Source organism: Schistocerca serialis, chromosome 7, assembly GCF_023864345.2.
Source record: "Schistocerca serialis cubense isolate TAMUIC-IGC-003099 chromosome 7, iqSchSeri2.2, whole genome shotgun sequence".
NCBI classification, from domain to species: Eukaryota; Metazoa; Arthropoda; class Insecta; order Orthoptera; family Acrididae; genus Schistocerca; species Schistocerca serialis.
The window spans coordinates 215,448,419-215,592,597 of NC_064644.1; the positions used below are offsets into that span (position 1 = coordinate 215,448,419).

At 38.6% G+C, this 144,179-nt stretch overlaps 1 protein-coding gene across 1 annotated transcript; it reads left to right on the forward strand.

Moving 5' to 3' along the window:
- The first annotated feature begins 38,471 nt into the window (after positions 1-38,471).
- Positions 38,472-107,581, forward strand: LOC126412534 (ubiquitin-like protein 7). The gene is made up of 8 exons (XM_050082177.1): positions 38,472-38,778; positions 50,644-50,745; positions 66,259-66,362; positions 71,333-71,466; positions 77,405-77,573; positions 81,922-82,021; positions 95,420-95,520; positions 107,129-107,581. The coding sequence occupies exons 1-8, from the start codon at positions 38,637-38,639 to the stop codon at positions 107,333-107,335; spliced, it is 1,059 nt and encodes a 352-aa protein (XP_049938134.1). The 5' UTR covers positions 38,472-38,636; the 3' UTR covers positions 107,336-107,581.
- The last annotated feature ends 36,598 nt before the right edge of the window (positions 107,582-144,179 follow it).

A 144,179-nucleotide genomic window follows, 5' to 3' on the forward strand; every position in this document is an offset into this window, starting at 1 on the left:
ACTTACAATCGTGGAACATCGTAGCTCTTCATGCAACTTAAACATTGTTCGTTTTTTTTTTATTGAAACGATTGCTTTCTTGTGTTATAATATCCTTGTGAGAGGATTTTTTGTCCAGTAGACTTCACCTAGCACTTGTACTGACTAAAGTGGCTTTTGTTAGTAAGTATTTATTAAACAAAATCACTTGTTTCACACCAGAATGAGTGTGGTTCCCTTATGTGTCGTGCACTAATGTAGCTGTCCTTCTAACAGTCACAGCGCCTCGCTCCACTGTCTACGGGCAAAGCCAGATGGCCAACAGCCAGTTCATTCAGCATTGGAACTGATTCTTACACCCTGCTATGCGTTCTGTAGTACTGCCTGAGCGCACTGAATGCTACTGTTATCTGCAGACTCCGCACGTGCGCCGAAGTCTTTGGTTCTTCATCCTGTAGGTGGCGTTGCTGTCCTTCCAGCTATCGGTTGATATCGTCGATATTGGCCATCGAATTTGGCGCCTCCACGCATGCGCACTTCCTGCCTAGGACTGGCATAAATAGGGGGCTCTGGTCCTGCCTTAGCAGTGTGTTCGTCGCACCTGAAGATATCGACCAGTTGCGCTGACGAAATATTGTGGAGTTTTCACTATGACATCCGACGTCTCGCCCGAGAACCATATATACACGATATAAAATGTAAATCTAGAAAATAAGGAAATAAAATGTAGTTTGAAGTAAAGGATACCTTACATGCTCACTATTTATCTTCACATTTCCCTCTTTTAACGATCATAGTCAATGAAAATGTTTCAATACAGTGTTAATATTTGCCACAGGCTCTAGATTCTATTATATTTGAAACCATTTAAACGCTTTTATTTTATTAGGCCACCTCTGTGGTCTAACACTGCTGATGACTGACATGAAAACCTCATGTTCGACAACAAGTGCCCACCTGAAACAGGATCCACTCGGCCTCGTGACACCAAATGAGAAGTTTCTTGAATGAATAAGCAGTGAAATCAGCACATAATTCTCTAAAGAGGTGTCAGATTGAAAGCCTTGGACAACATTCCACAACACACTATGTATATTCATTTATTATGTATATTTGTTTTCCCATTATAATGACTTATCTCCTGGAACCTAATCAGTTAATTACATCCATGGTGGCGGACTCAAAGCTAATATTGAAGTAATAATTTTCCCTCACTTACTTGGTAAGGACAAGATTAAATGCTCTGTAAATTATAGTCATGATGCAAGTTATTATGTGGGAAAGAGTTAAATGAACAAGAGATTCACACATTTCGTTGCATATTAGGTGTAACTCCTAGGAGTAACCAGGCATATTTTTATTTAATGTGTATCTGCAAGTCCACTTTTCCATGTGCAGATCGAAACACCACAAACAAAATAATATTTTTCGTCGCATATTACATGTGATACACTTAATTTGCTGTTATAAACAGAATGTTTTAATGTAAAATTTTCATACAGTGGACTCAGTTTTGTCTAGTGTGATATTCATTTTAATGATATGTTTTAGCAGGGGTATCAAAACATGATGAACAACAAGTGAAAAGTGGCTACACTGAGTCACAGCGCCAGAGATTGCGCCAAAGATTATGATTCCGCCGCCTCCACTTGTTCAGTAGTTATTCAGAGGTTGCCGTGGGCAGTACTTGTTGAGAGGATGTCGAGAGCAGTACTAGTTCAGAGGATGTCGTATGCAGTTGGTGTTCTGTTGGGCGAGACAGTAGATGCTGTTCGGTTGGTGTAATTTATAGATGGAAGATGTTGCAATGGTCACAGTGTATTTTTCGTCAATATATATGGAGGTAACAAAAAAAAAAATTATTTCACATTTCCTTAATGACAATGCCTCTTGGTCACAGGTTCAGTCAACAAAGCGTCTGGCTCGTGTTCATGTATTAGACTTGTAATTTTGGTTTCTATATGCAATTATAGTATTTCTGGTATTTCAATTAGTTCATTGTAAATGGTGTTTAAAATTTCTGGTCGTATTGAAGAAGAACCATGCCAGATACATGTACGTTGAATCACGCTACCACACACAGAACATTTACACTTGTGCTTTGTTGTTTCGTAGCTTTTATAGTTGCAGGGGACTTAATTAATCAATTGTGTTAACGGAAATTTCCCTTCATTCTTTATTGTTATTTTATGCAGTCAGATTGCGTACTAATACTACTCAGCGCCAACTGGTTATGAGACTTCGTGACCCAATACACAGCTACTAAAATTATTGCATTTTAATTAAGCCCCCATGCACAAGTACTCAAAAACTATTGGAGTATTGTTGTTGCATGGTGGTACTTAGACACATAGTGTTGTATGCTCTGACATATGAGATGGTAGAATTTGGTCGATGAAGATGTAAAGAAAAAAATTTTTGGTGTAATGGGCTACACCATCCATACACTCAATACTAAGTACAGATGAACAGATTTAACATTTACATTAAATTGGATTATGTAAATATTACAACTAGCTACAATGTTATGCACATGACACATTACATACATATTAATTTGTGGAGCAGTTACTCATGGAGGAGCAGATTCTCTATGATGTCCATCTTCATATATTGTATCGTATTGTATTGTATGGAACTGGGGACCTAGAAACGCAAGAGACACTTCGTCCCAGCCATAGCCCTCAGTGGTTCACAACCCAAAAACAGGCTACAGCAGTCCATTTATCCCACCGCTGTCCCCACCGAACCCAGGATTATTGCGCAGTTCGGCCCCCAGTGGACCCCCAGGAACGTCTCACACCAGTTGAGTATAGCTCCAATGTCTGCATGTTAGAGTAATTACGATGTATGCATACGTGGAGGAAGTGTTTGTGCAGCAACCGCTGACGTAGTGTAAGTGAGGTGGAATAAGGGGAACCAGACCACATTCGCCGAGGAAGATGCAAAACCGCCTTAAAAACCACCCACAGACTGGCTGGCACACCGAACTTGGTCTCTAATCCATCGGGCGGATTCGTGTCGGGGACCAGCTTGCCCTCCAGCCCAGAAAGCAGTGCGTTAGACCGCATGGGTTCCTGGGCGGGTTATTGTCGTTGTTGTTGTTGTTGTTGTGGTCTTCAGTCCTGAGACTGGTTTGCTGCAGCTCTCCATGCTACTCAATTCTGTGCAAGCTTCTTCATCTCTCAGTACCTACTGCAGCCTACATCCTTCTGAATCTGCTAAGTGTATTCATCTCTTGGTCTCCCTCTACGATTTTTACCCTTCACGCTGCCCTCCAGTACTAAATTGGTGTTCCCTTGATGCCTCAGAACATCTCCTACCAACCGATCCCTTCTTCTAGTCAAGTTGTGCCACAAACTCCTCTTCTCCCCAATTCTGTTCATTACCTCCTCATTAGTTATGTGATCTACCAATCTAATCTTCAGCGTTCTTCTGTAGCACCACATTTCGAAAGCTTCTCTTCTCTTCTTGTCTAAACTATTTATCGTCCGTGTTTCACTTCCATACATGGCTACACTCCATACAAATACTTTCAGAAACGACTTCCTGACACTGAAATCAATACTCGATGTTAACAAATTTGTCTTCTTCAGAAACGCTTTCCTAGCCATTGCCAGTCTACGTTTTATATCCTCTCTAATTCGACCATCATCAGTTATTTTCTTCCCCAAATAGCAAAACTCCTTTACTACTTTAAGTGTCTCCTTTCCTAATCTAATTCCCTCAGCATCACCCGACTTAATTCGACTAAATTCCATTATCCTCATTTTGCTTTTGTTGATGTTCATCTTATACCCTCCTTTCAAGACACTATCCATTCAGTTCAACTGCTCTTCCAAGTCCTTTGCTGTCTCTGACAGAATTACAATGTCATCAGCGAACTTCAAATTTTTCATTTCTTCTCCATGGATTTTAATACCTACTCCGAATCTTTCTTTTGTTTTCTTTACTGCTTGCTCAATATACAGATTGAATAGCATCAGGGAGAGGCTACAACCCTGCCTCACTCCCTTCCGAACCTCTGCTTCCCTTTCATGTCCCTCGACTCTTATAACTGCCGTCTGGTATCTGTACAAATTGTAAATAGCCTTTCGTTCCCTGTATTTTACCCCTGCCACCTTCAGAATTTGAAAGAGAGTATTCCAGTCAACATTGTCAAAAGCTTTCTCTAAGTCTACAAATGCTAGAAACGTAGGTTTGTCTTTCCTTAATCTTTCTTCTAAGATAAGTCGTAGGGTCAGTATTGCCTCACGTGTTCCAACATTTCTACGGAATCCAAACTGATCTTCCCCGAGGTCGGCTTCTACCAGTTTTTCCATTCGTCTGTAAAGAATTCGCATTAGTAATTTGCACCTGTGACTTATTAAACTGATAGTTCGGTAATTTTCACATCTGTCAACATCTGCTTTCTTTGGGATTGGAATTATTATATTCTTCTTGAAGTCCGAGGGAATTTCGCCTGTCTCATACATCTTGCTCACCAGATGCTAGAGTTTTGTCAGGAGTGGCTCTCCCAAGGCTGTCAGTAGTTCTAATGGAATGTTGGCTATGAAGTCTGTAAGTAGGCTGTTTAGGTTTTCTTATTGGTAACGCCACGTAGCGCTCTGTATGAAAAATCACTGGCTGTGCTGTGTGCAGTCTGTGGCTAGTTTGCATTGTTGTCTTCCATTGTAGTGTTGGGCAGATGGACGTTAACAGCGCGCAGCGTTGCGCAGTTGGAGGTGAGCCGCCAGCAGTGGTGGATGTGGGGAGAGAGATGGCGGGGTTTGGACATTTGTAAGACTGGATGTCATGAACTTATATATATAATATGACTTTTGAACTATATTAAGGTAAATACATTGTTTGTTCTCTACTAAAATCTTTCATTTGCTAACTATGCCTATCAGTAGTTAGTGTCTTCAGTACTTTGAATCTTTTATTTAGCTGGCAGTAGTGGCGCTCGCTGTATTGCAGTAGCTTGAGTAGCGAAGATTCTTGTGAGGTAAGTGATTTGTGAAAGGTATAGTTTAATGTTAGTCAAGGCCCATTCTTTTGTAGGGATTATTGAAAGTCAGATTGCGTTGCGCTAAAGAAATATTGTGTTTCAGCTTAAGGACAGTCGTGTATAATTGTTCTAAGGGGACGTTTCAAGTCTTTCGCGACGTATTTCTTGAGTAAAAATTTCTCGGTATACATGCCGCGTCAAATCAGGATAAATCTCCAAGCTTTCGACCACTACCTCCATGGTCGTCGTCAGGGCTAAAACTGACTGTCGTGAACTAGCGAGGTTCCCACTTTTATATGCAAAGGACGGCTTCTGATTGGCTGGAATACGTCAGCGATATGGCGCGTAGCGAAGTGGTGCCCTCTACGTCCATAGATGTAGTTGCTATCCCGCGTTGCTTGCAGCGCCATCCCTTGAATCAGGAGGTAAAGTCCGAGAAGTTTTTCTCTGCAATTTTTCTTTATCCAGTGCACTCTTCCAAGTGTTGCTAAGTGCATAGCCGTTGTCTCTATTAAAGTTATTATCGCTAAGTCTAATTTCGACTGCTTCCCGGATCACAGAGTCCCAGTATTTCGATGTGTGGGCTATTACTCTGGTTTCTTCAAATAAAATCTTATGCTTGTTAAGCAGGCTATGTTCAGCCACCGCTGATTTTTCCAAATACCTGTATTTCAGGTGGCATTGGTGCTCGATGCAGCGGTCGGCAACGGTTCTTACAGACTGGCCCATGTTATTCTTGCCGCATTCGCAAGGAATAGTATAAATTCCCGGCACTCCTAAGCCGAGACTATCTTTGACTGGTCTCAACATTTCCTTAATTTTTCTAGGTGGTCGGAAAACTGGTTTTATTCCTTGCCTCTTCAATGCATCTTGTAACTGTTACTCTGTCTTTAACCAACCCTCCTTTCAACATTGTCTGCCGCCGGTGTGGCCGTGCGGTTCTAAGCGCGTCAGTTTGGAACCGCGTGACCGCTACGGTCGCAGGTTCGAATCCTGCCTCGGGCATGGATGTGTGTGATGTCCTTAGGTTAGTTAGGTTTAAGTAGTTCTAAGTTCTAGGGGACTGATGACCTCAGTAGTTAAGTCCCATAGTGCTCAGAGCCATTTGAACCATTTCAACATTGTCTCTGAATTAATTTGGAACTGACCAGAAGTAGGAGAACGCTATTCCCACTACATTCGATGACTTGTTAAAGAACAGGATGAGCAGAGTTCCAAGTAACCAATATACTTCGATATTTTGCTATCGGAATGAGCATAAATTGATGGAAAATGCAACTTTCTGTGAGAGCCAATGGACCGAAACGTGTTAATGTCGGTTTAACGCTTGACAGAGACCTCAAAGTCATGGTGGAAAAACGAAATGTATGGCGATGTACAAAGCTGTAATCATACACTGTTTAGCTGTATTACAGCAGAAAAGCAATACATCAGACTGCTTATTAAGGAACAACAAAGGAAAACTTTCTTGTGATTGACAGTTTTTAGGATATTCTCCTCCTACACTATGGGCGGCAATACTTTACACAGGTCTGTGCAAGCGACTTCAATCACTGGCCACCTGGTCCAATGGACCAATACATGTATATTTAATAGGATCAGGATCCATGTTGACACACAGACAGTGTTTGTTTCTGATATGTCAGAAGAGAGGGACACAGCAATATCTTATTAACTTCTCTACCAGGTGACAGAAGCAAAATTTCTATAGTTCATAGTTTCACTCTATTGGACATTTTAAAAAATAATGAGGAGAGAGAGAAGGGGGAGGTAGAGAGACAGAGAGAGAGACTGTGCTGTCAACAATGTCTCTGACACTACATTACTCTGCCGAATTTCTAACATAGTGATAATAGAAATACGATAAAGCATATCAGCACATGTAGAGAATGATATTTATAGACCATCAGTCGATATTGATAAATTGTAAGTGCTATGTGTCTCAATTTCAGTGTGCAGTCCACTTATATTCTGCATAATTGTAAATTTCCTTCTAAATGTTAGTGTCCTATTTTTCTTGTTGTGACAGTTCTCTGCCTAACCAGTAATGGTAGGAGAACTAGACAGACTTCTAACTAATGGAACAGTGCTGCTGAAATGTGATGGGATATCAAGAGAGTTAGCAGGGGTCTCTGACGCTGGGGACATTTTTTACCAGTGGAAATGATATGGATTCAAATTCTATATATCAAAGACTGTAAGATTCATGGAAACACGGTAGATAGGCGATATTCTGATGAAAGTATAGATGAGAGGTAAGCCGTATATCGCTTCTTGTAAGTGTTGTGGGCAAAAACGTTACAACCTCTCACATATGTCTCGTGAAGTGGCAGCAGTGACAAAATTAGGGGCTAATACAGAGACTTTTAAAGAGAAACAATTAGCAAATGGACGTTCCATCTAACGTTTTCTCCATAAGTAAGAGATAGTCTTCCATGAGATTTGCGTGCCTATAAACATTTTGCAAGCTATTGTACAGTGTGTGGTGGGGACAAGTTCCAGTGACAGTAGTGATTTCCTTTCCTATTCCACTCGGAAACAGAGTGAGGAGAAAACTGCCTATATGTATCCTTACAAGCGCTCATTCGGTAGAGGAAATATACCCTATGCCATACTGTTAGACAAATTTCACAACAAGAAACGATAATTTAGCGATGTGGAAACGAGTGTATGAATCGATTTCTTCTGTCATCGAAAATAACACGTATAAAAGGGAGAAATCTTAATTTCATATGAGGAATTCGAGGTGTGCAGACAACTACATCCCTGTCTCGAATTGGGTAAACTGAGGAGAGTCTATGTCAGCGTGGATTTGCAATTAGAACTAAATGTCCGAGCCATTCCTGCTTGTCTCGCAGCGCGTCGTCGCCAGTGGTATGAGCGGGCACCAAGCTTCGGTCAACAGGGAGCTGCAGATTAGTTACAAAGAATCCCCCGACACGTCGGGTCTTGCCTGTGGCGGTGGGGACAAGTTCCAGTGACAGCACTCTCTGGATCACTGTCGAAAGAAATAAGTAACCAGTATGCTGGGTGAGCAGCGACAGAAGCAGATGTTTGTGTTGTGTGAAAAGATTCAATATGATGGGTGTTTACGCTGCACGATTATTGCCCCTCATGTAAATTGATCAGTTGACTGCTTGGTGATAGTCTCACTGACATCTGAGCATTTGACAGGGCCAGTGTGTGGATGCTATGGGATGTTCATGCAGCTGACAGCGTGGCCAACGCATGGTGGTGGCCTATGGAAGTTTCTCCAGCATCTAATTATGGCAACTACTACGGAATCGACTGTGGTTTAAGCCTAAGTTTTTACAAAATGGCCTGTACATGTGCTGACTTCTGCTGTGTGTGGAGATGAGTGCTTCTCAGTACATCCAAGTGGACAGGTGTAATTGTATTTGTTTAAATAAATGTAGATTTGGTGTTGTTACTATTCTATCACATGGTACGCCTTTTCCTCTCCCTCTCCTTCCTGGTGTAGTAGAGAGCACCAAGATGAGAATTCTATAGACTTTCAAAAATACACTTAATAGACCTGTAGGTGGCCAGGAATTATACAACAATGATAGTGTGAAGTCATGCTGAAATTTTAAATGACAACTATAATTTTATACAGCACTGATTCCAATCACAGTCTCAAATTTCTGATTGATCAATTTATTGTTTACAGTAGAGGTATTGGGAGCACACTGCAGTCTAACCTCCACCTAGTCTCCCGTAAATCGTTTAAGGACATAACCCAATTGAACTGAAATTTGAAACTCTCAATACTGTTTCAGCTATCTCCAATATAATGGCTTTCTTGCCAAACGACCTTTTTGTGCCAGCATAAACCAATAGAATGAAAGAAAAATATTTGGAAAGGGGAAGACTAGGGTTTGGAAATCAGACAGTTGCATAATCGAATCCTGAAACTTTCTACCAAATATTCCTATCCACCAATGGGAAGCAAGGGAGAACTGTTCCATATAGAAGGTATGGATTTAATTTATTAGTCAATCAATTTGATTGTGCATGGGTGGTGCAAGTAGACTATTTCCAAAAGATCCATAGCCCAGCGTTTTGAGGAGCATTGGGGATTTACCAACTATCCACTAACTTGTTTAGGACAAAAGAGGGATTAGTGTAGTTTCTGGTGACACATCCTAGACACATCCCTAGACAGGAAGTAGCCGCTTGAGAGAGAGAGAGAGAGCCTGAGGGAGGGAGGGAGAGAGAGAGAGTGAGAACGTGTGTTTCGACAGAACTTTCTCAGGTATCAATACAAAAGATTTGCCACTCCATGAAGCTTTGCCCGACAGTAATTAACTGGAGGGGAAAGGGGGAGGAAAAGTGGGAGTTGGAGGGAGGAGGGATGGGGAGGGTGCTTCTCCCATCATACTCTGCTGGTGGTATTGTGAGCTAACTCAGTCAGTATCTGCACAGTAGGACGAGCATATAGAACAGCTGCCTCCACTGACCTGGTATGGAAGGTGTGTGTATGGGAGCAAAACAGGGAGGGAGTCTGGTATCAAGAGGGGGCCAGCACCTGAGCTTTGTTCAGGGATTAAGTAGCAGGCGACTAGGTGCTGCTACTGATGTGGGCCCCATCACTGCTGCATCACTACTCGGTGTTCAATGTGCATGTGGTCATGACCCGATCACTGCCCATTACTCTGCAGATGGTGTGTGCAACGAAGTAAGTGTGTGCAATTGGAAAGATGTTTTTTCATTTCATATGTTTAACGCGATCTGTAACAGTGTAATTAAATGTGGCTGAGTGCTTTATGTTAACGATATTTCTTTCATGACTGGGATAAAAAGGTGCCATAATTCCACACACACTGCCTTGTACCCAATTGTTTAAATAAACAATATTCCACACACTGCAATCCATTTCTGGTCAATAAATCAATATTTCCAGAAGGGGGCAGTATCCACCAAGGAAAACTTTCACATAAAGAAGATACCGATTTAATTAATTAGTAAATTAATTTGATAGATTGGGAAGTGAGCTACACCAATAACTCAGGCCTGACCTGAAACAGGTCATGTTCAACTGCAGAATACTGAAAGTGGCACAATAGTTTAAAAGGAGGTACCTCTATTGAGCTATTTTACGCCATTTTTTCGATTAATTTAAATAGTTAGTCAATTTGTTATCAAAATTGGTGAAATGGAACAGAACAATACGTTAAGGGGCGATGTGAAATAGCACCAGAAACCGTTTTCAAAAGCATACGAAATTCTAAAAGTTTGCTTATATCAGTGGGGTGTGAGCGTGAGGGGGAGGAGGTGGAGACCTACGGTACACCGCTGCAAGAAGGGGGGGGGGGGCAAGTTCCTTCACGTACTCTGTGTAAAATCGAACTGGTATCCCATCAGGGCCACAGGCCTTTCCTCTTTTGAGTGATTTTAATTCTTTCTCTATCCCTCTGTCGTCTATTTCGATATCTACCATTTTGTCATCTGTGCGACAATCTAGAGAAGGAACTACAGTGCAGTCTTCCTCTGTGAAGCAGCTTTGGAAAAAGACATTTAGTATTTCGGCCTTTAGTCTGTCATCCTCTGTTTCAGTACCATTTTGGCCACAGAGTGTCTGGACATTTTGTTTTGATCCACCTACCGCTTTGACATAAGACCAAAATTTCTTAGGAATTTCTGCCAAGTCAGTACACAGAACTTTATTTTCGAATTCATTGAACGTGTCTCGCATAGCCCTCCTCACACTACATTTCGCTTCGCGTAATTTTTCCCTTTGCATCTGCTTTACTGTTCACATTTTGGTTGTAAGACCTCATGTCATTGATTTGCTCATGAATTTCGTCTATTTGTCTGGTAGAATCACTTTCCACACACTCCACAGTTTTGTCAGCGGTTTTGTAACTTCGTATTTTAAACCGATTTGGAGACTAATAAATCTACTTTACTAAATGCCGAACCCAGTTCTTTGTTCGTGGATCACTGTCTCAGTTGCAGGATGCCTATTTAACGACTTTAACGACAAAAAAATATGTTGGGTAGTTATTGATTGATTTTAAGAATTTAAAGTGCTCTCATAATCTATTCATTTTAATGTATAATCTTACATTAAACGTTTAATACAAATAAAATGGATGGAAACTGTGTATATGACTTGTGGCATGTAACTCACCATGTGCAACAAAGCAGATTATGTGCTTCAAGTATGTGAGAACAGGGCACTTAGTGATTTCAACAAACTTGACACATAATTTCCAATCATTACGAAACTTTTTCTCGCTGACACCCACATAAAATGATGAAATGAAAAATGATAATCTTGTGCTACATTTTCACTGTTCATGCAGTAAAAACTCCTCACCAAACCTGGCGGTTGATTACTTCTTTATTACTAACTCGATTTAGAAGATACTTTGCAGACAGTATCTAAATGTGCCACTGACTGTAACTGCAAAATTAGGACTAAATCATTTTACGACACACAGTTTACAAAATATGAGTTCAAACATATTGGGGTGTGTAGAAAACCAACTTTTTCTGAAAACAGAGCGCAAATTACATTCATCCAGTGCTTAATATTAAGAGCACTTAGCGACCTTAAATGTAATTTCAATGTGTTTATAAATTCTTTCTATCTTACATGATTAACGTCATACAATTAAGCGTGGAGGGTAAAAATCGTAGAGGGAGACCAAGAGATGAATACACTAAGCAGGTTCAGAAGGATATAGGCTGCAGTATGTACTGGGAGATGAAGCATCTTGCACAGGATTGAGTAGCATGGAGAGCTGCATCAAATCAGTCTCAGGACTGACGACCACAACAACAACAACATTTAACTTGTTAACTCATTAGTAAAGTAATCAGATGTCTGAATCTGCTTCATATGTTTGAATTCGATTCTTTAAAGAATCTGCGATTTACTGCCGTTCCTGTAATCTTTCATTTGAACTGAGTACTGAGATCTAAGGGTACTGGCATCTGCTTGTAACATTAATTGTATCAAAGAAACTTACTATGCATATGATCACTCAGTCACTAGATGCAGTTTAGTTTGCAGGGGTCTGCAGACAGAAGATAAGAAGAAATTCAAATTTCAAAAGAGGACTCTAAGAATAATATGAATAAGAATGAATTGGCTCACTGCCTGGAATTATTTAAAGAGCTAGGAATCTTGACTGTTCCCTGTGAATATCTTTTCCAAACATTATGGTATGTTAGGAAAAATGCACGTCAAAAATGCCATATGCAGCTGTACAAACAAACACAACACAAAAACTAGTGAATTCCTGCATCTGAAAGGAAAACAAAAAGCAAGAACTCGAAACTGTACACCAGGGGTTAAAATTATATAATAAACTACCTCAAGACATTACAGAAAAATCTTAATTAAACAGCTTCAAAGAAATCTATTAAAGTAGCCCCTCAAAAAAATTTACACTCTTAAAGATTATTTGAATGAAATGTAATTCAGCTAGTAATTAATAAAATGTGCAAAATTAATATCTGACAACTTTTTTAGCTAACTAACTTTTTTAATTAACTAAATGTAATGTAGGTAATACAATGTTTCACATATATTTATTCCCTTGATTCCTCTACCTTGTTATTAATATTGTTGATTGTGTTATATATTTATACACATGTTGCTATATTAACTGATTAAAACCACATCATACACATGATCAGTGTTTGATAATAAATATGAACAATATGAAAACATGAAAATGTGAAACCTTGTACACAAAATATGATATGTATTAACATTGTACATAAGATGATGTTTGTAACTGTCTAAACAAATAACTGTAAAAAGGGCTTATGTAGTGACTCTTTACAAAACCACGTAGCTTTGACTCACTTGGTCCCAAGGAATCTGATTAACTACAGTCAAAACACTGCACTGGAGACAACTAGCTCTAATCTTATACTTCCCTTCTTAATACACTAGTCTACAACACTGATAATAGTTGCAAATATTTGCTGGTGGCCAAATATAGATTAAAGCAGCTTCAAAGCATTTGGAATTTATATGTTCAATATCTATCTTTTAGCATTAAGAATTCAGTCTATCTCTACATCTATATAACTACTCTGCAATTCACCAATTCACATTTAAGTGCCTGACAGAGGTTCATCAAACCATTTTCACACTATCTTTCTACTGTTGCCTCTCAAACAGTGTGATTGGAAAACAAACACTTTGATCTTTCTGTGCAAGCTCTGATTTCTCTTATTTTGGTTCAATGATGGTTTCTCCCTGTGTAGGTGGCGTCAACAAAATATTTTTACAAATATAATAGAAAGAGACTAAATTTTGTGAAAGGATTTCACTGCAACGAGGAATGCCATTGTTTCAATGATCACTAACCCATGTCACATATCATATGACACTTCCTCCCCTATTTCGCGATAATACAAAATGAGCTGCCCTTCTTTGAACTTTTTTGATATCTTCTCTCCATCTTATCTCGCAAGGATCCTGTAGCCCAAAGCAGTATTCTAGCAGAGAACAGACAGGTGTAGCGTAGGCAGTCTCTTTAATAGACTATGTGTTCTGATAATAAAACACAGTCTTTGGTTCATTTTCCCCCACTACATCATCTATGTGATCATCCCAATTTATGTTGTTCATAATTGTTATCCCTAGGTATGTTTTTGGCTTTACAGCTTTTAGAATGTATGATTTATCAAGTGATAGAAATGTTTAGATGAGTCTTACTTTTCATTCCTTAGAGTCAATTACCACTTTTTGCACATACAAATTACTTGTCTAAATCATTTTGCAGTTGGTTTTGATCCTCTGATGATTTTACTAGATAGTAAATGACAGCAACAAGTGCAAATAATCTGTGATAACTGCTCAGATTATCTCTTAAATCTTTTAAACAGATTAGGAACAGATGAGGGCCTACAACACTTCCCCGGTGAACGCCAGATATCACATCTGTTTTGTCTGATAACTTCTCATCGATCACTATGAACTGTGCCCAAGTGACAGGACATTATGAATCCAGTCACACAACTGAGAGAGTACTTAACAAGCAGGCAATTTGATTAGAAGCTGCTTATAAGGATCGGTCCAAAAGTATGGAATCAATTTGAGATCCCCAGTCGATAGCACTCATAACTTCAGGTGAATAGAGAGCTAACTGAGTTGCACAAGAGTGATATATTTTGAATCTGTGCTGACTATAGCACTCATTACTTCATGAGACTAAACAGCTAATTGTGTTGCTCAAGAGTGATGTACACAACTGGCCATTAAAATTGCTACACCACGAAGATGACATGCTACAGACGCGAAATTTAACCAGCAGGAAGAAGATGCTGTGATATGCAAATCATTAGCTTTTCAGAGCATTCACACAAGGTTGGCGCCTGTGGCGACACCTACAAATAGCAGTTGACCGGCGTTGCCTGGTGAAACGTTGTTGTGATACCTCGTGTAAGGAGGAGAAATGCGTACCATCACGTTTCCGACTTTGATAAAGGTCGGATTGTGGCCTATCGCGATTGCAGTTTATCGTATCGCGACTTTGCCGCTCGCGTTGGTCGAGATTCAATGACTGTTAGCAGAATTTGGAATCGGTGGATTCACTAGGGTAATACGGAACGCCGTGCTGGATCCCAATGGCCTCGTATCACTAGCAGTCGAGATTACAGGCATCTTATCCGCATGGCTGTAGTGGATCGTGCAGCCACGTCTCGATCCCTGAGTCAACAGATGGGGGCGTTTGCCAGACAACAACCATCTGCACGAAAAGTTCGACTACGTTTGTAGCAGCATGGACTATCAGCTTGGAGACCATGGCTGCAGTTACCCTTGATGCTGCATCACAGACAGGAGCACCTGCGATGGTGTACTCAACGACGAACTTGGGTGCACGAATATCAAAACGTCATTTTTTCGGATGAATCCAGGTTCTGTTTATAGCATAATGATAGTGACATCCCTGTTTGGCGACATAGCGGTGAACGCACATTGGAAGCGTGTATTCGTCATCACCATACTGGTGTATCACCTGGCGTGATGGTATTGGGTGCCATTGGTTACACGTCTCGGTCACCTCTTGATCGCATTGACCCATGGCTCTACCCTTCATTCGATCCCCACGAAACCCTAAATTTCAGCAGGATAGTGCCCAACCGCATGTTGCAGGCCTTTCTAGATACAGAAAATGTTCAACTGCTGCCCTGGCCAGCACATTCTCCAGACCTCTCAGCAATTGAAAACGTCTGGTCAATGGTGGCCGAGCAACTGGCTCGTCACAATACGCCAGTCACTACTCTTGATGAACTGTGGTATTGTGTTGAAGCTGCACGGGCAGCTGTACCTGTACACGCCATCCAAACTTTGTTTGACTCAATTCCCAGGCATATCAAGGCCATTATTACGGCCAGAGGTGGTCGTTCTGGGTACTGATTTCTCAGGATCTGTGCACCCAAATTGGGTGAAAATGTAATCACATGTCAGTTCTAGTATAATATATTTGTCCAATGGATACCCGTCTATCATCTGCGTTTCATCTTGGTGTAGCAATTTTAATGGCCAGTTGTGTATGTTGAATCCATGGTGACTATGTCTCAAAAGATCGTTTTCTTCAAGGTAATTCATAATGTTTGAACACAGTACAAGTTCCAAAATCCTGCTGCAGATCCACATCCATGATATGGATCTATAGTTCAACATATTACTCCTATTTCCGTTCTTGAGCATTGATGTGACCTGTGCAACTTCCCAGTCTTTAGGTACAGATCTTTTATCAAGTGACCAGTTGCATATGACTGCTAAGTATAGAGGTATTTTATGAGCATACTCTGATGGGATTCTACTTGATACACAATTTGAACTGGAAAGCTTTCCTTTATTAAGTGATTTGAGTTGCATCACTACGCTGGGGATATCTGCTTCTAAGTTACTCATGCTGGCAGCATTTCTTGATTCGAATTTTGGAATATGTGCTTTGTCTTCTTTGGTGAAGGAATTTCAGAAACTAAATTTAGTAATTCCAATTCAGTGATACGATTATCAATAACATTATCATTGCTACTGTGCAGTGAATGTATTGATTGTGCCTTGCTGTTGGTATACTTTACATACAACCAGAATCTCTTTGGGTTTTCTGGCAGATTTTGGGACAGAATTTCGTTGTGGAAATTATTAAGAGCATCTCGAATTGAAGTCCACACTAAATGTTAAGTCCGCTGCCTCCCTACATATTTTTCTGTTTGAAAGAACCCACGATCACACAAGCGCCCACAATGGCGTGAAATGTTGTATGATGTGATTGGTGTCTTTGATGGTACTTGTTTTTGTATAGCTGTGCTGCCTCTCGGCTGTTTTCATCTTGGCCATACGTAAACACCATATCGGCTTGTTCCTGACATGCATCCTGGACGAGTCTACTACTTACAGCAGGTTGCTTCAATCATACAACCTGCACACTCAGGGAACACACGGCATATGGTCAGAGGAACTCTCATTCGTCAGTGCCAATCATCATGGTAATGATACATTTCTGGACACATGTTCATAGGACCTCTTTTCCTCCATTTCCAGTCAGGAATCCATCCCTGCAGTTCGTCTGTTTCATTAATGTTCACTTTGTATATGTTCTACGTTTTGTTGGCTCATATATGACCAAAGTGTATCTTTGATCGATTGGTGTATTCTGTTTTTCTCCTGTGAAGATGATCCTATTAATCGAAACCGATAGAGAATAAACATACAGTTGTAGAGCTGATTACACAAATACGCTTTTTTCAAAATATTTTTGGTTGGTTTGGATGTCATTCTATTTAGTCTCGCTGCAACGATATTGTTGTCATTAATTCCTGTATCTGCCATGATGCTCTCCTTTTTGCTTGGACTTATTTGTTACAAAGAGGTCAAGTATGTTTTTGCAACCATTTACACTTCATGAGGCCCTTGAACTAATTGTTCAAAGTAGCTTTAGGGGAAGGAATAATTTCAAGCAACATGTTATGCCTACCACAGGCTTTGAATACGTATTTTCGCCAACATCTTGAGTGTAGATTGAAGTCACGACCAACTTTAACTCTGTGGATAGGGTACTTATTTGAAATATTACTAATGTTTACTTTGGACCTTTCAGTATCTCTACCATCTGTGTCAGAGTGTCAGTAAAAGGAACCAATTATTAAGTATAACCTGTATCCATCATAATTCACAGGAACTATCTACTTCAATTTCGCTACAAGATAAACTACTTCTAATAGTAACAAAAATGCCACTAAAAAATGTATTTAATTTATCCTTTCTGAACACTGATAGGTCGTTTATAAAAATTTCAGATGAACTTATCTCCACCTTTAGCCAGCTTTTGGTGTCTGTAATGATTTTAGCATCAGTGCTTCCTAATAGCGCTTCGAGCTATGGTTCTTTTCCAATGTACTATGGTTCCTAGTTCTACCCTCATCCTGAGTTTGAACAGCACCCTTTGAGACTGAATCCCTTTTTGTTTTTTCGCAAGACCGCCAACTTAAAAAACCGCCCAGTCCACTCCACACAGCCCCCACTACCCATGCAGCTACATCCTGACCTACTAAGCAGAACCCAATACCCCATCAAACAATGTTGCAAGTCTAGGAATCTGCAGAATACCCAGTCACAAGACCGTCTGAGCCTCTAATTCAGACCCTCCACTCAGCTCTGTACCGAAGGTCAGCAGTCGTTCCTGTCAATAATGCTACAGATGGCGAGTCTTCATCTCTCAAGCAAGACTGTTAGTCTTTACACTTCAGCTAGTCACCTGAAACCAGACAGAGTCTCTTCTGATCCAAAACGACACACATCGCATGTGCACAGACATGATCCGCCACCTGCAGTCGGACGCACCTCGTCCTCTTCTCGAAGGACCTGTCCCACATCTACATCTACATCTACATCTACATTTATACTCCGCAAGCCACCCAACGGTGTGTGGCGGAGGGCACTTTAGGGCCACTGTTATTGCCTCCCTTTCCTGTTCCAGTCGCGTATGGTTCGCAGGAAGAACAACTGGCGGAAAGCCTCCGTGTGCATTCGAATCTCTCTAATTTTACATTCGTGATCCCCTCGGGAGGTATAAGTAGGGGGAAGCAATATATTCGATACCTCATCCAGAAACGCACCCTCTCAAAACCTGGACAGCAAGCTACACTGCGATGCAGAGAGCCTCTCTTGCAGAGTCTGCCACTTGAGTTTGCTAAACATATCCATAACGCTATCATGCTTACCAAATAACCCTGTGACGAAACGCATCGCTCTTCTTTGAATCTTCTCTATTTCCTCTGTCAACCCGAGCTGGTACAGATCCCACACTGATGAGCAATACTCAAGTATAGGTCGAATGAGTGTTTTGTGAGCCACCTCCTTTGTTGATGGACTACATTTTCTAAGGACTCTCCCAATGAATCTCAATCTGGCACCCACCTTACCAATAATTAGTTTTATATGATCATTCCACTTCAAATTGTTCCATACGCATACTCCCAGATATTTTACAGAAGTAACTGCTACCAGTGTTAGTTCCGCTATCGTATAATCATACAATAAATGATCCTTCTTTCTATGTATTCTCAGTACATTACATTTATCTATGTTAAGGGTCAGTTGCCACTCCCTGCACCATGTGCCTATCTGCTGCAGATCTTCCTGCATTTTGCTGCAATTTTCTAATGCTGCAACTTCTCTGTATACTACAGCATCATCCACGAAAAGCCGCATGGAACTTCCGACACTATCTACTAGGTCATTTATATATATTGTGAAAAGCAATGGTCCCATAACACTCCCCTGTGGCACGCCAGAGGTTACTTTAACGTCTGTAGACGTCTCTCCATTGAGAACAACATCTCAGGTGACTCCTTCAGTATCACACAGAGTGCACACTGAGCTTCTTCTCCTTTTTTGGGACCATATCGCAAAAGCACCTAATATTGGAGCTCCCAATTACTAGTAATCCTACCCTCTGTGAATGCCCGGGTCTTGTATGCTGAAAGGCTTCCCCAGAAACATGAAAAGCAAGTGCATCTGGCTCAGAATATATATTAGCCACAGATAGCATCTGAAGCCTGTTTGTCAGACAAACCGGGTAGGCCTTTTGATCGACCCCCTAGAAAGCCTTTTGTTGCCTGCCATACCTTGAAACGAGCTGCCAATCGACCAAGTGTGAAGGGTGAACCTTATTGTAGGCAGCAACTGGAGCAGCCACAGTAGTAGCCCTATCCATATTGAAGACGGCAGAACTCCACACAGCTACTAAGATGTGAGACTGTGTCTAGTAGGTACATAAACATGCAATAAATTGAAGAATTAATCTACTAACCATATAGGTAAATGAAAATAAGTTTCTTCTGGTTAGAAGTTTGAAAAACAGTTCACAAATAGTGGCCAACTCTCTTGTTGTGATGGTGGAGCAGGAACTGCCGTCTTATTGAGCTGTCTGACCAACACTGACAGTTCAAGCAAGGCACATTGCTCTCAAACACAAACATCATGTGAACAGGCGACAGATGGCCAAATAATACTGGCAGGCCATATACTGGATGTGTATGTGGAGAGGCATGTTATCAGCAAACAACTCTCCCAGACATTGTCAGTTTTCATTATTTGAACCACTACTTCTCCATCAATTAATTCCTCGGGTGGCCTCACATGGGCTGAGTGCATCCTACTTGTCAACAGGGGACAGACCCGGACAGTCACCCATCCAAATACCAGTCAAGTCTGAATGTGCTTAACTTCAGTGATAGATAGGAAGCGGTGTTACTATTGCAACAAAGCCATTGGCAAATATGCACTACACACCCACTAAAACGTGAGCATGTGCCTAGTAAGTACATAAACATGTAAGAAATTTAAACATTAAAACTACTAAGCACAAAAGTAATTCAAAATTAATCGCTTCTAGTTAGAACCTCGTAAAAATAATTCACAAAATAACGCTGCACTCTCTTAAGACTCGTCCATACTGCCACTGGAAACATGTTTCAATTGGAAACATTGTTCCCTGCAGTGTTCCGGCTATGTTTCCGACTTTGTCTTAGTTTTTGTACACATTGGCAGCAAACGTTTCTCAACATTCACATCGCCTGCAACACTATTTGTTGTAATTTTTGGGAACATGCCTCTTGGAAACCAGCGGTTTTTTTATTACTTAAGAATGAACATGAACAGTCACAACCGCAAGAAACTCCTTTTTTTATGAGGTTACCGGTTTTGGTCTGTTTTAGATCCTCTTCAGACCTACCACCATGATGCACAGTGGCGGTGAAACGAGCAGGCGCTATGCCTCCACTAACTGCTTTAGCGTTTGTGGAGACATAGCGCCTGATCCTTTCACCGCCACCATCTACCATTATGGTGGTAGGTCTGAAGATGGTCTAAAACAGACCGAAACAGGTAACCTCATAAAATAAGAAGTTTCTCGCGGTTGTGACTGTTCATGTTCATTCTTAAGCTATTTGTTGTATTGTTTTCTTATTGTATGCTACCTGTAATATGCACTGCAGCATTATTAATACTCGAAGGTTCATGCAAACAAAATGAAAGGCTCATTGTCGACGTTTTTTCTTTTCTTATTTATCGTGACTTTTGGCCTGAAGGCCATACAGCTATCACTCAGTGCTTCAGAGTTTTACAGAAGAAGGTTGCGCTTATAAAAGGCTTTCATGACTTGTTTTGAAACTTCTGTATTATTTTGATGAAGTAGAGTTTGTATAGCAGTTGGTAATGGTTGATAAAATTGATTAGTTGTTTTGTGACTGATATGCTGGTTTCCATACAGTCATCGTCGATGGCGAACGAAAACACTATAGAAGAACTGGTGGGAGTAACTTGCTATGAGAACTGAATGTCGAAGACAGCTCTAGTTTCTGTAATTTCACTCGGATATCATCTAATGATATTGAGCTTATAGCGAATACGGAACACCGTTTACTAAAAAAACACAGAAATTTCTGTAAATCAATTACAGTCAGCCATGTTATTAGACTTAGCTTTTTGGTAAAGGGAGATTCGTTCCAAAACCTTGAGCATTTATTTCACGTTTCGAAGCAACCTACGACAAACGACCTTAGTTTCTTTTCTATGCAGTCTTTGTCAGTACCCTACCAAATTTAGCACCAGTTCACCACAGAGCGTTTTGTTTTATTGCTATTCTTTTACTGCTTGCTTCAGATATTCCTCAAGCAGCCATCTGGCTTGTGCAACGATAGGAACTCGACACTCTGCTTCCTCGACCACTGCATTTTTTTCGGAAAAAAATGATACAGCAAGGGAAAACAAAATCCCTTACTCTTCACAACAGACGACACAATGCGGCATCTAAAAATACACCAGCGCCATGCCTCAGTAACATGTGGTAGCTAGCCTGAAATATTGTTTCCTTTTATATGTACTGACACTTCTACCAACAGATGAATTGTGATTTATTCATCTCATAACATACAAATGCTAATCATTTGATCAGAGTACAGGAGACAAATCAAAATATGGTTAATACAGTTTCACTTATATAAAACTACACGACAATTAATAAGGTGAAGCTGTATTAAAAAGTTAATGTAACTTTTTTATGAAACAATACCTATACATATTTATATAACAAGACTTCTGAACAACTGCATCCTGCTCAAATATTCAGTTCATCATTCATGAAATCTTCAATAGAGTAGTAGCATCACTGAAGCAGAGTATCATATAGGTTTATTTTCAGTGAATCTGAGTTCATACTCTGTATGTTCTTGGCTTTTAGTTTATTGTAAATTTTCATCACCATAAACTGGGGAGTCTGAGCATTCAACTTTAAATCATGACAGGGATCATATTTTTTTTATTTTTTGTGTTATAACTGTGATCAAAGTGTTCTCCTTGCATAATTCTAAATTGCTACGCAAAAAATGGCAATATCAAAGACATATAGGGAAGGACCTGTTAATAATTTCAAGTTTTTCAATAACGAGCAATATAACATACTTCGATGCACAGCACACATCTTTCTAATAATTCTTTTCTGTAATTTCAGTATGCACATTAAGTTCCTCAAAATTCCCCAAAACTGTAACCTGTAACTTGTAACTGATTGGAAGTAGCTATTTACGAATATTACCAATATTTGTAATGCAAACAAAAAGCTATATAGTTTTTTTGCTAGATATTCCACATATTTGTTCAAATATAAATTCTTGTCTGGGTTTAATCCTAAAAATTTCATAGAATCTGCTCGTCTGGATTTTGATTTTTTGATTTACTTTAATTTCTTGGCATGTGGACTATTTAGTTCTCAACTGGATGACATGGGTTTTTTTTGGAACTTTTAGGGGTAATCTATTGAGATGAAACTATGTTTCTAAATGATCTATTGTGTTGATGACGCAGGCAGGGATAGTTTCTGACTCATGCTCTTCAATTAAAAGAGATATGTCATCTGTAAATGAAACAGATGGAACGTTTATGTTGATTGATAGGTCTTTAATGTAGAACAGAAACAAAACATGTCCTAGGATAGAAACTTGAGGGACACCTTGTGATATTGTCTTCCATCTGGAAGAGTAATTTGCTGCATTTATAGAGACAAGCACTCTTTATTTCCTATTGCACAGGTATGAAGTAAGTCAACGTAGAACATTAACCTTAATTCCATAACTGTCAAGTTAGGATTTTGTGAGATCACAAAAGATCCCTGCAATTTTATTTTTATTGTCTAATGATGCGCTAATCTTGTCAACAAACTTACTAATTACATCTGTAGTTCGTTTTCCACACTGGGAACCAAAGTGATTTTTCAACATAATCTCATATTTTTCAATGAAATTTCGAATCTGCATGGCAGCGGCTTTTTCGGATACTTTAGAAAGGACTAGAAGAAGAAATGTCCTCTCTTGACCATATTTTGAATAGCGGTTTTACTTTTGCATACTTTACCAGCTCTAAGAAATATCCATGTTCAAAAGGTTGGTTTCTTATTGTGGATAATGAGTGTCCTATTATTTTACCCACAAATTTGAGAACTTTCATGTGCATCCCATCCCAACCTACAGAATTTTTGCTTTTCAGTGTAAATATAATATTTTATACTTCTGTTGCTGACACCATTTGAAATTTTGTGAGGTATTCAGGCATTTGATCTAGTCTGGAGGGACATACTTTGTTGTCATAATGTACAACACTGATATCTGACTATGCTACATTAATCAAGAATTCATTGAAGTGCTCTGACATTTGGGCTGGTTTAACAATAAACTTGTCTTCAAGCTGATTAACAAATTTCATGATTAGAGACTTTAATACCTCACTCAGATTTCGCAAATGACCACACCGCCTTTCATTTATTCTCATCTCTTAAAATTAAACTATTATTTACCATTTGCTTTGCTGCATTGACAACTTTTTAAACGTAATTTTGTATTGTTTAAGATGTTCGACAAAGTCAGCATTTTTATTATTTCTTATTTGATTATGTAGATATCTTATCTTTGAGCTAGAGGTTTTTATATCTTTATTGGTCCATTTCAGTTTTTTGCCGTATTATTCAAATCAGTTTTAGGTGGGAAACGTTTCTCTGAAAACATTTTAAAAACTACTTAAGAATGCTCCAAAATTTACACTACTTGAAATATTTTGGTCAAAGTGCTATTAAGTCTCATTCTTCTTATCATGCAATAAAATCATGTCTTCCTGACTGAAGTTCATTTTCATGTAGACATTTTTACAAAAGACTTCCTTACTTGATCTCAGCTCAATAAATAATGCTGCATTATCAGGAACTCCTAAATCAAAACCAAATTTATGTGCATCTTAAAAAATATTATTAGTTAAAATATTGTCAGTACTGAGTATTTTTTCTCATTGATTCAGAAAAATTTAAATTGAAACCATATTTTTTCACTAACTGCACGAATTTTGATGATTCACCCTTTTCTTTCAACACATTAAGGTCGAAATCAAGGGGACTGATGACCTCAGAAATTAAGTCCCATAGTGCTCAGAGCCATTTGAACCATTTTGTTGAAATCAACAGAAATTACGTTTTTCCTTTTTCTCTTTACTGAGGTGTTCTAGCAAAAATTGAAATTTATGTAGGTTATACTCAGTTGTGACCTTCCCTGGGATTCTATAAATTGACATTATACCAATATTTAGGTTCCTTAATTTCGTACAGCAACCCTCAAAAATACACTCTTCATTTAAACGATCAGTCACTTCTTACATGGCAAAATGCAACCTAACCCTAGATTGCGTACTTACTACTATCCTGTGTGGCTGTTTTTCAGTACAACTTGAAAAGAGAGAGAGATTATTAATTGATCATCGATGCATCAGTTCTCGATTGTCTTCAGGAGGCATACAGATTAATTACACGAAGGGGTTTTCTTTTGACCCACATTGCCTTCACTGTAACAAAGCTCATAGACATTTGAAGATCATTTTTGGTTAGTAAAAGAAAAAATAAGAAGTAAATTATTGCATCCTAAAATATTGATATATTTTGAACAAAATGGCTTTAAACTTCAAGACATTGACAAATACAAAATAAATACATAACTTACATCTGATATTTCTTTGGCACATGGCGCAGTCCAATAATCGCTGCTCTGTCAGTCCGTTCCTTCTTAAAATTAAATGTCCTTGCATGCACGTAAGTACATTATATCTTCACCCGAGTTACCGAAGCATTTGTTCACATAGTTTTACACAAAATAAGAGTACAACTTGTAGCAATGCTATGTAGTACGTCTTTACACGTCGGCGACCAAAAGTACAAGGGATAAAGAAGTCTCTAGAATATTTCTTAACAAAAGATAGATTGTTCTTTCTTCTGTTTTGCAGCTTCTTGCTATCAAGCACTGTGGCAATGGTTTTAAATATCTGCACCCAGCGGGTCATAGTGTTTATTTAGAGTATTTAAACGTTGGACTCGCGTCTTGGTATAGGCGCACATTAAAAAAAAAAAACATTTCGCCTCTTTACTCTCGCGCTGTGACGCTTAGCATCTTTACGAAATACAGCTCATTGGCTGTCCTTTTCTTTTATGACAAATACCTCATATGCAAAGTATCTGAAATCCAATAATATTACATTGCTTCCCGTGTGAGGAGCACTGACTCCATCAGGATCATTGGGACTCACTCGTAGTCGTAATATTATTGCTTTCGTGAATAAAGTTGGTGTTACTTGCTAAAATTATTTACAATAGATTTCATATATGACATTAGACAAAGTGGATGGCATAAAGAACAACAGGTAAATATATTCGTGCAACTGAAATTGATGATAACTTGTTCATAGGGTAATTACATGACAATTGAGCCGTCCTCTTTCTAATGTATTACACAAGGATAACAAATGCTCATTTCTCTGTAAGAGACAGTAAAATTAGGGTAAAGATACACGTACATAGATACATGATACATGGCATAATAAATATTAAAAAATAATAAAGAAATACATTGATTCACAGGAAGTCCTGGTACATTGTGCACTCTTGGAAAAATATATTACAAAGAATGGACATTCTTGTTCTACAGTGACATTTACAGAAACATTTTTGTCGTGGTCTCGATGAAGATTTCTTGTGGTAAACACATAGCATTTTACCGATTTATAGCTTTCATGACCTACACAAAAAAATCTTTCACTATACTTGCGTAGGTATGACTTTCACTGAGAGTGGTGGAACTTTGGTTATAAATGGTAGCACTGCACATGAGTGGGGAAATTGATTGCACTTTCACAAGTGGAGGAAAGTAGGGCATCACTTTCACTGTGAAAGTTGAAGTGGTTGTCTGGATGTGATGGCCCGTTGGGAATACGTCATGGAGCAGGAAATGGAAGACTGGTTGTGTGACGTGTTGAGCCATTTGGTGGCGGTCTCTGTCTCACTTGACACATGTTCAAGCTTCCATCCATGTTCTCGTGCATGAAAAATACAGGGAAAATCTGTATTAGAATGTGCTAACTTACTAATAACTTAGTCTAAAAGAAAATTGGATTAGGTAAGGATAACAATTGTTTATGTACATAACGTCTCATTCTCTCAGAAGTGCTTAGTTCTCGTATTTATTTATTTTTCTGGTTGTATTTGGGTCAACATGTTTTCGTCATTACTTGGCCTGGTCTATAAATTTGGTAGCAATTGTCAAAGTTGAGTTTAAGACTTTTCAGATTAGTGACTTGGTGATTTTATAAGGTACATAAGCGCTTAACTCACGGTTTATCAGATTTTATATTGAAAGTATTTCAAATACATTTGGCGCCCGCGCTCATTGTGCAAAGGAAACTAGATTGTTGAGCACACAGCATATTCCGTGTTATGTCTGTTTGTCATAGTCACGTGATAGTAACTTGCCGGCTTCACAACGCTAGCAGCAGTGTTCTACGAGAGGCAGAACATTTTGTGTCTACTAGCCGTGTTGTGAGTTTTTACAGTTTTTCATCGACTCGGAATTATGGAAGCAGCCAGACTCGGCGACTTCCGTAGCTGTGTCAAAGAATGTGTCCATGGAAAGGCGTTCTGTACAGGTTGTGGTAAGTACAACACTTATTCACTTGCACAGTTCGGCTTTATACAGCGTGGTTTCTTGGTACAAATACTTATAACATTAGTTCAGACGCTGAATTTCGCACCTATCCATGGAGTTATCACCTCTTCAGTTCACAAGTTATTATTATTTCGTGTCCACATGTATTTTGTTGTCATGTTAAAGTTCACAAACACCACTTTTATATGTGTCCGTTTATTGCTTGTCTATACTTGGTTCACATATAGCAGCATATACGTGTCCATAAATTGATGACTGCATTATTACTACAAAGTACAGTTAACATTCGGTATACATATTGCATCTAAAAATTATTTACGAAGAAAAATTAGTCTCTGTAACTACAAGGCCTGACGAAAAAACGTGTCTCTTATTCATAGTTTGTGCTTCCAATGCGCTTTAGATTTATACCTTGTTCAAAATCTTGTTATTCTTTTCTTTTAACAATAATTACTCTTTTCTCAAGTTCAGCTCTTTTATCTTCTCTCTGTTAGTTACGTCATTAGGTTGAAGACATAATCAATGTGGCTTCGTTTACCTGATGAACAGTTAATGTTCAAGTTTGCATTAGGGAAATTGGAAAGCGTGGCGTTCTCTGTCGAGCAATTGCACATAACAAACTTTAATTGAATTAGCGGTTTGCGGATAATACGCATAGCCTGTCGACAACCAATGTGTCACGCCCATCCATATGCACAGTCTGTACGTTTCAAGCATGCAATCAGTCTGTAAAATTCACTTCTCTACTGGGTAAGGTAGGAAGGTAAGCATACTGATTAGAGGAAAACACAATACACTTTTATGGAGTGAAGAGATCTGAAGACATAATGTTAATGACGTATGAAATGATGAGCCTAACATAAATTGTGCATTATCATCCTAGTTTTTCATGACAAGTAGTTAGCGTAATTAAATCGATACAGTAGTATCGTCTGATCCAGCTCTCCAAGCATTTCTCTATGCATATCTAAAATTACTCATACCATGCATTAGCAGTGAAGAGAGTCTGTCAGCTGTTTTCTGTTCTGGGTATTGTAAAATTTGTTTTCCCAAAAAAAAGAAACAGTCGTCGTATCTCGAGGACCTGTAACAGATACTTCTGGTACTAAATTAGTTTACTTATAAATGATCTTTGTAAGAATTTCAGCTGCACTGTACCATAGAATTCTTACGAATTCATACGGTTTTCTCCATGTTGTAATAAAAATAAATGAGTTGCACACATTTGTCCTGGTACCTGGATCATTATTGATTTACTTGATTCTTATATGCAAAGCTGCTGCCTTTGTCTGCTGCTTTTCACAGGTGGTCTCATAAAAATTGTTGTCAAACACTCCTTACACATAACATTTACCTCATTATAGTAAGTGACCTTAATCAACTTTTATTTATGAGCAATCATTCTGGTCCGAATGATCATTTTAATTTATTTCATTCAAGAGGAGAGAGCTTTGCTATATTTAAAACTAGTGGTAGCAGGTGGCACTTAGGATGACACAAATACATTATTTATTTGTCAGCTCTTTGGCTGTAGCCATTCATAGCTCAATTAACTTAAAACTAACTTACATCTAAGGCAAATCTTGCTCTCCTACAATAAATGTATTTTATTTCAGGCGCTCACATAAATTACTTCTCTTGTTGAGGCAGGTCGACAGGGTGTTAGTCCTATGTATGCTTGTACATCACACGTAGTATGACAACTTGTAATTATATATATATATATATATATATATATATATATATATATATATAAGCAGATATCTTCAATGGTTAACTCGGTATTTCTTTAATTCTGTGTGATGAAACAATCCTTTTATTCGTCCAGATTCAGGATCAGCTAATAGATAGCAACCAATGTTCGGTTTTCTTAGTATAATAAATGGTCTTTCATACAAGTGCTGCCACTTGTATCAAAGATGGTTTGAAGTGGGTCTTCAATAGCACTCATACATTTATACGATACGATAAGACTTTGCTACTGTGTTTGTCATGTGCCTTTTTTCTTAGGTTGGCATGAGTGGTTAAAGAAATGAGATCTTGTCTTAACTTGTCGTTTAATGTTACTTCATAGAGTTGAAATGTCAGTTATTTTTACTTGATTAGTATTTTGTGTGATACCAGGCTGAAAACTTGTGTTCGTATCCCATAAGAACTGTGCCTCACTTAGCAGTGTGTTATTTGACATTGCATTTGATGTGTGGTTCACCTGTGTGCAAAAATGGTAGGGTTTCCTTGGCTATTATACTGGCGGTGTTAAGAAAAGCATGCAACGTTTTGACCTGATTATTATTCATGAACTGTTGGTTGACTTGGTGAGAAAATGTCGCATTTTGAGGCTGTAAAGAATTCATTTGGTGTTAGGGAGTGAAGTGACTTGGCTGACTGTACTCTTGTGGCCCATCATAATTGTTCCATTTCTTTCCCTTGTGACGATTTCCATTATATTTCCTGTTATTCGGATACTGGTAATTACTGTTGTGATTTATTGGTGAGTTTCCAATTATCGCTGTGTGTTTTGATAAATCAGGTTGTATCTATTTTGGCTTGGATATTTACTATATGGTTTTCCATTGTGGTCGTTGAAATAATTATGATTTCTGTAAGGCTGAGCATTTTGTTGTTCCATGTTATGTTGGTGCGACATTCTGTTGACTCAGTTTGCTATGTGCTGTTGCAAAACAGGCTGTCCATTATTTTAATTATTCTGTGCACTCGCACGCATGTCCTCATAGATGATATCCAAACTGTCAAGAATAGAAAGAAAGGCTTCTTGGTCCTCTTCACACACATTAACTAATTTTTCCCTTACTGACACAGGAAGTTTTGGCTTTAAGATCATGATGGTATCTTTGGTTGAAATGGGCGTGGCCCAATTCTGAATTTTACGTACATATTTTTCGAAATAACGCCTCAAACCTCCTCCTTTGGTGTTGAAAGGTTCGGCGTTGTAGACCTCCTTTCAGAGTCTTTCTTGTATACCAGAACTTCAGAATTTATTCAAAAAATGTCTTTCGAAATTTGTCTATTATTTCAGTACCCCAAATTGATCCTTCACCGTGTACATATCCTAACATGAACTGCATTCGCTGTCTGTCGTTCCATGATTCTGGAAAAGCACCTGTGAATGATTTTAGAAATACTGTGGGATGTATATTTCGTTTTTCAGGCGTAAGAGGCTGGAAAACTCTGTGTTTCAGCAGACTCTCATCGTGCATTATTTCAACGACTGTCAGTTGATCGGTATGACTACGTGACGTTGAGGCTTTGTCTCACGTTTTCTTTACAGTTGGTGAGAATTGTACGTGATACTCGGGAGATTGGTGAGTATCTTGTTCTGGCGGTAGCGAATAATCGCTTTGATTGTCACCTTGCAATTCTATAACTTGCCTTTTCAGCTGTTCTATGTCATTGGTCAACCATTGCTTCTATTCCGGAAGATCGTGGCTGAAGGCTCGTCTAATTTCACCTAATTCACTGGTTAAAGCGTCACCCGAATTAACGGGATCGGTTATAATTTCTACTGTGGCGGATTTAACTGCACCTTTTAGATCAGAGTTTAACTTACTTTCAATGTACTGTACCTTGGATTGTATCCACTCTTCAAATTCCGTATTAAGCGTAGTGCTTATTCTTGCGGTGACATCTTCGATCCTTTTGTCAATATTGACAACGGATATTCGCTGAGCAAGATCTTCTACTCGCTCGCCAATGTGGCTGACACCTTCTGTCAATTGGCCTACTCTTTTTGAAACATCATTGTAATGTTTCAAAGAGTCACTCACTGTTGATTTACACACATCGACTTGGGTCTGCAAATCTGTTAACTTCCTACCAATGTTGGCATCAGCGGATTCCACCATGGAAAGAACACTGCCTATTGTTGTATGTACGCTTGCGTTTAGCTCGTTTGCATAAGCAGTGGTAATAGCTTTAATTTTTTCCTCCATGGTGTCGTTCGAACTTCTGATTTGTGTTTAGATGACGGTAATAACAGAATTTATATTGGTCATTCGCACTTGAGTGTCCTCTAGCCTCAGTTCTAAACTGTTGAACCTTCTATCTACAGCTTTGTTCTGTTGCTGTAATCTGGAATCAACATCTTGTAATCTGGCATCAACATCCGCTATTTGGCTTCTAAGATTATCCTTGTGAACTTCGATGTTGTCACTTTTGTTTGCTAACTGTCCCAGGTGTGCTTCAAAACTGGTTTTCATATCAGCAAAAAATTTTAGTACATCTGACAACGAGCATTCACGCTGTTGCGACGCGGACTGCGGCGCTAACACCTTGCGTGTCGCTTCGTCGTCCGTTTTTCCTTCACTACGAGATTCAAGATTGTTTACACCTGCGAGCGGTCTACGTTGTCTGGGTTGCTCATCTGTCATCTTAAATTTAGCTTAGTTACACACATGAGTCAGAAAAGATAATTTATAATTCTGATTTTCACTTGTCAGACGCGCCAATGATTTCGCGTCCTGATTTCTCAGATATTGCTTGCGCATTATGAACAATTGAAATTCTAGCACACGAAGACGCCAATATGGCAACTGGAGAGATAAAATAAATGAAAAATACTTATACAGCACTGAAACTGGTGCAGATAGCGGTCATTTTGACTCATTAAAATTTACAACAATGGAAATTTTGGCCGATGTAATAACAAAAGGAAGCAGAAATTTGGAAATTAAATAGCGTGAGGAAAAGAAAGGAGCGTAGAGAGGAAAAGGAATGAAGCATAGAGAGTGAATCTTCACTAGCCGATTGAATGCTAGGTGTGCAAAGTTCAAACGTAATGAAAAGTTGTACTCACTTTAGTTGTGTTGTGTGCTGCTATTTACTGCTGTTGTGGATTTATACTGTGGTTTTCTGCACATACGTCCTTTTTTACTGGTTCTTTTGCGTGTGCTTCCAAATTTCTTCCAGATGGTAGCATGAAAAATAAAAAGAACAGGTTAGTTTTTAGTTCAGGCGCCACATCTGGCGTTAGGAACTTGCTTATTCTGTATAAGAAATAATAGTAAATAATAATAGCGATGCTGTCACTGTTGGTTGGTAATATTTACTGGTAATGTGCAACCTAACACTAGATTGCATACTTACGGCTATCCTGTATGGCCGTTTTTCAGTAGACAGAGACTATTATCTGATCACCAAAGCATCAGTTCTCGATTGTGTTCAGGAGACATACGGATTGATTTTATCTTCACCCGAGTTATCGAAACGTTTGTACGTCGTTTCACACAATTTTTACACAAAATAAAAAATACAAATTGTGGCAAAGCTTTGTAATACCTCTTAACATGTCGGCGACCGAAAGTACAGGGGATAATAAAATCTCTAGCATATTTCTTAACAAATAATAGATTGTTCTTTCTACTGTTTCACAGCTTCTTGCTGGGCCATAGTGTTTATTTAGAGTATTTAAATGCTGGACGTGCGTCTTGAAATAGGCGCACTTTTAAAAAAAATTACGTCTCTTTACTCTCACTTTGTGATGCTTGGCATCTTTATGAACTACAGCTCGTTGGCTGTCCTTTCATTTATGACAAATACCTCGTATGCAAAGTATCAAAAATCCAATAATATTACACAACCTAAACCTGAAAGAATAAGTATGCATGAACCTCTTCAAGACTTGCACTTGCTACAAAACCTGGTAGCAAACTTAAAGATCCAATTTCGTTGAAGATATTTATTGTACCTTCACCAAGTCAACATTCATGTAAACAAATTACATTAATATTTTTAAAATCAGACAAGAAAATTGAAGCTCATCTCTTTTAGAGCTTTCGTCACATGAGTATTCAGCATTTAATCCATTTACATTCCAGTGTATGACATACATACTCTCAGTTTTATTTATAATTTTTTTATTTACTATTGGAAATCGTCAAGATTCTTTAACATCCCCTTCAGCACTTACATGTTTCCCTCTTTCTTATGTATAACAAGTATCAGTGAATATTTACTAAGTGTTTTGGAACCCAATCTATTAAAATATAAACCATTTTACTGCAGACATTTATTGTTTAAGAATTTATTAGGAACAATAAATACACCTCCTAAGTTGTTGCAGTGCTGCTTGATAATAGATTTTATTCTCGTTTGTACATTTAGCTCACTGATCTTCCATGTATTATGCCTCTTATTACAATCCTAGAAGCTTTGTAGAGGCGTCTTGACGTTCGAATTATGTTTCTTGTCTCACTGACGATTTCTTCCTCGCTGCTACTCTGAAGAGAATTTGTCCCCATCTATAAGAATACAGCTTTGTAGTTCCTGCTGGATTCGTCTCTTGAAGTTTCTTTCGACCATAATTCGTTATTGAGATGTTTACTCATTTGTTGAGAGTTGTTTCCTGGGAATACATCTATTTTTGCATTTGGTACTTCGATTTTTTCAGTATACTGTAGCCAACAAAGAGGACGTTGTGTTTGACAATATAATTTCACTACTGTGTTGCTTATTTACTCTTTTGTTGTATGTAACTTATGTCCAATTACATTTATTCACGGATTTACAGTCTTCAGTTGATTCCAAAACTGTTACACATTCTTCTGAGGAACGACAAATTGTATCACTCCAGCGTTTTTCGCGTATTTGACCGATATTAATGTTTTTCTCATTTTCATGTTTATTGTCCTCAACAGCTGATGTTTTCACACAACTACAGTTCTCTTGACGCTTCAGGTCTTTATTTTCTTCCATCAATAATCATATCTCAGTTTTCAAAACGTCTTTATCACTTAACAGCTATTCAATAATTTCGTCTTTCGACTTCACTGCTGATGCTAAACGAGCGTTTTCTTGTTATAAACAGTCAGAACACGACCACTCTGACTCACAGAGTTCTTTTAACTACACGTTTTTGGTGCCTCTTTCACAATGCACTGTTTATTTTATTCTTTGTCAGGAGCGATGTGAGTCTGCACTCTAAATCCGGCGCCATCTTGGAACGGTCTTCTGTGTTTCGAAAAATATTTCCAAATGGCATTCACATCAAGTACCTGCAAATATGTTTCGAAAACATGTTTCAAGCTCAGTGTGTGCCAGACTCTATGATGTTGCTGGAGCCGGAGGCAGCGCCTTATTCAGCTGTCTTATTGACACTGGCTGTTCGAACCAAATAACTGTTAAAAGGGAAAATATTATTAAAAGGGAAACAGGGCAAGTGAGAGCATAGAAAGAGTGTGTTTCTATCAGACTCAAGGAAAAGCTTGTTAACAAAAAGTCAGAAGTAAGAAATATTTTTAATAATCATTTCTAAGTATTGTAGAAAAATAGGATCCAGGTGTTCATTAGAAAATACAAGGTTGTATACGGAATTGGCAAAAACTATGCAATTTGATAAAACTGAAGTTCAGCCCACCTCTCCTACTGAAATTAGGAAAATAATAAATTCACTAAAAAGTAAAATCTCACATGGAATTTACAGCGTTTTCAACACATTACTAAAACCTTGTTCCCAATGGAAAAGTAAGATTCTCAGTCTCAAATGTAGTAGCTCACTGAAACAGTGCATTTTCTCAGATAGACTGAAATATGCCATTGTTAAACGACTGCATAAAAAAGGGGATAGGTCTAATGCTAACAACTACTGCCCAGTCTCACTTCTGACAGCGTTATCCAAAATTTCTTGAAAAATTAATACATTCAAGAATAGCGTCAAATATTTTTAAAAATTAAGCACTATCGAAATGTCAGTTAGGTTTTCAGAGAGGCTTTTCAACAGAAAATGCTGTATATACTTTCACTAATCTAATATTAAATGCTATGAACATCTGAACATCACCCATTGAGATATTTTGCGATCTCTCAATGGCTTTTGACTATGTGAGTCATGAAATTCTTCTAGATAAACTTAAGTATTTAGGTATGAGTGGGACAGTGCATGAATGGTTTAATTCATATTTAACCGAAAGAATGCATAAAGTTGAAATTAACAGTACAGTCAGTCTGCAATAATCAGTGGACTCCTATGACTGGGGCGGTATGAAGAATTATGTCCCATAGGGTTCAGTCTTGGGTTACTTATTCTTCTTAATATTAATGGCTTGCCACTTTGTAATCATAAAGAAGCAAAGCTAATTCTTTTGGCTGATGATACAAGTATAGTAACCGCATCCAATGAACAAGAATTAGCTGAGGAAATTGTAAATAATGCCTTTCAGAAATTTGCTAAGTGGTTCTCTGCAAATGGACTCTCACTAAATTTTGAGAAAACACAGTATTTCAGTTCTGTATAGTAAATGGCATAACACCATTGATAAATATAGACTTCGAACAGAAGTCTGTTGCCAAGGCAGAATATTCAAAACTACTGTGTCTGTGCTTTGATGAGAAATTGAATTGGAAGAAATGCACTGATGATCTGCTGAAATGGTTAGGTTTAGCTACTTATGCTATGAGGGTTATTGCAAATTTTGATGATAAATATGTCAGTAAATCAGCCTAATCCGCCTGTTTTCATTCACCGCTTTCATATGGAATCAAATTTTGGGGTAATTGATCATTAATAGAAAAAGTATTCAGTGCACAAAAGCATGTAATCAGAATAATAACTGGAACCCACCTAAGATCACTTTGCAGACATATATTTAAGAAATTTGGGATATTCACAGTACCTTCACAATAAAAATATTTATTTATGAAATCTGTTATTAATAACCCATCCCAATTCAAAAATAATAGCAAAGTGCATTGTTACAGCACTAGAAGAAAGGATGATCCTCACTATTTCTTGTTAAATCTGACTTTGGCACAAAAAAGGGTGAATTATGTTGCTACAAGAATCTTTTGTCATTTGCCAATTAGCATTGCTAACTAACATTTAAAAAAATCTAAAAGAAAAATGACAATTTCTTCTACTCAGTAGATGAATTTTTAGGGATGAAGTAGTAACTGTAAAAAAAGAAAAAATTCACATCATTACAGAATCTTGTATTCATGATGCATGGAATAAGTATTAATGTAATGCGTTATTTCTGTTTTTAGTTGGCACCGGTGTTTCCTCTTATCTGGTCATATGGTGGTCGCACTACTGCCCTATTTACGAACCATACACATGGTTTTTGCGTTTCTAATATTTTCATTCCCACTTATCATTTTGTTTGCACTTGTTGTTTTGATGTATTCTCTGTCTTCTGCCACTAGTATGGATGTCAAGTAGTTATGTCTATATTAGTGATTTATCTGTACTTGTGGCAGAAGACTGAGAACGCATCAAAACAGCAAGTGCAAACAATAAGTGAGAAGAAAAATGTTTCTAACACAAAAAACATGCTTTTGTTTCATAAACAGAGCAATATTATGACGTCCATGTGAGCAACGATAGGAGACACCAATATCAACTGAAAACAGAATGAACCATAAGTTATCACTAGACTAGAATAACTTTCATTCCAATTGATCCGTAGTGAGGAGGATCTCCAGGATGTAGAACATGTCATAAAAACAATAATACATCACAAATATTTACAATTGAAACAAATAAGCTAATATACCTTCCACAGGTCCCAAGTGGAATGATCGTCGTTATTTTAATGAACACTATATGAAAGAATCATTTTACAAACACTAATGCAATGAATTTAAAATTAAAAAAGTTTTTTTTATTTATAAGGTAATAAACATTTAATAGAACTACTATAATACTTATTTACAATGAACACATTACTGCACTGAAATGGTGCGGAAGTTAGATTGTACTTACACACACACTTATTTACGATGAATACATTACTGTACTGAAATTGTGCAGAAGGTATATATATACGTTAGTTTTACTGAGAAATTCATCAATGGAGTGAAAGGAGTTGGCCACCAATAAATCCTTTAGGCTGCTCTTAACCTGAATTTCATTGGTTGTTAAGTTTTTTATGACTGCTGGCAATTTATTGAAAATGTGTGTTCCTGAATAACGCACGCCTTTTTGTACAAGAGTAAGTGACTTTAAATCCTTGTGATGATTATTCTTATTTCTAGTATTGATTCCATGAACTGAGCTGATGGTTTGAAAAAGTGATATATTTTTTAGCACAAATTTCATTAAGGAATAAATATATTGGGAAGCAGTAGTTAGTACCCCTAGTTCCCTAAACAGGCTTCTGCAGGATGTTCTTGAGTTCACACTACATATAACTCTTATTGTACGTTTTTGTGCCCAGAAAACTTTTGCTTGGCTTGATGAACCTCATGTGACATGTGACATTATGGAATGAAAGTAAGCGTAGTATGCCAGCTTTTTCATTTTTATATCCCCTATGTCTGACACAATTTGCATTGCAAATAGAAATTTGTTAAGATGCTTCAGCAGTTGTGTAGTGTGCTCCTCCCAGTAAAATTTATTATCAAGCTGTAATCCCAAGAATTTAACACTGTCCACTTCTTCTATCTGCTTGTCATCATATGTTGGGCATATTCGCGTGGGACACCCCTTGCAATTTCTGAACTGCATGTAGTGTGTTTTTTCAATGTTTAGTGACAAAAAATTGTCTAGGAACCATTGATTAATGTCCACAGATATTTTAATAGCCGATCTTTCTAAGACTACACTTGATTTGCTATTTATTGCAATGTTTGTATCATCGCCAAACAAAACGAACTTGGCATCTGGTAATGTTACTGTTGAAAGATCGTTGATGTACACAAGAAAAAGTAAAGGCCCTAAAATGGAACCGTGTGGTACCTCACATGTAATTAGTTCCCAGTTGGATGAGGCCTGGTTGCTTAACACACGTCTCTTTCCTAATAACACCTTTTGTTTCCTGCCAGAGATATAAGATTTGAACCATTTTGCAGCATTTCCTGTTACACTATAATATTCTAATTTACTTAAAAGGATATTGTGATTTACACAGTTAAATGCCTTTGACAGATCACAAAATATACCAGTTGCCTAAAGTTTTTGGCTAATGAATTAAGCACATTTTCACTGTAAGTGTAGATAGCCTTTCCAATATCAGAACCCTTTAGAAATCCGAACTGCGATTTTGACAGTATGTTATTTGAGATAAGATGGGTATAAAGCCGATTGTACATCACTTTTTCTAAAATTTTTGAGAATGCTGGAAAAAGTGAAATTGGACGGAAATTTGATGCTATTTCTTTATCTCCCTTCTTAAACAGTGGCTTAGCTCCAGCATATTTCAAACATTCAGGAAATATTCCACTGATAAACGACTGGTTACACAGATAGCTAAATATGTTACTTACCTCAGAAACACATACTTTCACTAACTTTTTTTTCATCATACCCACTAGATGTTTTTGATTTTAAAGATTTTATGATGGAAATTATTTCTCTTGGGGTAGTGAGGGTTATATTCATATTATGGAAGTTATTTGAAATATCTGGTCTGAGGTATTCCATAGCAGCATCTACAGAACCTGACAACCCCATCTTTTCAGTAACAGTTATAAAATGTTTGTTAAAAAGTTCTGCAACACTATACACATCTGTCACCAAAGTATCATTTACTCTTAATGCTATTTGTCCCTCTTCATGTCTGGTTCTACCAGTCTCCTCCTTCACTATATCCCATATTGTCTCTATTTTGTTATCTGATATGACTCTCTTTACCTTGTAATATTTACATAAAAAGGAAGCAATGAACTGTTTTATAATCTACGAATAACACGTGTCACAGCAAAAGTGTATCATAACCGTAACATTATAGATCGCACTGATGACCCCTTAAAGTGAAAAAAGGCAAAAGGCAGCTAGTAAAATAAAACACTGTGCAGTAAGAGAATGCGTTTTTATTTACAAAACAAACATTTTTGCGCTTTCTGAGGAAGACGACCGCGCAGAGAAACTCGTTAATGCAACGCGGTTTCTTGTGTCTTGCTAGATTCGCTACGAATTGGTCAACTGGAGTAACAAAAGAGTTTCCTAGTCGAATAATTATCAATACATTTTTTTATTGTAAAATATAGGAAGGTTGACGCCAGTTTAGTGGCGTCAGTAATAAGGTCTTTGGCCATCGTCATAAACACAAACAGACTACAGAACTTAAGATTCATACTTCATAGATTGGAAGATGACAGAAAGTGTAGTAGTTTAATGTTTGTGTATGAGAGATAAAGTTTGAATATCCAAATTGAGGTGCTACAACGATAGTTCTCGTACTGAATACTACAGCAGTTTCTAGAAATGTCAAGAATAGTGTTTGGTATCAGACTTTCACCCAATACGTATCAGCGCGTTAAAATTGAAGGGATTGATTTGGAGTGTACTGTGGACCACTTGAAACAAGAAGCTTCAAGAGTGACAAATTTGCCGAAAAGCTTTCTAGGTAAGTGTTTGTATTGAGGCAGTAGAGTATTTTAATAATAATTGTCCGTTATGGGTAATGCCTTCGTAATGTAGTGACACAGGAGATGATGGTTCATTGTCTTTTGTGTGAGAAACTTGTTAATTCGGCGCTCAAAAACGGTACCCATAATACAATCTGTCATCATCATAGAATGCAGAAATTTGCACTGGACTGTTCAGCATTGTGTTAAGAGACTGGCAGAAATCACAACAAAGTCAGGATTGTTAAATTGTCACATTAGGGAGGGAATGTTTCTCAAATCTCTCTGTTGTGATGTATGCCAGACATCTAGTTATCAGAGGTGAGCTTCAGCGTTATGTCCAAACGGAAAGTACTGTAACCTATCATGACGTTGTAGCATCCATTGTTAAGGTAATTTAGATTTGCACGGAAGAAATGATTAAAAAGATGACTTTTCGTATCTCTAAATACATATGCGATAACATAAACGTTGGGATGTTACGTGTATTGACACTGAATGTAATGTGTTACAACTGAAACAAGAATCTTGAAGATTGACAAATTTGTGTAGAAGCTGTGTAGGTACCGGTAAGTGTTTGTTATGTAGAACGTCTTCCATGGCGTTCACAAACATTTTGCCTGTTGTACTCAATAGCAAGTATTAGTAAAATAGGCAGGCATTTCCCGTTTTAATAAGGTGATTAAGTAATTTTTTCTGCTATTGAGACATTCGTGAATTTTCTGATCTTTTTACATTAATGCCTTCCAGTGTGTTACAAGCTTTGACTCCCCAAACCCCTTTTTCTGTGGCTTGAATATTGGTCTTACTGTTAGCATAAGAGATCTACATTTTACTGCCAATGTGTGTCGTAGTTTTGTACGTATTTTCGAAAACATTTTGCGAGGAACGGTAATCAGTTCTACTTTTGTACTTAGGAAAGCAGTCTAGATTGCACAAATCACATAATTATTAGTGACTGGTTCCAGTCCAGTGGTGGACAAGCTTCAACTGTACTCCAAAGCCTGATTTGTGCAGACGGGTCCACGGAGCAGGAGATGCAGAAGTCTCCAGATGCTGTCAACAGTTGACAGAATCTAGAGGTGTTTGCGATTCCTGCTCCTTGCATCCATCTGCACTTTAAGAGAATTGTCTGAAGATGGTTTGCTTTTGGACTAAAACCAGTCACCAATACATATGATTTGGGTCTAGACTGTTTTTCTTAATACAGTAGTTTAGTTTGTGTGTGGTTGTTGTGTGTGTGTGTGTGTGTGTGTGTGTGTGTGTGTGTGTGTGTGTTTTGCAGTTCACATAATTAATATTTGCTATTAGTTCAAGGTAGATGACATGCAAGCACATTATCTGGGATTACAAAGCTGTTTGTTTTGGCTGTGTTGTGTACTAGATGGACAGCATTCTGGCCATACGCAAAGAGTAATATGTTAAAAGTTTTCCGTTTTTGTACCTTAAAAACCACTGGTAATACTATGTTTCATTGTACCATAATACAGAGTGAGCACAAAGCCTTGCCCTGATTGTGACAGTTTAGGAAATACGGAAGCGTCCGATCCCGCCCGTCTGCTTTGACCCATGATGTCACAAATATGGCTGAGACGACCATAAACCACGATTCCGATATGGTGCATATAAAGTCAGTACGTACACATTATGAGGATGAAAATACATCAAGAAACAAACACACACACACACTTTCCACAAAAAGCCTAATGACACTAACGGGACAAGCGCGGGAAATGGGGTGTTTTTGGGTGGCGGCAAACTAAATATAAACAAATTTAGACACCCACCCCCATACAAAACCACACAAAACGACGAAAAAAACAGTCATCGCAAAACTCCCCAAATGTCACTAAACACAATATCATCTGGAATCGGACACTTCCCTTGACCTATATAGCTCAACATCAGCTCCCGTTCCCATAAATTAGGGTCAAACACTTCCCTTGACCTCTATAGCTCATAAACATCTCCCGATACCAATATCAACATACACAGCCACACATTTTGGGATCGAACACTTCCCTTGACCTGCGCACTGTTAATTTTAGTCATCATATCCATTCCTGAACAAAAACAACAACCGATTAAGTTTACTAAAATTACCACACGATGTACAGCGAACAACACTAAATTAACCTTCACACAAAATCGTTAACTCACTGAAACGAATTCCACTGTAAAACACAGCCGACACTCGAACAATTCTGGATAATGAGCAAAAGCAAAGTGAGCCCATTACACTACACAAACGAAAATCTTGAACATACCACCAGAGAGCACAACAATCCACAACACGACCACATCTACAAACACGCCACACTCACAAACCAAACTCCGCGCCATCATGACGTCACACACGACAACACCCTTATGTCACGGGTCAAAGCCGACGCGTGGGATCGTACGCTTGTGTCGGCCCACAGTTTATTACAAAATAATTGTTTGACATAATAATTTGCATTTGATACCATTAGGCTACATAGATTAGTGTTACTAGATGATTTTTTTTTAAGGCATCTTAAGTTAGTAAACCTCAACGTGTGCTCCCTTGGTAGCTCGGAGAATGTCGAGGCAGTATTCCAGTCCCTGCCAGATGTTTCTAATGTGTTCTGTCACAGTAACCACAGCAGTTTGTATCTCAGCCTTCAGTTTGTCGACGTCAGCAACTGGTGTGACGGATAATCTGTCCTTGATATAGCCCCAGAAAAAGAAGTCAAGGGGCATAATGTCTGTAGAGGGGAGTAATGTCCGTATCGGTGGATTGGAAGGAACAGTCCAACACTGTGGCCACCCCACGCTCCAGACATTACGCCCCTTGACTTTTTTTCTGGAGCTATATCAAAGACAGAGTCTTTGTCACCCCAGTTGCTGATGTCGACGAACTGAAGGCTAGGATACAAGCTGCAGTGGGTACTGTGACAAAACACATGTTAAAAAAAAAACCTGGCAGGAACTGGAATACCACCTCGACTTTCTCAGAGTTACCAAGGGAGCACACGTTGAGGTTTACTAACGTAAGTGGTCTTAAAAAGAAAACTAGTAACACTAACCTATGTAATGGCGTAAAATGTAACTTATTATGTCAAATGGTTGTTCTGTTATAAATTTTTATAATCAGGACAAGACTTTGTGCTCACCCTGTATTTCCTATGTACTGTAAATAAATTCAAAATTAATAATGACATGGCGCCACATTGAGAGGCAAAATGTCATAAACTTCAAATTAATAATAAGGATTCATGCTGCACTCTAAAATATAATTAAATGGAATTTATTATTGGCATGCTTTCTTGTTGAGCACTAAAATGAAATAAGTTAAGGAACTGAAATGAATTTGCCCCACATTGGGTACCAAAAATGTAGTAAAAATTCAAATTAATGACAAAGCAAGGAAACATTTACATTTATTCTTATAATCTCTCTTAAAACATCAATACAAAAGTAAAAGTTGTCAATTTATCAAGAAGTGGGCGTCATTCTGTAATTTTGCTTGTAGGAGGGGGGGGGGGGGGGGGGGGGGGGGGAAGGGAGGGAGGGGAGAACTAACCACTTTATCTCAACACATTACAGACAGTGTTATATGCTTCTGCAGCCCATTTGTGTGATCTTGGCACCATGTGTCTGTCTCCTACTGGATTTCTTGCAGTGTCATGTGACCATTGGTTGAGAGCCAGCAGCTTTCATCTTCATGTGCCACAACTTTGGTTGCACCACCCTAAGCAACTTAACTCCATCTGCAATTCTTGTGTAATGACTCTACAGGTAGAAGACCAATGTGGTGCTATTGTCCTTGAACAACTGAGAGGTTACTTGCTAGACCCATCATTCTTCTAGCATTTAATGCCAGCGGTAACTGGCTCACAGAGGCCGTGGCCATTTCATATATTAAAGCTTATTTAGGACAACAAAAACACAATCAGATTTTAAGAATTCAAGTATTAGACGGGTCATTCCATATCAAATCACCCAATAAAAAATAAATTTTACACCCACCTCCTTAGATTTTCATGAAATTTGGCTCAAATGGTTCTAATACCATCCTGACAACACGTGCAAATTTTTTTTTTTTTTTTTTTTTTTTTTTTTTTTTTTTTTTTTTTTTGCTGTATCTCTTACAGTTTTTTTTAATTTTTAAAGTTTTTATGTTTTGAGTTTTCTGAACCTTCGGAAATGGTCAGTTTAATTTGTATTCAAAACTTTAAATTTGCTTATCTTAAAAACTCTTTTAGATAACATCATGAATTTTTGCAGCAAGTTTATTTATTATACATATTTGAAGATAAAAATGATGCTATTAAAATATATTAATATTTTCTATGAATATATATATATATATATTAATTTTTTTTAACGGATGTTTTGTTTTATAAAAATTGCAATATCTCGAGTCTCAGACCTGATAGAATGCTCCAATTTGTTTTAATTTACTCTTAAACATATAGGCTACTTGATAAAACAAGAATAATGATGGCTTTTTAACATGTTTATTAATTATAGTAGATTACATTAGAATTATGTACAAAGATAGTTTACTTACGGCACTTATGTATAACCCAACTGATTGCTTGAAACATTGAATTTTTTGAGTAACTTTGTCTTTTTAATAAACATTAATGCTGATTCAAACTGTTTTTCCACTTCATCCAAGAGCTTTCAGTTCTTTTGATACAGTCTTTTTTGAAGTAATACATACTCCCAGTGCCGCTTGATTGAGGTGCGTCTACTACACAGACTATGTGCTCCAAAGGCACTATGCAGGAATCTTCTCTTTCAGGCCAATAAAATGATGCAGCGGGTCCTGAAGGATGTAGAAATAGAATTTCTGCATCTTCTTCATCATTGAATATTGTTTTTACCAGTCCAAAGTACCAGTTACCATCATAATTTGCAGCCACATAGCAATTTATGGATGGTTCAACACGAACCCAAACAGAAGAAGAATGAAAAGAAAAGACTATGGAGGGTTTTACACTATCTGTAGTCCTTCTAATTTCAAGGTTGTTTGTTGGAAGTGGTTTGAAGTTATGAAAACTTCTAGTTCCAGGAATGGTTCGAGTTGTTGAAAAACGTTTTTCTGGTTTTAACCGTAGCAAATCAGCTTCTTTTTTGTCAATAAAGTGAAAATGAATGTTTTCAATATTTTTTTCACAAAACTTATACACATCGATTGCTGTCATTATTTGTTCTTTGTCTGAAAGCTGTAGACTGGCTTTCCTTAAAATTCTTTTAATAGTTCCTCCTAGGCCATCACAAATTGACTTCCCATGACTTGTTGCAAAAAAAGAGTGTTGGGCCTTCAAATTAAAGTCTCTGAAGTGTTCAGTCAAATTTTTAAAACTGTTTCTATTTTTGTACTGCCCAGCACAACCATCTGTAAAGTAGTGAACTGAGTCAATGTCAGTATGATGTAATGACAGCCACTTTGTAATTTCTTTTTGTACAAAGTTAACAAAACCAGTGTCATGTTCTTGGTCATCACTAATAAAACAGTGGTTGGAAACAAAAACATTGTTTTCCTCATTTCTTAGAAAAACTCCAACTGGGTGTAGAGTACAACCACCTCTATTCCAGTGGTAACTTTGGATCTCATTTTGTATAACAAAGGAATAATTTTCACTGAAATCCATCACAATAATTGCTGTTTTGGGTGGTGGGTCTTCTTTCAATCTTTTAAAGGCTGCTGATTGGGATTTTGCGATAAACGAGTGTGGGGTGAGCTTTTCCAATGACCTAACCAATAAAGAAATGTAGTCTTCAACACTGATAGACTGTTTGATCATTTCTGCCCTGTCTGTGTTAACCCACTGACTGACTACAATTTCTTCTTCTAAATCATAATCTTCACTTAGTTTTTCAGTTAAGCGCTCTGTTAGTGCAGCATTTGCAGGACAGCTGTTGCAATGATGTAGCATGCAGTTTTGGTTTTCTGTGTTGCACACAAGCATCTTAATTAGGTCTTTATAAGATTCTTCAGTTTTCACAGCATCCAGTAATAGTTTAACATTCTGGTGGATACTGCATACACATACAGTGTGTGTGCCTGCAGCACCAGCAAGGATACACCATTTAGGTCTCAAGAAACAAAATTTTGAAAATCCTACTTCTACCTCGGGATTCTCCCATTTGAAAGAATAATAGAGTTCTCTCAAGTTACACAAAATGAGTCTTTTTTGCATGTACACATTTTTTTGAACACTTACTTTGTCTTTTGTTCCAGGTAGCACTCTGGAACTTTCATCCTTTTCATAAAAATCTGTTACAAGTCTTACTGTATTTTCAGAAAGAGTTTTACCTTTTTTTGGACCAGGAGTTTCCAAAATACCCTTTTCAGATTTTAGCTTTCTAGCTTGTCGCACCATGTACTCACTTACATTAAATTCTTTCATCACTTTATTTCGAGTCCAAGAATCTGGAGCCAAGGTCAGAATCAGGATTTTTCTAGACCTCCCAACAGATGAAATCTTCTCTTTCATAAGAGAAATCATTACATCAAAATCCTTTGCTTTCTCAACCACACTTTTATCTTCTTCGTCATCATCAGAACTTGGTGCATCATATTTTAATGCTTTTGAAACCGCCTTTTTTGCAGTCTTTTCAATACTGCTAACCTTCCTTTTAAAATAAGACCCTTTACTTTGTTCTGACAGACCATGAAGCTTTATCGGTGTTAAACCTAAATAATCAAGAGCAATGTTTGTTTGTACGAGGGATTCATTTCTGGATTCCAATGATTCTAATTCAACCATGACTTCATCATCTGTTTCACTTTCATTGACTTCAACTCTTTATTTTTCCTCACAAAAGTTACGGCATGTTGAGCAAAGCTTTTGTCCAGGTTTTATGCTAATATTTTTTGTCAGTAATTGTTTAGAAAGATCCAAGCCTACACTTCTCAACGATTTTTTGATGGGCTTTTTGTGTTTTTTTTAGTGGGTCTACACATGTTGTTTGATACTTTTCAAAAACATTTAAAAAGTAGTAGCTGTGGTGTGAACGTATATTCTTAAATTCACACAGATTAATTCCAGATCGTAAGTGGATCAAATCTTTTTCTTCATCACTCAATTCTGATACCGGTTGTAACTTTTTTGAAGGTGTGTAGGTTGTTTGGAAACAGTCAGATTTTTTAAATAACCCTACACTACAGGTTTGAATATCTGACATACTGATTTCACTTTTGGTCTGATTACTGTTCTGGTTACTTTTGTAGGATATTGGAAAAGAATCTCTGTAAACTAAGCAACAGTACTTACTGAGAATTCGAATAAACTTAATAAAATACTATCCAAGCACTATTTAACACTAATAATTTTTTACTTCAAAACACAGGAGTAACAATACAAAATCCAAGTGTACATTGTTACTCCAAGAAGTTAAAAACTTATTTTCGGTGTCTAAGTCACTTGGTATTTTTTATTTTTAAAATATAGTTAATATTATTTTAAAAATTAGATAACTATTAAACAGGTTAAAAAGCCAACATAATTTTTCTTTTATCTAATAGCCTATACAATTAAGAGTATTTTAAAACAAATTTGAGCTTTCTATCAGGTCTGAGACTCTAGATATTGCAGTTTTTGTAAAACTAAACATCCGTTAGCTAAAAAAAATAAAAAACTTGTAAATTTTTTTTCATTTGGAAGATTTTAATATATCTTTATGGTAATTTTTTTTAACATTTAGATATAATACACAAACTTATTCCAAAATTTCATACTGATATCTTGAGTATTCTTTAATATACAAATTTTTTTAGTTGTGAGGACACGTTTAAGTCACAATTTCCGACTGCTGAAACAAAGCCAAATCTAAAAACTTTAAAAATTTATTAAAAAAGAAACTATAAGAGATAGAGCAAAAAAATTTTACAAGTGCTTTCAGGATGATAAAAGAAGTAATTGTACCAATTTTCATCAAAATCTGACATGGTTGGTGTCAAGGCCTGGGTGACTTGACATGGAATGACCCAGACCGCAAGAAAGACGGTCCAACATGGAGTAAAAAATAAGGAGATCGCTAATTGCCATTAGATATTAGAATGAATGTTATGATCAGACACAGTCTAAAAGCGGAGTAGAAAATATTCTGACACAAGGTAAAGTTTCTACTCTTTATGAGTAGCAGTGTGAGAGTCATCTTTGACTTTTTATTCAAAAGAGTCCCAGATAGATCTGATTGCTCTCCAACTGACTGATGGATCTGAGTCAATAATTGATCTCTAGGTTTCCACTCCTTGGTGGTTTTGTTCATTTTCCCCCACTCTGTCCTTCAGGGCACTGAGTTTTCCATCATGTTGTCTTTGTCATTAATAGGCTCAATTTGCAATGTCACATAAACAACAATTGCTGCTGGGTAACCTCTCCTGCCAGTCTCCATACAGGGTCCCAACTTCACAACATTATAGTGGGAAGTCCTTGGGCAGCAGCTAGCTCAAAACCTTGAGAACTTCAACATCCTTCCTATCCTGTGTCCCATTGTGGCACCTACCTTCATTGGCTGCAGATTTCCTACCAGCTTATGTGCTTGATTTTGTTGTGAAGACTACTGAGAATTCCAGCAGGTATTTTTCTTTATTCCTGAGCATTGAGAAGGAAACTTTTTGCTTTCAATGGAAATGATTTTAAGCCCTTAAGGGGAGTACGTACGTCCTATACCCACAGTGTTAAATTTGCAATATTGATGACGCATTATCTTGGAGCCTGTGACAGATAGAGATTTGAAATTTTTGGGAGGTATAGTATCCCTCCTTTTCTGATTACTGAACCATAATCAAAATTTACAGAGAAATAATTAGCTAGTTATGATTTTTTTTAAATGTTGTTCAATATTTTCTTTTAAAAGTCCACTTTTTCTTCTCTAAGTAAAAAACGGTTAGAGGTAGAGATGTTTTGGGAGGTTCAGTTCTCTAAGTAAAAAACGGTTAGAGGTAGAGATGTTTTGGGAGGTTCAGTAGCTGCAGTATACTAAGTGGTAACATAGTGTAAAATTAGAGATATGTATCTGTAATAGTTCCTGAGATAATGGGTCAAATAATTTTAAAAATGTCATTTCCGGCAAATCAAGTTCAAACATTTTATTTGATATTAACTTACACATGGAGGCATGCCAGCTTCTAGTAACAGCCAGGCCTGTAATTAGCATTATCTGGATCCTGTTCTTGACTATCCTGCAAACCAAGAAGCTTGCTTCTTTTCCTGCCTCTTGCTTCTTTAGTCATTTCCTCTGCTGCACGTTGGTCTTTCATGATCCTAAGTCGACCCATTCGCTGAAAGGCTTGCAGTGTGTTGGCACCTGGAGTGATACCAAGTTCCTCTAGTACACCAATTCTTCCCTTTAAATGTTATCACAGCATCACAAACACCCAAGCATAGAGTTTTCCTTCCTACAAAGACATTTTTTGGTATGCGGGTCCAAATTATTGAAAGACTCATTCAGGTTTTGTGTTCGACCATGGAGACATTTGGAAAGAAGGTCAGGATGAGCTAATTCTCTGTATATTGGTTTAATAGCTTCCATCACTGCAGATGGTATGCTATTTTTGTGCCTAAATTGTTCCTCGCTACCCGCTGCCTGAACTTTGCGGTACTTGTACCATGAATCAGCACCAGTGGACAAAGACCATGTATAAGTGTATCATCAGTGGAAGAAAGTAGCCCACACTGCTCGCTTCATCCCTTGTAGGTCATGTGTATTGTTTCTTATTGCCATTCCATAATAATACTGGAGTTCATCAATGTTTCGGTCTGTAAGTCTTCCTTTACCATTTAAAGTCTTTCCATCTGATAACTTCTCTTTTCCTTTTGTCTGCTTCAGTTTTCAGAGACGTGTTCCCTTCCATTTTTGAACGTGGCCCACACATTCAATCTTAACAATGTGCTTATTACCATAAGGTTGGCTTTCCACTACTGATTTGTAAGCTTTTGAATCACCATCCCCCAAGTACTCAGTGTAACACACACCTCTCTCCTGTAGTGAACGTCTGAACATAGAAACAACTGCAGTAGCCTCCACACCCCCACTAGTTCCCTCATAATTCTTAGAACAATTTGTTTTATGGTTTCACTTGTTTCATCAACTGATTTACATTGATGACAGTATTTAGTTAGCACTTCAATGTCTAAAACTTTACCTGTGTCAACACTAGTCCGACAGTTGCAACTGCATTTTTTGATATGTGACCTCTCTTCTGCCATGTGCCATCAACTGCCACAGATAAGTCTGTTGTGTTATTTAATTCTGCTGCTTCTTTAGCAGCAGCTTTCATAGAAGCAACAGCAACAGATTTGCCACATTCACCAATTACTTCTGTGTACTTACTTGATCTGGTTTGTGGGTTTGGCAAGTTCAGTGTTGCACATAATACTTCAGCTGCAGTCAATCCTTTCCCAATGCACCTCATTCCATACAGGAATATAACATTGCTCTCAAACAAGTCATTCTTGCACTTTTCAGAAGTCCAAAATGATGTCGAGAGCCTGCAAACTTTGCACTGAATATCAAGTTTGTTAGCCAGTCCAGTCCTTGCAGATGAGTCCTCAGAGGTGCTAATTTGCCCACCACAAACCTTACATGTCACAGCATCTTGCAAAACCTGTCCTAACACACTCAAATCTAAAAGAACATAACCTAAACTATTTTGATCTTTGCCAATAAATGAATCCTCATGGTCTCAAAGTTTCCTCTTCAAAGCACTAGTAGGCGTGTCCTTATCATGGGTCTATGGAAAGTGTATTTCAGGATCAACACTGGATTCATATTTTGTGATATGCTGATTTCTATGGAAACGTCACTTCTTAAAACAACCCTTTCTTTTCGTCATGTTGAAAAGAGGTATAAGAGCGTATAATAACACACCAAACCACTATGTTTTCAGTTCAAAACTAATGAAACACAACAACCACAAAGTAAATAAACAAAATGCATGTGCTACACCGCCATTTCTGTTTACACAATGCATCCAACCTCTTAACATGAACATTAACATGATTTCAAGGAATAAATAGCTGAAAACCACGGCCTTCTAGATTGAATAGTTCAAGAGATAGAGATACTTAGGCAGGTCAGTGCAGAATGACTGGATAATTTTACAGACACACTATTAACTTTGAAATGATAAAAACTACACTTCCAATTGGAATTTTTTGACAAATAATGCATCACATTATTCAGGAGAGATCAAATATTAATAAGAGATAATAATCCGAAAATGTCACTTTTTGACCAATTCCGCCATACGTACTCCCCTTAATCAAGTGTCACCTGTTTGGCAGACAAATATCAGTCAGTCTTTAAGCGAGACACCCCTTTCAGAGCTGGCCTTTGGGTGGGTCTCACTGTGCCCAGGGGTGGCAGTCCTGTGTGTCTGGCTGCACGGTATTGTAGTACAGGATGAATAACGATGAGAACAGGCAACAACCTTATCCAAATCTTTGATCAGTTATTATAGGTCTTAGAAATACACCATTGGAATTGTTGAAGAAATTTGTGGTGTATTTGTATAGGCTTTTAAACTTGCACTAGGTTTTTCTGGGAAGCTCAGGTACCTAAAATCAGCCTTTATCGTCAAGGAAGACCATCCACACAAAACCGTTAAGGTTTTGGATGCATTGAGAGGGCAATCCCATCACATTTGCAAGCTATTTAGTGGCTGATGACCACTAAAGAAACGTAAATAAATTGCCCTGATAAGACTAAATGAAGCCTCAGATTTGGTGGGGGAAATTCAGTATCAGTGTTTCTGTGGAATAGGTTCGAAAATACTGGTTATGTATTGATTTACTTAATTGCTTTCAACAGATGATATGAGTTGTAATTTTGCAGTTTTACGTTAGAATTGACTGTAATATAACTGCTTGCTGTTCCAGAACTTGTTTACTGTGGGAATATCCTTGAAGATGAAGCTACCCTTCGAGCTTCTGGACTTAAATCTGATAGTACAGTCCATGTTTTGAAGAAGAGAGAAAAAGGTATGTTGCTACTAGGTCTTCTCAGGAGTTTTATCTTTGTTTTTCAGTTGAATATGTATTATCATTAGTGAAAAAAGAGTCACTATATTCAAGTTTCTGATGAGTATGGGATTCGCAATACAGAAGGAATCCTTGTACAACTTTTGTGTGTGCCACACCATCTGTCGGCTGTGATCCATGATGTCATCAAGATGACACACATGCCTATTTCGGGTCATACAATATTGTGACTATGTCACACATAAGGAATGCAAACAGGCACAAATAATATGAAAAGCATTTGATTGGTGAAATAACAGGAAACTAACAGGACAAATGTGGGAATTACGGGTTCTTGGGTGGGGACAAACTATATATGTGGACATTCCCAATAATGAACACATACCGAAAACAACACTTACACAAATATCATTTGAATGAAATCATCAACAAAAAGGGGGGGGGGGGGGAGAATCTGGTATTGCAAGTATTACTTAACCTAGATAGCTCACTGCCATACTACGAACCCATACATAGCTCCTAAAACTGGTACCAGAAATTTCAGTTGACTTATATAGCTCAAGTGAAATCTACAGCATCACAAAACCACACGCAGCTCAACAAATCCAGTATTAAACACTTCACTTCACCTGTATAGCCAAACTGAAGTCCACACTACCACAGCACCAAAACTTGCACACATGTCTAATGTTTAAAACCTAACCTCACCAATGTAGGTGAAATAAGCTCCATACCAGCCAACCACAATCCAACATAATTATCTTCAACTAACATCGCAACCCAAAAATTCATAAAAAAACTGCATAAACACTAATTTCGAAATACAAATAACACGCAGTGTCTGTCAGACCGTCGGCGAGAGCAAACCGCCAGTTCCTGCTACTAATAAGGCGAGTACACCATTCGCTCATTACATATTTTTACGAGCTTCAAACAGGAGCGACTGCAGTAATGGATAGAAACTGTGATTGTTGTGTACAGGTGCGAGTTGAGCTGGTGACCCTTCGCTCACAGCTTCAGGCTGCGTTGGCTTCCGTCACACAGCTTGAGGCTGCTGCCAAGGGTCGTCACTGTGGGGGATCGGACGCGGGGATGTGAGGAACGTCGAACACGTCCTCCAATCGGTCCACTGCTGTGACCTCCCCGTGTACTGCCTGCACTGAGGTTGACCCCTCAACTGTGGTCGAGTGGGAGATCATTCCAAAGTCTGGCAGGCAGCAGAAAACTTTCCGAGGGGCTGATTGTAGGGCTTCCCCGGTTCGTTTGACGAACAACAGGTTTCGAGGATTATCTGTGGCTGACGATGTCTCTGAGCCAGATGCAGTCGTCCTCCCTGTTCCAGGGGAAGATTCTCGGCCCACAGGGTCTGGGCATTCACGGAGGGTGGGTTTGCTGGTAGTTGGGAACTCCAATGTTAGGCGCGTAATGGGGCCCGCCCCTTAGGAACATGGCTGCCAAGGAGGGGCAGGAAGCTAGTGTGCACTCAGTGTGCATTCTGGGGGGAGTCATTCCGGATGTGGAAAGGGTGACTTCCGGATGCCATGAAGAGTACAGGGTGCAGCCAACTGCAGGTGGTGGTTCATGTCGGTACCAATGATGTGTGTCACTTTGGATCGGAACAGATTTTGTCTGGTTTTGGGCAGTTAGCAGAAATGGTAAAGACTGCCAGTCTTGCTTCCGAGATTAAGGTGGAGCTCACCATCTGCAGCATCGTAGATAGAACCGACTGTGGTCCTTTGGTGCAGAGCCGAGTTGAAGGTCTGAATCAGAGGCTCAGGCGGTTCTGTGTGTAGGCTGCAATTCCTTAACTTGCACCCTCGGGTGGTGGGTTTCCAGGTTCAGCTTAATAGGTCAGGAGTCCACTGCAAATAGGAGGCGGCTACACATGTAGCGGGGTCTGTGTGGAAGGGACTGGGCGGTTTTTTAGGTTAGAGGGTCTCAGGGAACCACAGAACAGGCGTCCATCAGAAAGTGGACAGGTAAAACACAGTAAGGTAGTTGTAGAAACAATTGGTATTGTAGTTATAAATTGTTGTAGCTGTGTTGGGAAAGAACCAGAGCTCCAAGCCCTAATAGAAATCACAGAAGCTAAAATAGTTGTTGGTACAGAGAGCTGGCTAAAGCTGGAAATAAGTTCAGCCAAAATTTTTTCAAACTTTCTAACAGTGTTCAGAAAGGATAGATTAAATACAGTTGGTGGTGGAGTATTTATTGTTGTCAGAGGTAGTTCGCCTTGTAGCAAAATTGAAGTAGATAGTTCATGTGAAATAGTATGGGTAGAGGTTATACCTGACAATTGGAGTAAACTATTAATTGGATCGTTTTACCGACCTCCGACTCAGAAGACATAGTTGCTGAACAGTTCGAAGAAAACTTGAGTCTCATTTCAAATAAGTACCCCGCTCAAACAATTATAGTCGGTGGTGACTTCAATCTATCCTCGATATGCTGGAAAAATTATACGTTTAAAGCCAGTGGCAGGCATAAAACATCATCTGAAATTGTATTGAATGCTTTCTCAGAAAATTATTTTGAACAATTAGTTCATGAGCCCACTCGAAGCGTAAATGGTTGCGGAAGCATACTTGACCTTTTAGCAACAAATAATCCTGGACAAATAGTGAGTGCTGTGACGAATACAGGGATTAGCGACCACAAGGCAGTTGCTGCTAGGCTGAATACCGTAACACCTACAACCATCAAAAAGAAACACAAAGTATATCTATTTAAAAAAGGCTGATAAAAATGCTCTTAACGCCTTTTTAAGAGACAGTCTTCACTCCTTCCGATCTGATGTAAGTGTAGAAAAGTTGTGGAATGTTTTCAAAGAGATAGTATCAACAGCAATTCAGAGATACATACCGCATAAATTAATCAGAAGTTCGAAATATAACTCTTACTTCAATGCGAGATGCTTTTAATAATTTTCACAACGAAATTCTGTCTCGAAATCTGGCAGAAAACCCAAAGAGATTCTGGTCATACATAAAGCACACCAGTGGCAAGATGCAATCAATACCCTCACTGCATGATAACAACGGAGAAGTGACTGATGACAGTGCCACTAAAGCAGAGTTATTAAACATGGTTTTCCGAAACTCCTTCACCAAAGAAGACAAAGTAAATGTTCCTGAATTCCAATCAAGAACAACTGCCAAGATGAGAAACATAGAAGTAGATATCCTTGGTGTAACAAAGCAGCTTAAATCACATAATAAAGACAAGGCCTCCAGTCCAGATTGTATACCAGTCATGTTCCTCTCGGAGTATGCTGATAAAATAGCCCCATATTCAGCAACTATATGCAACCACTCGCACACAGAAAGATCCGTACCTAAAGACTGGAAAATGGCTCAAGTCACACCAATACTCAAAAAGGGAAGTAGGAGTAATCTGCTGAATTACAGGCCTATATCACTAACGTCGATTTGCAGTAGGGTTTTAGAACATATACTGTATTCAAACATTATGAAGTACCTCAAAGAAGATGATTTATTGACATATAGTCAGAATGGATTCAGAAAATATTGTTCTTGTGAAACACAACTAGCTCTTTATACTCATGAAGTAATAAGTACTATCAACAGGGGATGTCAAATTGATCCCATATTTTTAGATTTCCTGAAGGCTTTCGACACCATTCCTCACAAGCGTCTTCTAACCAAACTGCTTGCCCACGGAATATCGCCTCAGTTGTGCAACTGGATTCGTGATTTCCTGCCATGAAGGTCACATTTTGTAGTAATAGATGGAAAGTCATAGAGTAAAACAGAAGAAATATCCGGCATTCCCCAGGGAAGTGTTATAGGCCCCTTACTGTCCTGATCTATATTAACAACATAGGAGACAATCTGAGTAGCCGTCTGAGATTGTTTGCAGATGATGCTGTCATTTACCGTCTTATAAAGTCATCAGATGATCAAAACGACTTGCAAAATGATTTAGATAAGATAATTGCATGGTGCGAAAAGTGGCAATTGACCCTGAATAAAGAAAAGTGTGAAGTTATTCACATGAGTACTAAAAGAAATCGGCTAGATTTAGATTATGCGATAAGTCACACAAACCTGAGGGCTGTAAATTCAACTAAATACTTAGGGATTACAATTACAAATAACCTAAATTGGAACGATCACATAGATAATATTGTGGGTAGAGCAAACCAAAGACTGCGATTCATTGGCAGAACACTTAGAAGGTGCAACAGGTCTACCAAAGAGACTGCTTACACTACGCTTGTCCACCCTATTCTGGAGTATTGCTGTGCGGTGTGGGATCCGCATCAGGTGGGACTGACGGATGACATTGAAGAAGTACAAAGAAGGGCAGCTTGTTTTGTATTAACACGAAATAGGGGAAATAGTGTCACAGACATGATACATGAATTGGTGTGCCAATCATTAAAACAAAGGCATTTTTCGTTGTGACAGGATCTTCTCATGAAATTTCAATCACCAGTTTTCTCCTCCAGTTGCGTAAACATTCTGTTGGCACCCACCAACATAGGGAGAAATGATCATCATGATAAAATAGAGAAATCAGGGCTCACACAGAAAAATTTAAGTGCTCATTTTTCCCTTGTGCCGTTTGAGAGTGGAACGGTAGAGAGACAGCATGAAGGTGGTTCATTGAACCCTCTGCCAGGCACTTTATTGCAAATAGCAGAGTAATCACGTAGATGTAGATAGTAAATACTAGTCCTTGGCCTGAAATGAAACAACTTTGACCACCTCATACCTTCTCCACAAATATGACACTTCTCATACATGACAATTACACTGAACAATTGAAGAAATTTAATCATAGTCAACATGTCATCCCCCACTTGTGACATGCAGCAGTCGTCTCATAAACTTTGTTGTCGTATGTATAACTAAACAAAAAATGAAACACAAAACTAAATCACCAACTATAAACTGCAAACCACATTAGTAATAATGAAAGGGAAAGCAAATGTATTGCCCATTACTGACAACATCTAAATAACTCACTAACAGCCACAAACATTTCAAATATTATTCTTAGAAGCAGCACTAAAGAAGTTCAGTAAATCACTAACATCACTCACAAACAATTTAGAAACATAAGCGTCCCTCACTAGAGACCATCACTGCATACTCCAAGCCCTCTGCAAAAATGATCTGTTTCAATTATGTTGTCACCATAATGTCACCTACCACCACAAAGTTACTTCATGGGTCAAAGCAGACAGTTGGTACCACAAACTTTGGTTGAACCACTGTAGCAGTATGAGTTATTACTCCCTCTAATTTCTGAAATTTTTCTGGTATGCATTTCCTTATTTGGTATCTGGATAATAGTGTCTGACTGACACGATATTTCAGAAGCATATGTTTCCATCACAAAATGCTGTCAAAATTGCTGATTGTTACCTGGGACCCCTCTCACCACCCCCAGGGCTATTTTTCTAATCCATTGCCCATCTATATCTACATGGATACTCTGCAAATTACATCAAACCACCTTCACAATAATTCTCTGTTATTCCAATCTCGTACAGCACCCAGAAAAAATGAACATCTACATATTTTCATGTGAGCTCTGGTTTCTCTTATTTTATTATGATGATCATGTCTCCCTATGTAGGTTGGCGTCAACGAAATATTTTTGCTTCTGGAGGAGAAAATTGGTGACTGAAATTTTGTGAGAAGATTCCACCACAGCGAAAAATGCCTTTGTTTTAATGATGTCCATCCCAAATTTTGTGTCATTTCAGTGACACTCTCTCCACTATTTTGCAATAATATAAAACGTGCTGCCTTTCTTTGAACTTTTTTTGATATACTCTGTCAATCCTACGTGGTAAGGATCCCACACCATGCAGCAGTATTCTAAAACAGAGTACAGACAAGTGTAGTGTACGCAGTCTCTTTAGTAGATCTGTTACAGTTTCTAAGTGTCCTGTCAATAAAATGCTGTCTTTGATTTGCCTTCCCCACAACATTTTCTGTGTGTTCATTCCAATTTAAGTTGTTCATTGATTTTGATTCCGTTGAACACTTGTGTGGATGAGCTCACACTTTTCCTTATTTAGGTTCAGTTGCCAATTTTTGCACCATACAGGTATCTTTTCTAAATTGTGTTGCAATTATTTTGATCATCTGATGACTTCATTGGTTGATAAACGACAGCATCATGTGCAAACAGTCTAAGACGGCTGCTCAGGTTGTCTCCTAAATCGTTTATATAGATAAGAAACAGCAAAGGGCCGGTAACACTATCTTGGGGAACGCCAGAAATCACTTGTGTTGTACTCGATGGCTTTCTGTGAATTACTAAGAGCTGTGACATAACTGAGACGATATTCCATAAGCACGCAATTTCACTATGAGCCACTTGTGTGGTACTGTGCCAAAATCCTTCTGGAAATCTAGAAATACAGAATCAGTTTAAAATCTCATGTCAGTAGCACTTAACACTTCATGTGTGTAAAGAGCTAGTTGTTTTTCACAAGAATGATGTTTTCTAAATCCGTGTTGGCTGTGTGCCAGTAGACCGTTCTCTTTGAGGTAATTCATAATGTTCAAACACAATATATGTTCCAAAATCCTACTGCATATCAACATTAATGATACAGGCCTGTAATTTAGTGGATTACTCCTTCTACCTTTCTTGAATATATGTGTGACCTGTGCAGCTTTCTAGTCTTTGGGTATGGAGCTTTCGTCAAACAAACGACTGTATATGATCATGAAATATGGAGTTATTGCATCAGCATACTCTGAAAGGATTGTTAAATATGGAGTTACTGCATCAGCATACTCTGTAAGGAACCTAACTGTGTACAGCCTGGACAGGAAGACTTGCTTTTGTTAAGTGATTTAAGTTGGTTCACTACTCAGAGGGTATCTACCTCAACTTAATGTTGGCAGTTGTTCTTGATTCAGGTTCAGGAATATTTACTTTGTCTTCTGTGGTGTAGGAATTTCAGAATTCCGTGTTGGTACTTCTTCTTTGGCAGCACTGTCATCGATAGTATTTCCATTGCTGTCGTGCAGAGAAGGCATTGATTATGTCTTGCCGCTAGCATTCGTCACATATGACGAGAATCTCTGTGGATTTTCTGCTAGGTTTTGGGACAAAGTTTCATCTTTGAATTCAAGTCACGTTTAGTCTACACTTATATTGTTAATTTGGAAGGAGTGGAGATTGTCAGGAAGGTCTTAAGTGCATTTTTATCTGCTTTTTTGAATAGGTATATATTTAGAGGATTCAATCTCACTATGACAACCCTGTGTTTCATAATCCCCGTATCTGATTTGATGCTTGTAATTAGCTCAGGATTATTTTTTGCCACGCTGTCAAGTGTGCTTTCACAGACGTTTACTATTCGCATGTGCTCATGTATAAACTGCTTAAAATAATTTTCAGGGACTGCATTTAGCACAATTTTGAATGATTTTTTATGCATACCTCTATATTTAAACATGTATTTTTGCCCACATATCGAGGGTACATTAAAGTCACCACCAACTAAATGAATCTGATACGTGTTTGAAATTGAACTCAAGTTTTCTTTGAACCTTTTAGCCACTGTATCATCTGAATTGGGAAGTTGGTAAAACGATGCAATTATTATTTTATTCTGGTTGCCAAGAATGACCTCTGCCCATTCTAACTCACAGGAACTATCTGCTTCAATTTCGTGACAAGGTAAACTTCTTCTAACAGCAACAAACATGCCACTGCCAACTGTGTTTAGCCTGCCCTTTCGGAACGCCGTTAACTTCTTCACAAAAATTTCGGTTGAACTTATCTCCAGCTTTAGCCGGCTTTCAGTGCCTGTAACGATTTGAGCATCAGTGGTTTCTATTAGATCTTGGAGCTCTACGGCAGTTTACAGCTGTTATACCAGTGGTTTCTGTATCTGTGTTCTTCCTGTGTTCTGCATGCACCCGTTGAGACTGAAGCCCTTTTTGAATTTCCTCGAGAGCCTCTAACCTAAAAAAACTGCACACGCCACGCCACGCCACACCACACAGCACCTGCTATCCATGTAGCCACTTCCTGTATGCAGTGGACTCCTGACCCATTCAGCGGAATCCAATAGCCAACCACTCTATGGTTCAAGTCAAGGAATCTGCAGCCTACACTTTTGCAGAACCATCTGAGCCTCTGATTCAGACCCTCCACTCAGCTCTGTATTAGAGGTATGCAATTGGCCCTGTCGACTGCTGCAAATGGTGAGCTCTGCTTTCATCTCACAAGGAAGACTTGCAGCCTTTACCACTTCTGTTAGCCACTCAAAACCAGAGAGAATCTCTTCCAATCCAAAGTGACACACATCATTGGTACTGACATGAACCACCGCCTGCTGTTGGCTGCACCCTGTGCTCTTCATAGCATCCAGAAGGACTCGTTCCACATCTGGAATGACTCCTCACAGAGTGCACATTGGCTTTCTTCCCCTTCTTGGCATCCATGTCCCTAAGAGGCCGCAGAATGTGCCTAACGTTGGAGCTCCCAAGTACTAGTAATCCCACCCTCTGTGATTCCCTGGATCTTGCAGACTGAGAGGTTTCCTCTGAAACAGGACAGGCTGTTGCATCTAGCTGAGCAACAGCGTCAGCTATAGATAGTGCCTGGAACATGTTTGTCAGACTAACTGGGGAGGCCTTACTTACGGCTCTCAGGGAAGTCTTTCACCGCCTGCCACATCCCGAGCGACCTCCCACTCGACCACGGATGAGGAATCAAACTCAGTGCGAGCAGTAACTGAGCTGGCCACAGGTGATGACTGATTGGAGGCCTCAAACTTGCTGGACATTCATTGGATCCTCGCAGCCGGTCCACAACAGTGATGGCCATCCACTACAGCTTCAAGCTGTGTAACAGGAGCCATCACAGTCTGAAGCTGAGAGTGAAGTGTTACCAACTCGGCCCACATTCGCACGCAACAATCACAGTCCCTATCCATGCTAAAGACCACGGAAAGCTGCTCTACTCATACAGCTGGACTATTGACATGTGTTGCAGAACTCTATTGTAGACCCTGACGAAAACAGAAGGACTGTGTCTAATAAATTAGATTAATACACAGAGATTCGGAAACCAAACTACCGAAGCAAGACTGAATAATTCGCTCCTGATTTGGCACTTGTAATAGGTCACAGAATTGGTTTACTTTCCAAAGCAAATGAAAACTCAAGGACTGCGTCGATTAGATATTAAGTTAACATGCAGAAACTCGGGGACCTAAACTACCAAAGTACACAGATGAAATTGTACAATTCGCTCCTGGTTAGGAACTCCTAAAAGTCACAAAATAGTTTACTTCCCTGAGGCTGCTCTGGTTCGGTCGGTTGCCGCTGCCCTTGTCAAAACACTAGTGTTGAGGATGTATCATTAATCCATGTCCTGTTACACTGCTAACAGTTTGTATGTGAATTTTATTCTGCTCCCATAGCATGTTGTGTTATAAATTGTGCTCTAATTTTTAAATTATTTCCTGTGTAGTTGTAGTGTCCCATTTGTGGTCCATATGACACACAGAGTGATCTTGCACTAAATCAGCTCATCCTACTGTAATATAAAACTCACCATGGAATTTGAAAAAGGTGGGAATATACAATTTCAAGAAACTGTTGTCAAGTGAGGGGTGGATGGGTGACTGCACACATCAGCAGCCAATGCTTTGTGACATATTTAGACATCTGTTGTCATACAACACAGAAGAATAGTGTATTGGAGATAATGGTCCAGTCAGATATGTACTGTATCAAAAGGAAAATTCACTTGAGAAGGCTGTTACATTGCAAGGAGACACAATTTCCGGCTAATACTTACCTTCAGGAGGTGAAGTTCAGAATATTAAATAATAATAATAATAAATATTAAACTAACCAAGCTTTTAGAACAATTCATTCCTTGTGCAGGGAGGGGAGATGGATAGCTGGGAAGGTTAGGAAGAAGTTACAGGCCATTCAAGCCCACATTGTGAAAGGGGCTCACATGTTTGGAGGAGACAAAGATGTAGGGGGTGGTGTCAGAGTTCAAAGATTGTAAATTGTTAAGCCCTCTTGACAGCTTCAGTGTAGAGAAGATAGGACAGTGTAAGAAGTATGAATGGATTAAGAGGATCAGAAATGGCAAATGAAATGAACAATTGCGATTAAGAACTAGGAGGAAATGAGGAATAACCAAAAAGATGGGGAGGGGTGTCTGCAAGTAGTTGAATGAAGACAAAAAAACAAAGAATATAATTGAGTAAATAAATAAATGGGGCGGTTGTATAATAACAGAAGGTAAATCCAGGAGGGTTGTAGGCTGGGAAAATATATTGGAGAGCAAATCCCCATTCTGGCATTCAGAGAAACTAGTACTGACAAGGAGAGTTCCCCAGCGGTGCATTAGATATTTTTGAAACCCGATATACGGTGATGCAGGTTCAGATCCCACCCTGCAGCCATGCACCCTGATGGGGCCTTGTTTGCAAATAATTGACAAAAATAAATTTCGGAATTTTGCTTGATACTCAGTAATGTTAAAAAAAAGTCATACTACACAGACGGGTTGTATGGTGTAATGGATAAGATAATAGCTATGCATGCATGAGATTGTGAATTTGAATCTCAGTAAATTTTTCATTATTTTTAAATCTTTGTCAAAATGACTTTGATTATTATTTTTATTCAAGCAATTGGTAAATGTAATTTTTTTATTTCTATTCCTTTGTCACATCATTTTAATCACTGTATGAACTTTTTCTTTGTTTCATTTTTTCTTCATATTATTCTTTTTCCAAATGAAAGATGAAGTGATCTATTCGTATTGACTGTGCAATGCTGTGAAAAATGTTTACCAGATGTGCACCCCCTCCCCATCTTTTTGGTTATTCCTCATTTCCTCCTAGTTCTGTATGAACTTTTTCTTTATTTCATTTTTTCTTCATTTTATTCTTTTTCCAAATGAAAGATGAAATAATCTATTCATATTGACTGTGCAATGCTGTGAAAATTGTTTACCAGATGCGCAATTTTTTTCCCACGGTAATTGTCATAAAAACATATAAAACTTAACCTAAAAACCTATATCAGTATGGACAAAATAACGCAGGTGAAGATTTAAATGAAAGAATTGTTTATAAGTAAAATGAAATTAAAGCAGAATGAGAAGACCGCGGAAATGTGTGTGTGTGTGTGGGGGGGGGGGGGTGATAAAACAATAGAAATTAAACCAAAATTAATATATAAACGTAATTAAAAACACATGAACAAAGATTTCAAGTGGAAAAAGAATGATAGGAAGAAAAATGAGGAAGTTATTGTGTTAAAATGACAGAGGAATTGGAACAAAAAAAATACATTTAAACCAATTAAGAGAATAAGAATAGTGATGAAAGTCGTTTCAATAATGATTTAAAAGCAAAACAAAAAAATTACTGCCCCTGATGAGGTTTGAACCCACAACCTCTTGCATGTGAAGCTATTATCCTATCTATTATACCATGCAACACGACTATGTCATCCAAATTTTTTATTGCTATTGAGTGTCGCACAAGATTCTGAAATATTTTTTCATCACTTAGTCGCAATCGAGGGCCCACCAGAGTGAATGGCTCCAGTGTGTGATACCTAGGCTCTTAACCTCCATAACCATAAAGATGGTTTCTTAAAGTTGATCCCACCGCTGGGGACCTCTCCTTGTGAGTGTGAGGATCCAAATAGCTTTGGAGTGTAGCACACACTCAAGTCCTTAGAGACGTGCCTCAGAATGTGTTCAGAAACTGAATTCTTGTTGTCCCCAAGATGGACAGTTCTGTTTACATTCATGAGCTCACCCAATATGGGTCATTAGTATAGAAATTGCTTTGCAGTTAACACATTTTATTTCACTGCATAGTCTGTATGAAAATTGACAGAAGCCTACAGCATTGTAGGATCAAGTGTATGGTTTGCCTGTTGCCCGTGCTAGAGGCCCTTAAGGTAGTGACAAAGACAGTTTTGAGTTTTTGCAGAATTCCATGTTAGCTTGGAGTGTCACACAGATAGCCAAATTATAAAGATGGTGGAGGTTCACTATATTGAACACCAGTACCAGACAATCTGGTTCTTTCATTTCTGACCTCTGTAAATGGTGCTGATGTGTGATTCACTGCTTTAAAATGACAGTTCAGATGTTACAGTGAAATTAAAAAGGGTATTGTACCCATGCAGAGTCAGTTCAAATGGAAGCAGTGGACACTGTAATATCTGTGTATAGGCTACCATATTAACACAGCTTGTGGTCTGGCCTTGAAGTTATTGAAAGAGCATTTAAGCCTCTACATGAGTACTGTTGACAGGAGAAATGGGGTTTGAAGTAGTACAGTATTTTAGGTAGTGTTAGAAATTCAATGCTGTAGGATCAAACAAACAACAAGAGGCCCAACTTTTTTGCCTCTCTTGAAGTTTTGGGCTGCAAATAGAATACTGATAGGCTCCTAAAAAGCAAGAGGAGATGTAATACAGTGTGCAAGATGCAGTGGTATACTCTGGGGACATGGAAAATAGGTAGAATACTGTGCATGAAGCCACGTACTGTGACCTGAGCAAAAGGAAAATGTCTTGAACATCTTCATTTTAGTATATAATAGAATGTTACTCTTGTCCAAACTATTATAAGATAATGGAAATATACAGGTTGTTACAAAAAGATACAGCCAAACTTCCAGGAAACATTCCTCACACACAAATAAAGAAAAGATGTTATGTGGACATGTGTCTGGAAACGCTTAATTTCCATGTTAGAGCTCATTTTAGTTTCGTCAGTATGTACTGTTTTTCCTCAATTCACCGCCAGTTGGCCCAGTTGAAGGAAGTTAATGTTGACTTCGGTGCTTGTGTTGACATGCGACTCATTGCTCTACAGTACTAGCATCAAGCACATCAGTACGTAGCATCAACAGGTTAGTGTTCATCACGAACGTGGTTTAGCAGTCAGTGCAGTGTTTACAAATGCGGAGTCGGCAGATGCCCATTTGATGTATGGATTAGTACGGGGCAATAGCCGTGGCGTGGTACGTTTGTATCGACAGATTTCCAGAACGAAGGTGTCCCGACAGGAAGACGTTCGAAGCAATTGATCGGCGTCTTAGGGGGCACAGAACATTCCAGCCTATGACTCGCGACTGGGGAAGACCTAGAACGACGAGGACACCTGCAATGGATGAGGCAATTCTTCGTGCAGTTGACGATAACCCTAATGTCAGCGTCAGAGAAGTTGCTGCTGTACAAGGTAACATTGACCACGTCACTGTATGGAGAGTGCTACGGGAGAACCAGTTGTTTCCATACGATGTACGGCGTGTGCAGGCACTATCAGCAGCTGATTGGCCTCCACGGGTACACTTCTGCGAATGGTTCATCCAACAATGTGCCAATCCTCATTTCAGTTCAAATGTTCTCTTTACGGATGAGGCTTCATTCCAACGTGATAAAATTGTAAATTTTCACAATCAGGATGTGTGGGCTGACGAGAATCCGCACGCAATTGTGCAATCACGTCATCAACACAGATTTTCTGTGAACGTTTGGGCAGGCATTGTTGGTGATGTCTTGATTGGACCCCATGTTCTTCCACCTACGCTCAATGGAACACGTTATCATGATTTCATACGGGATACTCTACCTGTGCTGCTAGAACATGTACCTTTACAAGTACGACACAACATGTGGTTCATGCACGATGGAGCTCCTGCACATTTCAGTTGAAGTGTTCGTACGCTTCTCAACAGCAGATTCGGTGAGCGATGGATTGGTAGAGGCTGACCAATTCCGTGGCCTCCACGCTCTCCTGACCTCAACCCTCTTGACTTTCATGTATGGAGGCAGTTGAAAGCTCTTGTCTACGCAACCCTCGTACCAAATGTAGAGACTCTTCGTGCTCATATTGTGGACGGCTGTGATACAATACGCCATCCTCCGGGGCTGCATCAGCGCATCAGGGATTCCATGCGACGGAGGGTGGATGCATGTATCCTCGCTAATGGAGGACATTTTCACCATTTTCTGTTACAAAGTGTTTTAAGTCATGCTGGTACGTTCTGTTGCTGTGTGTTTCCATTCCATGATTAATGTGATTTGAAGAGAAGTAATAAAATGAGCTCTAACATGGAAAGTAAGCGTTCCCGGACCCATGTCCACGTAACATATTTTCTTTCTTTGTGTGTGAGGAATGTGTCCTGAAAGTTTGGCCGTACCTTTTTGTAACACTCTGTAAAGGCTCTAAAGGTCACGGTCAATATGTCAAACACAAGTTTACTATATACATCGCCGAAATATAGTGATGACAAGATGCTATTCCCACTATGTACATCTGTAAAATCAGCAGTTGGGTTATTTGCTTATAGAAGACAAAATAATTTTCTTGTGCTCATATGCCAGTCAGTTGACTTACACCTTTCTGGCTTCTGGCAAAATGAAAATCCAGTTTTTCAAAGTGAACTACTGCTGTTCTGATGTACTTGATATACTGTGGTCCTTCTTTTGCTTAGCAGTAAACATGAAAGTATCCGAATATATTTTCAGGATGTGGTGCCGCACAGCTCTTCTATATTTGAAAAAACTTGGTGTTATTCCCTTGAGCTGCTGGTAAAGTACTTTATTTAGACAACCGGTTTGTCATTTGACCCCAGGTTCACAAAAGTATTCACATCATCTTATGTGAATTATAAAATCTTTAACATCATGTGATGAAACCATGAGCTACACACTGTTATCATATGGTATATCGTAGTATAGTGAAATTATAGTTTAATGTGAATGAGCACACTACCTATCACTCTTTTTATGGATTGTCAATGTAATTTACATTTGTATCACCTGATGACAGTGATTTTATGAACACTTAACTTGATTCTGTGAATACTTTTCTGAACCTGTTGATGATCAGATGATTGAAACTAGTTGTGTAGATAAAGTATTTTACCTGCAGTTCAAGTTGGTAATATGACATTTTTCATGAAAATATATCTTTTTGTTTTTCTTCTTCGTGGTTTTGTGTGTGTGTGTGTGTGTGTGTGTGTGTGTGTGTGTGTGTGTGTGTCTGTCTTATAAATAAAGATCTTTTATTGTGTTTTTCAACCTTAAGTTACACAAACAATATCATAACCCTATTTGACTTCTTGGAAGTTGTACCCAGATGAATTGTTGAAACAAAGAAAAAAGAGAAACTGCTAGGGAACTAAGTTACAAACTCAAACCAACTTGTGTACACAGCTACCTGCACTTAAATTAAATAGGTACTCAATACAGTACAACTTAACAGGTGAAGGGAGGTGTTCACAGAATAAATATGTGTCCCCTAGTTATTGGAACTGAAGGTCACAGTTAAATACACAATAATATAAAGCTTGTAATTCTTAAATCTCAAGTATGAGATTGAAATTAGTCACAGTCTAAAATTGTTTGTAAGATGTATACCTCTCGGAGTAAAATATGGTATTGTAACAACAGCCAATATATTTGAGTATGGAATAACAATCTTACAGTGTTAGGGCATTCTCTTCTACAGAAGCACCTGTTCCATCAAGACCCCTGTCTGAAATGGACATTCAAGAGTTGGTGATGGCATTCAAGACATTTCTTAAGCATCCAAGCTACCGTAGTGCCCTACATGTATGTATATTTTAATTTGTTTTGTTTGTTTTTCCAGTATAGTTCTCTACATTTACATACATAAATAATACACAAGCCACCATACAGTGCATGGTGGAGGTCATTCCCTTTCCTGCTCCTCTCATAATTGTAGCAAGGGAAAAATAACTGTCTAAAAGCTTCCATATGAGCCCTGATTTCTCTTAACTTGTCTTTGCAGTACATATGAAAGATTTATGTTGGCAGCAATAAGGTAGTTCTGCCATCTGTTGCAAACACCAGCTTTCTAAACTTTTCCCTCCAGGAATTTTCATTTCAATTCATGGAGCATTTCTGTGATAAGTGTTGATCGAACTTACTGGTAACACATCTAGCTACACGACTCTCAATCGCTCCAGTGTGTTTAGTATGCATTTGAGCTAGACCACCATTCACTGTGTAGTGATGTTTAATAAAATTTATAGAATGAAAGCAGGCATAATGTATGTCATGAAATATAAAACAAAATACAATGTCAATTATAATTCAGTAAATTTACACACATCAAAAAAAGTTTTGCATCATACCGGTTCCCGGAGCTCCTGAAGATAGACGTTGGCTGTGGATATTGTATCACAGACACAGCCCCTTTGACTGTTCAGAGATGTCACTAAACCCACTCAAAGATGTAAACAACAATGTGTGAGCAGCGCCTATTAGACAGAGGGGGTCTGACAGCCGATCAGTTGCAGTCATTCCACCAGAAAGGAGGTTCACGGCTCGTGTTGTCTGTAGTTCAACCATGCCTAGACGATCAGTACTGCAGTTCGATCGCGTCCGCATTGTTACTTTGTGCCAGGAAGGGCTCTCAACAAGGGAAGTGTCCAAGCATCTCGGAGTGAACCAAAGCGATGTTGTTCGGACATGGAGGAGATTCAGAGAGACGGGAACTGTTGATGACATGCCTCGCTCAGACCGTCCAAGGGCTACTATTGCAGTCTATGGCCCCTAACTATGGATTATGCCTTGGAGGAACCCTGACAGGAATGCCACCGTGTTGAATAATGCTTTTCGTGCAACCACAGGACATTGTGTTACAACTCAAACTGTGCACAACAGGCTGCATGATGCGCAACTTCACTCCCATCGTCGATGGTGAGGTCTATCTTTGCAACCATGACACCATGCAGTGCAGTACAGATGGGCCCAACAACATGCTGAATGGACCGCTCAGGATCGACATCACATGCTCTTCACCAATGAGTGTTGCATATGCCTTCAACCAGACAATTGTTGGAGACGTGTTTGGAGGCAACCTGGTCAGGCTGAACGCCTTAGACACACTGTCCAGCGAGTGCAGCAAGGTGGAGGTTTCCTGCTGTTTTGGGGTGGCATTATGTGGGACCGACATACGCCCTGGTGGTCTTGGAAGGCACCATAATGGCTGTATGATATGTGAATGCCATCCTCCTGCTGATAGTGCAACCATATCGGTGACATATTGCTGAGGCATTCGTCTTCATGGACGACAATTTGCGCCCCCATTGTGCACATCTTGTGAATGACTTCCTTCAGGATGATGACATCGCTCGACTAGAGTGGCCAGCATTTTCTTCAGACATGAACCCTATCTAACATGCCTGGGATAGATTGAAAAGGGCTCTTTATGGATGACGTGGGGGATCTACACCGAATTTCTGTTGAGGAGTGGGACAATCACCAACAGTGCCTTGAGGAACTTGTGGATAGTATGCCACAACGAACACAGGCACGCGTCAATGCAAGAGGACGTGCTACTGGGTATTAGAGCTGCCGCGTGTACAGCAATCTGGACTACCACCTCTGAAGGTCTTGCTGTATGGTCGTACAACATACGATGTGTGGTTTTCATGAGCAATATAAAGGGCAGAAATGCTTACATTGATCTCTGTTCCAATTTTCTGTGCAGGTTCCACAACTCTTGGAACAGAGATGATGCAAAACTTTTTTTGACTTTTGTATTTGTTTCAAGTATAGAAATATATACCTTTTTTATATGTGTAGTGCAATGGGAAGATATTTTATTTGTAACACTCAATGTCTCTATTCTAGATCTCCCCTCCTACAATTCTCATGTTCTTTGGTGTGTGTACTGTGTCTAAGAAAACATTCTTAATTATGCATGTCATTTAAATTAATATATTATAGTTGTATAGATAATGCCTAGTTCAGTGATATGAATGAATTATCAATAGTTTATGCAGAATTAGTTGATATACTGTGTGTAGAAGAGTTCATCAGTGCTCTGGATTAGTGCATCAAATAAGGACAGCAGATGGTCCTACCATCAAGATCTGCACTCTGGCATTAATACAAAACCAATACTTCACTCAACAAATGTCATCTACATGCCATGTGTTACAATATGACTCTGAGTAGTTCAGAGTCAAATACCTGGTTTTCAAACTCAACAGAACTTTGAATGATGTGAATAACACAACTTTGAACCATTGTGTCCTAGCATGACCTTTAAGAGCCTCTTCATAAATCAAGAAGTCAACTTGAAACTGAATGTCATTGAATCACATTTAAATCAATGCGTAGCTCGTTTGACCACAATGTTGAGTCAGATAAAGTGTTCAGTATGTTATTGGGCTCAAGATAGCAATTTCTGCTTATCACCTGTCTGTAACCTTACGGTTCAAAATTGTTAGGGGTGCACCGAATACATGAAACAGAAGCATATCCATGAAGCCCAGATTTTTTTGTATTCACATTAGTCTAACCACGTCTCGAACTTATTTTAAGAGTGCCGCTGCTGAACACTATTTATCAAAGCACAGCACATCCTAACTGCAGTTTTATGGGTCTTCTGTGTTTTTCTTATTTTATATTACTTGATGCAACAGTATTTAGTGAAAACAAGAAATGATTGCATGTGTTAGAATTAACACCACACACAAAATCTCATCATTAAAGCTTGACAAATATTTACAGCCAGTGTATGTCATGCGAAATAAGAATTCCCTGTTGGTAGCATTACAGAAGACTGATCGTCACAGTGGACTGTTCATAAGCTTGTGGATAGTCTTTTCTCCATGTTTTCAATTATGTGGCTCTCAGTCTCTCTCGTTCAAATGAATTCTCCAAAAACAATACAGTAGAACAAAGTTCTTGAAATATGATTCGCTCTTTCAGCTGTGTGAGAGCTCTGTCTCAGATTAGTCTTTGTGTGAATTGATTTTATCAAATTAATACAGATAAATAACTGCACTGTCAGGATATTTGCCCCCCCCCCCCCCCCTCCCCCTGTGGGTCCAGTACTGTTGCGTACAGTAGCTAACACTAGCAATGGGCGTAAATATTCTGGAGTGGCACAAACACAGCTGACTTCCACCAATCAGAGAGGAACAAGTAAAAATGTGCAGGCTATTACGTAACATGTCCTATGCTCTGAATATTTGCTGTCATAGGCTGATGAGATCACGCGACATAATTTATGATTGACTGATAACGCACACTCCAATCTCGATTCAGACCTCCTCATAAGCCACCACTACGAGAACAGTTCTCACCCCATCAGTTCCTCGAATTACTGTCACCTCTCAGAGCTGGGAGACTACACCTGCCCCCTTGATGGGGGCACTTCCCTCCCTGTTGCTCCCACACCACCTACTGCAGAAGCTAGAATGCTGCACTTGATGGAATTTGTATTTAAACTTTAGTAATACAAAACTATACAGTGCACTTTGTTCTCTGTGGGGTTTCACTACCCTTTCCCGGCGGCTCCCCCAATCCCACCATTTCCCGGCAGCTCCCCCGATCCCACCCTTTCCCGGCGGCTCCCTCAATCCCACACTCTTCCGGCAGCACCCCCCAACCCATTTTTTCTGAGTACCACCTCCCAACCCATCTTTTCCGCAGCTCCAGCCCCCCCCCCCCTCAGCCGTCCTTCCCTGGTGGCTCCCCTTCAAGCAGTTCTCCTCTGGTAGTGCCCCACCTCCCTCACCCATCCTTCCCTAGTACTTCCTCTGAACCTATGCTTCCCTGCTTACCTGGTAGCTCCTCTTACCCCACAATTCCACGGTAGCTCCCCCTCACACCACACTTCCACAGTAGCTCCCCCCAATCCACTTTCCTCAGGTAGCTCCACCACTAACCTACTCCCCCCAACTCGGTCTTCCTTTCCCCTCCCCATTCATCTCACTCTCATTATTTCCCACCCTCTCCCCACAAACTGTGCTCACTCTCATTTCTTCTCACCCCCTACAAACTCTGGTCACTGCTCATACAAACTTTGCTCAGTCTTGTTTCTTCTTACCCTCTAGTAACTACTCCCACTCTCGTTTCTTCTCACCCTCTACAAATTCTGCCCACTTTCCTTATCTCTGCCCTCCTCCCCTCCCCTCTCTTCCCACTCTCAGTTTTTCCTCCCCCCTCTGCTACACTCTGCCCACTCTCATTGTTTTTCCTCCTCCCTCCCCTACACTCTGCCCACTCTTGTTTCTCCCCACCCGCCACCCCCCACACTGTACCCACTCTCATTTCTTCTTGGCCCTCAATTGCCCATTTTCGTTTCACCTCCCTCCTACTGCCACTCACTCTGTCTACTCTCATTCCCCCACCCCACCCCACACCCCACCCCACCCCATCCCACCCTCACTGTCTCTGGCCATTCTTGTTCTTTCCTCCTACCACAAACACTCTATTCTCCATTTGCCTTCTCGACCCCCCCCCCCCCCCCCTCTCTCTCTCTCTCTCTCTCTCTCTCTCTCTCTCTCTCTCTCTCTCTCTCTCTCTCCCCCTTCCACCCCACCCTCACTGTCTCTGGCCATTCTTGTTCTTTCCTCCTACCACAAACACTCTATTCTCCATTTGCCTTCTCGACCCCCCCCCCCCCCCTCTCTCTCTCTCTCTCTCTCTCTCTCTCTCTCTCTCTCTCTCTCTCTCTCGTGTGTGTGTGTGTGTGTGTGTGTGTGTGTGTGTGTGTATTGCACAAAATCATGACTCTGATATTGTGTATTTTCTCACAGAGACTGAATCGAGCAGAAGTAGTAGAGAATATCATACAGGCCACACCTGGATTGCTGGATGATCCTATAGCAATTTCCATTCTACAGGAACCAGAGTTGCTTGTGCATCTTGAGAATGCTGACACGGTTAGGAGGTGAGACGAAACTTACTGCTCAAATTTGAATACATTGTATGTAATATTTTAAGAGAGACTGCTGCCTTAATTTACTGCAGTTGTATGACGTATTTTGTCATATTCAATGGATTAAGTTTTGTGCTGAGTGCTTATCAACAAAAATGGGATGTGAAGGATATAAATAGCTTATGTAAAGAAGCCACTTCTTGTTATAATGAGTATTTTGCATTGTTTGACAGGTTTTTTGAAAGAGACTGATTTTGAAAACTGGTTGCTACGTCTGTGGAGCAGATATTAGTAAAATGTATGCAACATTTGTGTCAGAAGAGGAGTGTGTAAATAGCAAATGACAAAACAAACATAAAACATGGCTGATAGATGGGTACACTTCAACACTTACAGTGAAACCCCGAACTAAAGAATTCTCTTTTAAGAAAATCCTGCTTTAACAAATATATCTGTCGGTCCTGCCAAAACTCCCATAAGAACAGTGTTGTTCCTCACCACTTGTAGTAAGCCCCCTTTCTAGGAAAGGTGATCTTTTAAGGAATAAACTGGATATATTATGCAAATTAAAAAATCCAGTTTTTACACAATTTGTAACAAGTCTGAGTGAGTTTAAGATTTCTTTCAGCTTCACACAGGCCGTTCTTTGTATCATGTGATGCAGTAAATGATAAGCAGTTCAATCAGTCGACATATTCCTAGGTTGTAGTCAATAACTCGACTTCCCTTGTAGGGATGCAGAAGATGAGTTGAACGAATTTGAAATAGATTTCTGCCCTGCCTAATATGTGACTTAGGTCACATAATCTGAAGTCACTGAGTCTACAAAGTGAGAATAGGATAGTTGTGTGTTTATTGAAGTCTGAAAGGTATACATTTTACTTTTGTGGGATTATGGCCTGTGAATGACGAAAGCTTACGAGGACTAGACTAAACTGTGACCTCTTGATATCAATGATTTCTGTGAAGGCTACTTTTTGGTAACTGCAGTTTTTGGTTTCAGTTTGTCACAATTATAATCACAATTTACAAATTCACAACAACATTTATAGCAGTTTCTGTGATTTAACTCCCTAACCATTACACTTTTGATTCATTGCAAGTAGCAACTAATAGATATTGGCAAGTAAGTTTGCTGAGTGTTATTTCTGTCTTGGTGAAGTGTGTCAGTGCAATGGGAATGGTATTTTCTAGCCTGTAAGGTGTGCAAACTGAGTATTTCAAGAATGTGTTGGTGAAGCATTATGCAGTTTGAAAGGGATGATAAATATACATGAAATGCATTTCAGTGAATAATGAATATTTCATTCTCCCTTTTTTTAAAAGCTCATGTCCCTAAATTTTCTGCCAAGTAGTAGTTGATAGAGACTTGTTTATGCATGTAACATTAGGCCACACTATAGGTTAGTCAGTTAACCACAGCCTCTATTTGGCGTTCACATCCATTTGCTTCTCCAACTCTCAAACAAATTATCACCATTCAACCTAACCTAGACCTCGGGCTATGCTACACAACCAATATTCTGGAGGGGGAGGGGGAGGGGGGGGGGGATGAAGCATCCAGTATCACTCTCTAGCCAAACATGAGAGTGCCTGCTACCAGGTAAAACACCAAATGTTACCCTTTTCTCATAGCATATTATCTTCTTAGTTAATTTCTTTGACCCTAGGTAAGTGACACATCCATGCATGAGATGCAAGGTTCTTGGAATGAAGTACAAACATCAGTCAACAGAAGTCACATGGCTTTGAATTTTAAATGCTGCTTTTAATTGCTACTTGCGACTGGTTAGTGAAAACACAGACAGACTTGATAGTGTGGCACTAGGCTCTCAAAAAGAAGCATTAACTACAGCCAACATACAGCACATAGTATTAATGTTAAATGCTATGTTTAGTTGTGACAGTAATCGCAGTCAGATACTGTAAAGCTGCTATTGTGAAAACTGTGACTTCTCATTCACTATGATTAATAACAGATAGGTATTTCTTTACCCACCCCTACAGCTTATAGTTTAACCAAAGCTGATCAACTCACTGAAATGAATGATGTGAAAGACACATTCTTAAAATAACTAACACATCTTATAATTCTTGTTATGTATTTGGTGTAACAAATAAGTGTTAGCACTTTGTCATTTCTCATAAACATATTTTCAATGAAAAACTTTTATTACAATATTCTTAAAACCTAGGTCATAGCTCTCCTTTTTGCTAGTTATGTTCACTAATCTCGTTTCATCTCTGTAGTTTTATGATTGGTGCTATAGAATGCGTATTCGTTGTTAACTTCATTTTAACTTCTATTAATTTACTGGTTTTTTTTTCTCAGTGCTCCTTTTATAAGTTATTGATTATCTGCAGAACATCTCCGCTTTGCAGCGTATAGTAAGATGAATAGTTTGCTGCCATGTATTTAAACAGTCAGTTGGTACCACTTTGAATTGTTAATTGTTACATCACTAACATTGTAATACATGAGTACTTGTACAGGAAAAATTAAATTATATTTGTTTTGGTTTTCCATATTATATTAAAATTTATTGCCTCTTTAGGTTTAATGAGGTAATCACTGACTAGTTGCTGTGATTTACCCTACCTTGTACATAGACCATTTATAGTTTATTTAAATGAACATTGCTTCATCATATCTGCAGAGCTACATGCTGCGAGGTAATCACAACCCTATATCTTCAGTCACAAAGTTATAACATCTGCTTTTACATTTGGACATGTATTGACAGGTCTCTATCAGTATCCAGCACAATCAAAGTAAGTCACCCTGTAGTTTACTAGATTGGAGAATTTTTCACAAATGGGAAACAAAATTCACTACTGCTACTGTTCAAACACGTCTTTGGTAGGAAGAATCTCCTCAGCCCCTTATGAACCTGACAATGCTATTGTGCCTCTCCAAATCCACCCCCATAACACAGTATAGGTCATCCCTTGTGTGTTCTTCATCGCTACAGCCCTGGGTGAGGCTTGGCTTCTTCAGTGATCTTCCTCCACATTTCTCGGTTGTTTGCTGCTCTTTTCAACCCCTGGACTCCGATACTGGGGAGATCCGATATTACGTCATCAATCCATCTTCTTCCAGGTTTCCCTTTTTGCCTAGCTGAATGTATCACACCTTTCATCACTTTTTCTTTGCAGTTCTATCCTCTGCCACACTCCCCATGTGTCCTAGCCATTGTATTCACTGTGATTTCACAAATTTGAAGGAGGAAAGAGCATGACCAAAATCCAGCGACCTGCCTTATCTCATGCACATACCCATCATCTCCCTCCTTCCCCTCTTTCAGCCCATCGCATCCCCATAATGCAGTTTATATAGCCTTAAAATAATATTTTTAGTATCTGGCAATTTTGCCAACACCTCCAACGCACAAACTGTTAGTCCACGAGAGGATAAAAAATTAATGGGCACTTTCTCCTCAGAAATTGAAGTAATTTAATTTTGTACTGGGAACCATTTTCACTAGAGGTCACAGCTTTTGATGTTACTTAGAGGAAGAGAGAGAGAGAGAGAGAGTGTGCAGGGGGGAGCACTAGCTTTAAATTTCCCCCATCCCCACTCCACCTTCCTCACACCCCATCCAGTTACAATTTTTAGTACATTGTTCATGGGACCACTGTACAAAAATTTGTGACTACATGAATTTTCCCCCCTAATTTTCTTTGTTGACTGGACTACACCCATAAGCTGGAAAGCAAGAGAGTGAAGAATGCCGAAAAATTGGAAGAAGACGACCAGATAAAGAAACGGAAGCGCTTGGAAGAGTCTATATGTAGACAGATGTTGATTTCGTGTGCCAACATATTTGCATGTATTATAGCAAGTGTAGTGTGTTCTTTGTTTCAGTAATATTATGCATTTGTTGATGTAACAAGGGGAGTGCCTGAAGAAATTGGCAATATACCGTTTTTACCCGATTATAAGATGACCCTTATTGTAAGACAACCCCCACCGCCCCCCCCCCTTTTTTTTTTTTTAAGATCCTCCTTAGAAAAATTTATTTTTAACACATTCTGAATAATCAAAATTACAAACTGTTTATTGACATAAAGTATACACTTGAAATGTTAAAATAATGCCTATTCTAAATTTGTCATTTATTGATTGTCTACATTTTGATAGTACAAGGAGAAATAAAAGAAATGAAAAGAAGTGGTTTACATTAATTTGTGGGCCATTTTCTTTTTTACTTTCTTCACTTACTTACTGTCCGCCCCCGGTAGCTGAGTGGTCAGCGTGACAGACTGTCAATCCTAAGGGCCCGGGTTCGATTTCCGGCTGGGTCGGAGATTTTCTCCGCTCAGGGACTGGGTGTCGTGTTGTCCAAATCATCATCATTTCATCCTCATCGACGCGCAGGTCGCCGAAGTGGCGTCAACTCGAAAGACCTGCACCAGGCGACCGGTCTACCCGACGGGAGGCCCTAGCCACACAACATTTCATTTCATTTCACTTACTTACCGTGTTGTCTTTGGTATCATTATTTTTAATTATTATCATCCTAATAGCACACCTGTGAAATTTATATCTCCGTTGTCACAAATATTTGGCTGTTTCTGTTGAATATTTTGTAATTTCTGAGGTTGTAGGTACCATGAGACCTGAGAGCACAGCTGCTTTTATCCAAATACGTATCAGATTTCACTCCTATCTGAATGTTACAGTGTCTCTTGCTTCCAAACGTTATCTGCCTGCCACCCTCTCACTGGCTGCATTAAACCAACAGCTGACGTATCCCGTTTTGTTCCCATCAGTATCATGTTGAGCATCGACAAGATTGCAGCATGAAACACATAAGTATGCTACTGACCGCATCCTGACTTTTACCATCTCCTGCAGAAATGAATTCCAACAACAACAACTTAAACCTAAATAAAATATGGCATTCACAATTCACTCTGATTTCCAAACTTTTGCTCGTCCCATGATTTACCAACATCTGTTAGTATTATTTCCACGGTGGTCTCACCACTTTAATGTAGTCTCTCAGCAACAATTACAGTCAGTTTAATACATTTTACTTCATTTGTTAGACATTTCATCCTGAATTAATTTTCCTTCATATTTCATCTGAATGTCACCATCATGTTCTAAAGCTGATTAAAAGTTGGTAACATTTTTACCTGGTATTCCAGTACATGAAGAGGACCAAATTTCTCAATTGTGACCCAGTTAGTAGTTCATTACAGTCTCTCATAATGAAATAAAATATTGATCTGGCTTCATAATCAAGTAATGTTTTTTGAAGGACAACATTTCCACTTTTGAATGTTTGCACACTGTATTTATACATTTGTGAGAACTTTTACTGCAAACCTGTTCAGATATAACAAGACTTTGTAAGAGGAAAGAAGTTAGTGCTGTTTCCTTCTGCGTTTCGAAAAATTTTCAAATTTTAAGTACAGCAACAGATTGTTGTATTGACTTGTTCATAGTTTCTCAAATTCACTTGCTCTAGTGCCACGTGAGTGAAATGCCAAGTGACTGTTCAAGCAGCAACGACACTGTATCGAGTACTTTAGAGTATCAGGAAATTTTGAGCCTGTCCGAACGTGAGTATCGTTTGCTTGGTCCTGCCCTTCCAAAATTTTCAAAATAACACTGCACGTAACCTCAATATCAGAAGCTTCATCTGCAAGACGACCTCTTACAAATGTTAACCTCAGCAGCAACAGTTTAAGCTGTGAATATAAGATGACCCTGTATTTTTCGAATGACAAATTTGGGGAAAAAACTTATGCCTGTAATCGGGTAAATATGGTAAATTATTATTATTATTATTATTATTTAATGGGGCCGGATGTGTGACATGGATGTAGAGTTGTTCTTGCAGTTGAACTGTAATAGCAGTAATTAAAGTAGAATGTTTTTTATTGAGTGTATATGAAAAAAAGCTTTTAAGATGTAATAATTTGTCTATTGTTTCATCAGAATTGCAGAAGCTCATCCGGCACTTGCGGAAGCAGCTGGCCATATTGCAGCTGCTGTACAGGAGGAAGCGGCGACCAGTTCTCATCCTACAGATCTACCTGGCTCGAGCTCTGGGTATTCGTACTCTCTCGACGGGCTCAGCGATGATGACGAAATGGATTCTTCTCAGGTACTGAGTACTTCGGAGTACTCATACTACTCACTCGACGAGCTCAGTGAAGATGAGGATGTGGACTCCTCCCATTTATTGAATTCTTCGGATTACTACTACTGGCTTCAGCATGGAAGCAGTGATAGTGAAGATGGTGATGTTGGTCAGGAACTAGGTGCCTCTCAGGTACAGGGCACAAATACTCGTCATTTCTCTGACTCAAGCGTCACACCAGACTCGTCAGTTCCGAGCTCAGGCAGCTCAGAGTCACTCCATCGAGTCAGTGATGGCTGTGATACACATGGGACACACGACTCGCAGGTACTACTTTCATCTGTGGTGCGTTATTAATATTATGCCACTGGGAATTTCTTGTCTATCTGCACTTCATCAAATCCCAGAGCTTCACTTTTTCTAATTGCGAGTGTGTGCATGGGACAGGAGCATATGTGAAATGTGCTTGTGATATCTCAAAGCAGTTCTGTGCTTAAAATATCAACAGTAATTTTGAAAAACAAATTAATCTTTAAACAATTGTGTAACCAGCATAGACATTTTCTGAGTATGCTGCAGCAGTCTTGAAAGCACTGGTATGGGTAATACCAAATAGAATACCCAAGAGCACAGTTTCTTAATGAAGTTGTGAGGATGGTTTGATGTGTACAAAGGAGTTTTAGACACCTTGACATAAAGAAGGAAGAATGTCTTTTTGTCAGTGTCAGTTTGACACACACTAATTGAAAGTGTGTAAATGTTTTCACGTAGACGTGAGTCAGATTTGCTTTTATTGTTATCTGCCAGAATAATTCAAACTTAATATTTCATCTGCTGTTTTTGTCCATAATGTAGTCATTGTTTTTATTTTCTTACATTGTTGGACATTTTTGCAGTGTTTGGCATTTTGTGGAACATGGCATTATTTTAAGCAACTGATAGATCAAAACAATTGGAGGGAGAAAAACGTTTTTTGGTGTATTCTGAAACCTCTTCTACACTTGAATAAACTAAAAATGTGTTAGCACAATGTTCTTTTGTAAACTGCTGATTATTTTCATTTGTTATGCTGGTATTTGATGATATCTAACTACTTCTGAAAATTCTTTGCTTTTTCAATTTCAAGGCAGATTTTTAAAATTATTTTGTAAAGTAAAGCTCTGTAGATCACATGAGCCCTCATCCGTAGAGTTGTCAGATTACAGTTGAGTCCACTGCTTCCCTGAATCCATTAAGGCAAAGGCAAATGGCAGGATGATTCCTTGGAAAAATGAATACTTTTCCAATCATGCAATGGAAAATCCTGTATAGAATAACAATGATATGGGAAGGATAGATTGCTACTCACCACATAGAGGAGGCATTGAGTTGCAGATAGACACAATGAAAAATACTGCTAAAATATTAAGCTGTTGGACAAAGCCTTCTTCTGAAACAGAAAAAAAAAAAAAAAAAAACACACACACACACACACACTCTCTCTCTTTCCTAAAAACACAACTCACTCACACATGGCCACTGTCTCCCATGCAGTAGTGCCAAGAGTCTCTCTCTCTCTCTCTCTCTCTCTCTCTCTCTCTCTCTCTCTCTCTCTCTCTGTGTGTGTGTGTGTGTGTGTGTGTGTGTGTGTGTGTGTGTGTGTGTGTGATATTTCAAAAGGAGGGCTTTTTTTGCTTGGAAACTTAAATGTTTAGAAGAGTTTTATATTGTGCTTGTCTGCAACTCAGCGCCGCCTGTATGTGCTGAGTAGCAATCTATCCTTTTCATATTTTTGCTCTTCCAAATCATAGGCATCGACAATGGGGGGGGGGGGGGGGGGGGGGGGAGGAGGAGACAGTTGACACCTCCTGGAATCATGGGCACAGATTTTTTTATTCTTTACAGCATTCTCGCTGAGTTCTAGATATGGTTCTCTGTCATTGTATTACACTGTAGATGAGTGCGATGTAAAATTGTGGCTTTAGTAATCGCTGTATAACTTAGGTTTGTTTGGTTGTTAGGCTGGTGAAGGGGAATTGTGTCTCTTGCTTCATGCAGAGTAGTTTTGGCACTGTACTGCAGTCGAGGTAATTGTGAAGGTTTATGAAACACGTGCCAGAATACTCCCCAATACATTCTCTACCTCTACCTCATACTCTTCTTCTACAGAAATAGCCATGCTGAGAAGTGTATTCTGGCGAATATTCCCAGAACAAAATAAAAATGGCTGCAATATTCCTGGCCAACATGTTCCCAATTTCCATAAGAACATCCCTTTTATTGTCACATAACTTGAACACAACAGTGGTTTACTGTATACCTAGTCAAAGAAGACCTGTTACAGATTGCCAATACCATACTATTGTTTTATAATAGCGGAGTGATCATAATGGGCTCTAAGAAGCATAGTTCTGCAATACTGTAGATGTGTTCATCACAAAGAGAAAATACCATTTTCTCCACATGAAGGGAGGAAGATAATGAGAGTTTCAAAGCAGAAAAGTTTCTCCGCTACGGGATTCGGGACCTTCTCAAACTTCTTGAAGTGCCAGCTCAAGATGCAGTTATAGAATTATGCATTCAGTAATGCAGGTTTCATGCCATCACAATAGCATATCATACTGGGAAAATGAGAACTACCATATTTAAGTCCTAACTGCTAGGAATTGGTTGTACCGGCCAGTTTGAGGTGGTTATACTTCACCCAGACAACCAAAACCTGTTTATTAAACTTTAATTATGCTGATCAATTTTTAAAAGATATAGAATTTGTGAAAATAACTCAATAAACACATTAACACGATTTAATGTGAAAATTTGTAAACAAATAGTGTTAACAGATGGCATCATAGTTGAACAGCTATTTTTAACATGTCTCTGTTTTGAACATTATTAGTCAGCGACATGTATACTGGTTGTTGCTGTCAACAGGATGGTTCTCAGGTTTTCAGGCATTTTATGTATTTCAGATTTTTTTTGGATTTTTTTTATTTTCTTGGGTCAGTCTCTTGTTGTTGGTATATAAGTAAAACTATGTTTTGTGAATATTTCTTTATTTATTTTCTAACTCATTGGGTGCACCAGATTTAATCATATGTGAGATGTAGTTTCATATTATAAAATCTATTATGGGATATTGATATTGATATAGATATAAAAGACGGGGCACATCATCTGTCAAGAGTTGCCTCACACTATCCCTCATCACCTTGTGCCTCCTTCCCTATCCTCTTCTCACCTCCATTTCCCAGGCAACTGCTCTCACTAATTGATAATCAGCAGTCCCACTACAGCTATGTGTGCGTGCATTTCTGTGTATGCATAGCTGTGCGTTTCTCCTGCCACCAAACTTCACTAATTCCCTCTATATCTAACTTCAAATGTTTCCATTTCCCTGTCTAAATTTTCTAACCTATCTCCCAATTAATGGATCATACATTCCATGCATGGACATTCAACTTTTAAGTCACAATTTCTAAAGATATCTATGGACAAATTACAAAACACTGGGGCATTTTTAATAATAGTTGATAGGACACGACTAGATGACATTTTTCTCTGTAACTGAAATCATTAATTCCAGTAAAAACAGCAAGCAAATTATGTTTCTGGAAGGTTATATTTTTATAGTGCTACACAACCTTCTGTTGGGAAACATGAAAGTGGAATTTTTTTGGACAGATGATCAGTTAATATAGTTGTATTTCCTTACAGATTTGTAATTATGTCTCACGTCTGCTTTCTAATTTATACAAATTCTGCATAAGAGGCTTAGATATCTCATTAAATCTGCCCACAATCAGTTTAATATCTTTCATTTATTACACAGTGTTACCAGAAAAGTCTGAATTTCTGCAAACAGATTTTTAGTTGTGATTTGAAGTATTTTGGTGTGATATACTACATACTGAAGAAGTGTTCAGTTCCCCTGATGATTATGATGATCAAAATGTATTTCATTGAAATGTTGATTATCCTGGTTATTTTCAAAGCATCTGTTCCTTTGTAGTTAACTGTTATCGAGATCTGAAATAATTTTAGTTAATACATCTCTGCCATTAACAATACCAGTAGACTTACATTTAGTACCTACACCTCCAACAAGCTCAAAGTGAGTTGAAATTATCAGTCACATTCCATCTTTTAATCTGTATAGCTTTTTAAAAAAGGGGGCTATATTTTAATAATAGTTTGAATATCTACATTCTTTGCGCAATGGTTTTTGCATGTTTCCTTCAGCAACCATTCCATCCTGAGGCCTTGTGTTACAATAACAAGTTGCAACTTACAAAATAGGTTTTGTTTTTAAATTTCCAGTAATTTTATGTGACTATGGCATGTTGTTTGTGTGTTTCATGAAATTATTTCAATTTCATTTCCTTATCTGTTTCAGTCCTCTGATTCTCAACCCCGAGGTAGCGACTTATCGAGGCAACAATCTTATTCAGCAATTACTTCAGCACAGTTAGCTGCTGCCCTAGCATCAGCAACAGGTAGAAAAATACAAATTATTTATCACTGTACTAATTTTGTTTCATTAGCAGTTTATGCTGTTTTGTGCTTTTTTCCGTGAACCAAAGCATTGTAATAACATGGTTCCTTTTAATGTTGTAATGTATGTAACTAATAGTTATAATTTCGTTTCTCATGTTGTGTTTTCCCATTTTATCAAATATGCTTATACAGTCTATCAAATGATGGAAAATCCAGGATGGATTGTAACACTATATGAAAAGGATAGTTGCTACTCACTATATAGCGGATATACTGAGTTGCAGAAAGGCACAACAAAAAGACTGTCGGAAAGTTTGTCCAACAAGGCCTTTGTCAAAAGTAGACAACATACACACACACACACACACACACACACACACACACACACACACACACACACATTCACGCAAATGCAACTCGCACACATATGACCACAGTCTTTGGCAATTTGAGCTAGAGCTAGCAGGCTCCAGCTGTCAGAGACTGTGATATTAGAGAATATTAGACATGGACAATTTCATTGTTATTGGATGCGGAGGGCACTTCATTCAGTGCAAATATCATGTTCATCCACTGACAAATTTTGAATGATTTAATTTTCACATTACAGAGAAACAGAACAGCTGGCCATTGTTTATCTTCAGGAGACAAAATTCTTGTGTTACCAGTAGAGAAATTTAACAGTGAAAAAGCTATTCCTAGCTTTCAGAATTATCCATTACTTCCTCAAGCAGGAAAGATGGTTAAGCTGAGAAAGGTTAGAAACGAGGGACAGATAAGATGTTATGAGAACGAGGGTTTCATTTTTCTCATAAAATGTGTATAGCAACAATGAGAGAATTTTGCTTCCTAAAGCAGGGTGTATGCACCCCGGTACAAACGGGAATTCGGGGAAAAACCAAGAATGTTTTCATCTGGGGGAAAACCGGGAAAAACTCGGGGATTTTTTAGAGTTCCATGAATTTTTCATTGTTTTAGTTTTCAGTTAAATTTTTGTAGTTCTGACTGGTAAAAACTGATACTCTAACAAAGAATTTTACTTTAGCCCATGACTGCAGAATAATTCTGCAACAATAAAACATAAACAAGGGAAAAAACAACAAAATAAAACTTAAGTTGCAAAGGAAATGCACCGTTTACAACAATGTCAAGGGCTTTGGGATGAAGACTATGCAATACTTCATAACAACAAACTGTTTCTGATGAGCATGACACAAAGATTTACATTAGGTTCATTTGAGCAGTTGCCAGTGGCCTCATGCGCATGCACAGTTGAGTCTCATATGAGCAATACCTTCTCCCAATTCAGGCTACTTGAAATGAAATGCAGCTACTAGCTAGCTACCTGGAAAAAATTTTCTGGTCCACTCAAGTGGGCAGATTCGCGCATCTGCAGAGCAGTTTGAGTTGTGGGGAGGGGGAAGTCTCCACATGACCCATGTTTACATTCAGTGATTTTGCTGTTTCCTCTTTGTTTACAGCTCTTATGTCAAATCAAAACAAAATGAGTTTCTGTGGCCAGGAGCTACCAAGTGAATTACAATACATTCATATAATTATGCAAGTGTAAACTGTGTTATTAGTTTTAGTTTTCTGTTTTTATTTTATTTCCAGGTTTTTGGCAGTCGGGTATTAATTGCCTTGCACATCAATGAAGTTATTTTTGTCAATTTGCTAAAGAAATATGGCTTTTATTTATCTTTTCCACAGCGGCAGTCAATTTATTTGAAACACTATTGTGTAGTGTCAACTGTTTGCTGAATTTAAAGTGCATGTTTTTTATCTTATCACACGCATGGCATTATGCTGTAATAAAGAACCAAACATGAGATAATATAGTACTGGTACTCCAAGCAAATTTGCAACCCACAAACCATACTGAAAAGCTTAATACCGTGTTGGAGCCTACTTCTTTGTGAATCTGGACATAACAAAGGTGCATTTTAAGCTGAATTATGTGTTTTAGGTTGGTTTACGAAATTCCAGTGCTTTTGGAGTGTCTTCTGATGTCTTGTTTTGTTTGTGACAATGTAAGATCTCTTAATGCTATGTACGTAGGAACAGATGGGCTTCCATGGTCATCGTAGCTGCACACGCACAGTAATGCCATTTTCTGCTGTGACAATTGCTGAAACAAATTCGAGCAAATTTCATTTTAAACAAGATGAATTATGTTACTTATGCAAACATGCTTTGAATTTCTTAAGTCACAGAGTGTTTGATTCCCATTTAAAGCTTAACATTTTGAGGGCCAGCCACTTAGAAAAATTCCAAGGCCAGAAGACTAAACATTTATGTCAGTATTTGAAATCTTACGGGCACATTTGTCTGAAGTATTTTAAGGTGAAACACACACCAAAAATACCAATATTTTATATCAAAGCTTAGCTTTTCTTGCAGCTGTATTATGTATATTAATTTAAACCTTTAACTTTTCTTATCTGTGTGTCAAGTTACTGAACAATGATGGTGCTATTGGCTGACTACATCACGGGTCTTATGCTCTGAATATCTGCTGTCATTGGCTGGCGAGATCATGTGACATGATCTATGATTTGCTTACAAAAGCGCATCACAATCTCGATTTCAATGCTTATTCCTCATAACTTTTGACCAAAGCATTCTTGAGCAAAGAAAACATACATTTACACAAGCAAGCCCTCATCTTACACACATGACAACTGCAACCAGCAGCTCTGACCAGAATGTGACTGTCAAGTGAATAGCAATCTGAAGTGGGGTGGGGAAGTAGGAGTAATTGCAGGGTACAGGCGAGGGCAGAGAAGAGCACTGTGTGGCAGGGCATGCAGGGACTTGATCATGGTCTGACGAGAGTGCCAGGTGCAGTGTCAGGGTGTGGGGTGAGGGGGGAAGGATTGGGGAGCAGAAAAAGATAGGAGCAGGAAAGAAGAAAGAATGGTCAGGTGCATTGGCAGAGGGCGGCACACAATGTGGTGGGGAATGAAAAAAGGGTGGAGGTGATAGAACAGAGGGGGTGGAAACTTTTTGGTGAAGGGTGTAGGAACTGTGGATTGAGCCTGGGATAGTTTCAGAAGTGGAGAATATGTTGTAATGGTAAGGTAAACCTTTGACAGAAGGGGATTGGGAAGTGCTGGGTGCAGGTCCTGCTCGGGTCTTCCACAGGGATATGATCGCAGTGTCAGGAGGTTGGGATTGATACAGTGATGGACAAATATGTTGTGGAGGTTGGGTGGATGGTGGAATACTGCTTTAGGATCCCGAGTAGGATGTCCCTCATTTCACCACAGATGGTAGATAATCAAAGCCCTGACGAAGGATGTGGTTCAGTTGTTCCAGTCCAGAGTGATATTGGGTGATGAAGGGGGCATTCTTTTGTAGCTGGCTCTTGGGGTTGTTGGGACAATTGGGGGTGTTTGGGAGAGAAGGTGTTGTGGCTGTAAGGAATGAAGATAGGGTGTCATGGCCCTAAGTCCAGATCGTGAAGATATCATCAGTGAACCTGACAGACTAGGGGCGTGGGTTTTTGGGAAGCTAGGAAGGTTTCCTCTAGATGCCCCTTAAACAGGTTGGCATAGGAGAGTGCCTTGCTGGTGCCCTGGGCTGTGCTGTGGATTTGTTTGTGTAACATCCCTTCAAAGGAGCTACATGTTAGAATAAAGGTAGGAATTTGTATGAAGAATGAAGGGGTGAGTTTGGAGTCTGAAGAACATTGGAAAGGTAATGAACAATTGCAACATGATGTGGGTATGAGTGATGTTGGTGTATAGTGAAGTGGTGTCAGCAGTGACCGTTAGGGAACCAGGAAGTAAAGGGTTCAGGATGGTCGGTGAAGGAAGTGGTTGGTATCTTTGACATGGGAGGCAAGATGACTTGCAGTTTGTTGGAGGTGTCCATTAGTGAAGGCCTTTCAGAGGAGCCACAATAACCAGCTACAATGGAGCATCCAGGACTGATGGGTTTGTGCATTTTGAGGAGCATTTAGAAGGTGGGTGTGCAGGGTGTCATAGGGGTGAGGAGTGAAATGGATTCAGGGGAAGGGCCCAAAGCTTTAAGCAGGGATTGGAGGTTATTTAGAAACCTGCCTCTCCCAGTCCATCACCTGTGGTGTTTCCCCCCTCCCACCTAACCATATTTCTCCTGTCCCTTCCTAAGAACACTGACCTTTCAGCGGAGGAAAGGACAGCTATAGACGGTCTCAAAACAGATCCTCCTTGCAGACAAAGGCTCCACCACTGTCGTGATCAGTCATAGTGACTGTGTGACAGAAGGCCTCTGCCAGTTGTCTAAGTCGCCCACCTGTAAGCTCTGCCAGAGTGATTTCATCCCAGATGTCCAACATAATCTCCATAAGGTAGCATTTGGCATTGTGAGACTGCTGTGTGCAGTGTGATTACTGTTGAGTGTAAGATGTCTGAATGAATGTACTTTGTAGTGTAAGGGAAACTAAGACTAAAATGTGATCACTACAATAATGCAAGAAATTTAAATGTGTATAGAGATAAGTGCTAAGCATGTTTGTGATAAACTGCAAAATGTGGAAAACATAAAAACTTTGGTCATTTCTTCTAATTACAGCTATACAGTAATACTGAAAATACAGAGTGATTCAGTGAAATGCTCCCAATTATCTGATTAAAATTTATTGAAACTGCAAATAATATATGCAGACATTCTCCACATTCTGCCATTTAGGTGTATACAAAATAATGTTCTTCCATAGCTCAGTTGAGGTGGTCCGAACATTTTTATCTCAAAACAGAACAATCCAGTCACGCATGTAGTGTTAATTCACAGAGCTCATGCAGGTTTCTATTTGATTCTTATATTGACACTGCACTACATCTCCTTGCATGCTTGAATAACAGCATCCATTCTGTGAATACATGGTAGAAGAATGATCTGTGTGTTTAAAGTAAATCCTTAATTACTGTTCAGAAGAGCATGTAGCATTCTCTGACATACATTTTGTTGAGCATCCCCAACGTCTGAAGTATGTCAGTGATGATAAACAAATTTTTAAAGTGAAACTGAAGGATTTTCGCCTGGCAAGCTACTTTATGTCTATGTAATTGTCTTGTGTGGATATAATTCACAGAAGTGATGGTAACAGATAATATGTTTTGTAGATGGTTACTTTACATTTTTGTGGGGATTTGTTATTCTGTGGAAGGTCTCCAACTATTCAGTAAATGTTTCTTGCAACATGGATCCAGTTTGTGAGCGCTCCAGCAACTGAGTCATTTGATAATGATTTTTCCTGAGTGATTGAATTCATCAGTTGACTTTGATTGTGTTTCATCTGTTTCACCATAGCTTACAGTGTGCCATAATTTGGTGAATAACGCAAATTAAGTTTTCATCCCAATGTTTTGGATTTCTTACTTTCATCTGCAACATTTGTTTCTATCAATAATCTGTTAGTCCTTTTCGTAGAGGCCTCGTGATTATATCTATGAGGGTAACGAACATTATTGATAAATCTTGGCTTTCAAATCGTGGAACAAGTAAAAATAAATACTCATCTTGGGCAGTCTAATAAATTTGTGCCAGGAAAACATCCTGAGTCCATTGTACAGGTGATGTTATCCGTAGATGTGTATTTTGCAGAACTTGCAGACTTCCTCTTCATGGACAGAATTGATTCCCTGGATAAACTTTCAAAGTGCATCAATCTAAAGAGTATATTTTTCAGCCATGAAACACAGTCTTTCACTGCCATGTTAGGAATGTTTTATGTTAGTGTAGTTTATATTCCCAGGTCTACTTTGTCATGTTGTTGGACAGCGAAAATGTTACGGGAGTGGTGAGCCCAGTTAGTGCTATGGCAAACCTAAGAAACTGACTGGTAGGGACCACCAAACTGTAAAGTGAACACTACAAATAACTCCTTAGTTACTGAAACTTCCTGGCAGATTAAGAGTGTACTGGACTGGGACTCAAACCTGTGAACATTGTCGTTAGTGGACAGGTGCTCAATTGACTGAGTTATGTAAGCACAACTCATGATCTGCCCTCACCTTCACTTCTGCCAGTAACACTCTTCTACATTCCAAATGTCACAGAAGTTCTACTGCATACCTAGTGACACTAGTGCGATTGTTTCCAGGATGAATTCTTTCAGGAGGCCTTAGATATTGTTGGCATTTATCCCAAGGACTTATGCTGTGCAGAAAAACAGTCGAAGAGAAGAGAGAGATGTGACTAGAGATGAGGATTTGAGCTGAAATGAGATAACTCTTTTATCTTGTGAGCTGTTACAGTTGGTGAGAAGTTTAATAGCTAGAAAGTTAATCAGTCAAAATCTTGAAATAAATACGAAATTATGTTTCAAGAAAGGCAGCTATCCCAATCAGTGCCAAGTCAGGGGCCATCAAATAAACATTATAATGTTTTCATGACAAGTTTACTGTCTACACACTAGGTATAAAATGAACAAGTTACTATACAATGATCCATCCAGCTCCAGAAAATATTGAAAGGTTGAGAACAGTAGTGAAGATAAGAATTATTAAGGAAAACATATCTTCATAACATTTGTGGAACTGCAAAACCTTCACCGTTTGAATACATAAAAACTGAAGGAATAGTGACGAAACAGGTAAAAATTACAGGAATTATTTGTTGTAATGGTTGTAAGTGAAAAGTTAAAACTTCGAGCTGGACTGGAATTTGAACCCATGTCCCTCCCTTCTGTAAGCAATGCACTACCAATAGTGCCACCTAAACACATTGCCAACACTAACTCAAAGCATGAATTTGTCACAAGCTCTTCCTCTTATGACATAAATGGTAGCACATTGCTCACAAAAAGGAGGTAACTGGGTTCAAATCCCCATTCAGTGCCTAGTTTTAACTTGTCACATAAATTGTCACAGATAAAGTAAAGTAATTAATTCTCTGGAATGACCCAGAGGCTGTGGGTAAACAAAAAAACCCGATTACGTCTTATGTCTTGTAACAGAGTTATTAGAGCATCTCTGCAGAACTTGGAAGTAAAAGGAGGGAGGCTTGTGATACATTGAAGCTTTGAGTTGGTGTGGGAAAAGATCTTTTTTTATAGCTTAACTGCCCATCCACGACATATGAAAGGCAAACATCATTTGTCAAATCTAGGTCTGTTGAATAAATAGTTTTAACTTGTCACATACAGTTTAGTTTCATTCTTTGCATGTTCCGTATGTCATAACTGCAACCTCTCACTGTATGTACTGAATTAAAATACATTTTTTCAGTGAATTATGTATTTGGCAAAAAGGCGCGCCCACACACACACACACACACACACACACACACACACACACACACACACACACACACACACACAATAATAATAATAATACACATTCATTATTCTGTGGAATAGCAGGAGTTGTGAAGCAGGTATTATTTCAGTTTGTGTTTGAAATTAATTAAAATATCTATTGAATTGTTTACATCACTGTATAGGGGGGGGGGGGGGGGGGGGGGTCCAAGGTTTTTGTGTCCCAGTTCTGCATTTCTTCTTGTTCCACACTAAGATCAAGAGAGGGACAGTGTAAGTCATTTCTTCTTCTAATATTTGTAAATGTTATTGTTATTTTTGAACTGTTTGATTGTTGACAGAAAACTCCATACTGAAGTCAGTGTACTGTTGTCAGTAGAAACTATTGTTTAAACGGCAGATTAATAATATGTTTCATTGACAGAGAAAAACAAAGGAAATTAGAAATGTTAGAGAACAGGGATTGAAACACGTGGCAAATTGTCATCATACAATAATGTTCCCATGTCACTCTCTTTATCTCTCTCTATTCGTTTAGTCGGTTCCGACTCTTTGTGACCCCATGAACCAAATCACGCCACTTTTTCCTGTCTTGCACTTTCTCCCGTAGACCTTCCAGGTTGGAACACATTGCTTCTGTGATGCCATCGATCCATCTCATCCTCTGACGTCCTCTTCTTCTAGTTCCTTCAATCTTCCCCAGCATTAATGTTTTTTCCAGCGAGGCATGCCTTTGCATTGTGTGTCCAAAGTAGGTCAGCTTTTGTTTTAAGATTAGACCTTCCAGGGAGAAATCTGGTTTAATTTGCTCCAATATTGATCTGTTGGTTCTCTTTGCCGTCCATGGAACTCTAAGAAGTTTCCTCCAACACCACAATTCGAAGGAGTCAATTCTTCGCCGTTCAGCCTTTCTAATGGTCCAGGTCTCACATCCATACATCACAACTGGAAAGACCATAGCCCTCACAATACGGATCTCTGTTGCTAGTGTTATATCTCTGGACCTTATAACCTTGTCAAGGTTTGACATCGCCTGTCTACCGAGCAACAGGCGTCTCCGGATTTCATGGCTGCAGTCACCGTCAGCAGAGATCTGGGAACCGAGATAACTGAATGTGGTCACTACCTCCATGGATTCTCCTGCTATATCCCATGAATTGGTAGGTGTAGTTGCCATAATTTTCGTTTTCTTCACATTCAGCATAAGACCAGCCTTTTCACTTTCGTCTTTCACCTTCAGTAAGAGTGTTCTCAATTCTTCTTCACTTTCTGCCAACAGGATCGTATCATCCGCGTACCTGAGGTTGTTTACATTTATCCCAGCTATTGTTATTCCTGTTTCTCCTTCATCTAGCCTCGCATTCCTCATGACATGTTCTGCATACAGATTGAATAAGTACGGTGACAGTATGCAGCCTTGCCGGACCCCTTTCTGAATCTTTATCCATTTCGTTGTTCCGTACACAGTTCTCACCGTGGCTTCTTGGTCAAGGTATAAACTCCATATCAGATGAATGAGGTGATCTGGTACACCCATGTTTTTCAGTACGTTCCATAATTTGTTGTGATCGACGCAGTCAAAGGCTTTGGCGTAGTCAATAAAGCAGAGGTACACATCTTTCTGGAATTCTCTCGCTTTTTCCATAATCCACCGAATGTTAGCAATTTGATCTCTAGTTCCTCTTCCTTTCCTAAATCCAGCTTGTTCTTCTGGCGGCTCTCGATCTAGATATTGGCGAAGTCTATTTTTTAAGATTTTCAACATAACTTTGCTAGCATGTGAAATAAGTGCGATTGTTCGGTAATCTGAGCATTCTTTAGAACTTTTCTTCTTTGGAATGGGGATGAATACTGATCTTTTCCAGTCTTCTGGCCACTGCTGCGTGATCCATATTTTTTGACATATTGAGTGCAGCACTTTCACTGCATCCTTTCCAGTGACTTTAAACAATTCTGCTGGTATTTCATCATGTCCACTAGTTTTGTTATCAGCCATATTTTCGAGGGCCCACTGGATTTCGCTCTCCAAAATATCTGGCTCTAGTTCTAAATTAACATTAACATCAGCAGTAGGAGCCCTGTCATGATGCAGTTCTTTCTTGTATAGGTCTTCTACATATTCTGCCCCATCTTTCCTTAACATCGTCTGCTTCACTCAGATCTTTCCCATTTCTATCTTTTATCATTCCAATTTTTGCCTGGAATTTTCCTTTAATTTCTCTAATTTTCTTATAAAGATCTCTTGTCTTCCCCATTACGTTACTATCTTCAACTTCCTTGCACTGTTCATTAAAGAATATATTTTTATCTCTTCTAGCTAATTTCTGAAAATCTTTATTTAATTCAAACATAGCTGATCTATCTCCCTTGATTTTTGCTTTCCTTCGTTCTTCTGCAACTTGCAGTGCCTCAACTGATAGCCATCTAGCCTTCTTACTGTTCCTTTTCTTGGGAATGTGTTTCTCTGCGGCCTCCTCGACAGTATTAGCTACTTCTGTCCACATCTCTTGCGAGCTTTTGTCCTCCAGCTGTAATACATTAAATCTGTTTTGTACCTCTACAGCATAGTCGGAGGGTATAGAGTTAAGGTTGTATCTGCAAGTTGGGATACTTTTTGCTACATTCTGAAGTTTCAGCCGAAATTTTGCAATCGGGAGCTCATGATCTGATCCGCAGTCAGCCCCAGGTCTTGTTGTAGCTGACTGAACCGCGCTCTTCCACCTCTGATTACAAAGTATGTAATCAATTTGGTTCCGGTGTTGGCCATCTGGCGAAGACCAGGTATATAGGCGTCGTTTTGGTAGTTGAAACAGTGTATTAGTAATTATCAATGAATTTTCTTGGCAGAATTCTAGGTGTCTCTGTCCAGCTTCATTTGTTGTACCAAGACCATATTTCCCTGTTATACCTTCTACAGCTTCATTTCCCACTTTTGCATTCCAATCTCCAACTATGAAGACGATATCCTTTTTTGGTGTTGACAGTAGTAATTCTTGTAAATCTCCATAGAACTGGTCAATAATTTCCTTTTCAGCATCGGTTGTTGGTGCATAAACTTGAATTACTGTGATGTTGAGGGGCTGACCTTGAAGTCTGATGGACATCATTCTATCATTTTTATATTTGCATCCCATCACAGCTTTTCTCACTTTATCACTAACTATGAAGGCTACTCCATTACTTCTGTTGTTATCGTGCCCAGAATAATACACCATATGGCCATCCGAAGCAAATTCTCCCATGCCAGTCCACCTCATTTCACTTATTCCCAATATGTCGATATTAATTTCCTCCATTTCTCTTTTCACTATGTCTAGTTTTCCTTGATACATGGATCTTACATTCCATGTTCCTATGCAGTGCTTCTCTTTGCACCCTCTTACTCTTCGTGAAGCTCCTCTCAACCTGGTTCCCCCCGGAGATCCGATCGGGGAACTTGAAACTCCGGAACATTTTGAGTTGAGCGAAGCCATGGGGTTTTCTTGGGATAGTTCAGTGGTGGTTTCCCCTTGCCTTCCACTGTCCTCCAACTCCTATCTGCTCACCGACTCAGTTTCCCACTGGGGTTGGTTACCCAACCTTCCGCTGAGTTGCTCGGCTTAACAGGGGCACCACGTGTAGGTAGGAAATTGGAGAATTGAGGTGACAGAGGCTGTGAGAACTCTCTTGCTGAGTTCTTGTAATCTCTCTTTATAGTTGAAGGTAAAAAAGATTTTTAATTGTTTTTCCATGTAATGGAGATGCTGCTTACTACAGAATTAGAATTGGTTGTAAAGAAAATAAGAGATTCACAAAATTAAACAATGAAAAATCCAGGATGGAAGGTAACAATATTATGAAAACGAGGTGCTGAGTTACAGGTAGGCACAACAAAAAGACTGTCACAAAATAAGCTTTCAGCCAAGGTGGTCTTTGTCAAGAATAGACCCTCCACCACACACACACACACACACACACACACACGTGACTGCAGTCTCTAGCAGCTGAAGCCACACTGCGAGCAGCAGTGCATGATGGGAGAGGCAGCTGGATGGGGATAGGAGGCGGATGTGATGAGGAGGGGGACAGATAGCAGGGTTGGGGGTGGGGGATAATGAACTGAACTGCTGCTACGGAGTGCGCAGGGAGGAGGTGGAAAGAGGGTAGGGCAGCTAGGTGCAATTGGGATGTTAGACAGAGGGCAGGGGAGAGGGGGAGATAGTGAAAAGGACAGAAGTAAAAAGACTGGGTGCGTTGGTGGAATAGAGGGCTGTATAGTGCAGGAAAGGGAACAGTGAAGGGGCTGAATGGGAGGGGGGGGGGGGGGAGGGGAAGGGTGAGGACACCCTATCCACATTCCTCCAGAACCTCAACAACTTCTCTCCCATTTGCTTCACCTGGTCCTACTCAACCCAACAAGCCACCTCCTGGATGTTGATCTTCACCTCAAAGATGGTTACATCAGTTCCACTGTCCATGTCAAACCTACTAACCACCAGCAATACCTCCACTTTGACAGCTGCCACCCGTTCTGTACCAAGAAGTCCCTTCCATGCAGTGTAGCCACCCAGGGGTGCCACATCTGCTGTGACAAGTGGTTCCTCTTAAAATATACCAAGGGTATCACTGAGGCCTTCACAGACTGTAATTATCCTCCCAACCTTGTACAAAAACAAATCTCCCGTGCCTTATCTTTCCAGTCTCTCACCATCTTCCAAAGTCTCACTGTCCGGCCACTGATGAGCATTCCCCTCATAACTCAGTACCACCCAGAACAGGAGCAACTGTATTACATTCTTCGACAGGGTTTCAGCTACCTCTCGTTGTGGCCCGAAATGAGAAATGTCCTGCCCACTATCCTCCCCACCCCTCCCACAGTGGTATTCCACCGTCCACCAAACCTACACAGTATACTAGTCCATTCCTACACAACCCCTGCTCATAACCCTTACCTCATGGCTCAAATCCCTGTAATAGAAATGGATCTAACGTGTCCCATACATCCTCCCACCACCACCTACTCCAGTCCAGTCACAAACATCAACTATCCCATCAGAGACAAGGCTACCTGTGAAACCAATCATGTGACCCACAAGCTAAGCTGCAACCACTGTGCTACATTCTGTGTGGGCTTGAAAACCAACAAGCTGTCTGTTCGCGTGAATGGCCACCGACAAACTGTGGCAAAGAAACAACTGGACCATCCTGTTGCTGAGGGTACCACTCATCACAACATTCTTCATTTCAGTGACTGCTTTACAGCCAGTGCCATATGGATTCTTCCCACCAACACCAGCTTTTCTGAATTGCGCAGATGGGAACTCTCCCTGCAATATATATCCTATGTTCCCATAACCCTCCTGGCCTCAACCTTCATAAGTCATTGTCCTCACTCATCCAGCCCCTTCCCTGTTCCCTTACCCACCTTACACAGCCCTCTATTCCACCAAGGCACCTAGTCTTTTTACTTCTGTCCTTTTCACTACCTCCCCCCGCCTCTCCCTTGCCCTCCGTCTAACCTCCCGATTGCACCTAGCTGCCCTACCCTCTCTCTCTCCACTTCCTCCCTGCACGCTCTCCAATAGCACATCACTGTCCTTCACTCCCACCCCTACCTTGCTATCCCTTCCTCACCCTGCCCCAGTCTCCTCCTACCCACACCCAGTTATCTCTCCCATCATGCACTGCTTCTGCTGCTCGCAGTGTAGCTTCAGCTGCCTGATACTGCAGTTTTTGTGTGTGTGTGTGTGTGTGTGTGTGTGTGTGTGTGTGTCTGTCTGTCTGTCTATTTTTGACAAAGGCTGTGTTGACCGAAAGCTTTTTTTTGGAGACTCATGAAATTGAGTGACTATCGGAACTGTGGAAGATAATGTGTACTCATTTATTATCTGTTATGTCCAAAGCAAGGTAAATATTCAGATCAAATTGACATAGAGGAAAAAGCAGGACAGGTAAAAGGAGTGGATTATGTTGTGGAGGGTGGAGAGAAAGTAAGAAGTCACTCACACCAGTAGGCTAATATATCAGAATAAATAAAATCCTTGCAGAAGTTAAACCAGCATACATCAGCTGTGTCATTAAGCAAACTGAGGAACTGCACCAAAAGCATTTCATAAGAAGTCTGTCAAACATCTTTGTATTTTGTAATAGTGTTTTTCCACTTCTTTCCCTTCAGGATTTATGTCAAGTTCACCGCAACCTTCAGGTTCTGGCTCAACGAGTGGACTCATTACACCAGAGCTGTTCAATCAAGCCATGCAACAAGCAATAGCGAGTGTAAGTAGATAAATATTGCGGCAGTTATGTATTACATATTGTTCAGAGAGTGCTAATGGACTCAGTATTAATATGAGTTGCATGTGTTGTATGGATGACTCACAAGTAGACACTAAATGTCTTGATCTTAATTAAAATCAACAGCAATAATCAAACATAACAGATAAAAATAAAAAACAGTGTCATGTAACAAAATAAGTGATGGGTGTGACAAGAGAGCTTGCGAAGCATTACTAAATGCTGTCCTTGAAAACTACTTAGAACAGATATTTCAGAACCCCACCCATGATGGAAATGTATTACAGCATCATGTGCCTACATACTCCACAAGGCACCATGTGGTGTGTGGTAGAGGATATCCTGTACCACTACTAGTCATTTTCTTTTCTGTTTCATTCGAAAATAGAGCAACGAAAAAAGGCTATCTATATGCCTCTCTAATGGCAACAGTTACACCTGACCTTTTTGAGGAAGTCCACTTCGAAACTGGTATCAGTGACCATGAGGCAGTTACAGAAACTGTAAATACCAAAATACAAAGAGCATCTAAAACAAGAAGACAGATTTATATGTTCAGCAAACTAGACAAAGAAACAATATATGTCATACCTCAATGAGGAACTTGAAACCCCTAGGTCAGGACAGGTACTTATGGCTCAAGTTTAAAAGAATAGTTGACCATGCACTGGATAGAAATGTACCCAGTAGGACAGTTCATAATGGGAGAGATTGCCCATGGTATACAGTTTCTGTATAGAAGCTCCTTAAGAAACAGACTATTTCATATTAGATGCAAAACAAATTGTAGGGCTATAGTTAGAGAGGTGCTGGATGAAACGTATTTGGCGGTCAACAGAGAAATGTATGAAGCCTTTAAATTCGAAAGAAATTGTGGTGACATGTGATGGCTGTTAGTGGCACTCTCATGGCAGAGACTGGAACTGAAGTTGAGAGTAGTAAAGTAAAATCTGAAATGCTTAACCCTGTTATCAAACGTTGCTTTACAAAGGAAAATCCAGGATCATTGCCCCAATGTAATCCTCATGCCACCAAAAAGATTAATGAAGTAAGTATCAGTGTCAGTGGCGTTAAAAGAAAACTGAAATAATTAAAACTGAACAAAGCCCTAGCGTCCAGTGGAATCCATACAGCCTACACCAAATTTCTGGCTGAGTTTGCTTCTCTGTTAGCTATAAGCTGTTATAGAACCCTCGAACAAAAAGCTGTGCCTAATAACAAGAAGGAAGCTCAAGAACACAAGAACACCTGTGTGCAAGAAAAGTAGTAGAAGTGAGCCACAAAACTACTGTTCAGTACCCTTGACATCTGTTTGTTATAGATCTTAGAACATACTCTTAGCTAAAAAAAAATGGGGTATCTCAAACAGATTGACCTCTGCTACACCAACCAGCATGGATTTCGAAAACAAATCGTGTGAAACCCAACTTGACTTTTCTCACTTGACATACTGATAGTCATAGATCAAGGCAGTCAGGTAGATGCTGTATACCTTGATTTCCAAAAAGCATTTAACTCAGTACCACACCTATGCCTATTATCAAAGTATTATCATATGGGATATCAGATGAAATATATGGCTGGATTGAGGATTTCATGGTAGGGAGAACACAGCATCCTATCTGAGCTGGAGAGTCAACAGATGTAGAAGTAATTTCGTGTGTACCTTAGGGAAGCATTTTGGATCCCTTGCTGGTTCACGTTATACATTAATGATCTTGTGGACAATATTAATACTAACCTCAGACTTTTTGCACATGAAATGCAGTCTGAGTGAGGCTGTACAAATATTGTCAAATCTTGATAAGATTTCAGTGGTGCAGTGATTGGCACCTCGCTTTAAATTTTCATAAACATAAAATTGTGCACTTCACAAAACAAGAAACATAGTATCCTATGAATATAGTATTACGGAGTCGCAACTGGAATCTTTAGACTCTGCTTCTACATCTGTACTCTGCAAACCAATGTGAACTGCATGGTTAAGGGTACATCCCATTGCACCAGTTATTAGGGTTTCTTCCCATTACATTCATGTATGGAGTGCAGGAAGAATGATTGTTTTAATCCCATAATTATTCTAATCTTTATCTCACGGTCCCTATGTGACCAATAGGCAGGGGGTTGTAGTAGATTTCTAGAGTCATCATTTAAACCCAGTTCTTGATCTCTTCTGTGTACTGATTGTACTTCCCAGCATTCTACCAATGAACTGAAGTCCACCACCTGCTTTACCCACAACTGAGCCTATGCGATCATTCCATTTCATCCCTACAAAGTGATACACCCAGGTATTTGCATGTGTTGGCCGATTCCAACAGTGATTCATTGATATTAAAGTCAAAGTATACTACAATTTTTCATTTTGTGAAGTGCACTATTTTATATTTCTGAACATTTAAATCAAGTTGCCAGTCTCTGAACCACTTTAAAACCTTATCAAGATCTGACTGACTATTTGTGTACTAAAATGTAATTGGATGGATAAAAAAAAAATCTTCTCACCAAGCAGGAGAACGCGCACACACAGATTTAACTTATGCAAGGTTGTGGAGCCAGTGGTTCCTGCTTCCAGCAGGAGAGTTGAAGGGTAAGGAAGAGGGGTGAAGGAAATGGACTGGAGAGATTTAGAAAAAAGGATACAGTTCAGAAAAGTCAGCCAGAACCCCGAGTCAGGGAGACTTACTGTACAGGATGAGAAGGAAAGATTGATTGTTGGAGACTGCACCAGACGAGATCTGAAAACCTGAGATTTTAAAGATGGAAGACAGGGTAATATATGAGACAGAGATTATTGCTGAAACATCGTGCACGAGTTAATAAGAGTGTCAAGCTAAGTGCTTTGTACATAACAGGTGGGAGAGGGAACAGCAAAAAATAGAAAAGTCAGAAAATGAAAGATGTAGAAAAGTAAAATGGAATGAGGAAAGGAGTAGTTGCTGTGAAGAAATGACGAGACAGAAGGAATTAACATAATTTAAGGCAGGGTTGGTGGTGAGAACCGAGGACATGTTGCTTTTCACTCTTATTAACCCACACACAATGTTTTAGCAGTAATCTTTGTCTTCCATATTACTCTTTCTTCCACCTTTAAGCTCTCAGGCTTTCAAATCTTTTCCGATGTAGTCCCCCAACAGTCAGTCTTTCCTCATTCCATCTGGTAAGCCTCCCCTGACCTGGGGTTCTGGATGGTGTTTCTAAACTGTACCTATTACCCTAAACCTCTCCAGTCCTTTTCCTTCACCCCCTTTTCCTCCTCCTCCACCTGCTCTGCCAAAAGAAGGATCCTCTGGCTCTGAAAGCTTGCATAAATTAAATCTTTTGTGTGTGTGTGTGTGTGTTTTCCTTCACCACTTTTCCTCCTCCTCCAACTGCTCTGCCAGAAGAAGAATCCTCTGGCTCTGAAAGCTTGCATAAATTAAACCTTTTGTGTGTGGGGGGGAGGGTGTGGGGGCGGGTGGGGGGGGGGGGGGACTTGGTGAGCAGATTTTTTTTATCTACCCAATGATATTATATTGTCAGAAATTGATTATTTTCATTGAATATTTATGTAGCTTGTTTCATGCAGTACTCCACCATAGATAGCTACAACATCTGCAAAGAGTTTGAGGTTACTATTAATACTGCCCACAAGATCATTAATATACAACAAGAATCAGCAAGGGATACAAACGCTTCCCTAAGGTACACGCGGAATTACTTCTACATCTGTTGATGGCTCTCCAGCCAAGATGACATGCTGTGTCCCCCGTACCAAGAAATCCTCAATCCAGTCATCTATTTAATCTGATACCTCATATGATCATACTTTGGTAATAGACATAGGTGTGGTACTAAATTAAATTTTTTTGGAAATTGAGGTATACTGTATCTACGTGACTGCCTTGATCTATGACTATCAGGATGTCAAGTGAGAAAAGTCAAGTTGTGTTTCATATGGTCTGTTTTTGAAATCCATGCTGGCTGGCATTGCAGAGGTCAATCTGTTCGAGATACCTCATTGTTTTTGAGCTAAGAATATTTTCTAAGATCTATAAGAAACGAATGTCAAGGATATTGGATGGTAGTTTTATGGCCAACTTCTGCTACGTTCCTTGCAGACAGGTGTTCTTGTGCTTCCTTCCAGTTACTGGGCACAGTTTTTTGTTCAAGGGTTCTACAATAGCTTATAGCTAACAGCGAAGCAAACTCAGCTGGAATTAGGTGTAGGCTGATAGGGATTCCATTGGACCCTAGGGCTTTGTTCAGTTTTAATTATTTCAGTTTTTATTCCACTGATACTAATACTTACTTCATTCATCTTTTTTGTGGTTTGAGAATTAAATTGGGGCAATTCTCTTGGATTTTCCTTAGTAAAGGAGCATTTGAAAATGGAGTTAAGCATTTCAGCTTTTGCTTTGGTACCCTCAATTTCAGTTCCTGTCTTATTTGCTAGGGGCTGGACAGTATCTTTGGTACCACTGACATCCTTTACATACAACGGAAATTTCTTTGAATTTTGTGAAATGTTGTTTGAAAATATTTTGCTATGGTAGTCATTAAAGGCATCACGCATTGCTCTCTTGACAGCTAGATGCGTTTCATTCAACATCTCCCTATCTGTAGCCATACACTCTGTTTTACACCTATTAGGCAATAATCTCGGTTTCTTTAGAAGTATTTTTACAATGACTGTGTACCACGGAGGTTCCCTCCCATTATGAACTGTTCTATTGTGTACATAGTTGCCCAGTGCATGCTCAACTATTGTTTTATAATTTTTAAATATTTCTTAATAATTTATATTTATATAATTTTTTTATAGTGTATAAATTTTAATAATTTAGGTATGACAATACCAGATTTTTAATCTGGTTCACTGAGCATGTAATTATATGTTTCTGTTTGTTTCAGTTGTCCTTGTACTTTGTTGATACAACCGCATCATGGCATTTTGATGTAGACATCCTCAAAGAAGCCAGGTTTATTTGTTGCTCATTACGAATTGGGTTTCTGTCTGTTCCAGGTAGTTTTCAAAGAAGGCATTTAATAATGTTTTGCAGGATGTCTTATCATGCCCACCCCTAACAAAGCTATAATTTTCATAATTATTTGTTGATGATTAAAGTTGCCACTGATGATTACGTACAGTTAGGGAGCTTACGTACAAGTGAACTGATGTTTCTCTGAAGTTTTTGGTTACATCAGAAGATGAGTCTGGTGAGTGACAGCAATTATCATTTTATGCACAGCCCTGATACTGTGTCTTGCCAAGACAATCTCATATGCATCTGCAGTTTCTTTTTGGTGGATTTGAGTTTCTTGTCTACTGTGACAAATACACCACCTCCATTTCACATTTGCCTATATTTTCTATATATCTCTGTGGGTATCAACATGGAATTGGCCCAAATAGTCCTGCGAAACTCTACCTATGAGAATGAGAAGGAAGTAGATAATGATGACCAGGTTGATACTGTGCACTTTTGACTTCCAAGAGGCACTCGATGCAGTTCTGCACTGCAGCTAGTGGACAAAGTAAGGGATTATGAAATATCAGACCAGTATTATAATTGAACTGGGGACTTATCCACAAGCAGAACTTAGACCATCAAGAGTGTCACAAAGATGGTCATTTCACTCTAGTGGGAAGTGTTATAGGAAATGAGTTGCATATCACACAAATGTTTCTTGTAAAACTTCAAGAACCTGTATGTTCCAGTAAGAGTAAAGCACCAGATCACTTTCTCCCACACCTATCACTTGAAATGATCAGACCATTTCCATCTATTCTAAGTGGTCTGCTCTATTCAGTTACATTGTTCATTGACACTTTTGGTGCTATCACAACTCTCAGTGCAAAGATATTCTCTTGTTTGTCAACAGTTACTGTAAAATATTACAAAATAATATACAGAGTGATAGTTTGCACAACTCGAATCAACACACACAAAAATGGGAATACTGTTCAGAGAAAACAACAGGACATACCTCAATGTCTTGCAGGCAATTTGATACGTGTCATTGGCTGTTTCAACACACTTTAACTTGGTATTGGTAATTTATTTTTGTAAGGATAGTTTCACAATAATACAGGATGTGTCAACATAAAAAAAGAAAACATAAGCCATTTATATACAGCCATTCAAATTTGCACATGTGTTTAATGAGGAGAGTGGAGGACGTGTGGTCAGCTGTAGCCATGTTAGAGGAGCCATCCCAACAACTTTCTGAAATTATTTAGGAAAACTATGAAAAACCTAAATCATGATGGCTGGACAGATACTAGGGCTCCATCCTCCTGAGTATGTGGACAGTGTCTCAACAAATGCAGCCTTTCATTATATTAAACCTGACATATAGTTCTCTTATGTTGTACATACTTTGAACAAGTTAAATTAATAATGTAAAAAATAATTATACACTGCTCATTTACTTTCCTAGTATATCTCAGTAAAAAACATATGTCAGAGAAAAATGAGGTAAACAAAGAACTTAATACTTTCGTGGAATAACTTGACTTAGACATGCTATTTTCAGAATGTTGTATACAGATGAGTGAAAAGTTGCATGTGTTGCTTTAAGTATTTCACTGTTGTTTCATTGCAATAAATGGAACAATTAATAAAATAAGAGAAAGGCATCCTCTCACCTGTAGCAGACTGATGTGTGGTCTATAGACACACATAACAGAAAATGGTATTCACTAGCTTTTGAGCATCGGCTCTTTTTTTTGGGAGAAAGGACACACACAACCATACAGAGACCCAAACTCACACTGCTGCAGCCATGGCAACACTTATTTCACAATTGCGAAACTGATTGACAAGCGTGTCCCATCAGATTCCTTGATGTGACAGCTCCAGATGATATTCTGGATGTCTGATAATATTTGCTGATGGGGTGAATGGAACCAAAACATGGTATAAGACTTTCCATTGTTTCAGTTTTGTGCACAATGCTCTGGGTCACATACTTAAAGGTGGATGATTGTATTCTCAGATACAGATAGCCGTACCGTAGGTGCAAACACAACGGAGGGGTATCTGTTGAGAAGCCAGACAAACATGTGGTTCCTGAAGAGGGGCAGCAGCCATTTCAGTAGTTGCAGGGGCAACAGTCTGGATGATTGACTGATCTGGCCTTGTAACACTAACCAGATCGGCCTTGCTGTTGTGGTACTGTGAACGGCTAAAAGCAAGGGGAAACTACAACCGTAATTTTTCCCGAGGGCATGCAGCTTTACTGTATGGTTAAATGATGATGGCGTCCTCTTGGGTAAAATATTCCGGAGGTAAAATAGTCCCCCATTCGGATCTCCGGGCGGGGACTACTCAGGAGGACGTCGTTATCAAGAGAAAGAAAACTGGCATTCTACAGATCGGAGCGTGGAATGTCAGATCCCTTAATCGGACAGGTAGGTCAGAAAATTTAAAAAGGGAAATGGATAGGTTAAAGTTAGATAGAGTGGGAATTTGCGAAGTTCGGTGGCAGGAGGAACAAGACTTCTGGTCAGGTGAATACAGTGTTATAAATACAAAATCAAATAGTGGTAATGCAGGAGTAGGTTTAATAATGAATAAAAAAATTGGAGTTCGGGTAAGCTACTACAAGCAGCGCAGTGAATGTATTATAGTGGCCAAGATAGACACAAAGCCCATGCCTACTTCAGTAGTACAAGTTTATATGCCAACTAGCTCTGCAGATGACGAAGAAATTGAAGAAATGTATGATGAGATAAAAGAAATTATTTAGGTAGTGAAGGGAAACGAAAATTTAATAGTCATGGGTGACTGGAATTCGACAGAAGGAAAAGGGAGAGAAGGAAACATAGTAGGTGAATATGGATTGGAGCTAAGAAATGAAAGAGGAAGCCATCTGGTAGAATTTTGCACAGAGCATAACTTAATCATAGCTAACACTTGGTTCAAGAATCATAAAAGAAGGTTATATACATGGAAGAATCCTGGAGATACGAAAAGGTATCAGATAGATTATATAATGGTAAGACAGAGATTCAGGAACCAGGTTTTAAATTGTAGGACATTTCCAGGGGTAGATGTGGACTCTGACCACAATCTATTGGTTATGAACTGTAGATTAAAACTGAAGAAATTGCGAAAAGGTGAGAATTTAAGGAGATGGGACCTGGATGAACTGACTAAACCAGAGGTTGTACAGAGTTTCAGGGAGAGCATAAGGGAACAATTGACAGGAATGGGGGAAAGAAATACAGTAGAAGACGAATTGGTAGCTCTGAGGGATGAAGCAGTGAAGGCAGCAGAGGATCAAGAAGGTAAAAAGACGAGGGCTAGTAGAAATCCTTGGGTAACAGAAGAAATATTGAATTTAATTGATGAAAGGAGAAAATATAAAAATACAGTAAATGGAGCAGGCAAAAAGGAATACAAACGTCTCAAAAATGAGATCGACAGGAAGTGCAAAATGGCTAAGGAAGCATGGCTAGAGGACAAATGTAAGGATGTAGAGGCTTATCTCACTAGGGGTAAGATGGATACAGCCTACAGAAAAATTAGAGAGACCTTTGGAGAAAAGAGCCACTTGTATGAATATCAAGAGCTCAGATGGAAACCCAGTTCTAAGCAAAGAGGGGAAAGCAGAAAGATGGAAGGAGTATATAGAGGGTCTATACAAGGCCGATGTGGTTGAGGACAATATTATGGAAATGGAAGAGGATGTAGATGAAGATGAAATGGGAGATACGATACTGCGTGAAGAGTTTGACAGAGCACTGAAAGACCTGAGTCGAAACAAGACCCTGGGAGTAGACAACATTCCATTAGAACTACTGACTGCCTTGGGAGAGCCAGTCCTGACAAAACTCTACCATCTGGTGAGCAAGATGTACGAGACAGGCGAAATTCCCTCAGACTTCAAGAAGAATATAATAATTCCAATCCCAAAGAAAGCAGGTGCTGACAGATGTGAATATTACCGAACTACCAGTTTAATAAGCCACAGCTGCAAAATGCTAGCGCGAATTATTTACAGGCGAATGAAAAAACTGGTAGAAGCCGACCTCGGGGAAGATCAGTTTGGATTCCGTAGAAATGTTGGAACACGTGAGGCAATACTGACCTTACGATTTATCTTAGAAGAAAGATTAAGGAAAGGCAAACCTATGTTTCTAGCATTTGTAGACGTAGAGAAAGCTTTTGACAATGTTGACTGGAATACTCTCTTTCAAATTCTGGAGGTGGCAGGGGTAAAATACAGGGAGCGAAAGGCTATTTACTATTTGTACAGAAACCAGATGGCAGTTATAAGAGTCCAGGGGCATGAAAGGGAAGCGGTGGGTGGGAAGGGAGTGAGACAGGGTTGTAGCCTCTCCCCGATGTTATTCAATCTGTATATTGTGCAAGCAGTAAAGGAAACAAAAGAAAAATTTGGCGTAGGTATTAAAATCCAGGGAGAAGAAATACAAACTTTGAGATTCGCTGATGACATTGTAATTCTGTCAGAGACAGCAAAGGACTTGGAAGAGCAGTTGAACGGGATGGACAGTGTCTTGAAAGGAGGATATAAGATGAACATCAACAAAAGTAAAACGAGGATAATGGAATGTAGTCGAATTAAGTTGGGTGATGCTGATGGAATTAGATTAGGAAATGAGACACTTAAAGTAGTAAAGGAGTTTTGCTATTTGGGGAACAAAATAACTGATGATGGTCGAAGTAGAGAGGATATAAAATGTAGACTGGCAATGGGAAGGAAAGCGTTTCTGAAGAAGAGGAATTTGTTAACATCGAGTATAGATTTACGTGTCAGGAAGTCATTTCAGAAAGTATTTGTATGGAGTGTAGCCATGTATGGAAGTGAAACATGGACGATAAATAGTTTGGACAAGAAGAGAATAGAAGCTTTTGAAATGTGGTGCTACAGAAGAATGCTGAAGATTAGATGGGTAGATCACGTAACTAATGAGGAGGTATTGAATGGAATTGGGGAGAAGAGGAGTTTGTGGCACAACTTGACAAGAAGAAGGGACCGGTTGGTAGGGCATGTTCTGAGGCATCAAGGGATCACAAATTTAGCATTGGAGGGCAGTGTGGAGGGTAAAAATCGTAGAGGGAGACCAAGAGATGAATACACTAAGCAGATTCAGAAGGATGTAGGTTGCAGTAGGTACTGGGAGATGAAGGAGCTTGCACAGGATAGATTAGCATGGAGAGCTGCATCAAACCAGTCTCAGGACTGAAGACCACAACAACAACAACATCGGGGTGAATGGAACCAAAACATGGGATAAGACTTTCCATTGTTTCAGTTTTGTGCACAATGCTCTGGGTCACATACTTAAAGGTGGATGATTGTATTCTCTCCAATTTGCACGGTGAACGTGCAGTGCTCAGTGCTGCATATTGCCATGCCTCTAGTTCATTCAGATGCTCAAGGGCTTGTCCACGTATACTGAGCAACAAGTAAGTGTCAATAAAGTATTACTTCTGGGTTATCAACATGGTGTAAAAAGATGGCAAGTTGCCATTAGAACATGGGTGGTGTGCTAAAGATTTAGAATTACTTAAATGCTTATGTGAACATTGGGCTTCAAAAAGTTTTGCCTAGTCAGTTACAAAATAACTGACTTTTGGGACCAGACCCTAAAAATCTTGTTTACAACAGTTACTGACCACAAAGCTCACATCAGTGAGCTTAAAACTTTTTATACAACTGAACAATATTATACGCTATTTATCACAGATTAATCAGTGGTTAATTGTATCCTCAAAACAAGAGTGAAATACCATATTCATGTAAAATTTCTGTCTGCCTAATTGTAAAGCAACTCCTCCTTGATGGCTTGACAGATTTAATCAATTTTCAGATTAATTTCTATCCATTTCCAGATATCACCCAGTATTATCATTTATTGGATTTTTCGCTACAGACAGAACGAAGCGGAAATGCAGATGTATGCTACATTGTAAACATAAAAATAAAAACCATATTCAAATATTGAAGGAGTCTCAGATAGACTACTACTAGTTTTAAAATAAACAAAGGTGTTGTAATCGGAATCTGTTCTTTCTTCCAAATAATAAAACACACACTAAAGCTTTTATTGAAGAATATGTGCTGTGATAGTTCATTATAATTACATACACTATGTTGCCAACCAACTACATCTACATGAATACTCTGCAGATTACACTTAAGGGGACTGCTCAGTGAACACAGGTGGGAGAAGCTTGAAAAAACTGCCAGTTTTCTAAATAGTGCAGCTGAAGGAATAAAGTGTTGTAAGTCCATATAATGCTTACCAATTTTAACAAGTCTCTTTAAAGTAGTTTTGCTGGGAGTGTCTGCTTATTAATCTAACTTCCATACATGCGTAGACAACTTCACTCATTTACACCTTTCTGTGGAAACCCTTTTTATCTCCTGTTTGTCTGACTTCAGTACTCCATAATAGATGACACTTTTTTCAAAAGTCTGTGTGCATTACTACCACATCTCATGTTGTTTAAATATGGCTAATGTATTTACCTAGTTTTTTTGAAAAGATAAGATACTTCATTTAATCAGAGTGAGATTAGAGTATATATTTATTGATTTTTACCCAGTAAATCATATATCAACTTCCCTACAGGCCGGCGGAGGAGAAGATCAATCATCTGACACTGAGGGTCAGTCAAGTCCTTCACGTCGAAGGTTGTCAAGACAGCTGCAGCAGATGCAGGAGATGGGACTCTCAGATGAAGCACTGAATCGCCAAGCTCTGGTAGCCACAGGTGGTGACGTGCAGGCAGCAATAAATTTAGTCTTCAGCTGGGGACTATCTTCATCTCCTCCCTGAAACTAAGATAGTTTAATTTTGTACATCATTCCTGCTTGGTCTAAATCTCTTGTCCTTTGTTTACAATGTTATTGTCTGCCACATGGAAACAAAGCAAGTTTTAGCAAACTTAGGTATTTTGTTGCACATAGGTTCCGATGAGTTTCATTTTGTTGCTGAGATATTCAGTAATTTGGTGGCCTAATAAGGTGAACCTGACATCACTTACTGTTGTAAGAACTATTCTGAATAAAACATTTGTCCAAATTTACTGTTAAGTTTAAGAACTCCCTCAATGTAATTCAATAAGCCAGCCATGTATCACTAATTTGCAAAAATAATATCCAGGTTTTAATCAGCAATTACGATATTAATTTTGTGTTATATAAGAGGCATTCACATGAAACCCGGTCGCTGGTGTAAAGTAACGGTAACTATTTTACGAACTCAAAACTGTAGTTATACACAGTACACATACTCAAAAATTGTTGCCAAAACTGTTGGCACATTTATCTGATTGTGACACTAGCCAGTCGATTGCATCCTCGAAGAAGTTAGTAGGCTGCTGTCGGACCCAGGCCAGGACCCAGTCACACACTTTGTCGTCCATTGCGAATTGGTGTCCGTGAATGAAAGTCACACGGTGAAAGGACGGGACTGTACGGCTGATGCTCCAGTGTTTCCCACCGAAACTGCTACAATGTCATCTTCACCGCATTGGCTGTGTGTGGGCGGGCATTATCATGCAGGAGGATAAAATACTTAGGAGTTTCGATATGACGGCTCATCTAAGGTTCGGTAAAGTGGCTTGATAATGCTGGGCATTGATGGTGGTTCCCCATTCCAGGAACTCAACAAGCAAAAGGACATCATGACCTTAACAGGACAGGTGTGCATGGCCTTTGATTTCTTTGGAGGTGATGAAGTCGCATGTTCCCTCTACCTGCCCTGACGCTTGCTTTCCGGTTCAAAATGGTGACACCATGTTTCATCACCTGTGACAATTCACAACGGAAATACCTATCCCTCCTCAGATAACACTGCAGATGACTCAAAGACAGCGTCATTCGAGTATTGCGCTCAGTTGGTGAGGAAACCACTGCACACAGATTTTTCAAAAGTTCAAGTGTTGATGCATTATCTTGTGGGTGGTGCCCATGCTAAACCCAGTAACCGATGTGGATCTCGTCCACGGTGGTTCTGTGGTTGTCCAAGACTAAAGCATTCACTTCTGCAACCATTTCCGGCGTGACAACACGATGAGCCTGTCCAGGACGAGCATCATCTTCCAATGACTCACGTCCTCAAGAAATCGATTGCACCTTTCCCCAGCACTTGAACAACTCACTGTACTCATCATATACAGCCTTCATCCATCGATACATTTCACGGCCTCCAATTCCCTCCACCACCAAAAATCAAATCACTCCTCATTGTTCCTGCTTACTCACCTGCAAGTTTGGTAGTAGACAATAACTTGTGTGAACCTCTTCTCTTTGGTGTGAAACCACACGGATGCTGTGCAAAATCAAATGGACCTCATATATTGATTGGTGGTGTTATACAGTAGTTAATACAGTGGCAAACAGATCATTTGAAGCTGGCATAGTAAATTTTGAGTCGAGGGGCCGTAAACACACACTACTAGTCTCTCATCAGGGAAGACTTTGAAATCACTCTTAAAAATGATCTGCTTTGTATGAATATGTACACAATGCTGGTTCGTTTTTTGGAGTGATGGATATGTGTTGGAATTAGTTAAAAAGTTAAGGATTTTGAAGTTAAATGTCTTAAAGTGAAAGGAAATTGATTTTAAGATTATCTTACATTATTGTAATAGCTTAATGTTTGTGCAGTTAGACACCAGTCGTCCCTTTTAAAGTGGAAATACTTGGTAGCTGCCACATCTGCTTTCTCAGAAACAATGTGTGTGAAGGTGATTGTTTTGTCGTATCATTATTTTACCAACAAATTACTTGCATACTGAGACCTGGATATTGAGCTGAAAGAACAGCTAGAGTAGTCTTAAATTTCTGGAAGTCAAGTCTGTAATGAAGCAACTGAAGAATCTGAAAAAGTCTGCAGCACATATTTTCACTTAATCTGACAGTATTGATCAATATATCAATATTATATCCTTCCATTTGAAAGTCTGCTCTTACGTACGAAATCCTTTGCACTGTTTCCAGTTCTAGCAGATTGAATATACAATATAATCTTTAAGCAGAAAATGATATGGAATTTGTGGTATGGAGGCTTCAACATGGTTTTCACTGCAATATGTGAACTGCGTAGCAAGCATCCAGTCGGGTACAAAGATTTGTCATTACAGTGAGGAGAAAAACTTGCAAGAGCCAAAGTTTATTAACTGAATCTTCTGCTGACTATCAATAGAAGCATTTGAAGCATTACAGCCTGTGATATTTGCAGCTCTGCTTCGTCACTGTCCAAGAACTTTGCTTTGCACAAATGACTGATTGAAACTGGCAAAAAGCTTTAGCTTGCAGCTATACTGCTTACGTAAATAATAAAGTTCCATCGAACATTCACTGAATAAGGAATTAAAGCCCAGGACTGCTAACCTGAATACCAAGTACCCCACTAATTGGTAACCTTCTGCACTCACACACCTACATGACAGAAGGTAATATCAGGAAGTCTAAATTTATAGAAAAAGGCCCAGTCTTCATTGACCTCTAATGTACCTCATTCCAGAATTGAAATGGAGCTAAATCTATTTGAAGCTGAGGGTGATATAATACTGGATGACCTTCCCAAATTCATATATACCTTGTTTCACAAAGCATCTAGCATCCAGCGCACATTGATCTATTGATTATTCGTATGACTTTGAAACGTGTCCCTGTCGGTTTTTGAACATTGTTGAACACATTCTAAGTTGATTTCTTAATGAATCATAAGTTGATTTGTGAATGCGTGCATAGTGTACGTGATGTCTCTGTCAGTGGAATCCTCGTCACATCTAGAAATAAACTCTCCTGCAGACAAAAGGGGCTATACGAACTGAGCAGAGTATAGCCAAACGAAAGACAGCCAACCACTGTCTGATTATGTGGTTGATTGGGTTTGCGAATGGTGAGCGTTGTTACGATTACCAGTGAAATCCATAGATTCAGACTACCAGAGTGCGAATAAATGCCTAACAGGAATAACAAGTAAGAAAGATTACATACTATCTTCTTGGTGTATCCAAGAAAATAAAATTTTGACAGAAAATTTTTGGACAGATCGCTATACTAGCAGGGGCCAGTTGTACAGTCTCCGGCTAGCAGCCTCTTTAAGGTCTGTTCTGCAAGTAGGGCGGAAAACGCGTTGTACGAACATGTAACGATGCCTAACCGGAGATAATCGCGGGATAACTAAACTGTTGATTCTGGCAGAGTTAGTGAAGTTAACCGGCGAATAAGCTGTGACATTGGCAGGAATAGATACAGAATTAGTGATGACAACATGGTTTGTTAGAACGTGGAAGGAGAAGAAACGGAGACATCACACAAATTATGGAAGAATAAGACTATTCCAAACTTATATATAAATTTCGCACTACTATTTTTCGATCTCATGCTTGAGAAACTGGAGCATATGAATGAAGTGTAAAACTATTTCCTAACATAAAGCTTTTTGCTTGTTGTACGCCTATTAGGAATTTGATATTGGTACTTTGTGAATTATATTCCGTCGTGTTATAAAAATGACCATTTCTGCCAAAACAGTCCCGTTTATTTGGCGTGTGTTACAATGCTGCGTATTATGAAGGCCTGTTTAATTTTATCTCGCAGACAGTGACAAAATATAGGTAATCAGGTCGAGAAACCACATCAGTCTTGGGCCTATTTGTAATTACAGCTTTTTCAGTATTAGACAACGACATTTCAATTTTTCATGTAACAAAACGTGTGACGAACTTTGATGAGGTAACAGATCCTTTCACAAAAAGGAAAGCATGTCATGTAAAGCTGTAGCAAGATTAGAGAGAAAAAAATTCTAGTAGCTAAGGATTGAAGAAATGTGTACTGTCTTGCTTGTCTCTTCTCTTTACTGGCTTTATGTATCCTATACTTAATTTTATGTCACACAAAGCAGCAAGTTGTATGTCAAACCGGCCGACTGGAAGCAGGAGAGGCACCATAGGACATTTTAATTTCCGCTGTCCTGAATATAGTTTGATGGCATCCAGTACAAAATATACATGTTTCAATTCCACAGACCGAAATACAGTGACGTGCGATAGAAGAATGCTGTGTGAAGAGGTGTGGCGCTGCACTTTGGCACACGTAAGACCAGATAACATGTCTTACAATTCCTTGGACACATATGTTTTATGTATCAGAGTCTTCAGAAAGATGTGCGCTACAAAACGAACGTATTTTTGAAAATTCTAGGGATGCCACTGTCTACTATTGCCCCAGTTCGGAAATATCGTAGATACAGGTCTGATGCATAGAGCAGTCTTGAGTTATAATAGGGAAGCGGGTGGTCTCCATGTGACCCGTGTTTACATTTAGTGATTTTGCTGTTTCCTCTTTGACTACTGCACTCACGTCAAATGAATACAAAATTGATTTCTTTGGCCGGGAGCTATCATGTGAATTAAAATACATTCACATAATTACAGAAGGCTGAAATACGTTATTATTTTCAGATTTTATTTTATTTCCACCTTTCTGACAGTCAAGCATTAATTGCCATGCAGAACAATGAAGTTATTTTTATCGGTTTGCTGGAGAAATTTTCTTTTACTAATCTTTTCTACTGAGGCAGTCAATATATTTGAAACAAAGGGTTTAATTTCAAACTATTGGCTAGTTTCAACTGTTCGGTGCATTTCAAGTGTATGTTTTCATCTTCTAGCACGTATGGCATTATGCCATAACAAAGAACCAGGCATGAGATAACAAAGTACTGGTACCCAAGGAAATTTACATCCCGAAATCACATTGAAAAACTTAATATCAGATCGATGCCTACTTCACTGGGAATCTGGGACTCATTTAAAAATCAGCACTTTGATGATGAGCCACTTAGAAGAAGTTATAGCCCAGAAGATCACACTTTTATGTCGTTATTAAAAAATTTACTGGCACATTTGTGTGATATATCTTAAAATGTAATATGTGCATTAAAGACCAACATTATATGTGAAAGCTTAGCTTCTCTTGCAGCGTATTGGCCTTAGAGACCAATATTATATGTGAAAGCTTTGTTTTTCTTGTAGCAACATTATATATATTAATTTAAACCATTAACTTCTCCTGTTCGTGTGTTCGCGCTACTTAACAGTGATGTTGCTATTGGCTGAGTACACCACGTGTCCGAAGCTCTGAATATCCGCTGTCATTGGCTGGCGAGATCACGTGACATGAGCTGTGACTGGCTTACAAATACGCATCGCAATCTCGATTTCAATGCTTCGGAAAGTAACATGCGGTGTTTGGTGGAATCCGAATTTATACTTTCGTAATACGAAAATATGCAGCATACATGTTACTGCACATCAAACATCTTTCCAAAAGGTGTTTCATCTTCTAAAGTGCCGGGAAATTCTACGCCCAGGTATAAAACCATAACCATTCAAAGATTGATAAGTTATACAGTTCCGAGAGAAAATATACTGTTAATTAATGGGGAAAAACTATGTTTCCAAGCGGAAGAAAGTGTATTTTTAACTGGGAAATCCGGGAATTTTTTTTCCTTGTTCACGTATACACCCTCTAAATGAATAAGTGTATTTGAACCTTCTGTCACTGCTTACACCTTTGATTATAAAGCAGGACACAGTCATGAGGGTGTCTGTAACACAGCATTACTACCAGGAACCTAGAAATTTCTCATGACCAGACGGAGTTATAAAGACCTCAAGTACACATATAAAATTTTGCTACAGGCATTGAGTGTCATAGTGCCAGAAAACCTGCCACGCTATCAAAATGGTGCTCAAAAATAATTCATTAAATATAAGTCAAATGCACCAATATGCTTTTGTACTACAATATGTTGTCATAGAACAAAAGCAAACTGGCACTTTTCATTAATTATAATGTAGTTCTACCAAGAACCGACGGAAGATTCAGTTAACCTAAGTCAAAGCTTTTTTACAATAACTCTTTTATTTATAGGTAAATGACATGCACAAAGGGAAAAAATGGTGATTAATATACAGATTAAGCATTACTAAAATTTGCTATGAATAATACAAGTGACCACTAAATGCAACACTAATCTCTCATACAGTATGTGTGGGTTTTAACTGAGCCATTTCCACCATAAATAAGGTGCCATTTATAAATTTTTCTGCTCAGAGTCTACATTTTGAGTGAAAAGGTCTCCCATTTTGGCGGCAACTTGTGTTTCAAAAATGTCATGTCTGCATTCTTTCTTTAGTTTCTTGTGGTCTTCACTAATGGCTCCAGTACTGAGTACACTTGAGTCTTTTTGGCAGTACTGCACCTTTTGGCACTAGTTTGTCTTTCTTTCAATTTCATGAGATACTTTCCTATATTGGTACTTGGAATACTGGTAATTTCATATGCCTGTGATGGGTAATGAATTTGTAGGTCCACCTCAAACTCTTTGCAGGCTGCTGACAGACACAGTACCATGACAACTAAATCCTGTAAATAAGGTTTAACACTCCTGAATATTGAAAATAGAAACAAGTATGTAATATGAAACAATCTTTCTATAAATCAGTCTAAAACATGTAAGCAGCGTTCCAAATCAGAGTGAAAAGTTTAATGTAAATATTAACATAAATAGGAGCAATGAAAGAAGTATACAGCACTATAGAGGGAGTTCCTGGAGGATTGGTCAATACTCAGGGATATGACAGGAACAACCATTCAAAGCAAAAAAGTCTAGTAAACATGGCCTCTAAAATCCTTACCTTAGGAGCTATGAGCACTTCATCTTCGGTTCTGTGAAACAAATCTCTTCTACTGTAAGCTCTTTGCTTCCCATATTTTGAAAAGTGGTGGTACGGGCCAAAACAAGGAAAAATGACTAGTAAACATTGGCTCTGAAGTGCACACCGTAAGAGCTATGAGCACTTATTCATCTTTACTTCTGTGAAACAAATGTCTTCTACTGAACATGTGCTCATAGCTTTTAAGGAATTCATTTTAAAGCCCATTTTGCTTTTTTGGCTTCAAATGATTGTTCCTATTGTATCCCTGAATACTGACCATTTTTCCAGTGACACCCTGTACATTTAGTAACTATTATAAATAAACATTTGTCTTGGGGAGGGGGGGCGGCATATAGATGCGCTGTGCACACATATAAACACGCGAATTATCTTTATAAGCAAAACAGCAAAAGTTATTGTTCTCAGGACAATGTACTATGGGCTCATGCTCCCACAAAACAGGGAAGTTCAAGAGCAGGAAGGTATAATTATAGCCGAAATACAGGCCTGTAGACAAGTTTTGACATGAAGTGTGATTTTGCACCTTCTGAATTCTTGGTTGTGGTGACAGACTAATTTGGATTGTACCTTGAAGTCTAGATTAAGTTGAAATGTGATAATTTTTTTGTGAGTTGGCAGAGCCAATGAACATGAAAGCCAAATAACGGTTGTGGTAATAGACTGATCTGTGGTGTAGTGTAATGTTCATGTCCATGTCCATGCCATATTTGATGCAGTTTTCATCATGAAAACTAAAAGTACAAGGTAAATTCAGAAAACATACATTAGATAATGGAAAAATCTGCAACAAGTTTTTGACACGCATTACATACATACACTATGAAAAATGCAGGAGGTGTCTGTCCACTATGTAGCTTTTACCGAGTTTTGAACACACACACACACACACACACACACACACACACTCTCACTGTATGTTCCTCAGATGTTTCAGCAGATGTTTGCAATTATGTTTTTGCAGTGTGTACCTGGAGTCACCCTAAACAAATACCATTCATCAGGTCTTCCATGCTAAGCCCAGCATCAACAGAATGTGGAAGTTTGTTTTTAAAGGCAGAATTTTACACATCCATGTGATGGAACAGTCCCAGATTGGTCCAGTACAGTATATGTTTTATCGATATGTATTAACAAACTCCAGAAGGGACACCCGGTGTATATCTCAAACTATTATGGCAGTGAGACAAATGGTAGAGTTGGAGAAAATGTTACACTGTCTTAGTCTGTCTGCCTATTAAATTGTAAAAAGGACACGTCTGTACCGTCAGCTGCAAATTACCAGCTACAATAAATGTTGCAATTCAATTTTTTTTTTTTACATTCTAATTGTCATTTGTAATTTTAGGTAACATTTTTAACATCAGGATAATTCATTTTTCATGTTTGTAAAACAGAGTATGAGTGTTTCTCTCTAGAGAATGATTTTTAGAAGTGGTGGAATTTTATGCATTGTGTTGGTTGCATTGTTGCTAAACAGGTAGTGATTGTTCCTCTGGCTGGACATGGTTCATTTTATTTAAATTATAAACATGCGCATGGTTCCTGAAGCTGGAAGTACTTCATTTTGTTTAAGTTATAAACAGGCACACACATTATTGTTCTGCGTATCATACCTCATACAAATTATAGGCTTATTATGTTCAATTTCAGCATAAATGGTAGAATATTGGATGGAGGTTCTTCAGAATGCAGAATATATTAGGGTATTACGAAGCAAGTCATTAAATATTCTGTGGTAGTAATGTATTTGTGTTTGTGTGTTGTGAATTACCTCTCTGATAAACCTTTTTTACCTTTACCGTGACCCTGTAAATTCAGTCTTTTCACTATCTTCTTTACCATATGTTCTTGCTTTCATTGGCAAATAAAAGTCAATTTTGTATGTTTAAAAGATGCATACCATAACTTATTTGGCTTATCTTTGTAACCTGGATCATTGGTTACCCCAATCAAGAATTTTTTGCCTTGCTGTGACCAGTATTCTTGACAAAAGGATCAATCCATACTGAGACAATGGACAACGATAGCATGCTATTCCGTGCCATTGTCAGCAAGATCGACAAACACTGCATTGACATCCAGGTTTTGAAACTTGGTGTCCTGTCAACACAGAATATGAATCATATGCTGAGTCTGTACCAGAGGGATCTCTGTTCGTATTATTGGGTCGGTGCATGAGTTTGTAGCATTTTTCCATAAGTTCAATATACACAACAGATACGCATAACAGAAATATTAGTTATCAATAATATATTCTTCTTCACTTTTTACGACAGTCTACCAATGCTGGGGTAACTTTTCAATTCTGGGACTGTAGAAATCATGTGGTTTCAGGGCGAGGAACTCGCCGAGCCATGTTCGGAGCGCATTTTCATCCAGAAGGGAAGTTTCTTGCAGGTTGTAAAATAGAGAGGAAAGGGTGAAAATCTAAGGGTGCAGGATCAGGTGAAGAAGGTGGGTGTGGAATGACTTTGCAACTCATCTCCTGTATAGTGTTTTTTCTCAGTCCATCGGAAAGCAGGAGGGCATTATCATGGAGTAGCATCACTTCATGCAGTCTTCCTGGTCATTGTACTTGGACTGTGTATGAAAAGACATCTCAGTTGTTTACAATAAATGTCAGCACTGATAATTACACCTGGAGGAAGCAATTTGTAGAACACCACACCTTCGTTGTTCCACCAGATACATAACATTATCTTTTGTTGATCCAGACAAGTCTTTGTATAGCGAGTTGCTTTGTTTTCAGCCAACCATTCCTTTATTTTCCCTTTGTTAGCATAAAGACACAATCTCTCGCGAGTAATGATACAAGGTAGGAATGGTTGGTGCTTTTCAAGGCCAACTGATGATGAGCAAGCAGAGATGCACATATGGCCATCAGCTGATTTTTGTGATTTTGGCTTAGAACATGCGGTACCCATACACCTGATTTTTTTTTTTTTAACTTTCTCCACTGCGTGCAAATTTTACAAGATGGTGGAGTGAATGTTATGTGTTTCTCTTTTGCTGACAAAGACTATAGCTGAAAAGTTTATGTAAGTATCTTTTAATTGCGCCTGTCTGCAACTTAATGTGTCTTCTTTGCAGTAAGAAGCAGTCCATCTTTTCCTACATTGTTGATGTTCTTACCTGGCATTTCCATTGCTTAACAATCAAAGTTCATCACATTTGCCGGTTTTTAAGTGCACTGATGTGGATCCTTTAAACAATCTTCGTCAAATCCCGATGGTCTTGCTGAATGTGGAGGGGTGCTAATGTTAAAACGATCCTCCTTAACACAAGAAAACTATTTTCTTGGTGTGTTCTGGTCAATGGCATTAACGCATTAACCTCATAAACAGCAGGGATGTCTCTGGCTGCCTCTGCTGCTCTCACCCCGTCACCAAACTCGAGCAGAAGACTATGTCGGAAATATTCAGATTTCTCGACTTGGCATTCCATTTTCTAGCAACCAGAATACCAGCATACGAAACAAAAACACTATAAACTTATGCATGAACATAGTAAATGCCATTATATTTTCCATTTAATGCATTCTCTGATTCCATTCATTTTTAATCCATGTTTTTTGAAAATTGCATGTTATGTTCTTATAGGGAGCTTTCGGGAACAATATGTTATTTGGAAACCTTTGTTTGAAATCTCCTTCAATGTTTTATATTTTTTCTACAATATTTTGAAAATACATTTCTGTAATTTTTTAACTTTTAAGAATATTAATTTATCTTATAATATTCCAAATATTTCAATAACTGGCAGTTATGTATTTACCATTATTCCATCACCAAATCTTCATTACAGAACTATGTTTAAGGATATAAAACTGTTTTATCTCTGTAAAAATTGTTAATATCTTGAATATCACATTTTTTAGAAATGTTAATGTAGACTTATTGTAAATAACAGATTGCTGATTCTTTTCATCATTGAACTGTGGTATATTTGTTGAATTGGTAGCATGAATATTAGTTATGAACAGTTGTGGGAAGGAAGAACTGGGACATGCTTTTATGTAAGACAGTGAAATCTTAGGACCCTGATAATATTCTAGAATCTAGAATAATTTATTTTGAACACATTAATATCTTTTCAGAAGCATGACAAGCCCGGGTCTCATCAAGAATCATATAGCAAAATGTATTGGGCATTGAGCTGGGTCATGAATTTCATTGAATATTCCAGATGAGTATTTTCACTGTTTTTTAAGCTATTCATCAATCAGCTTCAGAATGTATTCTAATGTGCAGTTTCACAATCATACATGTGTACTGAATAACATTTACATGTCTGATTCTTCAGAGAAGAATGTTACTTTAAAACTTAAATTTCATCAGTTTATTACCTTTGTATTGTACGGACAGTGGGGATGGGGCTGGTTAGATTTGGGGTCTCGTGCTGGGTTCCTTCATTGTTGAAAAGATATTAATTTTGTTTTGTATTCCAGATCAGTGATGTTAATGAGAAATATTCTACTCTGCTTTTAAAAAATAAATAAATAAGTGAAATCTGCAGCAAAAAGATTCTGTGAAAGATTTGAAGCTGGATGTAAAAATTATAGACAACGCTGGTTTCAAGAACAAAGTCACTGAATGAGAATAGAAAAGGTAACAGAGGGCTTAGAAACTACTGGAGCAGTTCATGTTGAAAGCATTGTTTCTGGAAAGAAATTTCAAATAAAAATAAAAGATGTTAGTATAGTGTCACATTTACTAAATAATAACTAGAGATGGTTGGATACTGCATTGTTTTTGAAAATCCAGTGGGTTCAATTTGAAACGGTGGTAAAGTTAAAGCTGTAACTCACAGAAGAGATTTGGGCATTTGTACCCCCATAACTACCAATTTTGTGAGTGTACCACTTCATTCTTTGCGCATGAAGTTTGTGTTGATTCAGCCACTAGAGGCCACCTGGCCTGCTAATATGATAGCAGTTGCGTACACAGCCTACCGGTTGCACCCCCGTTTGAAACTGCTCAATATATAGGCCAGAGCGCAAGGCTCTGCTGGCTACTTGTAAAATGAAAATAGGACATCCGAACCTTGAATATGAAACTTCATTATCTAGCAGAGGTAATGGACAAAGTAAAGTTTTCTAAACCTCTAAACAAATGTTTGACCTCCACAGAGGGTAAACAAAAACAAGTACCACATATTCAGTCTAGTGTTCGAGCCAAATGATAACTTGAACTTACACGTAGTAATGTGCTCAGCCCTATAATGCCTCTTTCTTTTGGGGGAAAGAAATATGTGGTGACTTTCAATGATGATTATACTCACTTTACAGCAGCTTATACTCTTCAGTCAAAGTCTAAAGTATTTCATTATTTTAAAGTATGCTATGGAATGGCTACTGCTCATTTTAACATGGAAATCAGCAAATTTAGAGGTGATGGTGGTTGTTAATACATTTAAAATGAAATGGCAAAATTCTCTGAAGAAAGGGAGTGCAGTTCTAGTTTACTGTAAGGCACATATCTCAGCAAGATGGAACGGCAAAACAACTAAATTGTACTATCACTGAAAAAGTTCATTGTATGATTCTTGTATGCAAACCTGGAAAGCAATTTTGGTCAGAAATGGCACTGGCAGTTGTTTTTATCATTAATTGTAGTACCACTTCACCTTTAGAAGAAATTCCGGCAACACTATGGTATACAAAGTAGCCAAATTTGAAGAAACTATTCGTGTTTGGGTGTGAGGCATACTTATACCTTCCAAAGGAACTACTGGCAAGGAAGTTTGACACCACGTCATCAAAATGTTTCATTACTGGATGTAGTCAAAATGATTACTGATGTCCCAAACAACACAAGATTGTATTTGTAAGATATGTAATTTTTGAAGAAGAAAAGTTTCTGGTTGAAGGTGGAAGTAGTGATGATAGGATCTTGAAGGAGATTGTTCAAACGGACAACACAACACAGAACATAGCATAAGACAAAGGAACCTTACTGAAAGTAATGTTGAGGAAACTGAACAAAATATTGAAGATACCTCAGGGCCCTTGTCTTTAGAAGTGGAGAAAGCAGAACCTCTGTGAAAAAGCAATGGAATAACAAGAAAACCTAGATTCTTTGATGATTATACAGTGTTCGCCTTGAATGCAGATGTGTTTGCGAAAAACTTATCCCAGAATTTTGAAGATGTGAAGAGTCAACATGATAAAGAAGGCTGTACAAAAACAATTAAGGAAGAATCTGACACTCTGTCATCTAGTGGAACTTAAACTTGCACACCACTTCCAGCAAATACATGCGCCATTGACAGTAAGAGAATGTTCGAAGTAAAAAGAGATGGATCTAGAAATACTAAACAGTATGAGGCTTTTTCAGTTATTAAAAGTCATGCTCAGGAAAAAGGATACGGCTATGAGCAGACACATGCTCCAGCTGCTAGACTCTCAACACTGAGAACTTTTTTGGTGAGGTATATGAATATGATTTGCTTATAGAACAAATGGATGTACAAAATAAGCTCCTGCATGGAGATATGACAGAAGAAATTAAAATGTTAGTTCCTCAATGTGTAAAGAGTAAGGAAGGTTTTGTATACAACACTCAATAGAGATTTATACGGACTGAACCAGGCACGAAAAACCTGAACCAGGCACGAAAAACTTGGAACTGTACATTCGACAATTTTATGAAAAAAATCAGATTTACACAATCCAACGTTAATAGAGTTCTCTACGTTGAACAGGGTCATCAACCATAGAACTTTTTCCTCGTACATAAACAACTAAAAATCTCGTACTTTGACTTTCAAGCCTTGTATATTTGTTGTTGTTGTTGTGGTGGTGGTCTTCAGTCCTGAGACTGGTTTGATGCAACTCTCCATGCTTCTCTATCCTGTGCAAGCTTCTTCATCTCCCAGTACCTACTGCAGCCTACATCCTTCTGAATCTGCTTAGTATATTCATCTCTTGGTCTCCCTCTACGATTTTTACCCTCCATGCTGCCCTCCAATACTAAATTGGTGATCCCTTGATTACTCAGAACATGTCCTACCAACCGATCCCTTCTTCTAGTCAAGTTGTGACACAAACTCCTCTGCTCCCCAGCTCTATTCAATACCTCCTCATTAGTTATGTGATCTACCCATCTAATCTTCAGCATTCTTCTGTAGCACATTTCGAAAGCTTCTATTCTCTTCTTGTCCAAACTATTTATCGTCCATGTTTCACTTCCATGCATGGCTACACTCCATACAAATACTTTCAGAAACTACTTCCTGACAGTTAAATCTATACTCGATTAACAAATTTCTCTTCTTCAGAAACCCTTTCCTTGCCATTGCCAGTCTACATTTTATATCCTCTCTACTTCGACCATCATCAGTCATATTGCTCCCCAAATAGCAAAACACCTTTACTACTTCAGGCATCTCATTTCCTAATCTAATTCTCTCAGCATCACCAGACTTAATTCGACTACATTCCATTATCCTCGTTTTGCTTTTGGTGATGTTCATCTTATACCCTCCTTTCAAGTCACTGTCCATTCCGTTCAACTGATCTTCCAAGTCCTTTGCTGTCTCTGACAGAATTACAGTGTCATCGGCGAACATCAAAGTTTTTATTTCGTCTCCATGGATTTTAATACCTACTCCAAACTTTTCTTTTGTTTCCTTTACTGCTTGCACAATATACAGATTGAATAACATCGGGGAGAGGCTACACCCTGGTCTCACTCCCTTCCCAACCACTGCTTCCCTTTCATGCCCCTGGACTCTTATAACTGCCATCTGCTTTCTGTACAAATTGTAAATAGCCTTTTGCTCCCTGTATTTTACCCCTGCCATCTTAAGAATTTGAAAGAGAGTATTCTAGTCAACACTGGCAAAAGCTTTCTCTAAGTCTACAAATGCTAGAAACGTAGGTTTGCCTTTTCTTAATCTAGCTTCTAAGATAAGTTGAAGGGTCAGTATTGCCTCACGTGTTCCAACATTTCTACGAAATCCAAACTGATCTTCCCCGAGATCGGCTTCTACCAGTTTTTCTATTCGTATGTAAATAATTCGTGTTAGTATTTTGCAGCTGTGGCTTGTTAAACTGATAGTTCGGTAATTTTCACATCTGTCAGCACCTGCTTTCTTTGGGATTGGAATTATTATATTCTTCTTGAAGTCTGATGGTATTACGCCTGTCTCATACATCTTGCTCACCAGATGGTAGAGTTTTGTCAGGACTGGCTCTCCCAAGACTGTCAATAGTTCTAATGGAATGTTGTCTTCTCCCTGGGCCTTGTTTCGACTCAGGTCTTTCAGTGCTCTGTCAAACTCTTCACACAGTATCATATCTCCCATTTCATCTTCATGCTCTTCCTTTTCCATAATATTGCCCTCAAGTACATCGCCCTTGTATAGGCCCTCTATATACTCCTTCCACCTTTCTGCTTTCCCTTCTTTAGTTAGAACTGGGTTTCCATCTGAGCTCTTGATATTCATACAAGTGGTTCTCTTTTCTCCAAAAGTCTCTTTAATTTTCCTGTAGGCAGTAGCTATCTTACCCCTAATGAGACAAGCCTCTACATCCTTACATTTATCAAGGATTTAAAATGTTATAAAACCAAAAATTAAATGGGTTTGAATTTAGCAGGCATTTGGTAAATTAAAAATTCTGAATTAAACAAGGGGAAGAGTCAATGAGATGAGACATACTGGAATGCATGAATGCTTAGTATCGATAACGACTACGATATATTTTTATTTCATTCTCGGAAGCAAGAAGGATTCGCAGAAGCACATTATACATTGAGGTTAAATGAGAATACAATTCAATAGATAATTTAACCATGAGATATAACAATCAGGTGATAATTTATTCATTTATAAAGTTACACTGGTACATGATATATTATTTTTATTTAGACTATCTTTAAGTCTCTTTAGTTAACTGTGTTGTTAGCTGACTGGAATATGTTTCCCTCTCATTGACGGGAAAAAACCTCTTCATTGCTATGCCAAATGTTTGGTGACGGTGAAGTATTTTTCATTCCTGGTCTGCCATTAGAGGTACAACTTACGCCACAACACACACTCACAGACCACTCAACTGCGGCAACATCTAACCTACATTTGCATACAACTATGAATTTTTTTGTTTTATTTTCTAGTTTTAGTTTATGTCTCCAAATATAATATCAGGTACATCCTCAGCCTCAATGACATCATTTCCATTTATGTTGCCGTATAATTTTTCCCTAATGGTAAGGCTATACATGTCTTTTTGTCGGTTCAAAATTGACACAATTTCCAGTACATGTTGGTCCTTTTACGCTCTCTACTGCAAGAAGTGGCCCATTCACATTTTCCACAGTTAGCCGGTTTCTTGTGTATGTTTTTATCAAATTAACCTTACAACTCGCTCACAGTCAGCATTTGTATGAGGTAGGGACCGTGCACTTACAGCAAAAAGAGCCAGCTCAGAAAAATCTTCAGTTTTCAGTAAAGGATCCCAAAACTTATCTGGCTGACTAATTTCATTCAATCCTTCAGGATATTGAACTTGAGCGTTTGGCAGCCGAGGCATTGGTGTTGGGGAAACGGCTTCAGAAATTGTAAGAGCGCGCTGATTCTTGTTTGAAAACAGGTAACTTTGACGACACGGGGTCCTCTATGTTGTATCTGTAGCAGCAACTTTGTAGGAATTTTTGCACCATTAGAAGAATTGTTAATATCTGCAGGATGTCTGACCACACCTGCATGTTTTAAGAGCTTGTACACTTTGACACCAAGATACAGTTCACTGTTATTGAATTGATGTCGCTGACTTTCAGGGTCTATTGCACCTCGGTTTGGCTTGATGACATATTCGTGTTGTAAATAACACAACGGAATTTCCTGGTAGAGTTAACGTATTTTCTCTTGTAGATAGTGAATAACTACTTTCTCGCTTTGAAATTCCAGGCTGAATTTCTTAAATAAAGGGAGCGACCATTCAAGGAAACAAAAATAAAGTTTGTAAAATGGGTTGCAGAGTTTTTCAGAAATAAATACTGCCAGATTTAGCACATCGGCTTTGGCTTTATATACACGATTTATCGTGACATCGGTAAAAAATAGAAGGGGGCTTCCCACTGCTTTAATATTCTTTCAGCCACTGCCGACAAAGAATGAATTGCTTTTTCTTTTGAATGATGACATGTTTGTTTATGGGTAACTTAGACTAGACTCTCAGTATACAATTGCAAGTGCAATCATAAAAGGAAAATAACTCGTATTACGAGGAAGGTAAATTAAAATTTTGAAGGCGAGAGCTTTGAGAACAAAAATTATTTCTTGGAATAAATATACGTCTAACGTTTGCTCCCCCAACAATTCCCGCAAACGTGACTTCATTCTGACGTCACACACAGTATCGACGACCGCACGATCGACTTTGGTTAGCATTCGATAGGGGTCTCACGAGATTTCATGGGCGCCTACCGGAGATTTACAAAAACAGTCATTCTTGGAATAACTTATCAGGATTATTACTATAATAAAAGGTCACGTAATGGTTAATCGATGGTTAATGCCTTTATATAAGAATGCTCTCTTAAGGGCGACTTGTTATCGTCAACAATATACAAATTAAGGATGAAACACCTTTGTTTTATAGTTTGCAATATGCTGGTTCAATGTAACAGAGCGTTGAAAATTTGTCACAAATGCATCACCATTATCATTAAATGCCACATAATAATGCATCAACGATGCAAGCCTTCAAGAGAGAATATGATAACCAAAATTGGAGTTAAACATCACCTGGTTAACGTCGTATTTTTTGAAGTCAAAAGCTTTTAGTTCGCATCCCCTTGCATGTAATTTTCTTCATGTTAGCATTGTTCAATCTCTCTGTTGCTTTCTTGTGATTTTAAAAAAGTATGCCCTGCAATATAGGCTGCTATTTACAATCTCTCTGTTACTTTCTTGTGATTTTAAAAAAGTATGCCCTGCAATATAGGCTGCTATTTACATTCACTTTTATCTAAGAATGAAGCCTGAAATAAATGGCTGGCTCTGAGCACTATGAGACTTAACAGCTGTGAAATAAATGTTTAGTGATTTCCGAGCATGTGGTTCGGCTGGAACCTAAGAGGACAACTTAAATTTCTACGACTGAAACGCGCAGCAATAAAATTCATATTCTGCCTTTTCACTGATATTTGGCTCTTTATTTCCGAATATGTAGCGACTGCCGAGTGTGTGGTCTGGCGGGAAAGTAGTAGGTCAGTTCAAATTGCTGCAAGTGAATCAAGGAGCAGTAATCTTCATATTCTTCCTTGCCAGAAAGTCGATAGGGGTAACGCTCGTTTCACAAACACTTCCCGCAAACTACCAGCGAAGGTGACATCATGTCGACGACCACATGATCGGCTGTCGACTTTATGACAAGGATGAATATGAATGTTAAGTCAAATTCCCACTGTTTGCCACGTCCCATCCCGTCAAAACATCGTGAAATGCATTTCAAAGTGCAACATCCACACTGGCTGTTCGGTCCTGTCACGTCATGGCACTGTCCAGGTTTCTTGGGAAGAAAGTTTTGACAGCTGGTGTCATACGCTCGTTGTTGTTCATATGACCCTGAAGTTTATTTCCACACAATACACAGCCATGGGCACATCTCCATATTTCGTTTCGTTGTGGTTTCCGTGGTTGATATCAGTCGATTGTTATTAATTGTTTCATCTATTTCTTTTGTTAAAAGATATAATTTTATAATAAATGATGAAAGATTAATTGAAGCAGTGAGGCAGCAGTGTGAATTGTACATCATGAGCATATAAATTACTTGCCCTCTACTACATTTATAAAGTTCATTTTTGTATGTCCCAGTACTGTATTTAATATTTTACAATGAGATGGATTCCGTTATGGCTGCAACTTGAAGTGAAAAAAGTACTGTGGGTAGAATCAGATTGATTAGAAAGTGGGATTTACTTATATATTATCAGGTATTGGTAATACTTCATAAAGGAATGGACTGAAACCTTCAGACACTGCAACTGTTACATAATGGCTTTCTTGTGAAATATGCATCAAGTAATGGATAGAGTTGCTTGTTTAAATATATATTTGTTGCAGGCTTATTTATTGTGAAGTAGCTCACTGGACTGTGTGCAAAACAGTTTTGCAAGCATCTGTGGTCAATATTTATGTGGTTTAACTAACTAATCGCAGCAAATATAATGCATTTTAACTACTAAAAGTAAAATACAAGGTGTAAAAAACCGGATAAATTCTAGTGTCCGATTCCACTCGTCAACTTTGAGCAATGATGTCATACCAAAGGCAAAGACGCTATGTATTGGCAATCTATGAAAGCTATGGATCGTACTCGTTAACAAACGAATTTAGCATATGATAAAATTACAATCACTTTCACACAGTTAGTTACTTATTCATGAATTACATTGATAAAGAAAATAATTAAGAAGAAGAATTACAAACAAATTTTCATGTCTGGTAAGTAGTAGTCTCGCAATTTATGCGACTATAAAAGGAGGAGATTAGTGTTTAACGTCCCGTCGACAACGAGGTCATTAGAGACGGAGCGCAAGCTCGGGTTAGGGAAGGATGGGGAAGGAAAGCGGCCGTGCCCTTTCAAAGGAACCATCCCGGCATTTGCCTGAAGCGATTTAGGGAAATCACGGAAAACCTAAATCAGGTTGGCCGGAGACGGGATTGAACCGTCGTCCTCCCGAATGCGAGTCCAGTGTGCGACTATAAAAGCACAGAGAATCCTTAAATTGCATTACAGTAAAGCACATGGTGAAGGCATACTGTTATACAGTTGTGTTAATTTTATATTAATTACTGAATCTAATGGGAGAAGCACAGGAAATTTGGGGTTCTGGGCAGGGGAAACTAAAATGTGTGAGAAAAACGGGAAAATTAAATGAATGACAACAAATACGAAATAATAGCATAAAAAGTGGAGAAAACAATGCACTACAGAAAATAAAGAATACAGGAATTGATAACTAGAATCAGACTATGTAGGTAAGTTCTAGTTACAGATTCTAACTGCTCCATGAGTTATATGTAAATTATTTTTGCAGTTTTATGCACTGAAACGTAATACAATTTCTACATTTGTAACGACTCTGTAAAACCACTGTGGTGCATAACAAAAATTGGAATCAGTAACTAGGACTGACGTTATATATAGATCAATTCTAGTTACCGATTCCAATATTAGTACCTCTTTAGCAGTAGTTCAGAGAGCAATTAGAAATGCAGAACTCATATTAGCCTACATTTTAGGGCGCACATGTGCTAAAAATAAAATCTAATTAATGAATCACCGAATGGCTGGCATCACTAACTAGAATTGACATATATAGGAAGTCAATTCTAGTTACCGATTCCAGCTTTTCGATGGTTCATAATTTTGCACATTTCTGCAGTAGATCTGTGGATTGCGTTTTTGTAGGATTTCTGGATTTCTTATTGATCTCAAAAATACTACGAAAAACTAATAAATATTGTTGGTACAGCTACCAATTTTTTCTTTTTTTTTTTAATAGCAATGAAGATAGTAATACAATATGTAGAAATCCTGTAACACTTTCGTGCACACACTTGTTGTTAAAAGGATCTAAATAGCGAAATGTGGAATGGTTGGAATCGGTAATTAGAATTAACCTATACAGGTCAGTTCCAGTTACTGATTACAGTATTTGTTGGACCCTAGTTTTTGTCAAATTTCGTTACTTGTGGACTCGTCCCATTAGATTTCACAATTACTGTTAAAAGTTAATGCTGATTCATAATATTATGACTTCACCATGCGGTATACTGTACTGGATTTAAAGGTTCTCTGTGTTTTTCTTACATAAATTACAATAATAATTTATTTCAGACATGTATACTTATCTCTTTCTGTTCTTATTTATTTTTGTTGCCTTTAATTCTTTTCAGTATAATTTGTGGCTAAGTAATTAATCAGGTGAACTTTATTTGTAATTTTATCATATGCTATATTCGTTTGTTTATGAATATGATAAGTTGCTTTCGAATACTGTGTCTATATAGCACCTCTGCCTTAGGTATGACATCATTGCTCAAAGCCGATGAGTGGAATTGGACACTATAATTGACCCAAAAAACCTATAAATCTTAAAGGGAAAGATATTTTGGGATACGATTACTACACAAAAATTTGCACTGAACTGGCAACTAAACTTAAACTTACACAACCCAACTTTTCACCGGATATGATTGCAGCTCGTAACACTGTGTTCTTTATAATAATTCTGGATATTATTTAATGTAAAAAAACGAAATAACTAGTGCTTCGAGTTCCTAAAATACGTATAAAATACAGATTCCTTTTCGTTTGAGATCCTTGACATTCTATGACGGGACGGACAGTTAGGATACACCTCGATATGAAGGTTCCATGACGTGATGGTGCGGAGACGGCCAGTGTGAACTGGCTTTTATAGCGCCGCGATTCACTCACAGCAATTTAAGCAGTCCTCTTAGGTTCCTATCTAGCCACACGCTCAGAATCCGCTAAATATGTATTTCAGCCTTTGTGTAAATCAGACTGGTCGCAAAAAACATCCAATATTGCTGAACATATTTTGTTAACAACGCTAACAAGAAAAAAAATTACATGTAATGGGGTGTGAGCCCACAACTTTCGAGTGCAGAAACCACCACTTTATTAATTACAGTAGCAACAAATCACGTGCTATTTGCTCCTGGTTTGGTTATCATATTCCCTCTTCAAGGCTTATATCGTTGCTGTGTTATTAAGTGACATTTAATGATAGTGGCGATGTGTTTGTGATAAATTCTTAGTACTTCATTACCTTGAAACAGCATACTGCAAATTGTGAAACAAGCGTCTTTCCAGGCCAATTCACACTTGCAGTCACGTCACATCTATCCTGTCAAAACATTCTGAAATGCATTTCAAATGCCAGCATCCACACCAGCCATACCGTCCCATTGTGTCACATCATTGCATCGTCAAGGTTTCTGAAGAAGAAAGTTCTGATAGTCGATGTCATCTGTCCATTATTGATCACATGACACCTAAGCTCATTTCCATCTGATACACTGCCAAGAACAACCTCAATATACTGTTTTGTCGTGGTTTTTGTGGTTGATATCAGTTATTTGTTGTTCGCTATTTGCTATAAATTGTTTCATTTCATTATTTCTTTTGTTAAAATTTATAATAACTGATGAAAGATTAATTGAAGCAGTGAGGTTACAGTCTGAATTATACGACATGAATGTACTAAATTACTTGCAGTCTGCTACATTTATATGAAGTCTGCTCTAAGTTTCCGGAATATTTGTAATTTTGTGCCAGTGGTGTGTTGCAGTGAAATGCGGTTGGCATACCTGCAGACGCCTGTGATTAAATTGTAACTGCCAGAAGTGTCGTTGTTGTATGCCTGTTAGTTATTGTTCCAGTGCTGTACTGAGTGGAATATTGTATCGCATAGTCTGCGAATTTCGAGATGGCACAGTTAGAGAAACAACGTGTGTGAATTAAATTTTGCATGAAACTCAAGAAAATCTTTACAGAGACACACAAAATGGTGAAGGAAGCCTACAGCGATGAGTGCTTAAGCTGTACTCCTTGCTACGAATGGTTCACATGATTTAAAACTGACCAGATGGAAGTTAAAGATGGTCGTCGTTCAGGACGCCCTTCGACATCTTTTGACCACGCTTATGTCAGGAACGTGAACGAAATTATGCTTGCCAATCGAGGATTGACTGTCAGAGAGATTGCAGAAGAATGTAACATTTCAGTTGGATCATCTCATGAAATCCTGACACAGCATCTTAGAGTGCATCGTGTTGCAGCCAAGATCGTCCCACAGCTCATGAGTCAAGACCAGAAAGCCCTCACAAATGAGAACGAGATGTTCCTTAAGAGAATCATAACTGGTGATGAGATGTTGGTCTACGCTTAAGATGTTGAGACCAAGGTTCAATCTTCACAGTGGGCCAGAAAATGTTGTCCAAGACTAAAAAAAAAAAAAAAAAAAAACCTCATCAGGTCAAATGTCAAAACAATGTTGACAGTTTTCTTTGACTTGGTGACGGATTAGTTCATCATGAATTCGTGCCACAGGGACAAATTGTTAATCAGTACTACTATCGGGGAGTGTTGCAGAGCCTGCTAGTAAAATATGAGAAGGAAATGGCCTGAAATGCGGTGAGGCAATTCATAGCTCTTGCACCACGATAATGCACCCACACATTCATCCCAGTTGGTGCTTCACTGTTGTAAAAAAAAAAAAAATCACTATGCTGCCTCATCCTCCATACTCTCCAGATTGGCCCATGTTGACTTTTTTTTTTAATTTCCGAAGTCGAGAATCCTATTGAAAGGTCGAAAATTTGCAACTATAGACGAAATAAAAGAAATTTCGCATATGGCTTTTTGTGTGGTCCAGCAATAGGTGTACAAAGACTGCTTCTGGAAGTGGAAATGCCGTTTGGAACGGTGTAACAATGATGGGAGAGAGTACTTCGAACGAGACCTAACACAGTAAGTGAAAGGTAAGTGCAGAAAAATGCTGTGGAAGAAGTTCCAGAATTTTTTGAACAGACCTCATAAAGTGGATTTTAGTTGCTTATTTACATATACGTTTCTAGAGGGTTACTTACTGTTAAGCAGTTCTCTGGGTTGTATGTGAAACTGTTTTGCAAGCGTTAGTGCTCAATATTTATGTCGTTTCACTAGGTAACCCCAGAACAAATAAGGCATTCGAACTATTAAAAGCCAAATACAAGATATATTGTTGTTGTTGTGGTCTTCAGTTCTGAGACTAGTTTGATGCAGCTCTCCATGATACTCTATCCTGTGCAAGCTGCTTCATCTCCCAGTACATACTGCAGCCTACAGCCTACATGCTACTGAATTTGCTTAGTGTATTCATCTATTGGTCTCCCTCTACGATTTGTACCCTCTACGCTGTCCTCCAATTCTAAATTGGTGATCCCTCGATGCCTCAGAACATGTCCTACCAACCGACCCCTTCTTCTAGTCAAGTTGTGCCACAAACTCCTCCCCAATTCTATTCAGTACCTCCTCATTGGTTATGTGATCTACCCATCTAATCTTCAGCATTCTTCTGTAGCACCACATTTCGAAATCTTCAAAGAAAATCTATAAATCCTGTAGGGACAGGTATCGAGGGACATGTGACTAAAAAGAAACCAAATTTTCAAGAGATGTGATGGCAGCTCATAAAACCGTGTTTCTTTTAGTAATTATGGGTGGAATTTGACGTAAAAAATGAAAAAAACCTGACGCTTCGACTTTCTAAAACATAAAATGCAGAGTCCTCTTCCTAAAGCCCCTTGCATACTGTGTGAAATTCCCCTTCTGTACCATGTAATGACATTCCTTGGGCCCACACTTTTTTGTGTTGCTTTATACCTTTGTCTTTCTTGTGTAATATACAAGCTATCCCTGCTCGCTGAAAAACACGTGTCCAATAAATGTCATTTTCGTACAAATGTGCACTCCTGCATACACATAAATAAGCTTCTGCAGTACGTATGTATACTTCCACGTGTAAAAACTGTTGAAAATCATCTTACAAGGATCTAAATTTCCGCGAAAAATACATTTGAGAACAACCTTGTGAGCTGAGATCTTGTGACTTGCACTTACTTCACGATATGTGACTTGATGGATACTGAGTATACATTGATGTGATGGTGCCATGGAGGCCAGTGTGAATTGGCCTTCATGCTTAAATTTTAAATTATTGACGACAATAACTGACTCCTATGAGAGCACTCTAATATAAAGGCATTAACAGTTGGTAAATTTGTTACAGCATTAATTGTAATAAATCATTGCAAGAATGATGTGTTTTTGTAATCGAAGTATCAATCCACGATTTTTTTTGTCATTCGCTTTTTAGAATATTCACCAATGCCACCAAAAGCTGCTGCAGCAGTTAAACAAGAAAATATGCTCTATAATGCAGCAAATCTTTATTCAAGGTTTTATTGACTTCCAGAATACAAAATCAAATTAGGCCAACATAGGTGGAATTTTTTCTTGGATTTGTGGTGGTATGAATACTCGTACCGTTTCTCATTGATGCACAATGTTTATGACGCCGCAGCCGTTAATTTTCACCTGGCATCTTCTTCATATTCACAGTTTCAATGAATTTCACCTTACAACATCAACAAGCAAACACAAAACATTAAATATCTTGCAATATGATGGTTTTGTGTCGATAAAAGGAGGCAGCGCAAAGAGTTTCATGGTTTGCTGAACTGGAACGAGTTGTAGCTTTTGAAACTCCCAGCCATTTAGTAACGAAAATTTATTTTATTCCTTGATCACTTATTGGCACACAAACATTTTTTAAACAACAGGCTTTAATTTCCAGTCGATTCGCGCCAAACATTTTAATTGGTTGAGTGCACTGTTGAGACTTATCTTTAGAATGGAATGTATTTTTGGTCGAGGAAATAAGCATGGCCACTTTGGACTTTACACAAGCTGGAACCTGCAATGTGACAACATCACACAGCTGTCAAATAGATAGCTGGCTTTCCAAACCAGACGTCTTGTCGCACATTATTATATTATTATAGGAAACAGACAACAACAAATCACTTATATTCTTAATATTTAAATAGCGGCGAATGCAGTTTCAACAGGTGTCGTAAAATGTAGTACCCAAAAACATAAACTAGTACATAAATAAAATCTACTGTATGATGTGTAGTATGCACATTAACCACCTCAATTCTACGATTGGCAGAAGTGTGCACAAAGAAATTACTATAACTCTTCCCATTCAAATATCCAGGAGTCGAATTTTAATATGAGAGAGCTTATTAGATTCCCGAAAACAAAATCCTGTGCAGCTGTATAGAACAGCATGATTAATATGTAATTACATTTTAAAAAATGTTTCCCATGTAAAAGAAAATATTAACTTGCTATTGTGTATTAGATTAAATGTGCACCAATGGGTTTGTAACATTATTTCACAGTCGCTTAATTCATTAGAATTTTAATGAAATTTCCCACAGTGTTCACTGTAGGAAGCATTTAACATTTCTATTTTGATGATAGAAAGCGGCATATTTTCCATGAGCTATTTTGACAGCTTTCTTGATGTTTATAAATCCATTTGCAATTAGTCACAACAAAAGTTCACAGATTTGGGAATTCGAGGAAAAGTTGCAATTTGAAAATAACTATCCTTTAAGTAACTGCCTGTAAACTTTTGCTAGGAAAAATTTCATATAATGTAGCTTAATATGAATATTAATATAACCTTTTTACTTTCCTTATACAACACTTTGTAAATCAGGATACTCAACAAGCAAAAACCAGACTCCAATACGTAAGAGCAAAACGTGAAATTACTTGGATAAAATGTTACACCACAAATAAAACGTAACTAAATCGTTATTTTCTTGAAATACATCAAGCTTCAATGAATTTTTGTTTGCTATTTTTTGACTGGATGTTGTCTTTTTTGTATGGCATGATTATTCAGCATAATATTGCACAATGCATTGGCTATATGTTCATATGTCGCTTAGAGCGCCACCACACAAACATGTATCATGAAGAACGAAGTTTACATTGGTGTCTGACAAAAAAACTTTTTCAAAACTAACTTTAGAACTCGCTTTTGGTTACACATTTTTAAAAAATGTGATTTGTAGGAATCTAATATCATTACACAAACAATACTCCAACCCAGGTGGCATACTTTTATAATAGCCAAGGATGGCACAGTAAGCTACCCTTGTTGAAAATGTGAAAATACAGGCTACAGCATTCACCTGACTGCAACAAAAGTTTCACAAGACCTATTTTGTAAAGCCTTCTGTGCTGCACACCCACAAACATAAACAAACAAACAAAGGAGGATTATTATTAGTTGTATCATTTTTATTTGTTACTTTGATAAATGACTCTTCAAATTTTGGATTTGCTAGAAAAATGCAGTCATCCACATCACCACAATCAGACTGGACCATTCCAAAATCACCATTCAAAATCTAGTTGTTGAAAGAAATGCTTCCTTATCATGAAGACCATAGCCCAAATAAACTCTTGACATGAAATTTTCCTCTTCTTTTTCAGATTGTGAAATTGGAGTGTATGAGTCATGATAATTTTCTGTGTACAGTTGTCTGTACAATCCAAATCTTGCTTCTAAATTATCAGTCTGAAACTTTCCAGTCGAAAATACTGTATTTTAGAATTATTAAAACATAACTGAATAATGCTCAGAAGAACTTCATTAGTGTGTTTCTTTTGAAAGTGATGAACCCTTTATATTTAATGGCTGCCACCTGCTTAACCAACATTTAAAAGATTCCAAAAACTGTAGCATAGAATCATTATTAACATAACTGTGAACTAGGTTTCTCATGTCGACTGCCTTCCTAAAACCTGTAATTATTTGTACAAACTAAATATAAGAAAATAAGAAGTCAAAACACATTAGTTACTAAGGTGTATCTTGGTACACATTCTTTTAATTTTGTTTGATTTTAAAGGCTTTGTAAACATATCATCAAGTTGATTTTAAGAACAAACATATTCCACATTGATTCCCCAATTTGGCAGAGTTCTCACACAAAATAATGTCGTTCTTCGATGTGCTTAGCGCGTTTGTGAAACTCTGCAGTTTTCAATAATTTAATGGCACTCACATTCTCAATTAACAATACAGGCATGTTTCTTTTTCCTCTGATCTGCAACAGCAGCTTATTAAGCCGTATTAATTCCTTGGCTCCTTCAGTTGCGATGACGAACTTTGCTGCAGTAGTGGATTTCTGCAGTTGACAAGTCAATAATATAGCTGTATTGCTATGATTTAAACAGAACCATTTTTTGATAGGGGAGATTTCACAAGTCATGGCCTACATCTCAATAGGAAAGGGAATGGTAAACTGGCAGTGTTTTTAGCGAAATCCGTAAGGGGGGACACTAGTACTCATGGATGTACCTCTTTTTTTAGCCTAATATCAGTGTCCAATGAGAAGTTCAGGCAGGCAGGTGATAAAGAGGTCCAAAACTCACAAAATTCTCACAACAGGAAAGTAAATAATAATGTAACCATATTTAACCAAAATATTGGTGGATTAAAGAAAAAAGTAGATTCTCACAAAAGCAAAGTAAAAAATAATGTTACCATTTTTCACCAAAATATTCTGGGATTGAAGAATAAAGTAGATGAGCTCCTGGTTTGTTTAGATGACATTGAATCTAATAATGTAATAGATATACTACGCCTGTCTGAGCACCACATTGTGTCTGATACGGAAAAGGTAAATACATGTGAGTAGAGTGAATAAGGTGGGAGGAGGAGTTGCTGTATATGTCGAAAGTTATCACTGTGTAGAAAGCTTAGATACACTATAGTATTGTCTAGAGCAACATATAGAAGCATGTGCCTGTCAACTTAAACTGAAGGAGAGCTCTTTTATAATTGTAACAGTATATAGGTCCCCTTCAGGAAACTTTCATTTATTCCTGGAAAACTTGGATGCCTTGTTGTGCTATCTGTCAGATAGGGGAAAGCAAATTGTTATTTGTGAGGACTTCAATGTTGATTCACTGAAAGAGTGTAATAGGAAGAATGACCTGGAAGTCTTCCTCGGTTCTTTCAGTTTGACATCTGTCATTAATTTTCCTACTCGCGTAGTAAAGGACAGGAGCACATTGATAGATAACACTTTTATAGACCAAGATAGGTTTAAAAACATAAATTCTTGTCCTGTTGAGAATGGGCTTTCTGATCATAATGCTCAGCTAATTACAGTACATAACATAGCTCCATTCAGTAATTCATAACTACCCTCCAATGTTGTGCATTCAGTTAATGACTCAATAATTAGAAATTTCAGAGAATATCTTCAGCAGTTAGAATGGGATGAGGTGTACAAGGAACCCGATGCTAATTTAAAATACTTATTTCATGATAGCCTTGTAAGAGAATTTGAAAACTGTTTCCCCAAGAAAGTAGTTGAATCTAATTATAAGAAACCATGCAAAAAACCTTGGCTTACTAAAGGAATAAAAATATCTTGTAACTGCAAATGGGAACTGTATCTAAAAACAAGAAAGAGTAATGACTCAGAAACGACCAAATATTGTAAAAACTACTGTGCTACATTTAGAAAGGTTATTTAAAAGTCCAGAAGCATGTGCATCATGTCTGAGTTTAATACCTCTGATAACAAAATCAAAACAATTTGGAATATTATTACAAGGGAGACAAGACAATCAAGAGTACAGGATGACGGTATCACCATCAAAGCGAATGGAAACTTGATAAACAACAAGCCGGAAGTCAAAAACATATTGAATAATCATTTTTTAAATGTTGTAGAGAAAATAGGATCTAAATGTTCATTAGAAGAAGCAAGGCAGTTAATGGAAGAGGCCTTACCCACACCATTTGATACAATTCAACTCTCTCAAGAATAAAAGCTCACATGGAATTGATGGCATTTCCAGCAGGATAATGAAAGCTTGTTCCCAAGAAATAAGTGGGATTCTCAGCCACATATGTAGTAGCTCTCTGAAGCAGGGCATTCTCCCAGACTGAAGTATGCCATTGTTAAACCACTGCATAAAAAAGGATATACACCTTTGTAAAAATAAAGTTTTAACAAAATGTCAGTTGGTTTCCAGAAGGGTTTCTCAACGTAAAATGCTATATATACTTTCACTAATGAAATATTAAATGCTCTGAGTAACCGGAAGTCACCCTTTGGGATATTTTGTGATCTATCAAAGGCTTTTGATTGTGTAATTGGAACAGATAAGCTCAAGTACTGTGGTGTGAATGGGACAGTGCTCAAATGGTTTAAATCATAACTAACTGGAAGAGTGCAGAAAGTTGAAATAAACAGTTCACATAATATGCAAAAAAATGGTGGTTTCTGAAACTGGGGAACAACCAATAATGGGGTGCCGCAAGGTTTGGTCGTGGGTCCTCTGCTGTTCTTAATATATATTAATGACTTGCCATTCGATATTCACGAAGATGGAAAGCTGGTACTTTTTGCCGATCATACAAGTATAGCTATCACACCCGACAGACAAGAATTAGCTCGTGAAATTGTAAATGATGTTTTTCAGAAAATCATTAAGTGGCTCTCTGCAAATGGGCTCTCATTAAGCTCTGACAGAACACAGTATATACAGTTCCACACAGTAAATGGAATGACCCCATTAATAAATATAGACTTCGATCAGAAATCGGTAGCTAAGGCAGAATATTCAAAATTTCTAGGTGTATGCATTGATAGAGGGTTGAACTGGAAAAAACACACTGAGGATCCGCTGAAACATTTGAGTTCAGCTACTTATGCTATTAGGGTCATTGCAAATTTTGGCGATATACATCTGAGTAAATTAGCTTACCACGCCTATTTTCATTCTCTGCTTTCGTATGGCATCATATTCTGGGGTAACTCATCACTGAGTAAAAGAGTGTTCATTGCACAAAAGCGTATAATCAGAATAATTGCTGGAGCTCATCCAAGATCATCTTGCAGACACTTATTTAAAGAGCCAGAAATCTTCACTGTAGCCTCAGAATATATATTCACTTATGAAATTTGTTATCAACAATCCGAACGAATTCAAAAGTAATAGCAGTGTACATGGCTACAACACTAGGAGAAAGGATGATCTTCACTACTCGAGGTTAAATCTAACTTTGGCTCAGAAGGGGGTAAATTATGCTGCCACAAAAGTCTTTGGTCACTTACCTAACAGCATCAAAAGTCTGACAGATAGCCATATAGCATTTAAAAGGAAATGAAAAGAATTTCGTAATGGCAACTACTTCTACTCATTAGATGAATTTTTGGATACAGTAAGTGGGTAATTTCCCAACCCCACAAAAAAAGAAACAAAGAAAAGGAATAAAATATTGAGTGTCATGTAATATTTTGTCTAATGTAATATCTTGTACACACACCTTTTATTAACCTGACACGTCCCACATCATTACGAAGTGTCGTATTCATGATCTATGGAACAAGTACTAATCTAATCTAATCTGTTTTAGTGTTGCCAGCAAAGTCAGCATTAGCATAAGTACGAAATTTACCGCTAGATGAAGTACAGAAGAAACCTAAGTCTTAAGTACCACAAAGATACCTGAAAATGCGTTTTACAGCGTTCTATTCAGAAGAAGTAGGTTTAGCCATAGATAAAATAACTTTTGAAACAGCATAAGTGAGATCTGTACAAGTAGAGCGTGGTACATTATTGATCCCGCAGCCCAACAATAAGAAACGTTGTTGTCATGAGTATTACTAAAGTCATTGTCTAATTGTTCATTATCACAGGGAGTTTTTAATGGTTTCAAATCAGCCATGTTAAAACGATGTAGAATCTTCTCTGTCTATGCTCAGTGCGAAATAAACAAGCCTGACTTCCGATGCTCTATTTGCATGCCTAAAAATGAGTCTAATGATCCCAATGTTCATTTTAATTCTGACTTTAATGTATCTGAAAATGAATTCACTGTACTATTAGTTGTCCCTGCAATAAGGCCATCATTGACGTAAATAACAGTCAGCAATTGTTCTGCTTCGCTTTGTCGAAACTAAATGCAAGGATCTCCAGCCAAACTAATAGAGCTATTTTTCCCATGAATGAATGAAATTCCAGAAACAAGGTGATTGCTTAAGTCCATGCAATGATTTCTTGAAGTGACAGATACGACCTGACCTGTGATCGAAACCCTCTGGCTGAGTCATGTACATTTCTGTAACCAAGTCACCAAATAAAATGCAGTTCCAACGTCAAATTGACCAAGTTTCAAGATTTCTTCTGTTGCAATCGCTCTTAGGACATGAATAATGTCATAATGTCCAACTGGACTGAAAGGCTCATCATAATCAAGTCCGCCATGTTGAATCATATTGCGCACAAGGAAGCGAGCACAGAGTCGATCAATCGATCCATTGTCGTTGTTGTGGTCTTCAGTCCGGGGACTGGTTTGATGCAGCTCTCCATGCTGCTCTATCCTGTGCAAGCTTCTTCATCTCCCAGTACCTACTGCAGCCTACATCCTTCTGAATCTGCTTAGTGTATTCATCTCTTGGTCTCCCTCTACGATTTTTACCCTCCACGCTGCCATCCAATACTGAATTGGTGATCCCTCGATGTCTCAGAACATGTCCTATCAACCGATCCCTTCTTCTAGTCGAGTTGTGCCACAAGCTCCTCTTCTCCCCAATTCTATCCAATACCTCCCTATTAGTTATCTGATCTACCCATCAAATCTTCAGCATTCTTCAGTAGCACCACGTTTCGAAAGCTTCTATTCTCTTCTTGTCCAAACTATTTATCGTCCAGGTGTCACTTCCTTACATGGCTACACTCCATACAAATACTTTCAGAAACGACTTCCTGACATTTAAATCTATACTCGATATTAACAAATTTCTCTTCTTCAGAAACGCTTTCCTTGCCACTGCCAGTCTACATTTTATATCTTCTCTACTTCGACCATCATCAGTTAATTTGCTCCCCAATTAGCAAAACTCCTTTACTACTTTAAGTGTCTCATTTCCTAATCTAATTTCCTCAGCATCACCCGACTTAATTCGACTATATTCCATTATCCTCGTTTTGCTTTTGTTGATGTTCATCTTATACCCTCCTTTCAAGACACTGTCCATTCCGTTCAACTGATTTTCCAAGTCCTTTGCTGTCTCTGACAGAATTACAATGTCATCGGCAAACCTCAAAGATTTTATTTCCTCTCCATGGATTTTAATTCCTACTCCAAACTTTTCTTTTGTTTCCTTTATTGCATGCTCAATATACAGATTGAATAACATCGGGGAGAGGCTGCACCCTGGTCTCACTCCCTTCCCCTACAACTGCTTCCCCTTCACGGCCCTCGACACATATAACTGCCATCTGTTTTCTGTACAAATTGTAAATAGCCTTTCACTCCCTGTATTTTACCCCTGCCACCTTCAGAATTTGAAACAGAGTATTCCAATCAACATCGTCAAAAGCTTTCTCTAAGTCTACAAATGCTAGAGACGTAGGTTTGCCTTTCCTTAATCTTTCTTCTAAGATAAGTAGTAGGGTCAGTATTGCCTCACGTGTTCCAACATTTCTCCGGAATCCAAACTGATCTGCCTCGAGGTCAGCTTCTATCAGTTTTTCCATTCGTCTGTAAAGAATTCGCTTTAGTATTTTGCTGCTGTGACTTATTAAACTGATAGTTCGGTAATTTTCACATCTGTCAACACCTGCTTTCTTTGGGATTGGAATTATTATATTCTTCTTGAAGTCTGAGGGTATTTCGCCTGTCTCATACATCTTGCTCACCAGATGGTAGAGGTTTATCAGGACTGACTCTCCCAAGGCTGTCAGTAGTTCTAATGGAATGTTGTCTACTCTGGGGGCCTTGTTTCGACCTAGGTCTTTCAGTGCTCCGTCAAACTCTTTACGCAGTATCATATCTCCCATTTCATCTTCATCTACCTCCTCTTCCATTTCCATAATATTGTTCTCAAGTACATCGCCCTTGTATAGACCCCCTATATACTCCTTCCACCTTTCTGCTTTCCCTTCTTTGCTTAGAACTGGGTTTCCATCAAAGTTCTTGATATTCATGCAATTTGTTCTCTTTTATCCAAAAGTCTCTTTAATTTTCCTGTAGGCAGTATGTATCTTACCCCTAGTGAGATAAGCCTCTACATCCTTACATTTGTCCTCTAGCCATCCCTGCTTAGCCATTTTGCACTGCCTGTCGACATGATTTTTGCGACATTTGTATTCCTTTTTGCCTGCTTCATTTACTGCATTTTTATATTTTCTCCTTTCATCAATTAAATTCAATATTTCTTCTGTTACCCAAGGGTTTCTAATAGCCCTATTTTGATCCTCTGCTACCTTCACTATTTCATCCCTCAAAGCAACCCATTCTTCTTCTACTGTATTTCTTTCCCCCATTCCTGTCAATTGTTCCCTTATGCTCTCCCTGAAACTCTGTACAACCTCTGGTTCTTTCAGTTTATCCAGGTCCCATCTCCTTAAATTCCCACCTTTTTGCAATTTTTTCAGTTTTAATCTACAGTTCATAATCAATAGATTGTGGTCAGAGTCCACATCTTCCCCTGGAAATGTCTTACAGTTTAAAAACCTGGTTCCTAAATCTCTGTCTTACCATTATATAATTGTACAGAAAGCAGAGGGCAGTTATAAGAGTCGAGGGGTATGAAAGGGAAGCAGTGGTTGGGAAGGGAGTGAGACAGGGTTGTAGCCTCTCCCCGATGTTATTCAATCTGTATATTGAGCAAGCAATAAAGGAAACAAAAGAAAATTTCGGAGTAGGTTTTAAAATACATGGAGAAGAAATAAAAACTTTGTGGTTTGCCGATGACATTGTAATCCTGTCAGAGACTGCAAAGGACATGGAAGATCAGTTGAACGGAATGGACAGTGCCTTGAAAGGAAGATATAAGATGAACATCAACAAAAGCAAAACGAGAATAATGGAATGTAGTCGAATTAAGTTGGGTGATGCTGAGGGAATTAGATTAGGAAATGAGACACTTAAAGTAGTAGAGGAGTTTTGCTATTTGGGGAGCAAAATGACTGACGATGGTCGAAGTAGAGAGGATATAAAATGTAAACTAGCAATGGCAAGGAAAGCGTTTCTGAAGAAGAAAAATTTGTTAACGTTGAGTATAGATTTAACTGTCAGGAAGTAGTTTCTGAAAGTATTTGTATGGAGTGTAGCCATGTATGGAAGTGAAACGTGGACGATAAATAGTTTAGATAAGAAGAGAGTAGAAGCTTATGAAATGTGGTGCTACAGGAGAATGCTGAAGATTAGATGGGTAGATCACATAACTAATGAGGAGGTATTGAATAGAATTGAGGAGAAGAGGAGCTTGTGGCACAACTTGACTAGAAGAAGGGATCGCTTGGTAGGACATGTTCTGAGACACCGAGGGATCACCAATTTAGTATTGGAGGGCAGCGTGGAGGGTAAAAATCGTAGAGGGAGACCAAGAGATGAATACATTAAGCAGATTCAGAAGGATGTAGGCTGCAGTAGGTACTGGGAGATGAAAAAGCTTGCACAGGATAGAGTAGCATGGAGAGCTGCATCAAACCAGTCCCAGGACTGAAGACCACAACACCAACAACCTTTTAGTATCTCCAGGGTTCTTCCAAGTATACAACCGTCTTTCATGATTCTTAAACTAAGTGTTAGCTATGATTAAGTTATGCTCTGCTCAAAATTCTACCAGGGAGTTTCCTCTTTCATTTCTTAGCCCCAATCCATATTCACCTACAATCTTTCCTTCTCTCCCATTTCCTACTACCGAATTACAGTCACCCATGACTATTACATTTTCGTCTCCCTTCACTACCTGAATAATTTTTTCATACATCTCATCATACATTTCATCAATTTCTTCGTCATCTGCTGAGCTAGTTGGCATATAAACTTGTACTACTGTAGTAGCCGTGGGCATCGTGTCTATCTTCGCCACAATAATACGTTCACTATGCTGTTTGTAGTAGCTTACCCATACTCCTATTTTTTTATTCATTATTAAACCTATTCCTGCATTACCCCTATTTGATTTTGTATTTATAACCCTGTATTCACCTGACCAAAGTCTTGTTCCTCCTGCCATCGAACTTCACTAATTCTCACTATGTCTAACTTTAACCTATCCATTGCCTTTTTTAAATTTTCTGACCTACCTGCCCGATTAAGGGATCTGATATTTCATGCTCCGACCTGTAGAACGCCAGTTTTCTTTCTCCTGATAACAACGTCCTCTTGAGTAGTCCCCGCCCAGAGATCCAAATGGGGGACTATTTTGCCTCTGGAATATTTTACACAGAAGGACGCCATCATCATTTAATCATACTGAAAAGCTGCATGCCCTCGGGAAAAATTACAGCTGTAGTTTCCCATTCCTTTCAGCCGTTTGCAGTACCAGAACAGTAAGTCCATTTTGGTTAGTGTTACAAGGCCAGATCAGTCAATCATCCAGACTGTTGCCCTGCAAATACTGATCCATATTATATATAATACAAAGTAACCATCGATTATCGATAACACGTTTCTCTTTAGGCAGTTCTACCAAATCCCATATATCGTCTTCTTCAAATGCCTTCATTTCGTCTTTCATTGCATTAAACCATTTTTTGTAACTACAATTTTCCATAGCTTCATTGTAGTTTGTTGGTGCAAGCTCTTTCTGAAGAGCTTTTGTTGGAGAGACTAATGCATTTGCTTATTGAGAGTGGTGAGGCTGGTATCCCAATTCCTAGTCGCTATATTTTACTGGGGAACATATTTCACGAACTGGATGTCGATTTGGTACCTCATTTGAATATTCATTTACACTAGTTCCAATCTGGTTAACAGGAGATTAGCGTTTCTCTCCTGTTTCTTAAGGTAGGCAATAAAATTCCAAGTCAATCGAATTTCCAGTTGTATGTAGCTTTTCTGGTTGAAAATCGACATTGTGTGATTTCATCACGCGATGTTCTGATGGAATCCACAGTTTATAATAATTTTTGTCATTGACGTAGCCAATGAAAAGGCCAGGTATAGCCTTGCCATCGAACATAGAACAAAATTTCTTTGACTAATAAACATAGCATTTTGATCCAAAAATATGTAGATAGCTAAAACTTTTAAACATTTTGCCAGTCCACAATTGTAAAGGTTTTTTACCTTTAACACTTGACTTCCCATTACGATTGAGTAGAAAATCGGTTGTGCCACATGCATGAGCCCAAAATGATCTAGTTAACTCGCTAGATGTTAACATTGAGCGAGCTAATTTAACAATGTATTGATTTGCCTGTTCAGCAACAACCACTGTCTCATAGCACTGCAGCTACCATGTTACTATTAAACTCTCCTCCACTGT

Bases quoted from the DNA above. Each gene is read 5' to 3' on its own strand.
- LOC126412534 (XM_050082177.1), top strand. From the start codon at position 38,637: ATGTCAAGAATAGTGTTTGGTATCAGACTTTCACCCAATACGTATCAG. The intron at 71,467-77,404 runs GTGAGACGAAAC...TTGTTTCATCAG, and splicing joins AATGCTGACACGGTTAGGAG to AATTGCAGAAGCTCATCCGG. The intron at 95,521-107,128 runs GTAAGTAGATAA...ACTTCCCTACAG, and splicing joins TGCAACAAGCAATAGCGAGT to GCCGGCGGAGGAGAAGATCA.